Source organism: Ischnura elegans, chromosome 1 (genome assembly GCF_921293095.1).
Source record: "Ischnura elegans chromosome 1, ioIscEleg1.1, whole genome shotgun sequence".
NCBI lineage: Eukaryota > Metazoa > Arthropoda > Insecta > Odonata > Coenagrionidae > Ischnura > Ischnura elegans.
In genome coordinates this window covers 23,897,007-24,041,185 of record NC_060246.1, presented here as the reverse complement: position 1 = coordinate 24,041,185, position 144,179 = coordinate 23,897,007, and the positions used below count along the sequence as shown (strand labels likewise).

Genomic DNA, 144,179 nt, shown 5'->3' with positions numbered 1-144,179 from the left:
CACAAACTAAAGAGCTCCAAAATTTTTCTTTCGTGATCGTAAGGACTCTAGAGTAGAGTACTTGACTTAACTCATAACAAACTGAGTTTTACCAGATGTTCTTTTAAAGTATTCCATCCTCTAAAAACGACACAAATCGCACTTCTCGAAGCATAATGGAAAGTGTGTAACAGAACACTTCTAAGGACTAATTAACAACACAAAGCGTACCCCAGGCCTTCTCTGTCGGCAAAAACTTGAGCTTATGACATAGAAGTCCTTGAGCTACAAAATCCTTTCACGTCGACGATCGAGTCTTCTGTAAACATCATGAGTATCTAAATCAATGGATTATAGGAATCGCACCGTGAGAACTTCCTTGTCACAATTTTTTTAACTTCTACAGAAATATAAATCATATGGCTTCTCAACCATCTAAGTTACCAAAATATTTATAGAATTATTTGTCCGGTACGTTTTCATTGCGTTCAATTTTGCAGGTGGTTTAAAAGAGAGCATTTGTACGTCCATAAATTCCATTGCTAATGTTCCTTAGACTAGGAAATTATTAACCGAGTCGAACATAAAATTTCCTAAATTACTACCTTTCAGTGGTGTTTCTGTAATCGTGATAATTAGCTTCCACTATAACTTTCTGTCGCTGTTGATATGAGCTACGGACACGAGTCGGGAATAATTGATCAGTTAACCTGAGAGTCCCAAGGGATGAGGGACAGCGTCTGGTGGCCTGATAAAATCGATTCGTCTGGTGTGGAGTAACTGCCTTTCTACGAACGTAAAGTGCCTTGCATAGGATAAGTAGGTTAGTACTTCACGCGTCCACATTTCGTCCACCGATATTTCCAATTTTAGATGCAACTACAACTGATGATACACATGTATTCGCGTCCCGTGGCCAGAAAAATAACATCTTGTAACTTAAATGCCTATGCACTACCTTAGGATTTAGTGATGGAGATAAGTCTCGCATTAAAATAAGGTAGTTGTGAAAGGTGTTTTGGGACCACGAGACGAACCACTCAGTTGACCGATCTATATTTCATCGATGCCCAATAAGAATTTCCGAGGCCGTAAGTTGTGGGTACCCTCCTGATTCCTCTCGAGACTATACTTAAATACGGGTTACGCTCTTAAAAATATTTATTTACCGTGGATAAGTAAAGACTTAAAATCCTGACAATGGTTGCGGTGATGGATGGAGGACAGTTGCATCTCACAGCGTCTGAACAAATTGCACCATAATAGCAATATGTATTTCGCTGATATTTATCTTCTTTTTCTCCTCGTCGCGGAAATAATACCGGATAAAAATATGCAATAAAGATGAAGAAGTGAAACAAATGGAGGTTCAACGCGATGCTCCTGACGCCCCCGCTAGCTGGATTTTTAAAAGAGCCGCAAAATCAGCTGATGGCATCGCGCTTCTCCAACGCGCGAGGATATGCGAAAAAAATACGCGGCCGCCTTCTCATCCACGCATGGGGCATGATACCCTCGACCTCTATGACCTGAGCTGTTTTCTTCCTCCGTCTCATCCCTCTCCGATGCGATTTCTCTGAGCTGAAGGCAAGCCTCATGCCAATTATGAATTCAGAAAGATTACATTAGTCGGGTGGTTGAAGCATACGCGTAATACAAGGGAAGGCCAGGTGGTGAGGAAATGTATCCATTAATTAGACACCAACTTAAGTGCTGTGATGACAGGATTTTACTGAACGTGTACGGTCATTCCATCCGATGGGTCGCAAACCCCTTTCCGACTTTAGAAAGGGGCCAGCTAATGAGAGTCAGGGGCAGTTCTACGACCAACCGACTTTACGCACCTATTCAAATACCCATCCTCCACATCTACGTGGCCCATTCTCTTGTACAAACTTGGATACACTTGCGACATAACGGTTATCCTCCAAGAAAAGCAGGAGCTGAAGCAATTTCTCTGAGCTGAACTTTTCTTCCCACGGTGGGTTTCCCCCGCGTTTTTGGGTTGCTACGGAATGTATTGATCTTCACTTACAGAGTGCTCTCTGAAGCCAGCAAAGCGGTGACTGGCAGGAGGTGGCGCTCCACGAAACGCGCACAAATTGTAATTGAAACATGATATTAGGTGATTATTTCCGGAGGATAATAGCGCATACAAACTCGAATATTAAACTAATAATGCCTGCAGCTGAAGGACTTATTGTATAGGATTAATAATATGTCAGTGTCGGAGTAATATTTATAAATTTGTCAGATCAATTCGGTTTTAAATAGTCCGAATTCGTAGTCTTTACAGAAAACTTTTTTACCCGCAGAAGTTACGATTTTTGAACTCGCGTTGGCCAAAAATGGGACTCCATAAGAAAGCGTGCAAGGAGTAATTAAGTACAGTGCTGAGGAAATTTCTTGTAATTGTCATATTTTATAATAAATGAATTTGGTAAAAACACCTTTAATAGCCATGCCACAAGGTCGTGAATTAAAAAAATGATCTCGCACATCTTCGTAACTACGGGCACTCATTAATACACTTGATACTCGATACTGAGATAATATTCTTTCAAGCTGCGGTAACATCGTGGAGGAAAAGAGGATTGTATGACCTTACTGTAATACAGATGCTAACTGCTCACATCAGAATTTTATAAACACTTCTAATACACGATGAATTCGTATCGGCTACTTTTTCGAATAGCTTATCTTAATAATTTGTCGTCACAATGTAATGGGGCGAATTTTAAAAATACCAAACTGATAATTCAATCAAGGTTATCTCATAGAATAAGTTTAAATGCATTTTCTTGATAAACGTTTTATTTTTCCAAAAGAAGGATTATCTCTCGACTTATCATCGCTACCCGGGTACAAATCTGAAAACCTAGAGTTGCTCAATTCTTGCTTTTTATGCATTCGTGGACATTTTTCGGAATATAAAAGCGTCATTTAAAAAAATAAGTGACGATACAAAAGTATTTTTTTAAACAAGTCGAAAGTTGTATTTCCTGTGCTGCAAGAGTCTATGTTGGTCTCGAATGCCCTCAATGGAGTTGAATTCATTGCAGATTCCTTTGTTGTCAAGATTAGGGAAATCTAAATCGAAGTTCCAAAGCCCAGTAAAAATTACACCGTTCATAGCTTTCATAATGGCGAAAGGAGTCCGACATGAAGTGAGTGATTTGGCGTGAATGCGGAAGGGGAAAAGCAGCGTCGCTTTTTAATCTTATCTCTTGCGAGCGGCTGGGAACAACTCACCCCGTGGAGCAGAGATTTTTAGGTCACACTGACGGTGCCAGGAGGTGGAAAAAAGGACGGAAAAATGTGTTCTTTGTGCACTACAAATAGTTTTTTTTGCTAAATATAGAGTCAAAAATATTGTTTTTAGCTTCAAATACTGTATGAAGAGGCCACGACCCTTAATAACTTGACAGTGCATGGAAATTAAGGCTCCTCTTTGTGAAAAGTCTCCTCGAAAAACTATTTTTCATCTGATGAGACAAGCAGAGGGAGTTGTCGTTCATTACAGCGGTTAGAGTTCATCAAAGGCGTTAGTTTTACCAATGACTGCGATGTTGCTCAAATACGTTGCTAGGGTGGAAACAAAGTCAAAGCGAAGGCCGTCCTCCGTTTTGCGCTATCATAAATTAAAGGAAATGAGACCCATCCACTTCCAAACGCTTTTCACGGAAATTGACGTCAACAGAATTCAAACTGGAGGGAGAAAGATACTGGGGCGGGCATTTGTGAATCTCCTGACACTCGCTTATTTACCATTGTTTCCAGTCACGTGGTGCACTCGTGGTTTTTTTACACGCTGAAATTACGTCACCCTCGAGCAGCTCGTATTCAAGGCTGCTGTTCCTCGGCGCACATCAACCGATATCGCTCGCTTCCCGCGTCCCATTTCCCCGAGGACGACGAGAGGGGGGAAAAAATAGGTGGCGATTCCTCGGAACCGCACTCCTTCGCCGTCGCGTCGTCTTCAATCCTCTTCGGTCGCTAGGCTGTGAATGAGCTTTATTCACCTTTTTTTTTAATTGTTGACGACGAAATATTCGAGGCATTGCATAGAACGTACAATGTGATATGAAGCTTGCTTTTCCAAGAGTTCAACGTAATGTTGCTTCGATTGCTCCCATCCCCTCCCTCGTTTTCTACAACCTGTAACCTTGCGCGCGCGTTGCAACGGTCCCTACTGTACAGAGGGAGGCAATGTCGGAGAATATTCTTCTGGTCAATTTGTTCAAAAGAAAAAACGTACCCAATTGTCACATGTAAATTCTTTTTTCAACCTACACCGTGAGGAGCGACTTCAAAATAATTACCTTTGCTAGAATGCAGTTAATCTTTTTTTACCTTCTTGAATACTTTCCTGCGAGACATGTAATTTCTAAATATATACCTTAAATTCAAATGATTAGTATGGAAGGAAAAATATAGTCGACTACATATGCATTCTATGATTGCCTAAGTTACGGAATGCCTATTTTTGCAAAGTAAGCAAGAATTGAACGAGTCCCCATTTATCGAATAAAATAATATATACGGAAATTATCGGGGCGATGGCTTTGTTTTTTAATTGTGGTCATACTCGAAAAGTCTGGTTAGAGGTCAACTGCGAAATGACCTCTAAGGATCGCGCTGGGTCGCCTCGCTGTTTGGGTTGTATTTGAAGGATGCCCATGCTGGTGCTGTTGGGTAAAATTTTGTGATGTTTCGTCAGCTCCCAAATGGTAAACACTCCGATCGGTGATCAACTGGAATAAATACGCCACCTTCTGCCGCCCATCATTTGGACCAGACCAGAAGGATTGATTTAAACGTGAGACTTAAGAACTTCCTTGACAACGGGGTTTGGGAGGGGAGTGCGGTTGAAGGAGAGGGAGTGGTGGAGGGGGGGGGGTGAAGGCGAGGTGCCGTCCGATCGATCTAACGTACGCCCTGCCACCGACCACACCCCCCACCACCCTTGGCCACCCCCTCTATCGCTGGGAAAACATTTGAGCGTGCCGTGGCACCACTGTTTGGTAACCATAGGGCGAAGCCACGGAACTGATTGTTGTGTGAGATCGAACGGTGTGTGGATTTCCCCATGAATCTGAAGCAATCTGCGGATGAGGGATATAGGAGACCATTTATCATTTTCAAAAGGCGTCGGTAAAATTAAATTAAAATTTGGTTCCCGTGGTAAATTACTATAATATTAGAGTTAATTTAAATAAGTTACACAATTAATGTTTAAGCGTTTGCTTTGTTATCTTTTGAAATTGACTCGTTGAGTCTATTCGAGAAAAACAACTCGAATAAGTACATGATTAATTATAATTTATTAATGAAATTATTAATAAATAGCCGATCTGGCCTTTAAATTGAATATAAAACTTTAAATCTGCAGCGTTGACAGATGTAAAACATAAACATTATTAAAAAACACAGGATTAAAATATACATATATAACTGTACGTACTCTACCAGGAGATAAGACATAAAATATGAATTTACTTAATATCGTCATTTTACTTAAATACAACGGATAAGATGGATGCCTTATTTTGAACGTCTTACCTCCTCAGGGTAATTTGTTGGCCTACAGATAGTCCAAATCATATGAGAACGCAATTGAGCTGGACGATTTGCGAAGGTTCCGTAGGGCTAGATTCAAGGGCTAGATTGTCGTGGAAGTAAGCACAAACGCTCCCCTTTCTTATCAGTGCTAGGAATCTTAAGCCAGATAGTGAGATGTACACGACTTAAATAAGTAAGGAAAACGGATGGGAAGGAGGACATTATGGGTTACAATGGGAGAGGGAGAAGCTATCCATGCGGGTGACTCAAAAGTTGGATGACGGCAGACATTGATTAGAGAATCACTATCATTTGGTCTTCAGTTGACTTCAGGGGTTAAACCTTGAGCATTCGTGGTATTCAGATATTGACGATACGGCTCACGCGAAATGACAAAACCTAGAGCTCTCTCACGAAAGCTCTCTGAGGAGTAATTAAATTCTTGAGCTTTTATAAATTAACTATACAGCTTACGCAAAATGTCAAAACTAGAGCTCTTTAATGACAACTTTATGAGAAGACTGATTTTGATGACAGCTTCATCATTAAGTAAAGGTCGAAATTAACTTTTTTGCACTCACTTCATCGTTCCTTACGCGTGCGAATTAACAAAATTAAGTTCTTTTTCCTAGCGGATTCGTAGATTTTTCGGATGCTCTGTTCGGGCTGCGTCAGTAATAGCGTGTGCCTCCCCACCAAGCGCGTATATGCCTCCGTACGAGCGCGACAAGAGCTTCGCAGTTTCATAACATGTGTTTACAAAACCCAAGACAGTGATAAGCCTTGAACTTTGAAACTAGCATGAATGCCCGCAGAAAAGCTATCCCAACCAGCACTCATGTTCCAGTTTCGAAGGATAACATAGACTAATAGGGTCACTTATTCGCATCTTTTTCCCTCCCTACCCATGGGTGTCAAGAATCGTCATTTCAGATTCAAAATATTCAGCCGGTTGATGGCTGACTACGGAAAAGATTTAAAAAATGGAACGTACGTACTTTTGATAAACGGTAAAAATAATTATCAAAGGCTATATTTGGTGGAACTACGCTCTAAGGTTAATATAAACTTTTTTTGTATTGCTCCGAAAACTTCCTTTGCCGACTGTTGTGTCAACACTGCTTTGAATAAGACGAGTAGTGTAGATTACTTTCATCTCAGGAGAAAGAATTGTTGAAGTGACGAGGGACACGACTCAAGTTTGAAAGATACAGCGAGAGAGACCCCTAAGGAACTGGTAAACAAGACCAGGGGCGCAGCTAGGAATTAAGGCTAGGGGGGGATTTCAGGCGCAACTAATACTGGGGGGTTTGGGGTATTGCATACCCGCGAGGGTATGAGGGAGGTGCAGAGGCCTTCCGCCGGAAAAAAATTAAGAAAAATGGTTCAAAATGGTGATTTTTACGGCCTTCTGAGGGATATTTTTATTAATCCTCACACTATTCTACAAGCAATATTAATCCAATTAAGTAAAATATATTTAACTTAAAAATTTCTATGAGGTCTGGGGGAGGGGGGGGGTTTATCCCCCAAACCCCCCCTCGCTGCGCTACTGAACAAGAAAAAACATTTTTTAAAACGAAAAGTAAGTGCTCTGTTTGGGACGTCATTGGAAAGATAGACGAAGTTTCAGGCTCGAGTATATTCAGAAAAGTCTCGCTAATCTGACGCATCCGGCAGAAGGTAAACATTACCCAGTCGCAGTAAACACCGCTCCCGCCCGTTACTCACCATTTGGTCTGCGGTTGAGAGGTATATAATCCAAAGTCCTCCTGCGGTCTTCATTTGCAGGAAGTGGAGGGAAGCGTCAACTTGAGACGAGAAAACTAAACGAGTCACAAGAATAACCCTTCTCACGGGATTTATTCCGCCTCGATTACCAAGCCTTAAAAAACATATTTTGCCAACTATCCTGTCAGCTTCGTCAGAACCATTAAGTTTATCAACTTACTTGTTAATTATAATAAAACGAATTTCCTAACGCGATAAATACTGTTTTTCACTACAAAATATGGCACGATTATCCCCAAAAGAATGGATACTCGAGAGCGTATCAGCTGAGCCTTAAGAGTAAATGTTAACGAGTCTCTATTTGAATTGAAGTTCCTAGAAAATCATCGCTTGAGTCGCGATTGATTGTTGCAAAAACGAGAGTCGGAAATGCCGTAGAAAAGAATGCATTTTATGTCAATTGCATTATTTATCCTCTTTTTCCGAGGACGCCAGTGAGCCAAAACAGTCCATTATTACTTGGTGTTTTCAAATCTGTTCGAGTACATCACTTAACAATTTTACGTATACTTCCTTCGCATATCATTATACTTACAAGGCTCCAGAAAAAAAACCGCCCAAAAGGTGTACTACTGATAAAATCAGCTGGAAAACACTTCATTCTCAAATTCTCGGAAAAATGAAAAAATATGTGCTATATGTTTATTCTAGAGGTAGGAAAGACTAGGAATATTTGGCATCACAATTTCAAGCAAAGCAACATGAAGAAATTTCTCGAAACTTACGCAGTTGGGCCCGCGTCCAGGCAAAGCATTTCGACAGAGCGGAAGAGGTGCATCGAAAAATCACAGATTCGAAGACGAGAAATATTCTCAGGGATTCCACAAAGTACGCAACATTTCATTTCCAATTTACATAAAAAAACTACGAAGAGACATTTCTCTGTCAAACCGTTTTTCCAGAAATTAAATAAATATAATGTTAGATAAGACTTTATGTCTATCTCTCTCTCTGTCATCACTGGGAAGACGAAAAAGCTCTGCCACACATATATAATCCACATGGTCATAATTCCCTGCGGTAAATCTCAAAGGCCTTTGGAAAGGGGTGATCTTTCTCCGATATGCAATGCATTTGCGCTTAATTTCAATAAATAACAGCGTTCCCTAATACGTGAACTCAAACTTTTTCAACTGGGCCAAAGAATTGCGTGCACTTGGAACCAAGATAAGGTTTTGGTTTTACATAAGATAAAGATGTGGTTTGAATCAGGTAGGATGCATCCTTCGCCTACGGCTTTGAGTTCATCTCCCGTATCCAGTAGTTTGTCCTAGGTTTGCCTTTAGGCCGGCCCCGGCAACGGACTCGAGCCAGGAGCACGCGCAGTGGAAAATTCCGGGGCCGCCGCCCGGCTAGGTCCTCCCTCCCTGCGAGCCTCCTCTTCCGGGAACCACCGCTACGAGGGGCGGGGCTTGAAGGGGGGATTCTGGGATATGGAGAGAGGGGAGGCGCAGGGCACGTGTTCAGCGAGTGCTTCCCCCGTTGAAAAGGGTTCGTCCACCCTCCCCGCCGAGATCAGCTGTTCTCCCTCACAACACCGCACGCACAGTGTTCAGGGATGGGAAGAGGGCGAGGTCCGTGCGTGGAGCCAAAGGGATCCCTCGCAGGGGAATCCCATTAGAGGAGGCCTTTGGTTGCCATGGATGCGAGAACAAGCTGTTCTCCTCTCGTGTGCAAGCGGTAGGGTAGTGAGGGCTGGGAGCGATGGAGATGACATTGTAGACATCGCAATGCGCACCACCTTATCCTAATCCACGCACGTCGCGGCAGGGTATCGAACGGACAGATTTCTCTTTTCTAATCCAACTAGTTCATCAATGACCGCTGAGAGTCAGAAGTGAAATATTCGCACCCCCTGAATAATTCTCCGAATATAACAATAAATTAAATAAACGAACCACAAGTTGAGCATCGCAATGTACGTCCTTGAACGCCTACCCACGCATGTCGCGAGAGGGTATCGAACGACCAGATTTGAAATCTGGTCGAGAAATCTGGGATTTCTCGTCGGTAGACGAACTCGTCCACTGATGCCCGCTGAGAGATTAGAGACAGAGGAAAAATATTCGCATCTCCTGGATAATTATTTGAATATTGCAATGATTTTTTTAAATAATATAAAAACCCAATTTATTAATCGGATAAAAGGAAGAAAATAAAACACCTAATTTAGTGCACATTATTTAGAGCAATGTTTCGATTTAGAAAACGGTCTTCTTTCTCAGAGAAGGAACATTTTTAGCGGCAGGTATTTTTTTACAAAGTGTGACCGTACTTGGTGGAGAAACAGTCAAATGCCTATTTTTGGATAATGGTATGTTTGAGGGGGGGATTTAAAATGATGGGGACTGCGCTGTTCTGTTGGAGAGCTCTCAGGAATCGGAATACATTAGGATGCATTTTTATGGAGTCACCTCGTCCGGCCTATTTACAATACATGGCATGCAAGTCGAACCAGTTACAACCAGTCTGTTTGATCGCATAACGGTGTGGCAACGAACTGTTTTCCACCCTCCTCCTATAATTGTCTACGTAACTGTAAATATTGATCATGGGCGTCTTGGTAGACCAAGTGAGAGATTCGTTGGGAAGAGCAGCTCGATGGATGGGTCTGGGAGGATTAGAGCAATCCCAATGACATCTCTCGCTTAGTTTATTCACTCCAAGGTTGGTTGGGATAAGTTCAAAGTGAAGTCATGCCTATTACCATACTTACAATCAGCCGAACTTCGGTGACTTGGAGCGGGTTAATTTTCCTAAAAGGCCAAGCATTTCGAGGATTTGTTTGAGAAAGGAGATTTCACCCGCATTTCAACTTTGGACCCTTCGATAAGTATTCTACCCTTTACTGTCCAGGGAAAAAAGTGGAGACACTACAGTTATAAATGCTGCATTTCCGAAAACGTATTCTTCGACTACAATGGAAAGCACTGAACGTAAAAGGCAATACATTTATTCCTATTCTAAAAGTAATAAACAAGTCTTCAAAACAATGATTAATTTTTGTCATTGTATGGACAAAGATCAGTTTTTTACGCTAAGGAAACAAAAAGCTCCGCTATGAATACTAGTTGGTTTTTTAATCGCCCCTATACCTATCTACTGTCTGTAATCTGTATATGAGAGTTCGAAGGGGTCAAAATAGTGGCTTCTAACCCTTTCTGGATGTGCCCGAGTAGATTTTTTGTTCGAAAAGGTAGGCTGGCCGACGTTTCGGACGCGATGCAGCAATCCGCCTTTTCTTGGTGGTCTCAGCAGATAAGATCCCTCAGATGCAGGGGCGTACCCAGGATTAAAACTTAGGGCGAGGGGCAAGCCGTGGTCGTTCAAGTCGTAACATTTTAGCAAAGAAAAGGTTAAAGAAACCACCATTTAATGAACATTATGACTCCAACTTATTAGTTTTTAAAAGTTTTTTCTCGAAAATAATTATTTTTATTTTAGCTCCATGACTTAAATTAACTATTCTTCAAAGCAAGTATTTATTTTCATTACGTTTTGAACTAAATTTATTTACGCTCCTAGGGGGGGGGGGCAGCTGTCCCCTGGTGGGTACGCCAATGCCCAGGTATGTGAGCGATGTGAAAATTGACAACTCGACGCGGCTTCACCAAGAAGGCCGAAATCGCGTTTTATTACATTTTTTTGTGATTGAATTCATGCCTGAAAATTATCAAATGATAATACTGTGTGTTATCACCACGCTCCCAAATAATGAGTTTAGTCTCCTAAGAATCGAAACGCAGCAGACTCGAAGCTCACAAGACAAACGTCCATTCGCAATGTGGTGACGGGGAATGGAGAGGGAGATATTTTTGCCATGCACGGTTCTTCACTCCTCCGATCTCGTCACACGCACATCCCCCCGTGGAAAAACAGCGTACCCGTCGCATCCGGCCTTTCTTCCAACCCCGCCTCCGCCCCCTAAGACGCGTCGTGTCGCTCAAGTGGCTCCTCATCCCGGCGGCGTCCCATCCCTCCCCACCCCACTTCAGAGTGCATTGCCGTATATCGCGAAGGCGGTCGGCCACGCACAGAGTGGAAAAAAATGACGGGGAAGTGACGAGGGAGGGAAAGATAGACGCAATAGAATCGTAACAGCTGCGTGTGTTGTGGAAGGAGGCGACGGACATGACCGAAGGTCAAGTTTCCCGTAAAAAGGCATTTTGTACGAAGATGGGTAGATAAAAGACAGAGAGAGACACCGACTAGGCTGTGTCACTTCATTCGATACGGGTGAAGTGTTTGACGACATGAAAAAGTGGTGTCCCACAGCATTTTTTAACGCACGTGCGACTGATTTCACGATAAAAATTGAATTCTAAAGAGAAAAATTTAAACTTTGCTACTTAAGATGCGGCTCTTTTTAGCAGAGAATTTCATATCATCAAGCGTTAGTTAAAGTTGATACAGATTTGAAAAATGAATTATGAGAAGAAATGGGGAGAGATGTTCTAAATAGGTCCTGAAAAACAGTGGGAAAGAAGAAATGCTGAGAGAGCTAAAAAAAATCTCTCAAAATTCTTAGGTCATTCCGAGAGGGTTATATTCTAAATTTACATTGGACTGGCTTAAAAAAAAAGGTAATCTTCGTGACTTCTTAGAAGACCCTAATATTTGTTTGAGAGCTCTACTCTACTTTCCGTACCGATAAGTCTTTCTCTTTTTCATCCTTCCTTGTTAGGAAAAGGCTAAGAACCGAGTTACTGTCCATGTTTGATGGGGGCGGGAAGGGTGTCTACGATGTCATCCAGCGATTATAGTTCAGTGACTTTCCATGAGCCATTTCCTTTCTATTTTCACCTAGGCATTCAGTATTGTATCCATTTGCTCTTACTTAATTCGCCAATTTTAATTCTGGCACCCAAACGCTTCCTTAAATCTCCGCCACAGGGTTTGATGACCCCTTGCTTGAGGAATCCATTGGAGTGGCCGAACGTCGGAAGGTTATTTAAGGGGAGAATCGAGTTCTTGAGGTTGAAAGGTGGAAGAAAAGTATCTCAAGTATCAAAATAAATATATGCATGAATAAAGGATAATCTCTTTTGATATTCGAGCCGTTTTTTTTCTGAGAATAAGGCTATTTGGATAAACACTCGTACTCGATGGAATGCCTCTTGCGTGCTTTACTATTTTCCTTGAAGTGGCAGGCGTACTTCGCCGCCGAAACACTCTTCTTTAGATCCCTTGGTCCGTGTGAGATCCCGATGGTCGTTTGCTCATGTTTTGCTTTGCTTCTGCATCTCCGTTCGCTGCGAGGAAAATATTTATAGCCGTGAGCAAAGGCGATGGATCCCCCGCTCTCCTCTCGAGAGTCGACCCGAAAGACTGGATTGCACACTCCTGCCGAGATGGGAGGAGGCGTGCCTTGGGCGAGAAAGAGCGGCCGTTCGCGAAGCTGAGAGACAAAAAAGGGGTAAAATGCGAAGGGAATGGATATCGTGTGGTGGCTTATTACGGGAACTGAGATCGAGCGGCTTAATGTCAGGGAGCACGGAGAACTTTTTTTCGGTAGAATGACAGCGGCGAACGCCCAAACGAGGAGAGCGAAGAGAATTTCGAAAAGTCATTCTTAAAATGATTATTATGTGCGCGGGAATGGTCGCCGCATTTCCAACACACTCGGACTCAATTAAAAGGTTGGCAAACAGTGGAAACCTGGAATGATTTGAAAGGACTAACGGGAAAAGTGTTAATCGACCACATCAATCACTTCTAAATAAATACCATCATGGTTAGTCATTATGTAATGTCTGTTTTTTTCGGTGAACCATGGTAGTGAAGATTTCACACTGGGTAAGGTCCTCTCTATCTCCTTCCACGGAACGAGATGTGGGGGACTACATTTCATGAGGAGAAATGTAGGGGGTAAGGTCCTCCATATCTCCTTACTAGATGTGGAGCCCGAGAAATCTTCACTGCCATGAACCATATCTTATCCGCAGAACTTAACTTCTATGATTGAAGTACCAAACATTTAACTCCCCCATCCTTAATGCTTTCACGTCTAGCCTCGGACTTAATACTTGTACTATCTCTTTTTTACCTCTACCTTTTTATATTTTGTCATTAATTCAAAAAAACTTCACAGATGACACATGAGTCGGTCCATTGAACCACGAATCCCATTAAAAGTACTTTTTCCTTCTCATTCGGCTCTCTTAATTCCAGACCAAGGAACAACCACCTACCAATAACCGTTTTCAAAATGCCAAGGCAGTATCGGCTACTTGCTCGTGAAAGCGACATTAAGGTTGCGCGAAGGTGGATAGCAACTTAAATGGGGAGGTCGCTGAAGGTCAGGGAAAGGAAAATGCATTGGCCGGGTGACAAAGGAATGGACCGAACACAGAGAGGCAATGGTTCAGTGTGGAAAGGAAGAAAGTTACGTGGACGAAAGATAAAGCTCGGTAGTTACCATTTAAGCAGCGCTAAGATGATATACAGGGACTAAAATGTATCGAAAAATGGGACAGATTCGGTGAGTGATTGCAAAACGATTGAGCATGCGAGGGGGAAAGATTTCTGGCACGGCTTGCCTCGTTGAGAGTAACCTTGGATCAAATGAGATTCCTAAACAGCGCCAGCATATTGTGTTTTGACTTTTTGCCTTGCCAAGACGATGAGGAGAGTATACGTTTCATTTGTATCAAAATTCACCAAAGACCTCCCCAACCTTTTGACCAACAAAATTGACCAAAGACCTCCACAGTTTTCTTAAAAAAGTATGAGCTAAATTATTTTTTTGGAGAAATCCAGGATCTGTTCCTCGTTTACATGACACGTAATTTTATAAATGGGAGCCGTCGAGACCTTAATGGTACGCTAACAAAAAGATTCGGAATTCTAAGCGCTAATGTCCTACGATAAGGGTGTAGAATTTCCAGTAATTCTGCAATGATTTTTCTAGGATACCGACCTTTCATTCCAGCTGTCGTGTAAGGATCGGTGATTTAGATCGCGTACTATTGAAATCAGTCTTCCATGCGTACCCCCTCGAATTTTTAAAAATCCCAAAGGTGCAGAATGGACCATTGAAGTTTTCGAATCTAAACATTTTTAGAAATGTTTAAAGTGCAGAAGCGCTTCTCCAGGTTGATACTTTCCATTACTAATTTCTATTAATAATTACAAAGAAGAATCTACAGAGTTCTCTCGTCGCTAGCATAACTACCATATTGTTCTCAATACCGATTTACTTCTCCATAATTGTGAAAAATTTTGATTCCTTTAATATTGTAATCGATACATTTGATAGCAAGATTTTTCATTTTTCAGCCTACAAAAAGATCGAAGTATCTTTCATTCATGATACACTGGAATCGCAATGCAGGCATAGTACTCTATGAAAATTAAAAATTATCCATAGATTTAATAAAGCATATGATACCAAAGATTAGGCACCGTCCGGCACACGCAAATAGCCTCACCAATATGGGCATTCGTTAAAGCGACCGCAAAAACAAGGGCTCACAATTATACCGCCTAGATTTGTTTCAAGTTTCCATACAAGAAAAATATACAGTACAGTGAATTTGATACTGTTCTGTACTAAAATTAAATGAATTATAAGTTCGACAGATTCAGGCTTCTATTGGTGGAAGTTAGACATATTTAAATAAATAAAATATCGTAGCACTTTTCCACAAGATTTTGTACAGAATGTCTTGTGCCAGATGTCTTCTACAACATGTGTTGTACCAGATGATGGCTCAGTGAGCCGAAACGCGTTGTACGCATTAAAAAATCTTGTGGAAAAGTGCTACGATCTTTTGTTTATTTAAATAGATGACTTATACTCAAATAACCATTTTACTTACGTGGTTGTAGATGTTACTCTCGCGAGTGTATAATCTTCTCATGTACTGATAAAAAATTGGGATCCCGGGAAGTACGCTCCTGGCTGAGGTACAGTGAATCATTTACGAACAAAAACAACTACGCAAAGTGTTTACTGTGACCTTTTGCGGTGTCAATTGTTTTCCTTCTCGTTTCCCATCGTCCGGATCTTCTTTATCGCTTCCGTATCTCTCACAGGTTGACAGGCCTCCGCTCGACGAAGCGAAGCCAAACGAGCGATCAGTCGCCACTCCTCATATACTCTCTCCTTCATTCGGAGGAGCCTCGAGCCGCTTTTCCGCGTGTAAACCCCCCCTCCGCGTGTACTTCCCCTCCTCCGCCATTATACTTAACCTGTTGCATCGCGGCGAGTTGCGAAATGACTCAGAAAGAGGGGGGGGCACGGCACAGGTGAGCAGAAAGACTTCTCCTCCTCCCTCCTACCCCCCCCCCCCCCGGCATCAATAATAATGGACCACTAGTCTATGCTCCGCACTCGAGATTGATTGGTCGTAAAGACAACTCTCCTCTAAGTGTAAGCGCAATCTATCGTCTTCGAAGACGAGGAAAAAGCCTCACTCGTCGTCTGCCCCCACTGCCACCTTTTCACAAATGCGAGTGGCGCGGTGCGAGCACGCGAAAACTGGAAACGGGGATTAATTGATTTTCGATGAGTTACTGGAGGTGGAGAGGTAATTCTAAGTACTCGAGCCCAGAAAAAAGAATCGTTAAAAGTTCACTGGGATCGTCCTTGAGGGCGGTAATCTCCATGCATTCCTTTTTTAAACTAAGGCAAGGATTATGGTTCATAAATATCATTGCATAACGGGCAAAGGAGTCTAAAAAAAGTCTTTTCGAGTTAAACCTCGGTCAAGTTTTCGTAGAGAAGGATCACGCGATGATTAATTAAGGATTTTAATTAACTTATATTTACACCGCCTCTGGCCCATTGAAAAAAGATGCTTCTTACATAATATGATGGTTCCAGGCTATAACCGAAACCAAGCTCGTTCAAATCAAAATATTGCATTCAACTCCTTTAAATATTAATTCTTATCCGTTCCTTGCCTATCTTGCGGGTAAATTCCGCATTTGATCGCAAAGTCACCTTAAAAAATCTCCCTTTTATCTAATGAATATTGCTTTATTTTCGTCAATATCCGTGGGATTTATCCTAGGTATGAGTAAACATATAATGAGTGAATAGTCCACATACGGAGTTTCATTCTATATGACGAGAATGTGACCAATAGCACTCTAAAGAAAGTCGATGAACAACACACGTGATGAAAATATCCAGCATGTTGTTACCATCGTGCACGGCTGTGCTCGAATAAATTGTCCGAGTAGATTTCACTCACGGTTGAGGCTCCAGTTTTCCTGCTGCAGCAACAGGTTATCTCCATCCCTTCCTCTCTTTCTTTCCGCCCAGAGTCGGGTACTACTGCGATTCGCTTTCGCGAGGCGACTGGCGTTCGTTCCTGCAACCCAGGAGGAAATTCCTCGGTGATTTGGTCAAATTATCTCAGGTTCCCAGCCGGGTGAGAGGATCCATTTTATCCGATGTTTAGAGGAACGATTTTGAAATATCGGAAATTATGTTTGAGAGGTTGCCGATTTGATAAGTTCTACCTATGAAAACCAGCACCAGGAAAATTGGTGGAAAATTTTAACCGTAGGGCCGTTATGCAGGTTTGTCATTCCCTGGGGACGAAAAATTTAACCATTTAATTCGACGGGAAAGCGCTAGATCTTCCATAGGCTATTGTTACAGTGGAAAATTTTATATTTGAGAGAATAAGGAATTTAATGAGTTGCATAGTGTTACTTCATTGGGTCATAGGTAAAACATCACAGGTGTTCGGGGCCAGACGAGTGACGATGTGACTATTTTTGGGGTTAAGATAAAGCGGCGCTGACCGCAAATTAAAATTTTTAGAAAGTTTTTCGGTCATTGCAGCAATTTTGGATGGAATTATCACCTGAGCGACGTCATAGCTGAAGCTACCCATCTTTCTGGTAGAACTCATGGTATAGTCTTGTAAATCGCATTAATACTATCTATGAAAGTTCGCATTGTAAGTACTGATGAATTCCTTTCTTGTTCATTTATCGCAAATATGGTGTCAATGATTTTTACACAACTATTCATCTTGCAGTAATAGACATCCATATCATGTATTTTATACATTCTGCAATACCGATCGACGCTGATGCTTCGTCTTTCATTTCTGGGCAAGAAAAAGAAATATTCTATTGATGTCTTCAAATCTCCATTGTCATGAGTTGAATCGAAGTGGCATGATAAATGTCGCGGGAAATTTTATTTCATTTGCATAGTCCTTTCGCCTGATGTGCTTATGTACCGTGGATGTTTTGTAAGCATCATGGACCACCAACGTTCAAGAATGGAAAAGTGTTGCACCAGCGTCGGATGGAATTTAACCTTGGCGGTTTCCCACACTGAGAGAACAGGTTTGGATGCTACACCCTAAACCCTTTTGGGCGGGGAGGTTTGGGTGCGCCATCAAGAATCATGCGACGTCAGAACTAACTCTTTGGATGTGAGAACCAAAGGCAAAGAATGTCACACCAAACACGTCCAGTCAACGTCCTTTGGATGGGAGAACCAAAGTTATGGTTAGTGCACTCTACCGGTTTAGGTACGAAATCTAAATCTATTGTTACGCGCTCTGGTGGCATTCTCATGAAGCTCTCTAGCACCCGCAGTTCTGTGTTCAGCCGTGGAAGCCGTAGACACGAGTGGACTTATTGTGGGCAAAACGGGCGAACTCTGCTGCCGATTGTGCTTCGTTGCTCTTGCTGCTCGAGATTATGGACGAGGGGACGGCGAATTTCTTATCGAAGGCTGGACTTGGAGCCTATATCCATGTGTTCGCTGGTAAGTTGTGAGTTGTTGTTTATTCTCACGGCCATTTTGTGTTTATTCTTACCGCCATGTTGCATTAATTCTCATGCCCGCACTACCACCCTTTGCTTATGAGTTCTTCAGATTCCTATTGCTATCTCTATGTGCTTATTAAAACAAAGTTCAAACTCTCAGATCATATTTTGTCGGAAGTGCTGCTGTGCTTATTAACATTGACCTTTATTTATTGAGGTTAAATTGTCTCACGTTTCTTGTATTTCCCGATGATATTTATAATATGTTGTGATTGTATTTTAATAATATTTTATGTTATTGGCATAGAATTTGATAATGATATTAATTCACTGTGATTTGTGCACTTCTTATGATATTATAACGGTGGATTCATCGAGAGTCTCGCGGAGTAATCATCGAGAGCGTTGGCACGGAGGTTATTGACGAGGAAAGGAGAATGAACAAGAAGAGATTGAGAATAATTGTGTGTTTGGAGTGAATTTTATGTAACTGTGTGTTTATATATTGGAAATAAATGTTCTTTCTAGTGTTCTACAAATGGGGATATTTATTTTTCCACCCACGCACATTACAATATGTTGAATTATGTGATAATAGATAGGTATTATGACAACTACAGAGCTAGGATTTCTCATTTTTTAGTTGCACAGTTATAAATAGGTTGAAAAAGAACAATATTGAAGTGTAGTGGGGCTGAATAGGAGGGAGGAAGGGGTAGGCGCGCAATCCTTTGGGCAGGTGATCTAAACTTTTCATTCGGCCTCCAAACATTGTTCTGATGAGCTACCCAACGCTTTGGTTCTCACACCCAAAGTACTCGTCCATCTTCTTTGGATGTAGCAACCAAAGGAGTAGTTGGAACATCCAACTCCTCATCACCCATTCCCTTTGGGTGACACAACCAAATGTATGGACAAGTCCTTTCCTTCACCTCAGCTTTGGGTGTGACACCCAAACCTACGATTCTTATAACCAAAGTGTTTTTTCAGTGCATTGGTCCTTATCATAGTTTCCTGTTGTGGTCGCAGTGATAATAAAACACCAGGTGACTCGAAGGACACAAAGAGAAACTGGGTTACGGTGGCACATTTTTCACCGGAAAGCATAAGCAAAACTCTTCTTTTGGCAGCCGTAGTAACGAACTTCATGATAAAAGATATTGTTCGCAAGGAAATTTAATGGATGAAGGGTTTGGCATACTAGTCATGCCACATACTGTGTTCAGTATCTTAATCAGTTTGCATGGCAGTAGTTGGATGAGGTATTAGGCACTCTTTGTGTCCCCATGACTATTGTCCCGGAGACGTCGACCACAAGCATTGCTCGCCATTTAATCTCGATAAAAAAATAATAAAAATGGCCTAAAAAATTACTAGCACTAAACACAATTGATTGCTTGATATACGGTTAACCAAAGCTTTATTTGTTTAGCACCATAGGTAGTGGAAGGGTTTTCATCTTGGGAGTTTTCTGAGATAATGGGAGACAAAAGTTTTTTGCGAAGAAAATTTTTAAACGTTTAGCCGATGATTATTTTGTATACAATGAAAAATACAAACAATTGAATAAAAACCATTTGCAGCTTCAAATAAGGAGTTTTCACACCAATTTTTAACTTCCACCTCCTTTGATTCAAGCCAGATTTTGTCGATTTAATCCCAGCTTGACGTCGTTATTGCAATTAAGTAGACAGGATAATAAAATATTCTCCACTCGCTGTAACATCACAAAACTGCTACGATCAGATATTGTCCAAAGATACCATTGAAATCATTTTAGCCCTTTCTATCTCTGATCTCTGGTGGAATCCACCTGACCACTTTGAATTTTTTTATTGGGACGCACTTTTTTAATATTTGTTTCACATGTTTGACATTTCTATTTTATGAGCTACCAATTCTTTGGAAGCCCCCTCTGTGCATTCTAGGAACGGTGTTTTGGACGTTCGTCTTTCACTTTCACATTCGGAGCTCTTCCAACTATCGAGGTTAATGATACCAATTCTCTCTAGTGCAGCACCGAATGTTTTTAGTGATTTCTCCACACTCAGTCAGGCCTAATGATCCCCTCCGGACATCTGATTTTAAACATCTATTAAGACGCAAGCATCCACTTCAAAAAAGTTCAAGAGCACGCGCACGCACTTAAGTCCTCTTAACGTTTATTTTCTAATTTCCTTTATGATTGTCCTTCTGTTAAAGTTAGGCTAAATAGATACCTCTGAAGTTTACAGTCGTCAGCGGAGAGTCTATTATATCACTATTCTACGAAGCATCCAGTACCTAGTAACTTTTCGCACTGTTTCAGCCTTGTGTAAGAAAGACTTTGACGGTCAAATGCGAAGGAAAATCCCCTTCCTACACCTCCGCAATGGATTTTATCTCCCCGGTTCTCCTGCTCCTCCCTACGTGAAGTTGCTGAAGTAATCATGAGTGGGCGGCATTTTCCTGTTCGTTTGTCTACACGGCGGCTGACGAAAAGTTTTTACGAATTCCGAGGAAGTATGTTATTATAGTCTCATGATCCTAGCAATGACATCATCATGAGGAAATATGGAAAACCAACAGTTAACCAGGAAAATATCTCCTTTACGTTTAAGTGTTCACTCCGTAGTTCGTTAATGCAAGCATTGAAGAGTTCAGATTTAATTTATAGTTGCAAAAATTTATACTAAATACATTTAAGAGTGATAACCTTTAACATAGGACGAAAATACATACAATTATACATCTTTTGTATACGTGGCCTCGCGAATAAGTGGGATACCTCCATGGCAGTAGTTGCGACATTAAGAGAACATCGGCGGTCATGCTTTTCTAGGATTCTTAGATACCATTTCAGCACAACCATACGTTTTTAGATGTTCTCATTTCTCCTCGCCAAGTCTAATACAATTTAATTTCTCATCGCTGCGGCACGACTAATTTGGATTCAGAGTTATATTCATAATATGTCAATAAGCTCATTTAAGAGTCTTGGAATTCCAATTTCGGTTTTATGCAATCAAATAGTACCTACTCTCCGAGTCATTCTCATGGCTTGCTGGATTATTATTTGCAGAAAAATGTTGGCATAAAAGTTTTAACTGAAATGACATTTTGTAATTTTGAAACTCTATAAAGTGATAACCAACTATTTTGATTCTAATAAGATTTTTGTTTCCTTTTGCTTCAGGTGAGTTGCTGGGATTTCAACTATGAGTTTCTTTGGAGATTTTGGCCATTGAGTTTGAGTAAATGAGTAAGTGATTCCATTGAAAAAACTTCCTTCACAAAGATTAAAGGCTATTTCCACGATTATGTAAAGCATATATCCTAAATTCTTACTATAATTGCGCGATTAAAATGACTCGCTAAATCAACCTTGATATCTTCAGGAAAGTTTTTTTTTATTTAAAAAATTTGGGGTAAAAAATTTTAGAAGCTGTTAAAAAAAACTAAAATGATAACTTGCTCGCGAATTGAGTAGGATACCTCCATTGCTGCAATAGTGATATTTAGAGACCACTTGCGGTTATGCCTTTCTAGATTTTTTAGAGCGGGGTAAATTATCGATAGTAAATATGAGACTTTTACGCGTTATCAAGTAATTCTACGTTCAGATAAGACTCTAAAACTAATAAATTGAAAGCCTTAGTACGACTGTCTTAATCCTCCACCAAACCAGATGGTAGTAAAACGAAAGGCTTTTTCCTGTCACATGAGAGAAAAATTAGACTCACGTCATCATTCCCACTTAATCCTGTTTCTGTAAATTATTTATGCCTGGTGCTTTGAATGATTAATCAGCTACTTGCTTGGTGTAGGGTAAAAGGTGAATTATTCACCCGTTACCTCCTTAGCCCCATGTCAGGTGGCATTCAATTTCAACGATACATACTCGATGTCAAAAGTGCTCTGTATGACAGGTTTAATTCAGTTATTCGAAATCGATTTGTTTTTAAACTAGTCTTAACATACTACTATCAACAAAATAGGGTTCACCGCAGTTTTTTGTCTCGTTATGGAGAGTTGGAGATATGTTTAACTTTATCATTAGCCTCAATCATGAGCAGAAATAGATCAAGAGAATCGGGTTGCATTAAGTTTGTTCTAATGATTTAGAGAATCACTAATTGTTTGCATAATGATACATTAATTAATATATGCCACTACATTCGTTAATTTTTTCTGAATTGTTAGATTTCCGATTCGGTCCCGGGTTCATATCCTGGATGACGCCTTTGGGCACCACCAAACAAAAATTCTCGAATAGCGAGGTGGCTCAGGGTAAGGAAATGGTCTCCGTACCCTGAATGTGTAAATCGCACCCTTAGTATGGGTTGATCGCTATTGTCACCTATACAAATCAAACTTCCGAGTTGAATTTTACTGTGAGTGAGTGTCGAAAGCTCATCAGGAGTTAGATAGCAAACGAAATCTTCCATGGTGCCGAAATTGCTCGGTTGGAGACTCCCAACAGTGGTAAACACAATCCCTCGCCGAGGAACCATTGCCCCAAGGGGTAACCCATGCTGCAGGGGGCAGCGCTAGGTCATCTTTATTTATGCCATCTTCTTCGTCCTTCCCATGCGCGTCCTTTCTAATTTGGTTTTCTCAGGAAATCCCTCTGCGCTCCTTTCGTCTCCTCGACCATCCGCTCTCTGTTTTTCGCCACAAGGCGGCACTTTCTACGAACTCCCGCCTCTCCTTCCTTGCATATCCCACGGACATTTTTGCCAAGTTGCTAGCTATTCCGGGTTCCACAAATAATTGCCTCTATTTCGGCGGTGTGGCGTGGAAGGCTCTCGCTAATGGAACACTTGTTCTAGAAATGTCCACTTCGAGTTCAACCTCGGTCAAGTTTTCGTAGAAAAGGATCACGCGATTATTAAGGTTCATAATTAACTTTTTCTTATTTCTACATCGTCTCTGGCCCATTAAAAAATAAGTTCAGCTTACATAATATGGCTCCAGGCCCAAACCGAGACCAAGCTTGTTCAAACAAAATTAACGCATTCCACTCCTTTAAATATTAATTTTATTCCATCCCTAGCCTAACATATGCGTGAATTCCGCGTTCGAGCGCGACGTCACCTCAACATTTCTTGTATTTCCTAATGACTAATGCCTTATTTTCGTCAATATCCGTGGGATTTTCCGAGAAGGATGAAAAATGAACTGAAGTCACGAAAGTAAGAATAGTTTATCTGACGGAAATCGCGTGTTGGCGTCGTAAGTGTCCCAGCGACGATTTCTCTCGGCAAAAATGTTGCCCTTTCTCCCCCTCCCCCCTCGTTACATTTGTTTTGGGTCCGATTGAGATGTTTGTACGTCCACGGCTAATTACTGGCTTTCTTCCCACCCTTCCGCTTGCGATGGAGTGGACAGGAGGTGCGTGGTCTCCCGCGGATATCCAGTGTGAATGTCTACGGGACCATGGACACGCAAGAAAGGGATACTAAACTCTAGAAGACTCGCGAGGATATTTCGAGAAGGGACCGCGGAGGAGGTGGGGGGGCAGCACGTTCGAGCCCATTGGCTCGGAGCCCACGACCGGTCACGGCGATGAACAAACTTCCTATTCCGAGAATTAAAAAATGAAAACACTCCGCGGCTAATATGCGTTCCCTGAGACGAAATATAACTTCTTTTGTTGGCGGTTAATTCCCGAAATTATACATAAAAATAGAAGAAATCGGATTCAATTGAAAACAATTTCACGTTAAGCCTATTAGCTAGATAAAAGTATACGAAGGTGCTGAGAAGTCTTTCAGCGAGTGACTTTTGGAAATCATTTATATGATAATATAATGTGTGATGAACATAAAATAGTATTGCTTTGGGCGGATGGAGTTAAAAATCAAGTTGTGGTATGCGAGGCGTAAACATTTCTACGGTAAAAAAAGTCGCGCGACAAATCAGTGCGTGTATCGTAATTTAATGTGAAATCGCCTTTTTCTTTTGGAATGTACGTAAACATTTCAATAATACAAAATAATGAATAAAATCAAGTTTGGATATAGAACGTATGAGCAGTTGCCCGTTAAATATTCTTAATGGCGTAATGTTACCTGGACGGTAATTCAACTTCCAGGATCGTCCATTATCGTGTAATATTTCAATCCTGCCGCGTGAACGGCGGCGAAATTCAAAAGGATCTCCATGAGAAAAAAATCCCCTGGACCGGGAATAAAACCGTAGACCCATGGTGTCATTCAAGCACTGTTAAACATCTAATACTTTTTTGCATTACAGTGAGGAATATTTTGATACAGCAGGAAAGAGAGTACTCGTCGCGAAGCATGAGGAGAGGCGAGTCAGGATTATTACGTATCGCGTGATGGAGCATCGTCCAGGCACGCTACAGGTGACCCTGTGGAAATTTGCTAGCCGTGAATGTCACGACCTTTGATTCAACGGCTGAAAAGTCGGTCACCGTTAGACGTGACAGCATTCTGAGAATTGCACACCAAACCGCTGGGATGCATAGGAGCAGCTAAGATTCACGCACCAAGGGAAGATGCAGGGCTCATTAGATAATGTACGAATCGCGGTCAATATGAGGTTAAAAGTGGCAGAGAGGTAAGCGAAGGCAGATATAAGCGATTAAAGAAATAACATATTATGCATCACAAACGCTATAATCGTAATGAGTAAAGAAACAGCCGAAGTAATCCTTTTAGGGATGTATAATACTAAACAGATGATAAAAAATTAAAGGCACCACTCGCATTCACATTAATTAAATTAATCTTTCCTTAGGATTGAATTCATAGCTCTTTTTTACTGCTTAACAGCTCATAAGATTCATAAAATTTTGAATTATTAAAAAATCACGATTAAAATGCTTCGCAGAAAACAGATGCTTTCAGAACTTCACCACGCGTTAGGAGTCGAGGATACGCGTTTATATGCGAAGGGACAACGACCTGTTTTCCAAATAGAAAAATGGGTATTGCCTGCTTCCGGACAAAGCTCAGCCAGCAAGCACATTCACGTGAGTCATGTCAAAAATGCGTCTCTGATGTTTACTGCGCTAATCTTCTCTCGTTGAGTTCATACATTCGAACTGTTATCCACAGACTCGAGATTTAAAAAGAAATAACTGCAGGAAGCATTATCCGAGATAAAGCTACAGTCTATCTTTTCAGAGACAATCGCAGGCAAGAGAACATGACAATATTTGAGAATACTTACACATTAGGCTGGGTCACAAATTACCCTATGGACTGTGATCCGTTATTCGTCGATAAAGCCACATTTATTGCCATTTTATGAGAGCGTTCATGAGAATGAAAGCCTTGAGTTCTTCCGCTACGAGTGATCACCCATTTTATGGAGTTTTAAATTCATTTGATAGGCTCGTGGTAAACAAGCCCAAGGGTTGGGTAGGGTCGGCAGGCCGAACTATTAAGCCCTCCCCCGTGAGATGCTGTGGACCCATAATTAGGACGCGCAACTTAAAAGTCGCCCTGATGCCGGCGAAGTCAACGACCGTACTAATTGAGCTTGTGCAATCGAATGTGTGCCTAGTGATGGAGGCGCTCGCTGAGGTCATAGGGATTGCGGTGGTTTTCTTCCAGACCAACAAAGTGGTTAGCATTGAAAGTAACTAGTTGCATGAGTTTGTGGGCGAGAGTGGCACTTGATTCATGAGCAGGACGAGGAATATTCCACATAGTAATTTTTATGCAGATTAAATTGCCGAGAAATGGTGGAGGCCTCAGGAGAAATGAAAGGAAAGATTATGTATGGAAAATGGGATAATTATCGTATTTAAGAAAACCATGTGTGGTCAGAGCTATCACAATGGTCATCATTTAAGCAATCCCTCGCGAACGCCGATTGCTCTGCTTCCTTCTGCATCAGAAATAGTTTTTCCATGTTTATTAGGTCATTAAAAATCTTTTAAAGCCACGCTTTGAAATTAGTAATTCACGTAACCTCTTAGAACTCTACCAGCTACCGGTTGAAGCCCAATCGGTAAGGGTGTATGAAGAATTAAGTAAACCTTTTTATGGGAGCATTTTGCTTCTCGGCTGGTTCTGTTGGCCAATATTCCTCGGATATATCAATAGGTGTAACCGGTCATAATTTTTTTAACGGACCAAACTGACAGAACTTGGCATACAACCATGCGGGGAGGAAAGCCTTAAGTGCTGAAAAAACAACAAAGGCGGGACTCAGACCCGCGACCCCACAATTGGCAGCCAGGGGTTTTACTCAGCCGTGTACGGTGCCTGCGAGCATGTAGTAAAGATAGCTTCTAAGCATAACTAATGAAGGAATATATTTAAAATGTTTTAAAATCGTTTAAAAAAATCCTTTTCTTCCAAATAAACATTTTTTCGTAGTATAAAACTACGCACTTCGCGAAAAATAAATTTATGAACCATTTTACGCCTTATAAAGATTTTTATCGTACCATGGCGTTGGATTTGACAGAAACAGTTTATTTTACCTACCCTTGTGGAGTCGAATGTTTGAAACAAAATAGCTTGCTTATTGGAATTACTATGAAGAGGGATGGCACACGGGAAAAATATAGCGGGTATTAGTGGTTCATGTTCGGCTAATGAGAGATGAAAGTATTCAATATGAAGTGCATTGAATTTTTGGCTTCCTAGTCGACGTAGGTAACGAGATACTTGGCTTCGTCACACCTTGGCAGTCGAACTTATTTATCCGATGACTACATGCCGCAGGCGTCGTTCATGGGAGAACTTCCGCCGTTTCCTCATAGTTATGGATTAATCAACGCTCTTGGGAATGGATTCACGAGTTGTTTGTGGAGGTAGTTATCCTAAAGAAAAAAATACCAGAAAGAGAAAGACACGATCACGAAAAAAAGACTAAACCGCAGTCGTGCGCCATTGAATAGGTTTGCTGAATTAATGGTGCTGGGAATTTCGATCGACAAATGAGCAAGTTGCTGAGCGATGACTTTGCATGGCATGTGATGATAATTCTGCTTTTAATGTTTCATCTAATACAACAGATCAAAGAGGGTTAATATCTCGAGTTAATTAACACGTTGTGCACCGGAGAATTTCTATTTCGGGGGATCCGGGGTATTTAATTCCACTGTAATTTCAGGCCGACAAAAGCGATAAGTTAAGAGAGATACACTGGCGAGCGGATAGGCAAGGGAATTCGTTTTCCCCTAAACAATAAAGGGCTCTAATTAATGCATGGTGAACTTCGTTTAAGTATTTCCTTTTTATTTATCAACGGCTGATGTCCTAATTCGCCCCCGCCACAAGCCTATCGAGGCGGCTTTCGTGGTAGTATGAGGATGTAAATTTGAATGTAAAGGAATGACATACCTGGGTAGTGCGTTATGATTGAAAAATGTGTGCCAATTTGGAATAAGCACGGTAAAAAAAGCTAATGATTAAAATATAACTTTACCTAATCAGGCATTACTGTTCAACCATTTATTTATTTAATTATTCAAAAACAGCCGAAACGGCCTATACACTGAATCGCTCATGATAAGTAACGATCGGCAACTGAAAACTTACTGCCAAATACCTATGGTATACTTTTAAATGCTTCAAGTTGACGCGCCTAAATGACGGGAATCTTCGTACACCGTTCGGGAAGCTCGGGATAAAAACGACGAGAACCCTCGCCATCCATACGCAACGTGTTTAAGTACCTTGTTCGGTGATGACATTATTTCGAAGACAATCGCATTGATATTCGATGTCCCCACTTATCTACTGACGGCTTGAAATGAGTTATTGATGACCCATGACCATGAATGACCATTTAGAGTCGAGGCGCTGAGCGTACCTACTTAAGAATTCTAAGCTCCACTACTCAAGAATTCTAAGCCCTTGACGGACCCCGCACTGTTATTTAAGTCACAGAGTCGATCACGTTCCTGAAGGACAAGAGCTGGCACGTCGAGAGCTGCTCCCGCGGCACACCAGCTTCCTCCCCATTGCATCGGATGCAGTCGTTTCGCAAGGGGTGGCCAAGAAATGCTCACGGCAAGCGCTTGAAATAGAACACGCTGGGCGATCATGCTCAGAATGCATGCAGCATCCATGATGCGACTCTGAATGCAGTGAAAAAAGCGCAGATTTGTGAAGATATTCCCATTCTTCTACACAATAAATTAAATTTTCCTCTCACGGAGAAAAGTATTAAAAGGAGCGAAGTCATTCGCTGTATTCAGAGGCTGATTTATGCATACCTTTGGGGGAAGACCTTTGAAGAAAGAAGGCAATACGCCATAAAAAAAATAATTAAATGCTTAATAAGTTCTCCGGGAGAATTTTTTTTAAAGTTTCGTATTCATTCTCTAACGGAGGACCTCTACCTGGGAGTAAATATTTTGCGTTACCTATTGGTGACTACCAATTTAAAATGTTACATTTAACCCTTTCGCTCTCATGGCGAATTCCGTTTTCTATACCAGAAAGCCCGATTCAAGAACGAGTCAGATATTACATAAAAATTTCTATGTAAACAAATTTTAGTTTATATAAAACATTAAATACCGTAGAGGAAAGACCATTTTTATCAGGAGTGACAAATATTTATATAATTTCCTGTGTAAAAGCGAAACTAAATCAAAATATTATCAACAAAAAGTTAAACATGCGGGATTAAACACGGAGCTGATATGTCGGCACCTTGAGCGTTTTAAGGAAAAAAATCGAAAGGCGATATATCATCCAGCACCTTGAGTTTCTATTATTATGAAAAACTTCCACCAGGGTTTTCGTGGGGAAATTTCCTCCCCTTGAATTTGGCACTCGCGCCATGTAGTCTACATACTGCAAACTTTGTCAGTGATGGATGCCAATTAATCATTTAGACTTCACTGGGGCGTCACCAATATTGTCTTCGCGGCGATGGATTGCACAATGAATAAATGCAGAGCTTTCGGTATCCATTACATTTCAATTCATCGAATGGGAACGGATTGGCCAGACAATGAGTCGTTTGATGCGTCGATTAGTTGCGGTTAAATGAGCCGCAAGAGTGACAGTGACATCGGATCGTCGGAAACGTAACACCTTCCCGTTGCGCAATCCACTCCGCTTCGACGACAATCGGGTCCGCGGGTCCTCTCTCCCACGGCACCCCCGCCCCCGCAGCCTACGGTGGTTTACCCCGAAGTGTCTGTGGCGCACACGCGGTCAATGCCGTCCGAAGGTGCTTGTGCCGCGCTCTTCAAACCCGTGTCCTCGGCCCCTTATCACCCTCCTCTCGTTTCTTAGCCGCTCCCCTCTTCCCTTGGCCCTGAAGACCCCGAAAAGTCGTAAAACCACAAAAGAGGCTTTCGAAGACCATGATTTTTGTTCGGTGATAAGCCCGTAAGTGGGTTACCAACTTGAAAACAACTGTTATTTCTCTTTTTGAAGACTTGTCGGCACTTCGGACACTTTTAATGGTATCCAGTAACTCCGAGTGTTGAATGAAACCAATAGCTTCCGTCGACTAACTGCCGAAGAGAGGCCACTATTTTGTGAAGTCCGGTATCTAGAGCCCTCAATTATTCACCTCGTCTGAGATACTCGTTGAAAGGCATTTAAAATTTGGCCCCGAATACGAAGCACTAACTAACATAAGATACTTCTGGAGCTTAACGAGCTCTATTTTTTAGTGATTGTGACGGTGGGTTTAATGGAGAATAGTATAGACATTTCCAGTTGGTTATAAGTACGCTGTAATGGACAAATGGGAGAGACTACTAAAGGTAATAGGAAAAAGTCGCCAGATGGGAAGCGAACCCGCAAACGGCTGAAATAAAATCATTGCTTTCACATTTATCGAAACAAACGCCCCACCGTTGTGTAATAGGATGGTAAGAACTTTCGAATAGGTTGTACCCCGTCAGAAGACAGTCAAACTACGGAAGGCTCTGATTTTTCACACATGGAATGTTCTCCTCGGGCAATTTGAAACAACGTGGCAGAATGGATACTTTTCAATTTATTTCATTTTATTTTAGTTTTTTTTTACCAATGTGGCACGAAATATTTTGCGAGGAGCGTATGGCTTCATTTAGTGAGAAATAGTAATGGCAATGTTTTTAGTACAATTTTACTCTGTTTACTTGTAAGTAATACTCACTATTTACTTGAAAGTAGCCTGACAGTCGAAACGCATTGTGCATCATGGAATAAATTTGTGTAAAAATTTGGCATCTCTCTTTTTCATTAAATCAGGATGTCATTCCACTTTGCCTCAGTTACTTAGAGCGAATAGCTTTCGACGTTTTTAGGCTCTTAAAACTTCTCACTAATGGCAAGTAGCATTTCATAAAAATCGTGACGTGTACACCATGAGTTACTTCCTTCTTTTGAATGCATTAGAGAGCTTCACACTCTGACCAATTAGAATACGCCTTAAACTTCATAAATATGATACAGTGAAAATTGAATAAATCCGAAGGTGTGGAAAGGCGAATATGGTATGTAGCAAAATTTTTCCGGAATATTTTCCAATACGCTCTACCTCTCTATACATTTCATGTAATTCATAGGCGAACGACTCTGTTGAGATTCTACTATACGTGCCCTGCGAGCGACAATCATTATAAAAATCAAAGAAATGTCATGGATAGTATAGTCATTCTTGTGATCTTACTCATTATATTCTTCTGCCATGAACTTAGTGCCTGGAGGAAAAGCCTGTCATCATTGCGTTCACAGATTAATGCCACGTTTTAGTGTTTCGAACAAATGCAAAGGAGTGAACGCGAGCGAATTTCTTCCTTGTCCATATTTTTCAATGATTCAAGGACGCGTCTTCCGCGCGAGGTAAACTCGATTCCACTCTGCACGAATCGAGGGAGTCGGTCGCAGCAGCATCCGTTCTTTAAACTCAACCTGTTTGCCCTCTCTCCCACTTCCCCCCTTACGTCTTTCTATAAATAACTATGTTCTCGAAATTTCAGGCAGCAATTTTGAGCCTCCAGATTTCTTTTCTCTGTGGTTGCCACGCGGTAAAATGAAAACGACGGGAATCCCGAATCAATGACAACCAACTTGTCGTGAGAGATCAAAATATTATTTTCACCCTCACGAATTACGACCTTTCTATTACGTCGCACGGGACTATCCGCGGATCGAAAAAGCTGACTCACCTTTCCGTAGTTCTCGACTCCTGGCGTAATTTCTTGGAAGAGGAGGAAATAAACTCGAAGTTTACGAGGTGTGCATTATCACGGTCAGTTTGGGACGGACTCGAACCATCGAACAAAATTTTCCTCCATTTCTTGATATCTCTACCACAATATTTCCAGAATTACGATTTATCCACCGTAGCTGAAGTGAAATGATGAGAAGTTACAAAATAAGCCACCAGAACTAGGAAGTTCTTCAATTTGGAGTGCGATTTGAATTTTGAAACACAAATATGTAGTAGGATACGAAATCAACTTCAGGGATATTCAAATAATGATTTCCAAATGAATATTATACAGTCGAGTAGTGTATCTTTAACTGGGTGAACTAAGCTATGATATGGTAGCTCGTGGAGAACGATGCCCATCTTATTTAAATATTTGAAAATATATAATACTCATTGGAAAACCCATGGCTCTATCGGCGAGGAAGACTGCTTCGATAGGAAACAGGATAAAGGCCCGCTTCTTTTGCCTTAAATAATGTGCACGGGTCAGATTAGATAAGATGGGCAGGCGGTTAGAGAGTAGGTTTACCACGGGGTGAAGAAAAGATGCCGTTTTAAATACCGGAGACTGAGAGATATTTCATCTGAAATCCAACACTATTATCTATGAAACGAGAGGCGGTCATCCGCTAAGAAGCCGTCAGGAAGGACGGAACGCTGTTAAAAAATATCGAAGGCATATGGATAAAAGTTGTAACTCCCTAATTTCGGAGAAACGGAAGCCACAAAATAATTACTTTCATACATTTTTGTTTCTTATAAACATGGTTGGGCCCAACAAGTAGCGGACAACTTTGATACCAGAATAGTTTTATTTAAACAGGTTAATTCGATACTTATATTTGATAAAGTTTATTGATTGTTCTTGGGAACCTCTGGCACAATTTGTCTTCTCAAGAAGATTATTTGTCCATCCATAATTAAATTATGAGCCAAGTCATATCATATTATTTAAGACTATGCGATATAATTGCATTGGATACCTATATAAATCAACCAGTAAAGAGAAGTTATTTTTTAATTCAAGCATATCACTGAAGAAAATGTGAAATGTCGCTATATTCTGTTCGTCGAAAAAAAAAACGCCCCAGCCATCTTACGAGGACAAAATCCGTCGTGGGCTTTCCACTCTAAAATCTCCAAATCTAACCCTCGCTTCCGAGAGACTAAATGGACTACTTTCATGATCATGCATTTGCCATTCGCAGATATGTCATTTTTTCAAGCAAGAAACACTAAAATTATCGAAGAAATTTTCTCCGCCTAAAGCTCATCGAGCAGTGAACAATCCCATTACTTACAACAGGTGGACGCCATCAAAGTTGTAATGGTCGTGGTCAACTTAAAAACCTCCCTGCATAAATTAGATTGCGATGGCCTTCTCTAAATTTCCAGCATCTTCTCGTCATCAACGGGCATATTTTTCAAGCTTTCTCTAACTCATCAATGGTTCCACGTAATTCTTCCTCGTCTGAGGATCACCCCCTGTGAAGTTCTCAGGAGCAACAAAGCAAAAACGCAAAACATGTGCGGCTTCTATCACAGCAATGAACGCATAGAGAGGCTGAAGAGCAGCAATCAAGCAAGTAATTTCTTCTCCAACCGATGCACCCAGGAATTTTATTTTTTCACTAGCAGGCGTAACCGTCGTAACTCGGGAAGGAAGGGAGAGGTGGGAAACTTGGAACTTGGATCTTGATCACATGGAATTTTTGTTTTCTCTTTGATCGTGTCAAGAGGTGTGCCTACCCTGCAGGTTCTCCAACCCCAGAAGTTGTATGAGGTGACGTATCAAACTGTAATAAGAAAACGACGCCAAGCCGTCGGACGCAACCGAGAGTAGCACTACGGGGTTCGGCAGCATAAGATGAACCTATGCTCTGACTTAAGTCGTAAACCGTGCAGCCGTATGGAAACGCATAGCTGACAGACAAACAGACATCCTCTTCTATACATTTAGATGAGTTAGGGCGATCGCATAATAATCTGCAGATTTCATTCTTCGGTTGGCAGAAAATACTCTTTAAAAAGTTCTCTTCGAGCCTATCAACTGAAAAAACGAAAGCGAAACCATTGATGAGAAAATAACACATGCGAATGTTATCGATGCCGTGCGTTTCCACCACGGTCTCCAATCGGGTGACTCTCGTCTTGAATTGTAACATTTGCTGTCGTTCTAGCAGCACTGATCTATAATTACCGGTGCGATGCCATTCTTGGCGGAGGAGGAGGAGGTGCTGAAAATACGTCCGGCATCGGGGCGGACTGTTGGCGGAAACTGAGGGTCGCGAGAAATCGCCACCTGCCGCGAGGATGGTCGGAGAAGGAGGCGATGCGTCCCCTCCCCATCGCTCGCTCGAAAAAGATTCCGGGGGAATTGTTACATGGTCTCTTCTCGCATTAATTCGAGCGTTAAAATGGGCTGGAGGTCATGGAGCCGGTCTTTGGGCGTCCTTGGGTCCAACGACTCAACCCTCACTTGTTTTCCTCCCCATCCCAATCGCTCTTCGGATCGTTCCATTAAAGCAATCGACGCCCTCCATATCATATATCGCTCATTCCATGCACACTCTCCGCCATTCCACAAACGCCTTTTGAATAAATATCAGTGCCACCCCTTCTCGCATCCCGCAGGCCGCGTGCGCACTTGCCGAGCGAAGAAGTGCCTACTCCTTGGAGGCCCATTGTACGATTGATTGCGTGTATCCCTTAAGCAGGGGTGGACCGGATGATAAATTTTTCCGCGTACGATACCCCCAGGAAAATTTAAAAAACAATAATCTCTTCATAAAATGCAATGAGGCTATCGTACAGTCAATACTTTTGGCAATGTTTTACATAAAGGATTATATAAACGAAAAAAATGTATTTAAGTATCTACAAAACGGATATTTTTCACCGCAGCGTTCGAGCCTGAAATCTGATCAAGCGTCGACGTTCCAAATGAGTGCAAACGAATGGAGATAAACGTTGCCGAGGATCGATATCCCTTGATTGTCTTAAAGAGGGAGAGTTCCTCGCGGAAAATGATATACGCCCACGGCGCGCGCAACAAAGTTAGCTTCGCTCTCTTACAGTTCAAATCATTGACGATCTGCCAACTTCAAAACAAATTGAAAGGTGCTTGATCTCTCAAATATCTATCACCAACTATCTTACTTTGACCAATTAGTGTTTTTTAATTATGTCAGCAATGGCCATTGAGACCCTTCAAGCGTTGCAATTATAAAATGAAATTGATAAAAATAGACACTCCATGTCACGAAATGTAATAAACACAGGCCTAAAAAAATTAACTCAATTTGATTAACCTAATAACAGAATAAAAATTCAAGCATAATCGATTTACAAGTGATATAAAAGCTACTTCAAAAAATGCACAAAAAATCGATTAACATTGATCCTTAATAACTGTAGCAAGCTTGGTTACTGATTGATAATATGATATTTTGACCGAATTATGTCCATGAGAGACATCCAAATGTAAAGTAATGTTCGCCAAAGCCGCAGTACAGTAAACAGAAATAAAAATCTCAAATGGGCCAAAAAAATCTATATAAAACTGATTTGTCGATGCCAGAAATCACTTTCATCGGTCTAGCGGTATATGAGGTCTCGGGACCAAGACCTTGGACTACGCTATAATTTTTTATGCTTTTCACGAGTCGGGTATTTTCAACGGCTCTCCATGGCTTCAAATAACGAGATAAAATGCCACTTCTCGATGACTATTCATAAAATTTATTGATACACACTCACGCTTCAAAGAAATTTTTCAATCATAGCATGATGACATCAAATATTATGCGTTAGCACAGTTTTATAATAAACTGTAACAATCCGTCATCGTACCTCTATTCTCCCTGTTCTTGAAATTGAACACCCCTCCAATGGAAAATTCACTGCTTATAACTCTATAAGTTGAAACTTTCAAAAGGACGCGCAAAGGGGCGAATTATACGCAGAATAATTATCCAGACAATGTTGCATGATTTTGGGGAAAAAGGACGCGATCAGGGTTTACGGGTGGGGCGATGGTATGACAGTCTGCAGTGCAAAACGAATGTGAGGATAGAGAGCCTGAGTAATGAATGCTTATTTTCTTCCTACTTGCGAACCCTACCTCATTCGGGTAATTTATTCTAATACGTTAAAATATAGCTCAAATTAATAATGAAAAATGAGAACAATAAAGCCTTTCTAAATTCACTACGCATTTATTTGATTTTTTTTCATTTTTTACCACGTTTTATTTTTTTCTCTCTCCAAATTTTTAGCACCTTTAAGTTCATCCTTTCATCCGTCAATTTTTCGTAATGTTTGTTTATTAACCACTAAGCACCAGTTGATGCAGCTCGGTATTTCGGTCAATAAATTTGTTTACTGCCCCCACGTCGGTCAACGCCCTGACCCACCGTGTGAACGCTATCCTGGGATCCATCCGTCTATTTCAAGGTCCGAGAGAAATGGGGGCGAACTCGGAAAAATCGGGTCAAGTTTTTCGCTCTTCGAGCGTGGAGGGGTGGCGGTGAATTCGCGGAGAAGATATGACGCACTTCTTTGCGGGTGAGAAGGGTGGGCGGGGGCGTGACACCAACACCACCGAGGCAAGGATCCATGCCAAGGTCACGGTGCGAGGGGGGACTGCCAACCCCTATAAGCAACCCCTTCGATCAGACAAAGACAGGGACTCGCGATCGCCGCGAGGGTGGACGGGAACCGACTCCTGTCCAGAGTGTCCATCCACCCACCCGCCGCAATGAAAAGGGGAAGCATTCGGAATGAGGAGTCAACGAAGGAAAGGTGAGGATCAAATGGATCGATCGAATGAGTAACGATCAAGTGCTAAGGCGAATGCGATGAAAACACCTCGGCGATTCGGAAATTCATGGAAGAAAACGTGCTAGGAAGACACTCGAAGTATTTACACATGTACATTTTTCAAGTTATTTTTAGTATTTTGATTGAGATCCAAGTTATGCAATAACTTCGTATGCCAAAAATTCTAAATTCGTGGCAAAAACTTCTGGCGAAAGCGATAGTTTTAATTTTATATTGAAGAAATAAAAGTTTATGCTTCCAATCCCGCTTTTACGTTCACTGACGATATTTGTGAATGATACGACAACCACGTAGTACAGACCTAGGGCTACATATACTGCTCGTTTTTCTGAGAAATTACGATGGCAAGTAGTGATAAGCTGTAGAGCGCTTGACAGATCTCGACGCCTACCTTCTGTTGTCTGAATGAAACGCATACGGTAGCGAATACGAATAATGGCCATTAGCATTTATGAGCCGATGTGTCAATGATGGACATATCGGCACATGGATAGTGTTTTCTATTGTAGATTGTGGAAATAGTGAACAAGATCTTGATGCACATGTTTGATTGGAATCAAATGCACATGTTTAATTAGAAGCAAAGGTTATTCCTACAATATAAATGAAGGTGTGTGGCTATCACACTTATTCGCTTAACTCCTTCCAAGTTCTGTTCCCCAGCTGTTTGTTGCTTGGCATCGCCTTTTCCTCCTTCCTCGGCGGGAAGTGACATCATCGGACTCATAAATTGCCGAGTCGTGGTAATTATGTGGAGCGAGCTCGTTTAATGGCTTGACAGGAAGGAAGAACAGGTTCTACGTCAATGTGGTGGAGCGACACTATGCCAGTGTTCTCATATTTGTGCTCAAGAGACGATTTTCCCCCGAGCATATAGTCTAAGATGAGAATTACAATGAAAACCGGAGGAAACTTAACGACATGAAATTTCAACACAATAATCCTCAACGAGATTAATTGCTTCGGTATTCTACTGGAAAAGGACACGAGAGAACTCTTCCAATCATTCTTGCACTTGTTACCTTTCACTCACGGCACAAACAGAATAATCGTGCAGAAGAACTGTGTCGACCGCACAGAAGACTTGTGAGGTAATTTTTTTGGAAAGAAGAGGATAATTAACCAGGAGATAATTAATTAATTAACATGAGCATGAACCAATTACCTTTGCGAACCAGGCGAAAACATATGGCAATACTTGCTCCCCAATTATTATGCAGTTCCGTCGTATGGAAACAGTGCGGTAGAGGCAGGGACTAAGGCCAATTTCTCCAGATCTAACATTAATAAAAATTGATACTCAATCAGTGCTCTTTTATATGACTACCAGAAATAAATCAAAGAAATGAAAAGCCCTTTTCCCTGGTGTTCAACTTGTTGCTAGAGTCCTTAATTTCCGAATCTATACACGTAACGTACCACTAATCTATCCGATGCGAGTTAAAAGAGAGTGACCTTTTTCTTTGATCAGATACTGCTTTCATTTCTCGTAAACTTACTTGCTATTTGCAAATAACATCGTTTCGTCCCGCTATGATTCTTAAGGTTTCAAATATCGCTGACTTCCCTTACTCTGCCCATTTCCTTTCAACTGAGATAAATCAAGATGCAAAACCTCATAAACTTAATCGCGAAAATATGCAATGAAAGATAGATCACGAAAATTAATGCGAAAAGAGGAATGCTTTTGTTCGATTAAATTCCCCTAATTATCCCTGTATTATTCCATAAAACCGCACAAATGACAGAATAAAATGAACTTGTCTTCAATTTGAGTCGTCGCCAAACGAATCGTATATCTCTATAGTATCCGAATACATGAGATTAATCATAGGGCAAGAATGAAAATAGCTTTAAAAAATACTGTCATAATACGAGTTTTTTTAAATATTGGATACGAATTATTTTGGGTTGAAGGGTTATCAGATATGTGATGGGGTAATAGCTTGTATATGATCATAAAAAATCCTATGGTGCCAGTGGACTTGCTCAGGTCTCTTCCGAATGCAACCACAATTTTCATTGTCAATGGCAATACTCCTAAGCCATCAATACACATACACAGATCGCCACGGAAGTTCAGAGATGTAGCAGAGGGAGGAATGTTAAGGGTAGCGTCAGCGCCTTCTCCAAGTGAAGCAGGCAGTCACCACCAAAGGGTGGTGTCGCAATGGCGGAGAGCGTCCTTGGGATCAAGCGTGCCTCTGGACCACCACCGATTCCGCAGCGAGGAGACTGTTGCCATGCCAACTGCCCCCCAACCTCACGCAATCGAACGCCCTTTAGAGCGGACTTGAGACACGCAACGCAAAGTAACAATGTACAACGCGCATTCCAGCTTCATTGTCATGTGTTTTATAGGAGCGGAGTGTCCCGTCTTGAAATCCGATATCACGCACTGAGGGACAGTTAGGAAGAAAGAGAATACATCCTCCGGCACCTGGAAGGTACACAAAAATCTAGGAAAATCCACGTTTTACACCACTTATTCACTTGATGCAGCACTTAAATCCACGTGGGTGAAGTCCAAACGCACCCCGCCACCAGGTCCTGTGGGAGATTGGAGGGATGAATCGGAGACGTTGATAACATTCCGAGAAACCCTGGATGGATTACTTGCTCCGCGGTGCTGACTCCGAGAATTCGGGGCGGATACAGTGGGCTTGAAGAGATGGATAGCCAGGATCAAGCACTTTTTTTCCTGAGTGGTACCTCCATGCTGCCCAAATATTCCATTTTGTATCTTGCATACATTCAACTCAAGGTGGAAGAAAACACAGGGGTGAATGGAACCGGAGGCCGCCGATAAATAGGCGACGACTTTCCACTCCCGCGATTGAAAATAGGGGCAAGCCTAGTCATTAATTTCGGGGGGAGAGACTGCCATTAAAATTCCACCATATTCCTGAAAATATGAAATTAAGCACTTCATCTAAATTTTTATGGGTGGATCCCCACGGGCTCGCTTCGGGCTGAATATTTCGATATCCCGAAGAATTCCGTTCTCTGTCATATCTTCGGGTTTTTTTACATTCGAGACCAATAATATCCCCTACGAAAAAATTGTATAAACCTATATAAAATGTGTATACATTCTTATACATTGACATGCCAATTGTATAAGAATGGATACAAATTTTGTAAAGGTTTATACAATTTTTTCATAGGGGATGTAATGTCAATGCCTTCGGAGAAGTTATAGCATTAATACTACAGTTATCATTCAAAATCCGACTGCACTCTTAATTCCTACCTTCCCTCTGTCACAACGGAATGCGGTCACTTCCAATCCCCAAAATGTCATTTAAACATTCAAGTTTCTCTTTCAAAAGTAACGGACACAAGATTTTTTTTATCCAAGTAAAAATCTCACTGGGTCTTCCATGTGTTTTACTATGGAACAGGACCGTCACAGTTAAATATTTAAGAATTACTTCGAGGTAGTTTTAATCGCATTTCATGCTTTACAGTTTTTCTTGCGAAAGGAGCCCTGAAAAATACAATGTAGGGAGAATGAAAAGTGCATTGTGTGCAAGTGCATATGAATGAGAATTTTATACATCACAGTGGGCCGCTTCGTGGTAAAAACTTGACTAAAGGCTTGTATTTAAAGCCGAAAACCTTCTGATTATATAACGCTGCGAAGGCAGAGCCGAAGAAGGGACAACTCAATGAGAGAAAAGCATTTATACGTAGGAAATGGCACAGTTTTAACAGCGCTGTGAACGGAAGACGTTGCAAGAGTTTTGCTATCTCTAGTTGCAAGAGTTTTGCTATCTCTATCTTGATACAATGCTATGGCAGTGATTTGGTCACATTCTGATTAACATGTCGGGAATCGAAATACATGAAATGCTAAATGCTTTCCCTTTCGATCACCGATGGCTTTCCAAAATTAGGGTAGTTAGCGAATTTCATTTCTCATTTACTTGAATGAACATATTTATCAGTTGACGGGGAAACCACTCAACCGATTGTTGAATTTAAAGTTTCGTGAGGACGGAAAGCAAGCTCAAGTGAGCGAGTAGAAGGCTGAAAGATGGAAGTTGCAACATTTCTCAAGATGGGCGTCCTGATATTTTTGTAAAAAAATGACACCTTTATAACACTAATGCACGGCAGTTGGAATGATTGGAAATGAAGAATCACCAAAGAAAAGTTAATGTCCATTGATTAATTTTAGGAAAGAGACATCCGGAAATCATGTGACACAGGCAAGAAGTACTGACACTCAGCCACTGAAAATTCAAACGCTTACAAAAATGTGGTTAAATTATTGTTTAATTATAGTCATCAACTTCGATCACGTAAAACTTGGAGCTAAAATGCTAATTAAATTATGGTAGACCGGAAGAAGAAACTTGAACAACCTTCACAATTTTGGTACGAGATCATAGTGTAATAGAGTGAAATATTACTTTGAAATCTTGATCGGTTAAAATAAGAGACGAATTAACTGAAAAGAAGGTTCTTTTCTAGTGACGCTCTTCCTCATGATAGCCTGATGCTTCAGATCCCATTGATTAACCAACTAACGAATTTTGGAGATGGAGAATGCAATTATCGACACTTCATGTAAGGAGGTACTCCTTTTGAATTATTTGCACAGTTATTCCACGTCGACCACATCAATATATTTGCAATAGCTACTTTTGTAGAGGCAGCTAATAATGCTGAGACGGCAAAAAAATTCCAAGTACCCACGCTGTGATATCGTGTTATCCTACTCTTCAATATGCCTTCCTCAATGTGAGCTAAAAACTGTCATTCGATAAAAATATCAAGTGTTATCTCTCTGATACGACGACACATTATCTTGCTGACATACTTATCGTTAACAAATCCCAATTGTCTTATAGTTATCCGATTTGTAAGTGTATCACGAGATTTTGTCTATCATATTTACTAAAGCTCAACTTATTGATACAATTTAGAACGGGGAATAATTTTTATGATAAAAGGGGAAGCATCTCGTAACACAATTGGGTGTTGTTTTCCCATTTATTATCTCCCGAATAATCAGTTGATGGTAAATGAGAGATAACGGATTCTTTAGCTCGTCCTATCTTCTCAGTAAAAGCTTATTGTACTCTTTCAATGGAAAACAAACTGATAAGGATGAATACATTTTAAATAACTTCTTTCACTATCTCATTCACGAATTTAGGTATTTCGAATGCCATCGAGTAAATTCATGTGAACCTTGGCTCCATCGCCTGAAATTATTTGCAAAAAGCGTTTGATTCCTTCGATTTTAGTAGTTATACATTTTAATCTCATGAAACGATACCATAACATTTTTTCTCTGCTGAATTTTTTTCAGGGACAATGTTTGGAGAAACCTTTTTTAGGATTCCATAGCGGTGAGAAAATGATCATTAAATATATGATAATTGGTCGTAATCATATCTGCTGTTATGCTTTATAAAATTACATAAACCTAGTTGTAGGCTGCCACTGCTCTCTTTACGCAATTGCTTCAAATATAAGTATGCATAATTCGGGTGCAATCCATATTATATTAAATATATGAATGATGCGTCTTCTGTGAAAATTTAAAGTAATACTAAAAAATTATCGGGTACCTTTGGAATAATATTTTCTATATATATTTTATTTTTATTTTTTTTTAATCACGAGATGTGGGTCAAATGTAAATATTGTTTATTTTGTCAAACTTTGCCTACGTTTCGGACATTATATTTGTCCATCCTCAGGGCTTTAAGTCTGATGGTGTTTTTATTTATTTATTTATTGTAAATAAATAAATAAAAACACCATCAGACTTAAAGCCCTGAGGATGGACAAATATAATGTCCGAAACGTAGGCGAAGTTTGACAAAATAAACAATATTTACATTTGACCCACATCTCGTGATTAAAAAAAAATATATATATATAATAAGGGGTCGTGAAGTATAAAATTTGAATCATATTTTCAATATTTCTATTTTTCTACGTTGCTTTGCCTCGAGAGCCGATGCAATTAATAAAGCGGGTGGCGCATTTGGCGGTCATATTTGATTTTTGGGGCCCGCATTATTTCACAATCATTGGAAGCGCTCCTGTTCGAACAGCAAGGGGTAGGCGTGGAAGATTGAATCCTAGCGGGCTGGCTACTTGCCTGACCCCAATCGACAACCCTAGCCTCCACCCTCAGTCACTAGTGAAGTGCACGAGAATCTCTCTAGTGTCATTGGATCTATTTACCAGGGAATCTGCATGTTTCCAAACGCTAGGGCGAACCACGAAAAGTAGTTAGGGATTGAGTTATTTGCTGCACAGCTATGGAGGTAGATATCGCACATGGATCTCAATCCTATTAACCAGCGCACTAACCAGGGTGTCATGAGTCAAAGTATCTGTGTGAGGGTAAAATTACCTAATGTAACCTTTGCGTTTTTCAAAGACACAAGAAGAAAGAAATTCGAGCCCAGAGTTAATATATCAGGTGTGATGTACCGAGCAAACAGCAAACATGAGTGTCTTGACGGTGAGTAAGCAAAAGCAATAATATTGTAAAAGCGTTCGGCGTGCCTCGGCAACTCATTCCTAAACGCTATCTTTAATGATCTTCCCCTAAACGAATAAAAACCCGAGAACAGGACTTCCATGAGGAATGTTCGGCGGGCATGGAATTTGTATGAGGAAGAAACAATGGTAGGAGTTGAATGTATTAAAACTTCGCTGTTTCCTCATGATGTGGAAAAAGCAAAGTTTTAATTCCTTCAAATCTTACGATATAGGATTTCCACGAAGTCACGCCCGCTACTATTATTACTTATAGAAACATAATTACCTGCGGATGAAAGGTATAAAAATAAAGTAAGCTGGAAGCATCAACATACACCAGCGAAAAGGCTGAAAATTACTGAAAAATCAGTTTAAAGGCTGAGAGGAAACAGCGAGACAGCATTTTCGCATATTAAAGATAATAATTGCTGCAGTGGAGATGCTATTTTCATAAAATCGAAAAAGGAGGAGGTCACTAGTTCGCACAATGATCCATCGGTATCTGCAAAAGCGATAGAAAGTTTACAGCGAAGAAAATCATTGGGGAAAACAGAGTTTCTTCCCGTAGCCATCGGAGTAAATCATTAGAAATGAAAATGAAAGGGATTTTCGATGCTCTTTTATGTCGAGGAAAAGTAAGAAATAGTATATTAAAAGTTGCTTATTTATTAAAAGATGCTATACAATAGACAACCCCGCTCCAGTAACCGGTCCATTCCCGTAAACAACCACTATTATTGAACTTGGTGAACGTATTGCATGTTAGTAGGATTAAATAAAAACGCTGCTTCGGCGCCGCATGAACAATGGTGTGATGATTTAACATACTTCATTTTTCACTTTTCATTTTTCCAGGCAAGAACTAAGCGCCAAGATGGCTCTCTCTGTGACACCTAACTTCCAGACCAACAAGCAGGTGCTGGATCGGTACCTCAACCTTCCGCAGCCGGATAATAAAGTTCAAGCTATGTACGTCTGGATCGACGGCACGGGAGAGAACGTCCGCGCCAAGACGAGGACGCTCGACTTTATCCCGAAGAGTGTCGAAGGTAAGCTAGGGAACAGACTCAAATGCCCGAAAAACTACTCATTGTAAGTGACACCAACAGCAGTCGGTCACGTAGCGTAGGGACATTATCTAAACGTGCTGTGGCCCGGGCCAAAATCTCAGCAATTGAACGAATTTTAGTGTTAGCTAAATCAGGGAATATGTTCTCCTTAAATTTAATACTTAAAATTTAAGGAGCACATATTTGTACACTGTCCTTTCACTTCGAAATTCGACCCCGATATCAATTCCTGCCCGCCCGTTTATACATATATATCTCGGAAATGCATCTCTCTATCGCGTCGCCGGCGTCATTGCATTCTTTACCGAGAAAAAGGGGTGAAGGGGTTAAAATCTCCAATACATTTTTAAGAGATGCAGTCTAAAGCCTTCCCCTTTCAATTGAGGGCCCCCACACCTGAAAAATTTTCCAGCTACGACGACTCAATCACAGAAAATTTTAACGGTAAAAATTTATTCCTATGCCTACGGCCTTTAAACCACCACATGAAAAGCATGGTTACGGAAAATAGTAGTTTCATAATGATGAATTTTTGGCAGGCCTTAAAAATTCACTTGCAGTTTCATCTTCATAATTCGGTCGCTTTCGAAGAGTTCAAACTAAGCAAATAATCTCTGCTAAAAATTTATGAAGACGATACTTCGGTAACTCGACGAAGGTACGGATGAAAATCACATGGCACTACATTCTAACCGGTATCTTTCCTCGACATTTTATGGGCAGTGTGAAGAGGAAGTCGCAAACACTAGCTTCACAATCGAACTGATTGTGAGCGCTCGGGATTCGGGTGAATAATCGCAGCAATATCACTCGTTTCCCTCCCTTCGCTCCCGCCAGGATCGCAGCGGTGCGCTTTTGGGTCACGGCCCTATTTTTCCCTCGGCTGGCAGAGGACCAGGGCGTGCGTGTCACCCTGTGCGCACAGGGTTATGGGGAGGAGTCGCTTCTCCGCCCCTGACCCAATTCGAGCGCGTTCAAGGAAGGGAGGCCTCGGGTGCCGCAGGAGAGAAGGGGGAGGGACCGACGGCCGAATTCCCACGCACAATAGGTATCCTCAGCGGAGATAATAACATAATCATGGAATGTACTCCGAATTTATCATTCGACATTTGAAAATATTTGATCCGGAAAAAAGGGAGTACGGGATGGCTTTGAATAATTCGGGATAGGCTTCACCAACACTATCACCAGACTGAAGTTGTCCGATTTTCGTAAATGCTGGATTTCAATGTAAGAACTATCTCCATGCGGACACCTTTCTTTGGGTGCCATGGAGAAATGATGAAGGTAACACAAGGAAATGAAGAACCACAGAAAAAAGATAAAATGTCGATTTTAGACATTCCTCTAAAGTTTCTAAAATTATGCGTGGATTAGATTTATGGATGTATATAAAATTAGATTGTCTAAAAATTAAATGCAATTAATGTAGATATGATAGATTAAACAATAGTTTTTAATCGGGCTCTTGTATCAACTCACTCAACTTCTCACCCAAGCGGAGAAAATACATATATCACCTTGAGTACTAAAAATCCAAAAGTAAGTGACTTTTACCATCGTGAGGCCACTCTTGAGCTTCCAACCAGGCTAGAGTCAGCTCAATGCTGAAGTTTCAACAGCTGACTCTGCTGTATTTCTAAGGGACTGAGTCCTCATTATCCTTCCATAGTTTAGAATTATGAGCTCATATTTTATTCTCAAATAATGTCAAAGCTTTACCCATTGCAATTAAAGTTTCAATCATTTAATTTGAGGTGGATATTGAGGTGGTAAGGTAAATATTTTTTTCAAGGGCATCATATTAGAAAGAGGAAAACTGGAACTAATAATGCTTGATTGAGCATGAAATTTTTCTTTATAAAATGCCATTACTGATAATAAAACTGCTCCTTCTTCATTACAAGAGTATAAATATCCTATTCCCAGGCACTGAGGAACTAACATTTTAAAAAAATGACAGAAAATGGCAAAAAAATCAGGGTTTTCAGTTCACATTTGTCTTTATCTAAGATAGTAGCAGTATAACATCTAAATTATGTATATAAGAAAATTTGCAACAAAACACTTGTCATGGTTCTAACCCATGAAACTTTCTGTTATATTAATTATTTCTCAAGGCTGAATTTCCTTTTTTTTCAGAATTGCCAATTTGGAACTACGATGGCAGCTCAACATATCAGGCAGAGGGAAGCAACTCTGACATATATCTTCATCCTGTGGCAATGTATGCGGACCCATTTCAGCTAGGAAACAACAAACTAGTGCTATGTGAAACCTACAAGTATAACAAAAAACCAACAGGTATGTTAAGAATTTCATTTGTGTCACTAATTAAATGATAGTGAGTCATTGACTTTGGGGGGGGGTATGCATTACTTTTCAGGGAGCCCACAATAATTTGTTAAGTGGCACTCTGTAGGATCTCCTCTTAAACATTAGTAGACACTAAACATTGAATAATATTAAATTTACCATGTACATAAAATAAAAACATTAATGGAAAAACATCACTAATTTTATAAGGAGTTGGAGGAAGATGGGAAGAATTAAATTTCTGTATCCTTTGCATTGATAATAATGGTAATAAGTGAGGAATAAAATTATAAGGACCCATGCTAACATGATTGGGGTAATTATAAGTGAAATGGGCAGTGCGGAGGTGAGAAAATTTTCATAAAACTTATTTTTATTACTCCTTCCCAATAGACACCAATCACAGAAAAACATGCTTTGAAGTGATGCAAAGAGCAGCTGACCAGCATCCATGGTTTGGTTTGGAGCAAGAATATACCTTGTTGGATCAAGACCTTCATCCATTTGGATGGCCTAAAAATGGGTTCCCAGGACCTCAGGTGAGTTGATTGAAAACATAAATGAAGGTTCTTGTGCAGTTAATTTCACATATTTTATTTTTATGTTCATTCTTAACAAATATTTTTTCTAATTACATATATGCCCTTGAATCTTGATGTCAGAGCACTTTCACAAAAACAACATTATTTTATCTTTTATGACAACTTAAATACCTAGTTAACAAACTATACATTCATCAGAATTATACATCACTTGTGCCCCCTTCAAAAGCGTCATACAAATATATCCATCCATTGAAAATAGACACTGCTACTCTTTCTATTCCAAAATATTTAAGGACCATTCAATGCTTTCTTTATCTCAAACAAAATTGTTTTCTGGTCAACAAATTAGTTTTGATACAAAGGATGATTTCAAAGATAATAATGGAATATTGCATTGGTAATATAAATATAATTGAGAAGAATTCAGAGAAAATTCTACTATAATGTCAATCAAAACATATTATATTTATAAATATAAACATATTATTTATAAATATGATGAACCAACCAACAGTAAAAAAAAAACTTTGAAAAATATTTTGATTAGGGTTGAGGGGCTAGAAGACTGCTCTGACATAAATACACTAGAACATATCCACGGCCCCATTGACACTCACAGTAATGAAATTCTGCAGTGAACTTCTGATTGTAGCATATAATGTAACAGTAAAAAATTTCTTTGTGATAATTTGGAGGTTAAGGAAAGGAAAATGTCCTCCCTTTTGAATAGTTTTGTTTAAATGTTGGAATCTTATTTTTATAGGGCCCATACTACTGTGGTGTTGGAGCTAACAAGGTGTACGGCCGAGACATTGTTGAAGCTCACTACCGTGCTTGCTTATATGCTGGAATTGAAATTTGTGGAAGCAACGCGGAAGTCATGCCAGCTCAGGTAAGAACATAATTTTACCTCAGCCTATATCTCAAAACCTAATGACCCTCATTCAGTAAAAGTTGAATATATATTAGAATTGCTGGAAATAAATATTTCAATTAAATTAATTAATTGGAATAGCAGTTTCAACAATTATTGACCAAATGTTTCAATAAAGAATCTTTTTCTAATCATATTATATTATTTCCTTTGTAGTGGGAGTTCCAAGTTGGACCGAGTGAGGGAATAAAAATGGGTGATGACTTGTGGATGGCAAGGTTTCTTCTACACAGAGTTGCTGAGGACTTTGGAGTCGTTGTTACCTTTGACCCCAAGCCAATGAAGGGAGATTGGAATGGAGCAGGAGCACACACTAATTTCTCCACCAAAGCAATGAGGGAAGAGAATGGCATCTTGTAAGTTCTATTTGCATCTGAGACGAGAACTTCTATCTTCTCCCACATTTTATAAAATGATGTAAAGCTCACTCCAAGATAAATTTTACAACTTTGATCTTTGGTTCCAGGGAAATTGAGAAGGCAATTGACAAGCTCTCTAAACATCATATCCGTCATATCAAGGCCTATGATCCCCATGAAGGAAAGGACAATGAGAGGAGGCTAACAGGACGACATGAAACTTCATCCATACATGACTTCTCTGCAGGTAAAGTTAAACTCGGTGAATTGAAAATGTATCTAATTTTGACGGGATAAGATATCTCATAGTTATTTTTTAACCTTGGAATGGAGTTCAAAATTTTCATGCAAATGTCTTCACATTTAAAATTTAAATCAATTTATCAATACTGTAAACAAAAAAAGTGTGATCTTCATGCCTTTGAGAAACATACTTGTAATAATGATCAACATGTTGAAAATCTACCACTTTTGATCACTTTTAACTTGAAGCCAATGTGAAAGGACTCGCATAAGCTGAGGAGAAAAAAATATTATTCATACCTCAAGCTTAAACACTCATTTCAAATATGCATTTCTCCATGAATTCTGCAAAAATTTCAACTAATTAAAAGGTCGTCTGAGACTGTTCAATTGAGGATGTTTTCAGGGGTTTTATAATTAGCTCACTTCTAAAGCAAATTTCTTTGTACTCAGTCACAGGCATGGTGGCAAAGATTGCAAACTGGAGTAATTGCCAGAAAAAAAGTTCCAATTGGAAAGGATTTGAGCCCTGATATTTTTACCCTTCCTTTTTAACTGTTTTTTTTTAGATGATCATGCCGATTAAAAAAATGAAATTAAATGGGATTAGCTATAGAGAAATCCTGCAATCTCTCTGAAGTTGATATGAAATTATGAGCCATCAAATCAGTAGCACTTTTTACATTGATTGCCATCTTATTATGCCCTTACTCCCTATTCTAAGCAGACAGTTACTGATTCCAACATTTTATTCATTGAACTTTCTAGGAGTGGCAAACAGAGGCTGCAGTATCCGTATCCCACGCACCGTGGCAGAAGAGAAGAAGGGCTACCTAGAAGACAGGAGACCATCTTCCAACTGTGATCCTTACCAAGTTTCTGAAGTACTGGTGAGGACCATCTGCCTTGATGAATGAAGTGGTGTAAAGAATTGCCGCAAGGAGTATACGAAACAGGAAGGAGCAAATTCTGTGGCTAAAAGTGGCCACACACACACAAAAAAGACATTCCCTACTGATGTTTGAAGTGCAAATTTTTGTATGATGAACAAGATTTAAATATTCCCACCATCCTTGCCCAATATTAGTTTTTAGAATGTGATGTCAGTATTTGTTTAAGTTTGCAGGAATCCTGTTTATAATTCATTTTTGATTCTTGTAAATACAATTTTTCTATTTTTACTTGCCTTGATGAGTATAATTCTCATTTAATGGAAGTTACAACTGACAAGAAGAGATGATGCAAATTTATGACCAGAAATCAACAATTTTCATCAGGTGCCATTGGTGCTGCCATTGGACATAAATTTACAATCATGTTTGTTTTATCTTGTAAATAACTTATGAAATAAAATCACATATTTTACCAAATAAGATTCAGAAGTCTAAATTAGTTTGTTGAAATTTTTTTGGAGTTTTTATTTTCTTGCCCTGACTTGGTGACTCAATTTAATTATGCCCTCATGATCTGAAAGGGCCAGCTCCTACGTAGGTGAAACTGTGATCCTAAATTACGAATAAACAATATGAAATCAGAGCCACTGACACTTAATTCCAGTATTCCTTCAGTATGAGTTTAATTACTGCAGTTGTAATCCAATTCCTTTTCGGTTTTTATTTAAAATTAGACACGATTCATTGGTTGATGCTAGAAATCAGCATCTCCCATAGACCAATTATTGCATTATTCAAGAGATACCCAACTACGGGTGAGGTCAACTGTCAAGGAAATGTGATTGTCAAGATTGAATTTTACAGTAGTCCCTTTACTCAATCAAATCAGCAATGGAAAAAATAACATTTTTCCGATGGGAGGTGTTCCAATTATAGAGCTTTGTCCAAATCCACTGCTACTACATTACGTTAGTGAACTTTTACTCTTAATAGTCAGATTTTTTTGCAGTAATTGTAAATTTATCAATGGAATGGAATTCCAACAAAAGAAAATGCTGAGGTGGTTAAAGTAGTAGTAAAGCAGAATTAGATTCTTCCCCAAACTTACTTCCATATACATATGTACATATATCTCGGCTACCTGGAACTTGACATCCTATCATCAGATCATAATTTATCCAATTTTTATATCCACTATCCAAGTTGGCAGACCTCAGAAATATTTCCCTGAAAGTAGCCGGAAAACCAAGTGTAGATAAGTACAGTTGGTTCTTAAATCTCTAAGGAAGAAATTAGTTTTGCGAGGCAGCTTTCATTAATACTCTCTAAATGGCTCTACGATAAAAGATGCTGTGACACTCAAGAAAAGAAGTCTCACTAGAAAGAAATATGATGTACAAGAAGGCTATTTTGTCCTGACTGTTGACTTCAATACCAAATCAATCAGAGAAATCATTGTCTGTTTTCATATAAAATAACCTTAAAAAGCAACAATACATAAAAATCAGAAAGGAGGCCATACAGAGATGGTGTAATATTTATCCTTCTTACAAAGTCCTAAGGATTTAAAAGTCTGCTATCCCCAATCACAGCTGATCATTACATAGACATAGGCTGAAATCATACTATACTATGTAATCATTAGCGAATCGTTAATCAGACTGCATCGCCAAATGTGGCTCAAGAAATTTTTGCTGCTTTCCTATCTGGTCTCGTGATGAATTTCAACTTGAAATAAAATTTAAGGGGGTTGTGATGGCAGCGGGATAAGCAACATTAGCAAAGATTCATTTTTCGAGAAGAATCAAGACCAGGGGATAATTCAAACATGTTCTCCATTACTACGATGCCCCTCCATATAAAATGTAGCACTGAGACAACAACACCTTTTGCCAGAATACAATGCCATATTTCACCTGGTACTTATGGTAAACCAATAAAATTGTAACTCAAGAAGGAAAATGGGAATATTCCAGAACAAGAATTTTTTAAAAAATTAGAAATAGGTCTTTCAGCAGATTCCCATGGTCATCAAAATATGAAATACAAAGAAAGAAATTGCCCATACTTACAGAAATGTTATTCACATGATAAATTGTTACATCAAACAGTGGATAGTTATGCAATGCTCCGACTCATAATTCATCTAAAAAAATGTTTAATTGGTGGTGCTACTCCTAAATATAGTTTAACCCTTAGAGAGTGGGAATGTTTTTATATGCTTTGCTTGCTGACTGTGGCATTAACTCAAAATTTTTATTGCTACCTGCATATCTTGCACTTGGGCACTTTCCCCTCACCATAAGGACCACTAAGGGGCTTAATTCCACCAGACCAGCCTTCGAGGCAGGGGGCCTCTTCTGCACTGGCTGGCAGCTAAAATCGTGAACTCCCGCAGCCCAAGGGTTAAAAAATCCTAATATGGATGTGGATTCTACTGTCTATGTATTTGGTCTCTCTACTTCACATGCCTTAGATTAGTATTTTTGAATGCATTCCCCTTACATCATACAGGCTAGAAGTGAATAAAAGGCAAGTAAGTCAAGGAGTTAATGAAAAAAGAAAAGATTTGCAAAAAGGTTCATAAAGGAAATGGTTCTCATTTTGGAGGAGCCAACCCCAGAATGATTTATAGCCCCAAAGATGGCAACACTGTTCACCATTTCTACCAGTCCTGACATTTAGTCAGCCACCATTGTAATTATTAAAGAATAAATTGCAAGATTTGAATAATTCTAAGAGTACTGTACAATGGTTTCTCTATAATGCCACCCAAGGAATTTGGACAATATATACACTGAATGTATTCATACACTCACAAATACTCAATGCTCAAAACTAGAGATGGGTCGAATAGCAGATTTCTCGAATTCGAATATCGAATTCGAATATTAAATCATTGCTCGAATATTCGAATACCTCGAATTTCGAATACCTCGAATACTAAATGACGAATGCTGAAATGTTTGACTCGGTTGCCTATGCAGCAGGCAACACAAGATTTTGGGGAGTAATTTTGATTTCAAAAAAGGCTATTCGGGCTTCCAGCCGGGTGGTCTCCCTCCATTCTGCCGACGTTTCGGAACACGAGTCGGGTTCCATCCTCAGGGCTAATGGTGAGTGGATGAAGTTTGCCAGCTTGTTTACTTTTCAGTTGGTTGTGAGGTCTAATTTTGATTTCCTTTAAATGATTCGAACAGGAATTTAGCTGATTAATGAATATTTTAATTTTATGGAAACATTTGGGCATATAATTAATTCAACTAACATCGCTTTGCCCCCACTCCTGCTGCCAAGTGCTAGCTGACAATCTGAGGCATTTTGCAAAATACAAGCTCTTTTCCACCGGATTTTCTTCAATTATTTTCAGTCCATCTTTCGGAGTTCTCACGAGATAAGAAGATGAATTGGAATTGCTATCAGGGAGAAACCAAATATTCTGAGAAAATATCCCATTGTCTGGGACTGTAACAATAAAGATTTACAGCACCACTCATTAATTGTAACTTGATATATGCTTTCGGAAAAAAATACCGCATCAACTTCCGAGAAGCTCTGCTGCTCATATCGAGTTTCGCCAGAATGCCAAGTCTCCGTCGTATTTTGACATTTATTTCTTTGCGTAAAATGCTTAAATAAACTCAAAAATACGTCGTGTTTGGTCTTATTCCTTTTGAAATTACGCGCACATTACTAATATTTCAATTCAATAAAGGTGTAACATCAATTGACGAAAGTCATTCTTAGACACCTTTTGTGCTAATAGATGACTCATGCAGCGGTTGACCTCCGCAGAAACGGGGAACTTCGAAGCTGGTAGGAAAAAAAAGGTCAGGGGGGGAGAAAAGGGAGGGCCGGAAACACGTTTCTATTGTTCTCGTGTAACTTGGTATTTTTTCGAAGCTAAGGTCTTCGTAATATGATCCCTGCGCGAGCTGTGACCTTTTTTTTATTTCGAAGAAGAGGAAAGCCTCAGAGGGGGGGCTAGTGCTGAATGGAGAGGGATACCAGATCTTGGGAAATGCGCTAATGTAAGTATCCCACGGTACTCACACAGCAGTCGACCTCCAGAAATGGGGAACTTCGAAGCAGGTAGCCAGAAAAAGGTCAGTGGGTGAGAAAAGGGGGGAGGGCGTGAAACACGTTTTTATTGTTCTCGTAACTCGATATTTTTTTCGAAGCAGGGGTCTTCGTAATGCGATCCCTGCGCGAGCTGGGACTTTTTGTTTGATTTCGGAGAAGAGGAAAGCGTCAGAGTGGGTGAGGCGAGTGCTGAATGGAGGGGGATAGCGGATCGTGGGAAATGCCCTAAGGTTGCTATCCTACGGCACTGAGGTTCTCCTGGTGGGGGGAATCGGGGATTTTCGGATTTTTTCACCCGACCATTTTCGGTTCCCCTCGTCGAACTCTTTTCACCGCTAAAATCCACGAATTTGATGTAATTCGTCAACTTGCGTAAAACGGCGCTGTGAGCACTAAATGACTACAGTTCTCTACATTTTTCCGAGTCAACTACCAACGACGTGCGTGCGACAGTGTATGACGCGAAATTCAAAGTATTCGAGGTATTCGAGGCGGTACTTTTCGCATAAGTATTCGAAACCTCGAATATCGAATACTTTCTAATATTCGAGGTATTCGAGTATTCGCGGATACTATTCGCACATCTCTACTCAAAACAGATTTTGAAGCGGGCTGACAGCACTTTTCATGGCAGCGCCCGTCTAGCAGCAGCAAATCATTCCTGCTATTGCCAAGGGCAGTGGCCACTGGGTTGGAATGTGCTCATTGAGTTGTGTCAATTTTTCTGTCATGGTACCACCATGTTCCCAAATTATAGGTCGCACATGCTCCGAAAAGCACTCATCCTTCACCTTCTACGCTTAGTTGAAAATTCTAAAACAGGTGGAAAAGAACACCACCATTTCGCACAAGCATCTCAACATTCTGGTCGCCACTCCAAATAGGATCATCAAAGGCTAACGTAAAAAGGAAGAGGCAGCACGTAAAGAAAGTTAGAAGATGACGAAATTCAGTCACATAGGTATCAGTGGAACTCAAACAGAGAAATGGACCAGTGGCGCAGTGAGGGGGGTTTTGGGGGTTAAAACCCCCCCAGAGCTCCGAGAAATTTTTAATTTTAATCCATTTTACTTAATTGGATTAATATAACTAATAAAATAGTCTAAGGATTAATAAAATATCCCTCAGAAAGCCGTAAAACTCACCATTTTGAACTGTTTATCTTAAAATTCCGCAATTTATTAATCTCGCACCTACCGCTTATCCTGGTGGGTAGTCCATACCCCCACACAGTCCATACCCCCGTATTAGTTGCACCCAAACCCCCCCAAGCCTTAATTTCTAGCTGCGCCCCTGAAATGGACAGAACATGCTTGCTGACTATCAACCAAAATACCAATCTTGGGCAAAAACATGACGGTCGAAGCCACGAAGATTGATAAAAAACAAGGAGTATCCTACTTCACTGCTTCAACTGGGTGGCTAAGCCACTTCAAGAAAAGATGGCAAATAATTCTAAAAAATCCAGAGGGGTCAGCTGAAAATGAAACCATGGATACCGGGAAAAACTCCAATTCAAATGTGGCAGGGTCTGGTGGCATGTGACTTGGTGCAAAAGTATGTACGGTATTGTACATGCTCATGAAGAGAGAGGTAATTTATGCCCTGTCACAATCTTCGGTCAAATTCTTGATTCCACAGGTAGATGTTCTCATTGTAATTTATTATTGGTGCGACATTTGATGTTCAATGTCTTCCCCTTGCAAGGCTTTTTTAACTCAGGAAATTATTATGGGATGCTTTATTTTAGATTTCTCATTATTTTGCTATTATTTCCTGCTGGTGAATAGCATTTGCAGGTATTTGATGAAAGCACTTGTATTTGTCGGTCTCACATAATATTGAAAAATTCTGCAAACTTTGAAATTCTCTTTAATGAACTTGTGATGGGAACTTTCTTGTTTGCACAAAGTAAGTGATAATTTTGTTTCTTTTCAAATTTCAGGAATTTGGATGAAATGTCTCACATAGCTGGTAGTGATCCCAATTATATCGATGCCAAATCTTCTTCTGCCAGACACAAATCTATTTCTTTGCACACAATACAATATGTTACACCCCTGAATTTTGCCCCATAACTAACAAGGGGAGACCACATATGTACCTTGGTACGCATTTTGCAATGCCACATTTTTAATGATATTGAGAATGTGGAACAAAATTTGGAACTGGTACTGGTTTCATTGAATGGGCCTTACTTTGGCTGTAATTAATTATTTTTCATGCGGTACTTTTAATGTGCCTCATAATTTTCCAAAATAACTACATACCATGCCATGAAGTGGATCAGTTGGTGTAGTGGTTAATGTTGTTGACTCCCACCGTGGGGATCACATTCGCGTCCTCATGATGGTGGTATATTTTGTTGACTTCACTTTGATCATTTTGCACAAAGTTACTAATTAATGTAAATTGTGGCAAGCATACCTAGGAGATGAATTTTTAATCATCATAATGTTTTTTGTATCAAATGCTGAGATAGGAAGACTACACTAAAAACGGTTGGTGTGCGCTGAAACGTCAATGCTTTGTATAATTATAGCTTATACTGATCCCAATCAAAAATGAAAATGACTTTTGCAAGAGGACATAACATTAAGGCTCAGGGTGAGCAAAAACATGCACCCAAATGTAATAAAGAAGAAAACAAAACGATTATTAATTACCATATCTCTAAAACACTTGTAATGCAAATGACTGAAAAGGGAGTTTACTTACAAAGTAACTATATAATAAAAGAAGCATTCCGATAGATTATCTCAATTAAAAAAATATTATGAAATAAGAGTTGATTATTTGAAATTAACTATTTATGCTAAATGTGTCTTTGCCCTTCCTAAAATCTTCCATAGCCCTTCATTCATTAACACATGAGGGCCACCTATATACTTAATTTCTTAGAAAAAAAAGCCACCGTTATCGCTCCCCTTTAACCTTTTGGTGTTTTTTTGAGGAGGGTAGCTTAGGAGACATTTTTCAGGGTGCATTAATAATATGCCTGCATTTCGGCATTCCTTCCTTCAACAGGGCTTTGCATCAAGCAAACTCATATTGGCTTTGCACAATCCTTTTAAGTTCTAGTGTGGTCACAACATGTTTTTTGAGTAATTCACTCTTTTTAGAGAGAAGTGGAATTCTACAGTAAGCTGAAATTTCCCTTTCTAGTGTAGTCTACCAGGGGCTGTCAGGCCAGGTCAGCTGGTCAGCGATCGTCGAGGGCCCCTTATCACCCCAGACCGCCCCTGTAGTCTACCTATATCCGCATTCAAAATAATATTGCTTAAAAACCAAAAAACTATAACGATGATAAAAAATTCGTCTCCAGCCTATGCTTGTTTCTATTAAAATTAAATCCCAACTTGGTGGCGAATGATCAAAATGAAGTCAACAAAACATACTACCATCATGAAGCACAAACCCTGGTCCTCACAGTTAGTCATTGATGTTAACCACAACACCAACTGATCCACTTAATGAAACTGTAGCTATTTCGGAATAGTATAAGGCATGTTAAAAGCACAGCATGAAAAATAATTATCTACAGCCAAACTAAGGCCCATTCTATGAAACCACAACTAGTCCCAATTTATGTAAAATATGGCATTAAAAAAGGAATAGCAAGGTCAGTGGTCTCCCAGCGTAAGTATAATATAACACTTATACTTCTCACTCGAGTAATTTTGAGTCTTTGGTATACATCCACCTTCCTCAGAGTTAGGTAGGAGACTCAAAATATATATGTATATATATGTGTGTGTGTTCTATAAATCTTCCAGGATACCATATCGCTGATGTTTTTGCCGTACATCTTGAAAGAATTGAGGAGTTATAATATTTACTCACGAATCTCTTAATTATATTCCACTAAAGCGTTCGCATTGGCCAAGAGCAGATGACAGGCTTTTTGAATATTGTGTCACGGAAATAATCTAAGGTGATGTACATATCATTGTTGTGTCGGTATATTGATCACCTCAAACTGATTTTCAGGTGATCTCAGATAAATTCTACAGATTAATTGAAGAAGAAGAGAAGAATATTCAATGCTAGGTTTTCCAAAATAATTATTACTGGCGATTTCAATTGTAATCTACTTGAAGAGAGACAAATGACAAAATTGACTTCCTCAACACTATCACAGCTTTTAACATTGATGTAACTAATTTTATGCCTACCAGAGTAACTCATTCCCCTCAAACTTTGATTGACAATATTCTTACTAATATAGACCGTAATGATGTTAGCACGAGGGTTCTGGATGAGCAAATATCTCATCACTTGCCTATCATATCTACATTGTTTTTTGTGCCACCTAGTCAGTCTTTTTTTAAGCTTGAAAAATTGGATATCAGAGGCATTGCTCTTCAGTGGATCTTAACCACAGAACTCAGGTGGTAACATTAACTGTTGATGGTGTTAGGCATGTATCTTTACCTCGTTATTCTAATGTCGGTGTACCTCAGGGATCTACTTAAAGACTAGCAAAAATGGATTCTATAGAAAAATTTTATTCACAACATACCTTTTCCACATCAGTACATCTGTAGACAGCAGTTCGCGGGGGTAAACGTCAGAAAATTAGTCGTAACAGAAATTTGGCCAGGCATTGGTGAGCTTCTACCATAAACTTAGGGGAGAGGCATGTGCAAAATAGTGAACTGATATCCATAAATAAGCACTTCGATTAAGTCTTAACGAATCACATTAGTATTATTGTAAATAAGCATTAAAAATCAAACTCGACGATTTCAACCATTCAAATCGACATGATGAAGGTGCATTCAAAATATTAACACTTCAACACAGAACCGACATTCTTCTTTGTAAATTGTTTATCACGCCTTCATAGCAGCTTTCACTTGCATGTGTTGGAATTGCTGCTGGAGCTTATTCAGTGACTCTCGATGTAAGTCTTGCTTCCTGTCTAGATCTTGTAATAGATCCTCTTGTCTTTTCCTGAGAACATAAAAATTACATCTCACGCCAATGTCCAATGTAATACCAAGAGAAACAATCATTAACATCAATTACAACAAACACTTACAGCTCTCCTTTTATGTAGTCCATTCGCTTAGAGACAGTTTGTTTCGCTTCCTCTAAACTTTGCTTGACTAAGACGGGTCCAATTAGCTTGAATACTTCTGCACCGGGCTTCAGCATATCTAATTCCTGTTGATTAATGAGTATCACCAAGTCAGGACATATAGTTATCAGAAAGTTAAATCCAAAGACCTAATTACGAAAATTTACGTAATAAAGAATTCAGCTGGATTTCTTACATCTTTAACTACTGAGTTTTCACTGAGTTGTCCATCCAGCTGCTGCCGAATAGAAACAGCGCGCTGGTAATCTGAAATTTGAGCACATGTGATAGCTACGACTCCAGAGTAATCATAAAATGCAATAGAAATATCGCAAACAATGAAAACAGGAACATACCTTTTTGAAGTTGCTTGAATTTATCCAATTCTAACTGCATTTTCCTCTGTACCTCCTCGGCCATAGTTACTTTGCTTAATACTTCACAGACACAAGCAAAACCTCAATCACCTCAATGCACAACACCCACACAGTACCAAAAAAACAGAACATCTGAAGGTGACCCGAGCGAAACACAATGCACAATAGATGCGAAATGCGTTCATGTCTTTCCCGGCTGAAGTTGATTCAAGTTATTAACTCAGCGTTTTCTACGTTCATTACCGAGGCCTTTGGCAGATATACCTAGTTACTTTCTTTGGAAAAACATAGAATCACCAAGATATGGCCAACTTAAGCTGCCGTACCGCGCTAATTATATTCAAAGAATCACGCCTATATTCGAAAACACCGAAGTGTTATCGCGGCAATGTAAGGGCAATGTCTGTTAATGTTTTGAAATCTGGCAATGTAAATAAATTTCATCTTGTCATTCCTAATTCAGGGCAATACTTTACAAAAAGAAATCCAGTGCATCTCAAAGGTATATCTTCAAATCCGGACTTGCTCTATGTCTGCGCGAGTCAGTGAAGCAGGCAACAGGAATAAAAATATAGGTCCTATGGGATGGTTTTTATTGGTAACACTTTGATATGTTTGCTTGTTTAATGATGTAAGAGTAAAACCTAGCTGCTTACATCAACGGATGTTTCTAAATCACTTTTTTCGACATCTTAGGCCATTCCAGTTTCAACTTTCCTTCTTGGAACCTGGCAAGTAAAGCGGCGCAAGTGGAAGTTAAAGCTAATTGATGAATTACGGTCTAAGACGACCGCCGAACCCATTGCGCTACCTGAGGCGTAAGTTTGGCTCCTAATGTTATGACCTATCGGTGCGCATTTACCTTGATAACTAACGCTTTTATTTGTCTATAGGATTGAAGAGCTGAAAGATATGGAGTATCGCCCGGTCAAGGTCCGGGGAACTTTTCTTCATGACAGGGAGCTTCTTATGGGACCAAGGTCTTTCATAGCTGATCAGGGCCAAACCAGGGAATCATCCGTATTTTCTGCCTCCCAGGGACAAGTGGGATGGCTGGTGATTACACCTTTTCAACTGAGTGACAGGAAGTAAATTGGGTTCATTTCGTTCACCATTTATGTTAAGATCCAAAATTGGAAGTTATTCCTCTTTATCTAATTAATTTTAAGTATGCATTTTGACCAACTACAAATAATAATGGTCTTTAATTTCCAGACCTCTAGAAAAAAAACTTTTTATGCTTGTTGGCACGGATGAGAAAGCACAAATGAATGTTGTATGTCCTTGGCATTTAAAATGTGTACCTGCACATCCTAACCATTGGATGATGAGCCCAGGCTTCTTAATTTCGAAGCCTGGGGCACTATCATTACTCTCTCATCCCTCCCACTCCTGTAAAGGCCTCTTTTCAGAGTACATTAACCCCATACTAGTTAATGTCTAAAGGTTTGGTTACACGATACATTAACACGTACGGGTTCCCTATTGGAAATATTCAATTTGTCACTTTTCAATTGAACAGAATTGAATATTTCCAATAGGGTTAATGTCTAAATGTATGAACGCCAAAATACACCGTGTAACCACCCAACTTGTGAGAATGCATGAACGGAAAATAGAACGTGTACTAATTTGGTTCATGCATTCTTACATATTCCGTTCCGGTCCACAGAAGTCATTCACGCAAACAGACATTAACTGGTATGTGTTAATGTACCATGTAACCAGGCCTTAAATGTATGCATGAGCATGAAAATGCACTTTTTAAGCACCCAACTTGTGAAAATGCATGTACATAAAATAGAACCTGTTCTAATTTCGTTCATGCATTTGCACAGGTTCTGTGTTAGTCCTCAAAAGTCATTCATGCTAACAGACATTAATAATCGCTTGCCTCAGTGGTGGTGGGGTAAAGTCCCCGCCTGCCAAACCGAAGGTCGCGGGTTCGAGTCCCGCCCGGGTAGGTGACCCCTACCCAGGGCATGGTTGTGTGTGATAGTCATTGTTATACTCCCTGATGTAAAAGGCCTTAAATGAGCTGTTTATGGGGCGATGAAAATAAATAAATTCGTATGTATTAATGTATCATGTGAACAGACCGTAATGATACGTGAGAAATTATTTCCATTGTGTATTCTGTTTTCAGTTCAGCTCAAACATTCCACTTCAATTTTCATCTGCTGTCACTTTATCTAGAACTTGAAAGCACACATACAAATTTAAGCCACCCTCCAGGCAATTGGCATTGAAGGGGATCTATATATGTAAATTTCAAATTTCTTACATAAGGTGGGTGGCCTTTTAGATTCTACTGGTAAGGAGACATTGCGAGAATTATATTCGGGATCTGAATGTTGATGTATATTTCTGAAACTATACAGAAATGTACAAAGAGTGTCACGGCTTTCCTCTCCATACGCCTGAGTTCAAGGGATAAATGCAAGTAGAGATTAGTCATGGCATCGCTCCCCTCGAGTAAGCATGTTGTTCCTACAACAACAGGCGTAGCCAACTGTGTTGAGGAGCCTGGCCCTTAACTTTTGCCACAGGCACCCTCGGTTTGATTCCTGCAAAAGTCAATTATTTTTTCTTTCTTAAGGCCGTTTTACACGGGGCACGGAATTGCGCAGGTTAGTGCTGCATTAATTTCTAAAATGGCGTGGAATTGTGTGAATGCATGAGCGAAATTAGAACAGGGGCTATTTTGCCGTTTCGCATCCACGCATGTGTTCTAGCAATTCACCGCTTTACACGATGCAATTTTGATTGCGCCTTCGCACGTACGTCAGATTGCACAATTCCGTGTACTATGTAAAATGGCCTTAATAATCAAGGAATCTCTATTACAACCCAACCTCATCTATTTAAATCAGTTGAATTAGTATTTTTTCTAGTTACATCTTATTTTATGGATTTCCAATGTACCTCCCAATGGGGACTTGAGATGGAAATTAGGGGATTTTATTTTCCTCTTACAGGCTCACATACCACCCTATGGTTAGGTTTGGATTTCAAAGACCCGTGAATACTTCTATGAATACCAAGGGGTTCAATTGTTCACCGGAATACCTCAAGACTTAAAAGAATGAACTGACTTTTTACTGCACTGCAACGGTTGCCCTAAAAAATTCCTACGAACTACCCAGGAATTTTCACTTTTATCACTTATTTTTTCCTTAAATAGTGAGCATTATATCAGCAGAAAATAGAAGGATATGTGATAAAATTTTAAGCATGTTACATACTTCATTGTGAGTGGTTAGTATGGCATCATAAATCAAGGAAGAATTAATAAAGTTCCAAAATATGTATTATGTGCATACGTAGTTAAGTTTTGGAAATTTAATCAAAAGGGCTCGATGAGTCACTCTCTTTCTTCATTATTTTGAGCTTTTTATTAATGAGAAGGCAATTTATTGAAAGAAAATACACTGATTTCTTTTATTCCAATAATGTTGCAAATTTTTGACTTGCAAATTTGTTAAGTCATTATTTTGCATGCATATCATTATGCATAAAAAAATGGGGTCATTATCAAATTGAACACTGAAAATCAAACACTGGTCAATAACCAAAAACCATAAACCCTGCCACTTCAAGCTAGTATAATAATTGATTATGAAATACATAAGTGGGTTTTACCAGAAACGGACAAAAAAACACAATTTCTCAACTGGCATGGGAGCCCAAAAGGTTTGTCAAAGCTAAGAAACTAGGGATGGATTATGTAAGAAATTCTATGTGCAAAAAGTTGAATTATGTGTGTACAAATTTAAGTTAAAACAAGAAAAGAAAAATTTTCTTTTGTGTTTTCAATGTTGCTTCATGATTTTTTTTTGTAAATCTCAGATTTGCATTCAGAACCCAAAGAGAGAACCAGGGAGGAATAAATGAAAACTATCTGAAAACTCATGTGGCAAAGCTACATTTTGACTGATTAATGATTTCACAAATATATCTATAAATTTTATTTCTGGCTTGGAGTAAGATGAGGGATGTGTTCTACTCTATACCCATTGGTCATGTACATGTGATGAAACAAGAGGTCTTTCCTTTTATTTTTGGTAGTATTGATTTGTTACATTTCTCGATGGTTTTTTTATGTAATTTGACTTTTACAGTTTAACTATATTAGTGAACCGAGGATGGGTACCATCCAAGTTTAAGCATGCTGAGACTCGCATGGAAGGTCAAATAGATGGAGAAGTGGAACTGATAGGGATTGTACGTGCTCATGAGCAGAGAGGACCATTTATGCCCCGTAACAATCTTCGGTCAAATTCTTGGTTCTACCGGTAGGTGTTTATGTTGTAACTTATTTTTGGTGTAACATTTAGTGTTGGATGTCTACCTTTTGCACAGCTTTTTTCACTCTATAAATTATAATGGGATTCTTTATTTTAGATTTCTCATCATTTTGCTATTATTTCACGTCAGTGAGTAAAGTCTGGAAGTAGGTACTTGATGAAAGCATTTGTATTTCTCAGACTATTTCAATATTGAAAAATTTTGCAAAACTTTGAAATTCTCTTTAATGAATTTGTGATGGGACCTCCTTGTTTGCTCGTGTCATGTGATTATTTTCTCTCTTTTCAAATTTCAGGAATTTGGATGAAATGTCTCATGTAACTGGTAGTGATCCCATTTATATTGATGCCAAATCTTCAAGTACAGTGAAAGGAGGGCCAATTGGTGGGCAGACTTATGTATCCCTGAGGAATGAGCACCTTTCATATATTTTCACATGGTAAGATTTCAAAATACCTTGCTAGATTAGCAGTTAGCACATTGACTGGGATGTCACTCATGAGTGACTAAACCAACCAAGCAGCAGTTGTGGCTCATAAGGGAAGGCTTTTAGAAAATTATAATATATAACACAAGGGAACAATTTTCTACTCATTTTCTGTTTCAATTTTTGGGCTGTTATAGGGTATAATGGACATGCTGATTTTAAAACTTAAGTTAGTTTTCTTCTAGCACGTCAAGTTTTTTCACTACACCTTTTATGATTGTGACCACATTCTGCTAGATTGAGCGTCGATTGCAGGAAGCATCATTGCTCTCCAATTGGCTGATATTAACCTTATTGGACTGGCGCCGAGTAACTAGTGCCATAGGAGACCAGCAGCAGGTGCATAAATGCTTAGTTATGCAGGGGATAGGGACAGGCATGTAGCCCAGCTGCTTTGTGGGGGAACTTTTGTGTCGAGCGGGTTGCATACATTGAGATTTTATTACACCCGCATCGATAAACCATGCCTTTTCATATATCACCTATAAATTTCATTTTAATAATGCCCACGTATATATGGCAAGATTTCCTTTAAAATTCCTTCATTTGCAAATTATGTTTGAGATAAAGAGAGGGTATCCTGTAGCTTTGAAAGTTGATGTGATGGATGAAAACTGAGTTTATTTTCTTATTCGGAGGCTAAAAGTTAGTTAGAAACAAGTCATAGATCTAACACAATGAAATGACTGTTCCTCAGTGTAATATTTCAAAAAGTATGTTGGTATACAGCTTAAAACTCATTGAAAGTGTGATGAGAAAACCCAGAAAATTCTCCCAAAATTTGCTACACACGACATAAACTATCTTTGGAATAGCTTTTTGTTTCCAAGGCAATGATGGGTATGTGATGAAGCTAAACACTGTCTAACAGATAACTATAGAGGAAAAGCCTTGGCCCAAGGAATGCAAGGAGGATTCTCTAAGTCCATTCTTGCACAAATCTGTTACAGTACCCTCTCGTAATTACGAACAACCTTATTACGAAGTTCTCGATATTACCAAGTAAATAGTTGGTCCTGACGAAAAGACACATCCCATCTATATTGTAAAAGAAAAGTTATTATGAAATTACAAACCTCATTCCTGGTCTCGGCGGTTATAAAATGAACTTTATTACTAAGTTCCACGAATAAGCAACGGCATTTAGGTGGATATACACTACGCTACGTTATAATAATTGCACTGTTTAAGTTCTCCTCTTGTAATGTTCCCAAGTACATCAATTATGGTTCTTTCCTCAGTAGGAGATACTTCAATATGCACAAAACGTCATATAATAAGCTTCATTCCTGTGGAATCATGGTGACCCACTCATTAGCACTCATAAAGGTGATGTACAGTTTGTCGTCTTCCTATGCACATTCAATTCACAAACTTTTAGAGGCATGAACTTTTCAATTTGGCACCTTCCGAGTTGACTGATACAATGCGGCAGGGGCAGATACAGGATTTCTCACCAGGGAGGGGGGGGGCACAAGCAAGGCCGTATCCAGGATTTTTTTCTGGGGGGGCTCAAGGATACCTCGTAATAAAAAATGAATGCAATGATAATAGGGCCATATTAAAAGTCTTGCATATGTTTTAAAGGTCTGGAGGGGCCACGTGCCCCCCCCCCCCCCCCCAGATCCACCTATGCGATGCGGTATGGCGAAGAGGAACTTGCACTTTGGGCTTATTCTGAACAAAATATACCGTATAAGCACGTGTAAGAGGCGCACCTTTTTTCCAGAAATTGCAGCCGAAAATGAGGGTGCGCCTCTTACACAAACTTCCTATCTTCCCCCCCCCCCTCCCCTTTACCGGTCGCAAGTCCAAGGGGAACTGAGTGGCCTCGGTTTTCAGCGTGAGTCAGTCATCTGAAACCCAAGGTCAAAAACAAGCGGCAGGCAGGGGAGTTTCTCCCTTAGTGACGTATTTTTAAAATGCTCCTGTTTCATTTTTTGTAAGCATAACGCCGTCACGTCAGTACCCCAGAGGTGAACATGGAAAAGATCGCGCGGGGTTTTTCGCTCCGGAGGGCACGCTAAATTTACTGCCACGAGTGGGCATCCCGCGGCATTTATACTGCATATAGTAATTGCTTATCAAACGTAAAGAAACACGTATTTTTTAAGGACATACCTGGTTAATAGTCAATATCTGCCTTGCCGAATAATTTCCATTACGCTGAGGACCTGATTTTTCAAAAGTCATCTTCGGAGGCTAATATGAGGATTATTGCAACTGAAAATTATATTGGTGTCAAAACCTGCGCTTTAAAAAATTCGAACGAGGGTGTTCATTGTTGGACTAAATTGTGGATATAAGAAATCAGAAATGCTTATAAGTGAAGAGCGCGGAAGGAGAGGTCGAGGGGAAGGAGCGCGATCCCACCGTCTTCGAAGCAACAAGGTTACGAGCGAAGGAGCAAGGGACGAATACGTCCGATATTGCATGTGACGTCGTTGCCTTCAAAGCGAAGGGGCGACGGCGCAGCAATGTGACATACGCAGTTTTCGTTTGCCTTAAGTTTCCAGTCCGTCTCGTCTTGTTTGAATGCGCTTATGCTACGCTTGTTTCTTCCGAAAGTGTGCTGTTTGGACTATTTTGAATATTAGTAGCCTTGTTGTAACTATAAATCTTTGTGTCAAACAATTAGAGCTTAAAAAACTTAAATGATGTCAGATATATGTCGCGTTAGGTCTCTTTCTTTTTAGAACCTCGTGCGTGTCATACAATTATTGAAAGCTGTCGAGATATCTTCGGGCTCAGTAGATGACTCACCTAGCATTTGGCCTCCAGAAACTGGGAGATCGATCAAGGTCAGTTGCTTAGACGGGGTAGGGATGAAACACGTTTCCATTGTTCCCCTGTAACTTGATATTTTCCTATTCTCCTGTGGGGTCTTGGAAAGGAAAAAAACGGCAGAGGCATTGGCTGGTGGAGGGCCGAGTGTGGTTCCGTTAAATCTACGATGTGGTTATTATCCTACGGCACTGAAATTGCCCCGATTGTTGTCCAAGCTCTTGGGAAGGTTCATGCTATGTGCCTGTTGTGTTTTGCCTTTTTTCCACGGCTGCAATTCTATTGCAATACTCCTGCGAGAACATTTAAACAAAATTGTTCGTGAATAGGACAAGCATCGTAGAGCAACGACGTATGCGAAGAGAGGATCGGAACTCTTTCTACTCCCTCTAATGCCGCTATTACCGCCGCAGTTATTAAAATTTCCTCTTTCAATTAGTATTAAAAGAGGAAATTTCGAGAGCTGTCGAAATTCCAGGCATACGTCTGCAACACCGCGCGATAGTATAAAAAAAATGCCGCAAAATTTTTTTCTTCATAGCTTTGATGCTCAAAATAGGGGTGCGCCTCTTACACACGCTTATACGGTAATTTAATCTGATGTGAAGTCAGGAACTGTTCAGCATTTCGCCCACCCTTCCCTCCTGGGAACTGCAATTTTTTTCGGCTCCGGCTGCGTCATATGCCCAGCTGGATCAGTTCGTCACAATCGTGAGTTTACGCTCAATTGTAACGCATTCTGCAGGATAATCACAATGCATAGTCTCGGAACGCATCTTGTTCATATATCGAGTAACATTGAATCCGGTGTGAAGTCAGGAACTGTTCAGCGTTTTACCCGTTCATCCTTCCTGCAGACAGCGATATTTTTCGGCTTCGTCTGTGTCTCACGCCCAGCTAGATCAGTTCATCACAATACGGAGTTAACGCACAACTGTGGTGCAGTGTTGCATTCTGTAGGATAATCGCACTCCTCGATGACCTGCATAGGTTTATCATCTTATGAGCAAGGTCTCAAGGAATGTTTCTTGTTCGTATATCGAGGACTTATAGTATTCGGGAAGATATCAAACCTCGAGTGCGTCATGCCGCATTCTTTTTTTGATAAAATGAAAGGAATATGCTTGTTTTTATATATTCCAAGGTAATTCAGTCGGGTGTATTATAACCTTGATTCAGAAGCAATTTTGCAATGCGACTTAAAGTGCGGGAGATTGAAGAGACAAGAAATTTTGACAGAATATGTTTTTTCTTCAAAGATTCCTAAAAGAAAACGTACATACGAACTTTGTTATTAACCCTTAACCAGTGGCGTGCGGTCTGAGAGACCGCTGCATTTCTAAAAATATGAATATTTTCAAAATTAATATTTAAAAATTCCTATATTTCTCGTTAGCTTCATATTTTTGCATAACAAGGACATCCGATTAGCGGTCTGTGAGACCGCACGTCACTAAATTAGAAAAATCAATAAAGGTAATGCTGATGGAAATGATTCAAAAAGTTGTTAAAAACAATTCATAGTCATTTATTAAGCATAAAAATAATTAATATTTTGTTAGGAAGCATCTTTAACAAAGTGGATACTTAAGCACTTAATTTTTCTAAAATTCATTGCGTTAGAATGAATGACCGCTCAATCAGTTTCTGAAGGCGAACACAAAACAAATGAAATCCAGTTTTTATTGGAAATACCATCCATTTTGTTCTTTGAATGCTAAGATTTTTATAGATGTTATCAATAACTAGCATAAAATGGTGGTGAATTTCTCCTACCCCTAGCAGGCAGTATACATATAGTGTACTTTGTAAATTGGAACCAATTGAACCCCTAAATTTCGTGCGCCCACGGATGGAGCGCAAAATGTATTTACGTGTATCTTTCAGCAGTCAGTGTCCTCCTATTTGGGGACAGAATATCTTAGCATCGAGTTTTACCACAAGAAGAAATAAAAGAAGCCTAGGAAACATGGAGAGTGAAACGTTGAAATGTAAGTGACGCTACGTCTGCATTTGTCTGAAGCGTTTTTTCGGCCCAATTTTTTCAAGCAACCAGAAAACCCTCGAGTGTGTAGTTTTTGAAGTAGTGCAAAAATATGGAAAAATGCCGACAAATACAACTGATAGTGAAGGAGGGAGAACAGATGATGAGAGAAGTGATGTAGTAAAGTATCTCCCCGGGCAAGAACAATTTTTTTACAGGAGAAACCGCAATAAGTGGTCATCAAATGAGCTAAAGAGGAAAATTATAACCCTTATAAGTATAAGAAAAGTATACCCTTCCATGACACCGTTACTCATTTTACAATTGAATACGTTGGTAAGATCAAAAAAAAGAAAAGAGCCTAATGATTTGGCGTCATCCAAGGACTCATAATGGGCTCTTCATTTTACGGATTCTTGGCAAACAAGACTGTAATATCCAATCTCCCCAAAATATATAAGGCTCTTAGCTTAGTTTCAATTATGCACTACAGAGTAGGTGATGATATAGAGTCAGAGAAACCAGTGGTAATTGCATTTTACAGCACAACTAAAGGTGGCGTAGGTACTTTAGACAAAATGTACTGTAGATGCACATCCGGGAGGTTGCCAATGGCAGTATTTTTCAGAATATTAAATATATCCTTTGTCAACTCTTTTTTGCTTCAGCAGTCTGAGAAAGATATGATATGATTTAATCGCATTAAATCAATGGTGGAGATCTCGTTAGACTCCTTATGGGAAGGAGAATGTCAATTGTAAGACCCCCGAGACAGTTAGCATACATTTTTAGCGCTAATTCTCCTTCTACCAAAGGAAGAGGGTGAAGACGTTGAAAGGTTTGAAATGCGGACAATATGTAGACTTCTCCCGCCGTAAAAATTCACGGAAAACCTCTTCCTTATTTTTCCAATGCAAAAAGCCTGTGTGTGCTTTTTTGAAAAATTGTAATTTTTATCACCAGCAGCATGCAACAAGAAAATGAATAAGCGGAATAAATTTCATGGCTACTTACTACTTAGCCTCCCAACTTTAACATTTATGGCCTTATTTTTAAATCTGGCGAAATATTGATACACAAATATGATAATTATAAATTTCTACTGACAAATTGGTTTGTATTAGGAATTTAAAAATTTTAATGGAAGTTTTAGAATATTTAAGCATTTAAAGAAAAATTAAACAAAAAAATTAAAATGGCGTAGCAACAGTTTATGAATTTTTGATTTACATATTGCGGTCTCCCAGACCGCACATCACTGGTAGTGCAACAATAATTGCACGTCACTGGTTAAGGCTTAAGAACCTCCGGTTTTTTAGTCCCATAAACTTCCTAATAACGATGGTCTACTGTAGTAAACTCTTTATGCTTTTTCAGCACTTATTCAATTTGGTGATTTAAAGGACCCAGCGGCTGAGGTGATGAAATTCACATGCACAAGGGGTAAATTAAAGATGTTATGGTTTACATCAAGATGAGTGTAGATTTCATTGACGATTATTTTACTTTTTCAATGCATTAGTGAGCATTCCAAAATTGTCAATTAAACATATCGTAAGGACGTTTTACACGGGGCATAGAATTGTGCAGGTTAGAGCTGCATTAATTTCTAAAATGGCGTGGAATTGCGCGAATGCATGAACGAAATTAAAACGGGCTATTTTGCCGTCTCACATCCACGCATGTGTTCTAGCAATTCACCGCTTTACGCGGCGCAATTTTGATTGAATTGCGCCTTCGCATGTACGTCAGATTGTGCAATTCCGTGTACTGTGTAAAACACCACCAACTTCCATCATAACATTTCTAGGGATCTTGACACTGGCTAATGTCACCCAATAACGTTACAATCATTTTTGAGTACAAAGATTAATTGATGATAATGTCATGAGTATGGGCAGTATCAAGCAATGATCCCTACAAGTTATTAAAATGAACTTCATAGTGCAGTGTCCTGAAAATTACTGGAATGTTAGTGTTAGCCTTGTCATTATTCAGAGGGAAAATCTCTCGCTCTCCGAATCAAAATAAGGCAGGCATTTGGAATGCATTGATGTTAAACACGATTTCAGTGATACGAGACGGTCATGCTTGCTGAAACTAATTGAGTTTTGTCACATTTTTAACTATGACTTGATGCGAAGACATAAATAATTCAGGGGTGGAAGTTAACCACCAAAATTATGTGATCAAGTGTGTAGCACTGAATATTCAAGTATTAACAGAGAGTGTTAGCAAATATTTCACGGTAGGAAATCACTCTTATTTTTAAAAAAAGTAGCAATTTAAAGCTTTGGGAGTGGGCCCTGACCCTAACCCTTCACAACCTTAGCTCATAACCAGTGGCGAATGGTCTGGTCATCTCTGGATTTCCCCAAGACTGTTTAACCTTTTCGCGCCGAGCTCCTTCACGGGAAGTTGCTTATGGCTCTACAAAGGGTTTGAGAAATTCTTTTTCGCCCCGTACAGAGTTTTTTCTTGGCTTGGGACTGTGCAGGTAGTCGCTTCCTCCCCTTAATGACCATTCCTAGCGGGGTCCCGGACCCTTTCCTCCGCAACTGGGCAAATATAATCCTCGACCCTTTTCCCCGAAGGCAGCCCATCCCGGCGTACTTTTGCGGTCAGTTTATTGTTTCCAGTGCAATTTTAATTTTTTTAATTGTTACTGTTGCATTAAATGTCAGTTCATCAATGTATTCCTTTCATTTTGCAATGCCTGTACAACTTTTAAACAAAGTTCTACGGTTATTTTTAGGGTTTTCAGCGAAACGGCACTATATCATAGCCAAATGAGCTTTTCCGAGAAGAGTGAGGTTATCATCTTCCATGTACATATTTCAGTAGGAGAATACTTACACCAATATACTCTTAGGTGTGCTAGTTGGAGGATAATAAGTTTTTCCAAGAAAATATTAATGCGCTAATGTGTTCCGAAATAAGCCCGTGAGGTGCACAAGGCAGACCACCTTAATGGATCCTGACCAGAGAACCAGGATATGAGAGTAATTACCTGGGTAGAGCAGTTCTTATTCCTGCAATGGTATGGAATGCTTCTAACAACATGTGTCTACGTAAAACATTCCCTATTGGTACATTAAATTTACGAATTTTTAGGATATGCATTAATCAGTATTTTTAGCAAAATTCGTTTATAATACCTTTGTATTCAAAGGTTGGTGAGAGGTTATTAAAAATAGCCGCTGTAATTTTGGCTCACTACAAAGACTGAGAGAATCATATTTTATTGCATTACGAGGGCTTTTTTTCATAGAAGTTAAATCGGATATTCTATCGAATTTCATCGCAAATGTACACTTAGAATGTAGCTAACAGAGTAACGTATATTTTTAAATGTAAATCATTACAATATCGCTCCTATTAACTTGCTAGTAAGTTATAAAAATAACAATTAAACATCTAACCTTAGTGTCTCCAAAAATTGTTCTAGGTGATGATCAACTCCGTTAATATGAACGCTAGAATTCCGTTTAAAATTTGGAACCAATCCGCAGAACATACAGAATGTAATTCCTTGCATTGATTTTCAATAAATGCAACATGAACGTTTTTAGTTATTTTAACTTATAAACAAATAAGTGACCATGAGCACCTTCCTTGAGTGGGACACTGAGAGCCGGAATGGGCCAAGGTAATCCCCACACGGACAATAGGAAAGGATCAGACCTCTCGCGCCGAGGGACTCTAATGGCGGTTGGGACCCACTTGGCATGCTTGACCGCGAAACCGTGAAAACACGGCCTTTGTCCTTTTGCTTCGAAAAATTCAAGCCGTGAAAAGCCGGCCTTCCTTCTTTAGCATCAGAAAATTCAGACCGTGAAATCACGCCCTGCGTAGGGAAGAGGTTAAAATGAAAAATTTTAAGAAGACTTAAGAATAGGTCAGAAAATGATTCAAAGAAGGGTACAGCAGCAGTTCCATTTTTGCTGAAGAAACAATGTAAAAAGAGAGGAAACAAGCCAAAGCCATGAGTTTTCTTGCTTCGGATAATGTCTGTTGGCAGTAATTCAGTTCCCCTGTGTCTGCCCTCTTGACTACCCTCCACTGAAGACCTCTATGGCATTTAAGTAGTAAAGTCATGGCTGAGGCCAGCAAGTCTGTCATTTGCTTTCTCTTGGTAGCTCTCATTAGGATATGGGAGCAAAGCTTGAACACACTGTACCTCATAGAAAGTTCCGTACTTGTCACTCATTGTCAGTTCTGTGGCAATACCAGACTGTCACACTTCTGCAGGAAAAAAATCCATCATTTCGCTATACCTAAATGACATTCAAAAGGCATCTTTTGGCAATCCAACATTATTTTTACATTCCAGTAAATCATTGAGACCAGGGTTGGGACTGAAGTACTTAGCATTAATCTTTCACAACAAAATTATTTTTTTAACAGTTTAAGGGGTAGTCCAAAACCCTGCTTTATCTGTAGCACAATTTAATCTTTTATGTTGGTTTTCTGATGCCTTAGTGGATATTTATGTACAAAAAGTTCTTTGCTTTCATCTAAATCAAATGTTAAATTTGAAAGTACCCCAAAGACTTTATCTGCCTTGTGGTCAAAGGGCCCCAAGAGGCGAAAACAAGAATGAAGTGGCCCAGAATACAGTGTTAAAGAGTTGAAATATGAAAACTAAACCGAGAAAGGAGCGAGATGGGGGTCAATTTATCTTGATAATTATAATGTTGAGAGCATTGATAAGTGCAAGAAGAAAGATAAGTGGTCTGTAACCACTGCTGGGGTCTCGTGTGCTCTTTCATTTTGTATACTTGCAGGGTACGTGGAAAATGGGAGGTGCTGGAAGAGCCCCATGCCTCTTGAGGCTGGCCTGGAGCTCTGAGGCCTCCTGCATTGACCTCACAATAATTAAGAGTTGTTTTATACATGCAGGTTAAATTTCATGAGCAAAGGGGACCCTAGAAACTGGCCACCCACCAAGCATGCGATAACTAAGCTTGAACTTAGTCATCGCATGCACACTTAGCCACTGCTTATCGCCCAATTGCACCACAGTCTCAATGGTCCAACTGCATTTACAAGTATATTCTTAAATCTTAAAAAAAAACATGAAATGACATGTGAAACTGATATCAATTTGGGGCCACATATATTGACCTCCTATTGCAAATAATGTGTTTTTCATTCTTTTTGATGCAGGTACACTTTGAGTGCAGTAACTGGATACTTATGGCATCGACTCTACATTTTAAGGAAGCCACTCCTCTAAGTTGCCTTCTCAGAAACTTCTGTTAATTTTTTCCATGTATTACAAGAAACTTATGTCAGTCAAAATTAAGTTATGGGTGAAGGAAGGTATTACTGTAGGTTATTTAGAAATGTATGAAGAAAATACAATGGTGTGCACAGTATCTTACATTATATTCATTACTTGCCTATTTCCCTATTTGTACAATATTAAAAAGTCTATGTTCATATTTTTCAATTCTGAACTATGTTGCACCTATTAATAAAACGATGTTCTAATTTATTATGTAATTTATGGTGGAGTTATGAGCAATGGCTCTCTTGAGTGAATAAAATGAACTTATTAATACAGTGTTTGGAAAATTACAGGAACGTCGTGCATGGCTCTTGTTTTTTTTTTAATGCAAGTAATTATATTTTCTGTAATTCAGTCATCATTGTGGAATGAGATCTTAAATAAAAACTCTAGGAATCCTAAGCTTCATCCACAAGTAAGGCTAATTTTTCTTTCCTGATAAATTAACTTTCTCTCCTGTATATAAATGTCATTGGTCATTTTATTTGACCACTAAGCTGGAAAGCAAATGTTTATGTATTTATGAAAAAAATCTGTCTAACTTAACAATCGAGCAATTAGAGCGTATTTCATGTCGGTGCGCTAATCCACAACAAATAATGGCACATTAGGGCTTCGCTTTTGAATTTACACCCAGAAACGGGAGTTGAACACGAACTGTTTACTTCGGTCACATAATACCAAGGCTTTAACCCTTATCGAGTCTCAGATTGAATTTTCACGCACAAATACAAGGAGTTAAGTGCTTTCTAGCATTATAACGCCAGGAAACATTCGCCAAATTGATTCTTGTATGCTTGATATCACGCAGGAGATGAAGCGATCGCTGGCGACGTTCAATGATTCAATAAACATCTTTCTTTCCGGGGAAATTGAACTCGACATTCAAATTCTTAAATGTATAGCCTTGAGAATCAGTGACCTTGAACTACCATTCCGCGATTTATCTCCACAACTCTTTTAATGAGACGGAGGGCACATTCTCAATCGTCACACTTATACCACGGATCAATGGCAATGATTGCGTCTTACACATCCTTGAGACAACTACGTGGTATTTTTGCTCACACCAAGAATTATTAGGGGGGGATAGACTCATCGAATGAGTGAGCGTCTTATTCACTGCACTGGCCCTGAAACCAAGCGTAGGCGAACGCCCAGTATAACCATCAATCGCTGGAGCGTGTACACGGTTAGAGGAGAAGTCACGGGTGAGCAGCAGAAATGTCAGACACGTTGGTAGAGAAGGTAAGGAAACTTCAACTTTTGCATGAGTATTTTAAATAATATTAAAAATGATATTTTCTGGATTTGTTTCACGAGTGGGGGGTAATATAATACATTGAAAACCATGAATGATGTTCGTCAGCAGAGCTTTGCCGACAGTTTTGTCGTAGGTAACTTCCGAAGCTTCTAAATACACAAGTTATGAGATATATCACCTTGATAATAATCCTTAGTCACTCTCATACGTAGGGTAAACTATTTCTGTCTTGCATTATTCACCTCCCAGAATTGCATCGCAATTGTGACGTCCGCCGGAAGGAAAACTATTCTGCAGGTATACCTTGATCTGTAGCAAAAGCCCGTGATAACTTCTGCATTATTCACTCCAGTATGTTCCCGAAAATTAGTTATCTAATGATGAAAAATAATATCCCTAAATGGCAATATATTTTGGCGCGGAAGTCTGATACGCCGATGCAAAAATATTTTAGTTAAGTTAGTTACTGAGATTAGCGACAGATAGCAGCGACAAACGAAGAGGCATATTTAAACGCATGGAGAATACGTTATATGTGTAATGTATTAATCATGTTTAAAAGTATTCGTATGTAAGATCTTCTTCCATGATAGAATCCCGAAGAAATCGATCATTGGTTATTATCAAGATGTTAGGTCGCTTTTTTAAACGCTTTTGCGTAAATTTGTTTTCAGTCCATCAAATAGACGTGGGGAGGTCATGATTATTGGGCCAATGGTAAGGGGAAGTGTGCATTATTTTAATAAGTTCGCACTTGATTTTTCCCGTGTATTATTCACTTTATTTACCTGTATTATTTTGTCAGTAATTTCATCAAAGCAAATTTTTATTGAAGCATGATTAAAATTTAATAATTTCTGGTTTTAGTCATATCAGTCAATTATTGGAAAAAACATTTTCAATGGAAAAATTCATCTAAGAATTAATTTTTATGAAGGAAAGGGAAAGTTGGTCTGTTTTCATTCAAATAAATGGTGATAAAAAGATGGTAAGAGATATCGCCACTGCCTTCACTGCAAATAAATGCAGTGCTTATGCAATAAATGCAATGTTTAAGAACAAAGTTAACTGAAGTATGAAGAGATAAGTTATTGAAACTTTTCCTAGTGCTCATAATATCTACCTCATTTCCAGTCAAGATTAAACACCTCTAATTTTTTTCTTTCTTTTACCCTACCTTCATTTAAGTTGGAATCAAAACTGACCATATGCATGAGCTTTCTGTCATTATCAAGATTACCTCATTACCAATAATGGGGAAACTTAATCAATTATAAAGTAGAAATACACTTGCTTCTTTGCTGTACACATAGTTCACAGCACATCTGACATTGGACAACCCTAGAAGCCCTGCTATGAGGCCTTAGGACTTATCTGGGAAACAGCTGTACATCTGTGTGGGGTGGGAGGCAAGGGGCCCTTTGCTAGTGCTAAACAAAACTGAGCGACTACTCTGTGAACTCTCGGTCCAATATTACAAAAATTATCTTTAACTGGCACATCTCAGTCATAAGGCACATCAAATGCTTCTATCAGTCAGATAGATATTGAATCTCCCTTTAATAGATACCAGGGTGCACTATATACTTAATGAGATTAGTTTAATATATTGCCCTAGTGAAATTCCTTTGGAGCATCCTGGTTAAGTAGAATGTATTATGCCCTTGCCTTTTTGGACATCATATTGCAGATTCCTAGGGTTCTTTAGGGAAACCATAACAAGAGCGATACCTTTCTGAGGCAGCCCAGAAAAGCCTCAAATAATAAGGAAAAGAACATAGAAAATCTATGTATTTGGGATGGATGGAACTACTGAGGCTCATTCACTGGCTTAAGCATATCCACCTTTCCACTGACACAGAGCTATACCCAGGGGGGCGCAATAAGTTCCGTTATTTTGGGGGTTCATTACTTTTATATGGCACGTTGGTGGAATGTAATACTTCTCAGGGATAATTAGTGAGAGGTCTGATATGCATCGATAAGTGGGTTTCAGGTATTCAACAATTATTTTTCAACACTGTTAAGCTATGGAAATAAAAACTTTCATTGGTGAGCCACCTTTAACATTACCATCTTTTCAAGGTGAACATCCCCACTTAATCCGCCACTTGCTTTACCCTTGTTAACTGCTAGTAATTGGTTTCCAAACCCTATCATGTATTCCAGCTTCAAACACTTTCTTCTCTATGTAAATGAAAGCCAAAACCCAGCATTATTACTTGTAAGTAGTAAAGGCATCAGGAAGAGAATTGCATTGGCAAATAAGGTGTTCATGAGGAGGAAGGAGCTTATGAGGTGTTCGCTATGTATGAATTTAAAGAATAGGTTGGTGAAGAAACACTTAGGAAGGCGGATGAGAGAAGACTGGAGGCATTTTAGATGCGGATGTGGTGAAGAATGGAGAAGGTGGAGTGGATGGAGAGGAGGAGGAACAATGAAGTGCTGGACATGGTGGGTGAGGAGAGGCAGCTTTTAGATAAGATACAGAGGAAACTGAAGTTATAGATGGAGAGAGGTCATAGCAGGGAAGGGATCTTGAAAACAGTGTTAGAGGGAAGAATGTTAGGGAAACGAGGGAGAGGAAGTGTGAGAATAGGAATTTTTCGATGGAATGAAAGGGAGTAGGCCTTACAGTGAATTGAAGAAGGCAGTGCTGGAAGGATAGGGAGGCTCCCAGATCACTTCTTTAGTACTCCATGGAAACCTACCTTAATTGCCTGAATACTTTAATAATATTTAAAATTCTTCATAAAATACTTGATAATTACTTGAACAGTGCTTGAAACCCCAACTAATGGATATGCAGTTGTTAGAGAGTGGTTTATGTGATCAGATAGCATTGATTCCTTTTGATGCTTGACATATTGTCTCCCCCCATAGCTGCTTTATGTCTAACAGGACACTTTTTGTCAGTACAAGCTATGAGCCCCATGGAAGGGAGGCAGAGGAAGATATTTGCGTGAAAAGGAAAAAAGAATTGATACCATTTAAACACTGTCCAAGGCGCCATATTTCAAACCACCACTGATCTCCTTGCCCAACTTACAAGCTGAAATAACCTATTTTCTTGCTTGATATGAAGCAAGTATTCATGTTATGTAATTGAATTTTTGCCTAGTGTAATCATCATTGATTTTGAACTAAACTGACCTTTATTATTGAATTGATATTTTTAGAATTTCTTTTCCTTAAAATTGGTGAAATATTAATAACAACTTCCACGACATCGTGCCACATATCATACAAGATATCCTTATAATTGTTTTCTTTTGAATTCAACAGTTCCTTCAAGATGGTTTTGTGATCCTTGAAGACTTTTTGAATGAAGAAGAAGTTGAAGAGCTGAGAAAAGCCGGAGAGGCTCTAGCTGAGAACATTCCAGACAATGACATTCATACTTTTAAGTCAGGAGAGGAAAAGGTAAGGCTACCATTTTTAAATTTCAGGAACTACATGTACATTATATACATAAAATGCAAAATACAGCAGACTCCCGATTATCCGGCTGCGGTTTATCGGTGCATGATTTTCACTATCGCTCAATATTTACCGCGATCTTTATAGAAAAATAAATTCGGACGCACACTCATCGGAATCACTGCATTAATGCTAGGATACACCGGGCTTATTATTTACCTTAAAATACCCTTCGTAAAACGGAAGCAATCGCACGCTAGCTGCATTCACTGGAGCACCGTGTTCCTGTTTTCCAAGCCTCGCAGTGCGCGAACACGCTCCGTGATCACTGATACACGTCCCACAGCAGTTGCAACCCGGGCAACTGGTGCAAGATGTGACTACGTGATATGGTGCCTGACAGTATAGTTTCCGACGTCGAGCAGATGTTTTGAAGCATTCGGAAAAACCACTTTTCTGTTTCCGTGATCACAGAGACACGGATGTGTGGTTTCTGAAACCAGGCCTTACATGGAGCATTAATAATATGAGTACAACCATGTTATTGCCGCTAAAAAGGTCACGAACTGGCAAAGAAAGCTCTCAATGAGTACGGGAAGCACTCTAAAATAACAGAATAACTGTATAAATTGTTTGTTTTACGTAAATTATGAACATTACAAGACATTGAAGTGAAAGTTTGGGTTATCCGTGTTTTCCGATTATTCGTGCCGTTTCTCCCCATCATTAGGTCGGATAATCGGGAGTGTACTGTACTTTAGGTATCAATGAGCCTATTGCTATTACCCTATCAATCTAATCGTGCTGAAAAACTGTTAACGGAACATCTTCTGTTAAACATATTTATCACGTGTGAAAACTCTTCTCGGGATACCGCACGGGTAAGATTATATGAGGGTGCTCTCATACAATCTTCCCCGTGCGGTGTATCCCGAGAAGAGTTTTTACATGTTGTTCGCTGGGAAAGTGTAAAGTCTTATATATTTATCATGGCTAACATTTTCTTAGCATTGTGAATGCGTAGGTTTCCGCGGTGTCAAGGTTCCAAAATCTCCATTTATTTGGTGCTACCGTGTCGGTTTTTTCTTGATGACAACAGTTTCGCTGGCACTGCTGCCAACATCTTCAGGTTGAAGATGCTGGTCCACGATTTTTGCCCTCCATATATAGTGGCTCAGTCCCGCCAGCTGTGGCTGCTGCTCTCTCAGAAACTGTTGTCATCAAGAAACAACCGATGCGGGAGCACCAAAAAAATGGAGATTTAGTTTTCTTAGCATTTCTACAAAACCATTTGGGGAAATTAATTTCATAATGAAAACCTTAAAAAAGTGCATATTACCGCAGAGTAAGTACATACACATATATGCTTACTCTACGGTAATATGCAATTATGGTATTATGCACTTGCGGTAAATGGTAATATTATTATAGAGTGAGTATAAATACTTACTCTATGATATTACTCGTTAGTTATTGGTATTGCACCTCATTACCATCATAATGTTTGTTAACTTTTCAACTTAACACACATTATTGTGTTAATGAATTGACTTCAATCTCATTAATCAAAGACATTATGTATTGAACATTTTGAGAAGTGTATGAAGAATTATAAAATATAAATTTAAATTGATAATCATTAAGGGTTCCATCATGATATGCACAATCATGCATTAAGGCCTGTTTACACGATACATTAACCTGTACGAGTTAATGTACGTTTGCGTTAATGACTTCTGTGGACTGGAATGGAACATGTACAAATGCATGAACCAAATTAGAACAGGTTCTATTTTCTTTGCATGCATTCGCACAAGTTGGGTGGTTACACGGTGCATTTTGGCGTTCATACATTTAGACATTAACCCGTACGTGTTAATGTACCGTGTAAACAGGCCTTTAAAGCATTTTTGGATGGATGTGATTATGATACACGCTTGAAGAATGTCAAATTTGCTATAAAACTTCCTGTATGTTTGCAATGGTTTTGAATGTGGTTAGGCTAAAAGGAGCAGGAGGCTTGGACAGAAGGGAAGAGATGAGGAAGGGTTAAGTGAGGAGCAGGCAGACAAATATCAGGGAAGCCATTCAGTGGGATGGAAATGAGCCAGCCCAAGCAGAGCATATCTTTGTTAGCAAAGAAATGTGACCTTCCACATCCTTCAATGTATGTCGTACACACTTTAGATCCTGGTAAAAACCTGCTTACAAGAATGAGATTTCGTGAGCACTTTCATTCCTTCCATGCGTCAAAACCACTACCACCATACAGGAAGTTTTTTTTTTAGAGAGTTTGACATCCTTCAAGCAAGCAATGTCAAATTGCTGGGTCAAAATGGACCAAATCTAATGCATTCCAATAGCTGTAACTTTCATTTTAATTAATCAATTTGAACTTATTGTTTGATGTAAAGCTCGTACATGTATTGGTATATTGAGGGATATGCTATTTAATCTTCTTTTGATGGAATAAAACTCATGATCATTCACTCATAACATAGCAAAATTAATAATAATTATGCCATAAAATAATTATGAAAAAATTATTTTATTGCTGCAACAATCCTCCATACTTATGCCAAATCTTATCCAGATCCCAAAATGGCAAAGTGTTGCAATGGCTGAAATGGGTGTCATTTCATTCTTTTGATCTGAAACATGGTTCAATTGACATTTAGTGTTTAAAATTTAACACCACAAGTTTTTAAAGTGGATAAGAATTTTTAAAATAAAATTGCTGTCATGTTAAATAACTTGCAAATCCAAAATATTCACAATGATAAGTAAATATTGCATGCCATGCAAGCAAGTACAGCTCAACATTCCAATTACAAATGCACTGCTTTGCCAAGGCAGGATCAAGCAGTGGATTGAGGAGTGTTCCTAGTAATATCAGGAAAAATTGGCAATTCTTAAGGTGGCTGTCCAAAATTAAATGATAAACTAAACTTAGTAAACCATGTTTAAAAATAATTTTATTTTTAAAAAGTGACTTTAGTATATGCATAAAAAAGTGACTTTTAGATATTATGAATATCTAAAAGTCTTTTTTTAAGCATGTCAGACCTCAGATGCATAATCAATGCAATGTATTGTATACCACCAAGGTGCCGCAGAAGGTGAAGATCCCATCCCCTCAAAATAACAATACTTATCTGCCCCTGTTTGGATCAAAGTAATAGCTGACGTAGCAATAGAATAATTTTTTTTTCATTATTTTCTGAATTGGTGGTAGGTCATAAGTTAGTGTAAAATACTTTAACTATGAAGCTTTATTCCATCAAAAGAAGATTAATTAATGTACTATTTATTAGGTCTATGAATTAACTTAACTCAATAATTCAAATAGTTACAGTATTAATTGATATTCATCAAAACAAAAGTTACAGGTAATATAGTATGCATTTCAGAGTTGCTAATTATTAGTAAAAGAAAAAGGAATTTTGTAACCAAAAGATTTGACAATTATCCTTGTTGATATCAGAGAGTTAATATTCACACTTACACTGTTCAATATGTTTCATAAACCAAGTTTCTTGAAAATCAGAGAACATTAGAGAGCACAAGATTTATCCACGGTCGATACGACATAGAATTTGCTAATTATTTATTGGCAAGACAAATGCAAAATAAAGTGAATCAAATGATGAAACTGCTTTTTCATTTGTCAACATTCCTGGATTCATCTTTTCTAAAGTGTAATCAATGTACACAGTTGAACTGAAAAGCACGACAGTTATCGAAATTTAATTGAGTTTCAGAGTGGAAGAAGCTTTTGTTTTTACGAATATTGCTCTTAAGTAATGATCTCAAATTGTTACTTGCTGGCTAACTAACCATCTCAAAGGCAAATGTGTATTTACCCATTGATAGGGGTTAATCAACTGAACGATAGTATAAAGAAATACTCTTTGTTTTTCAGAGAAAAGACCAGTACTTCTTGGACAGTGCGGATAAAGTAAGCTATTTTTATGAAACTTCAGTCACAGAAAATGGAAACCTTGACTCCAACATGAATGGAGATGCAGAAACTGGCAAAACAAGTGCACCACGTAATTTGCTGAACAAGGTTGGCCATGCCCTTCACAAGCACCATCCAGTATTCGGAAGGGTCGCCTCATCCACTCCTGTGAGAGAGATTTGTTACCGTCTTGGACTGGAAGACCCAGCCATTGCACAGAGCATGTACATATACAAGAATCCTAAGATTGGAGGTGAAGGTTAGTGCTTATTCTGCATTTAAGATTTTATTGAAATTACTCTTAAAATATTAGTAAGACCTTGACCCATGAGAGCTATCCTGAACATTTTCTTACCACGTGTTTGGTCAGATGAAGTAAGAACTGTGAACTAGTAACATTGAACTAATAAGACATACCTCCACCACTCTCGTCTCCAATACGTGCCTCATTTGTCTGTTCCTGCAATGTTACAGCAATTCTCAGCTGTCTGCCTCAGCACCTTTCTGAAACACTAAAAATAGGATAGGCTATGACTCGGCAATAATAGTATTCTTGATTCAGAAGATATTTCATTGGAACTGCAAGCCTCTGCAAATACTATAGCTCAATAGAAAAAGTGTATATTTAATTGATTTGTAATGCATATAACCTAATAACTTACATTATTTCAAATTGTCAGTGCTCCCACATCAAGATGCTAGCTATTTGTATGCAGAGCCACCATCAGCCCTCGTTGGCTTCTGGATAGCGCTGGATGATGCTACGACAAAGAATGGGTGTCTCTGGTTTGCTTCTGGCTCACACAAGTCAGGAGTGCACAGGCGTTTTATGCGCACCATAGATAATACAACTGGCTCAAATGAAGTGCACCTTGCCTACGATTCTCCTGCTCCATCATATCCTTCGTCAATATTTCGTCCAGTACCAGTCAAGAAGGGTATGTTACACACAGAATTTTACAATTTAGCTTCTATGTTCATTTTAACCCCTTTAATGGAAATGGGTGACTGATGAATTCTTGGGAGACTGTTCTCTCTGTACCTAATGCTTTTATGTATTTGGATTTTCATAGTGTATTATTGATGAAAGTTTTCTCTCTACTGCAACTAAATTAACTGTAAACTACCCTAATTTCATCCTGTGCACTAATTAAAATAACGGCATTAACTGCTTTAAATCTTTTAACCTGCTAAACATTTTTGCGTAAATGACATGGTGTACTATATTTATTGGCATTGTCATTTCATAAGAAAGATTGCACTGCCTGAAATCAAAGCTGGAGAGTGCAACAGCAATTTGGCTCACATTTCAGTACACAGTTAAATGTAAGAAGTTATCTACACTGACCACAGAATAAAGTTATGCAGAAGGCAGTTCATGCTAAAACCAGGACATATTACATCATAGTCCAGGAAAATAAATTTTCTTCAGTGGAAGCATTCAATGTTCAATTATCATTTTGATCATCCTCTGAACATTCTTACTCCAAGCTATTACAGCAGACTCCCGATTATCCGGAGTTTATGCGTTCATGATTTTTACTCTCGCTCAATTTTTTCCTCGATCTTTATAAAAAAATAAACTTGAACGCAAAATCATCGGAATTACTGCATTACTGCTAGGATAATGCGGGCTTATTATTTCCGTTGGAATCCCCTTCGTAAAATGGAAGCGATCGTGTGCTAGCTGCATTCACGGGAGCACCGTGTTCCTGTTTTCCAAGCCTTGCAGTGCGCTCCTCTAAAAAGATAGCGAACTGGAGAAAAAAAGCTCTCACTGAGTCCGGGAAGCACTCTTAAATAACAGAATAACTGCATAAATAATAATATATTGTATGTTTTGGTAAATTATGAGCATTGCAAGACATTTAAGTTAAAGATTGGATTTCCCTGCAAGTTCTTGATTTTCCATGCATGATAACATATCACCAGTCGCCGAGGATTAGAACCAGATGATGTTGCGCTAATTTTTATAGGAAAGAGAAATTATCACTTAAGAAAGGGATTACTATTTCACTCATAAAAATCCTCAAAATACTGCACAATACTTTTTAGATTAGATATAGGGCTGAAGCCTCTGCTTCAATCCTGGTTTTTGGTAGTAACTTGGCTGATGGTACCTTGTCCTAAAAATTAAGTCGTGCATGATTGATGTCTCAAAAATTTTAATGCCAGTCAACTATTCACTGGAATGAATTGTTAAGAAAAATTAATTTTCACAAAAAATCTTATCTTAAACCCTGAAAATTGATAAAATTGTCCATATAGAATTAATAAGCCAACTGTTAAGTATATGCTGTGTTAAATTTCAAATAGACTATGCAAAGGATAACTTATTTCTGATCCCATTAACCTTACTATTCCTCTGTCTTGTTCTTCACTTGCTGCATTCATTTGATGAAGAACTATTGTGCATAGCGTATGGATTATTTGGTTTAGTTTTATTATTTGAGGCAATCTCATAATATGCTTTCTTTTTTCATTAGGTACTTGCATAGTGATTCATGGTTTGGTCTTGCATAAAAGTGATGCAAACACATCAAATGATCCTAGGCATGCATTCACCTTCCATGTACTTGACCAGAAGGGGAGCAAGTACTCACCAAGCAATTGGCTTCAACTGCCCGAAGGACAGTCCTTTGTGTCGTTGTATAGCAACAAACACAATTTACCAGCTTCTAATTAACTTTTCTTTTTCAAATTTTATCAAATAACCAACCAAAGAGTTCTTCAATTGATGATTTACACCAATTTACCTTACTTCACTAAATAATTTTAGAGGTAATTATTTTAACATGCAAGGTTTTTACTCCTGTTTAACACAACCTTGCAAACATTTTTAATGTTTTTTTTCAAGATTATTTCATTCAATTAAAGCTGATGTCGCTGAGGCAAATTGTTGATGAAAGGGATTAAATCTAATGCTTGTTGTATCTTTTCAAAGCAATTCAATGCTACAAATGGAGTATTTTTCATCGTATATGGTTTCTGACAAAGTATGAAAATTCAGATGTATGCGAAATAATAAATTTTTTAAACGTCAAAAAATAGATATTTTTATTAACAAAACTTCCATTGCACTGCCTTATGTAAGTATTTGTTAATAGTACGTACAAAAAATAAATAAAAATGACTTATGAATGAGTGAATGCAGAATGCACTGACAAGGAATTTTTTATCACAGGTTGATGAATTTCAAATTACACATGTAGTTAACCTAGGCCATTCATTACCTTCATTAGCATCATCTGAACTTCTCTAAACTGAGAAATTCCATTGGAAAGCATCAATCTGAAAAGCAAAAATGAAATATTAGCCGTACTGCAAAAACAGAAATGAAAGTCGAGTTGATATGCCCTCCCCAGCCAGCACAATGTGTAAGAAATTTTGAGTACCACAAGGGTCTGCCAGGGACAGCAAGGATATATGTAATATCCCAACCGGCACATCATAAGTTATTGAGGTAAGGTGGAAGGAAAGTTATTATAAGTAAGCAGCTTGGCATTTTCTTATGAATTTCTCACGGCCACGCAGACAAACATCCTCAGTAATGACAATATGGAGGCCTAACTTACAACACCTCCACAGATGTTATTGTTCCATCATTAGTATTCACGAAGATATTTTTTTATAAGAATTTTCCCATTCTTGGTGCTTACACATTACCAAAATAAACATTTTAAGACCATAATTTGAAAATCATTCACAGTTATAGAATGATTGCAAAACCACGGTCGTAACAAAGAAACATTTTTTCATACAAATTGTGATGCATGCTACATAAATGCCAGAAAGAAAACTCAACTATAATTTATTCATCAAGTTGCTTTGATAAAAAAATAAAATCTCGTATTGTGCAGACCTTGAACAAAGTAAGTTTGTTTCATGAATGTAGAATTTAAGTTTTGGCAATATAATTACAATTCAAATATGTATACATATTTAAATTGTAATTACATTGCCTATAGGTATATCTACACCTTCAACTATTATCTGAAGCGAGAGTGTAATGGATACAGCAATAGGCTGCTGTACTGAAGGTCACAAGTTTAATTCCTCTTAAATCTTAATTTTTTTTTTTCATCGGAAGAAAAAGGTTTACACATCATCTAAAGAGAGAGAGAGTTACTTAGAGAGAGAGAGAGAGTTTACTTAGTAAACTAGCCATTGGTGAACACAAAATGAATTATCATACTCCTTTGATTGAAATTTCAATACCATTCCGTAAAAATGCGTAATTGCATTCAGTTCACATCCTTTAAAAATGTTTTTCTTAAAACATCATAAAAAAATACCAAATAAAAAAATAAAATTACTATTAGGCACTAAGAACCAATCCCTGGCCGTCCACGATCCCACCTCCTATGCCGCTACGCTGCCAATTGGGATAACTGATTACGTAGTTAGTGCATGAGTGCTCATGACAGGCATTTGAACTTAGAACACACATGAACCTTGAATGAGCTTGTAAATTTAAAGTAAGATTTAATATGTGTACTTAATTTTTCATTAAATGTACATGAGCAAAGCCTATAAAGTGCACTGGTGTTTTACCATCACATTTACTTTTCAATGAACTATGGAGCATTTGAATGTGTCTATAATGGAGCAAGGAAATTATGCACCTGTTTTATGGTAACTGAATTAAACTAACCATCATTTTGTGTTCACCAATGGCTAATTCCCTAAGTAAACTCTATGAAGTACTTTCACAACCTAGGGGCGAAAGACTAATCGAACCATCTAGTAGCTGGTTCCCTCCGAAGTTTCCCTCAGGATAGCTTGCGCTCGGAGTCGAGTCTCATCCGGTAAAGCGAATGATTAGAGGCCTTGGGGCCGAAACGGCTTCAACCTATTCTCAAACTTTAAATGGGTGAGAGCTCCGGCTTGCTCGATTAACGAAGCCGGAGGCTGGATCGGAGTGCCTAGTGGGCCACTTTTGGTAAGCAGAACTGGTGCTGTGGGATGAACCAAACGACGGGTTAAGGCGCCCGAATCGACGCTCATGGGAAACCATGAAAGGTGTTGGTTGCTTAAGACAGCAGGACGGTGGCCATGGAAGTCGGAATCCGCTAAGGAGTGTGTAATAACTCACCTGCCGAAGCAACTAGCCCTGAAAATGGATGGCGCTGAAGCATCGTGCCTATATCCAGCCGTCGCCGCGGGGCAGATTCGTTCCGTTCGATGCTGCGACGAGTAGTTCTTTCTATTTTACTGGATCCTTTTTTATAATTGCCCTTAGAAGCTTTCCTTTCTGATCAGACACCATGTCCCTGAAACTTCACCTAACCCTTCAACCTGTCATAGGACAACTGCAGTCAACTCCACTAAACGTATGTTGTGTACTCATGTATGAATCAATATGGCATATAGTGGAATATTTGCTATTGTGAGTTGGCTACAGCACATTTAATTGCCCGTGGGGCTTGTGAGACCCTCAATTAACTACAATTCTCAAAATTAGTTAAGTTAACTCAATAAAAAATGTACATATGACCAATGACAGATGAAGTGAAGAATAACTCTGAACCTATCATGGGGAACATACATAAAAAACATTCGAGGCAGAGCCCTGAAGAAGCTGGGATTTGTCAAGCATCTTGCGGGAAGATTTTCGGGCGAAAAAGTAAGAGAAGAAATTTTGCACTTGTCTGCCCACAACTTGAATATGCAGCGAGCATATGGGATCCAGGGCTAAAAGACTCAATCTGCAAACCTAACAAAATACAAGGGAAAGCTGCGTGATCAATCAAAAATAGCTACGGGCGTACAGAAAGCATAACACATATGTTAAACAAATTACGCTACAGATTCTGAGGCATCGAGCTAGATTTACAATGCTTGAGCTGTTAAGAATACATAGGTATCTTTTAGTGAGACACAAAAAATGTCATATTTGAGCTTCCCTATGTTTCCAGGTCTGATAGAAACGATAAATTATGAGACATATTTTGCTTTACGGATAAGTATTGGAATTTGTTTTTTCTCAGAATAATAAAGGGCTTCAATAAATATGAGGTGGATCATTGTACACTCATTTCCCTTCCATTAGTTAACTGCTGGTGTCCTAACACACACACCTATTGAGGTGGCTTGCGAGGTAATATATAGATGTAGATTAATTTAGAATACAGGCATCCCCCGAGTTACGTATGTCTCGACTTACGTAAATCCGTACTTACGTAAGCGATAACCGTATTTCAAATGATTACGTTAATTTTCGAATGCGAAGGCGAAGAAGTAGATATTCGCTCGTACAACCAATGGTAGAAAAAATATCGAATAGTTATCGAGTTTTTTACGTGCTAAAAATAACAAAGTGACCCATTTTTGTCATTTCTCGAAGGAATTTTCATTAATTTCTGTAGAAAAATCGCTTATAAATCCCAAGTCAGCAATCAACAGGAAAATTTGCAGTTCTAGCGATGGATGTGGTTGCGCTCATTCCTGTACAATACAACTTGTTATACAGCATGCACACCCGAACTCTGACTTTCAAATATTTAAAAATAGTATCCTTAAGTTTGGACATTTCCATCTGTGGAATTAAAAGAAATTGAAGTTCAAGCAGAAATCTTTATTGCGGAAGAGAATTGTTTTGTGCCCATGAAACGGCCTTGAAATTTTGAGTGTTGGCAATGAACGCCGCGAAAAAGTTAAGAAAAAGTTGACACACGATATTAATTGCGTAGTTGTTTACATGTCTCTGGCGGAAAATTTTATTAAGCTGCATTTTCTCGTTCTCTCACATTGTGTGCAACTGTAAATGAATATTGCGTCATTGAAAGATTTTCCCCGCTAACTTTGTTGCACGTTTATGACGGAGTTGGCTGAATAAAAGCTCACTTTTAATTAGCTTCATGCTAATACTCTTCGATGTTTCGAGCGAAGTAAATATTCAAATGATGATATTTTCACGTTATTTTATTGAGATATGAGAGAATGAAAGTATGTTTCCGTGCGAGAAAGATTGAGTGTATGTGCGTGTGAATGTATCTAAGAATATGGTAATTTACCGGTATTTTTTGTGTGTTATTTGCTCGTAATCCTAGACACTCTTCCTACGTGTACTAACTGTGATAGTGAAACCACCAGATTCATCGATCAACGTAATATATAAAAGGCAGAAGATATAATGATTATAGGTAGGTAGACGATGCATTCTTTGGGCCCTTAGATCGCAGTATAACATAATGAATCAATTTAAGTATTCAGTTTAGTAATGTAGCGTTGAGATACCGTACTTTCCCGAATCCACGCGATCGGTCAACTCTGGGAATAATATTACGCATTTTGATTGGCAATGCTCGAGATGCAACTCACTATATTAATGTTTATCGATTTTGTATCTAATAACGTAAGAATTCGCGGTAGAGTTCATGAATATCGCAGTGAATTGAATGAAGCTTCACCGAGAATTTACCGCGCATTTCTCCGCTGAGAATTTCACTGCGTCGATCGCAATCTCTGAAGCACCAACGCAAAGGTTCGACTTACGTAAATTTCGACTTACGCAGAGTCTGCCGGAACGCATCTCTTACGTAACTCGGGGGATGCCTGTAACAATTTTTTGCAAGGTAGTGATACAGGAATGTTACACTGCTAAGATAATCAGGTATCATTCAAACAAAGTTGCACTGTTCCCTCCAAAGTAAATGAATTATTTGAAAGGTAAAATGATACTCATTTCTGAACAATCACCACTAAAAATATATTTACTAAGTTGTTTTGAATTTTACATAAAAGTTAATAACAGTAGGAGTCAACAACTTGGTAGTATTATTTAATGGGAAAGTAGCAGTGAAAGCATTATTCCTTTCGGCATAAATTCCAGTTTTATGTAATTAATGTTCACTCACAAATCTTATACATATATCAGTATCTTGGGAACAGGTCTAAAATTTGTTATGATAATGGAATGATATGTTACTTTCACAGAGCCAACCACGATTCAGTAGCCACTGTGAAGTGTTCAGGGGTTTCTCAATAGATATCAACCCTCAGAAATACAGTAGACTCTCGTTATTACGAAGTTCATGATACTGAAAAACCCGAGGTTTATAATAACGAAGTCCGTATGAATGTTTCTTTTAGGAATCATCAACAATAAAAAAAACTATATAATAAATGTGATTAAATAACGTGCAAATACATAAAAACAAAATTCATTTCAGTTTCTCAAAAGAAGAATGCGGCATAATGCATTCCAGGGTTCATATCTTCCCAAATACAGTAAGTCCTAAGTCCTCGATATACGAACTAGATGCATTCCAAGACCTAATTCGTAAGTTGATAAACCTACAGTCTGGCTGCCAAGAGTCATCCGATGACAGGCAAAATGGCGTAGTTCAGAGTAGGGTGCAAGGTTGCCAGGTAAGAAAGTGAAATGCCCATGTCACGTGTAAACAAAAGGTTTCTGTGAAGAAAGGAGCCGGAAGGGACGACAAGCATGATGGACCCAAAGGAAGAATCTCTTGTTTTCGTGATACGAAGAAAGGGCTATTTTCAGTGGTTCAGGTTATTTTGGTGCTCCATATGCATGTGAAAATGTTATATGACTAGGCGAGGGTGTGAGGTGCATTTGGGGAACAGCGATTGGCTGCCTTTGTTCTGTCATCGGACAACTCTCGCCAGCAGGATTATATGCAAGGCATCGAGGAGTATGGTTATCCTGCAGAATGCAACACTACATCACAACTGTGCGCCAACTCACTATTGTGATGAACTGATCTAGCTGGGTGTGTGACACAGCTGGAGCCGAAAAAAATCACTCTCCATGGTAAGGAAGAGCTAGCAAAACGCTGAACAGTTGCTAACTTCACACCAGATTCAATGATACTTTGTTCAAATTATGCCCAAAGTGCGAGTTCCTCTACACCACACCGCGTCGCGTCGGCCAAATTGAAAGGAGCCAAATTCGAAATCTGAAATATTTGAATGCTCGTCTATTTGAAAGTTCATAAATCAAATGTACGTAGCAATTGGAACAAATAGGAGGTGATTCCACAGGAATGAAGCTAATTATATGTTTATCTGTGTATACTGCAGAAAGAACCATAATTGACCATCTTGGGCACAGTACATGAGGAGAACTTAAACGTGGCGCAATTATTAAACTTTATCATAGTATATATCCACCTACATGCTGTTGCTTATTCGTGGTACTTCGTAATGAAGTTCATTTTGTAACCGCCGGGACCAGGACTGAGGTTCGTAATAACATTTCTTTTACTATAGATTGGATAGGCCTTTTCGTCGAGACCAACGACTTGCTTCGTAATAACAAGAAATCCATAATAACATTGTTCGTATTAATGAGAGTCTACTGTATGTGTCTGGCCAACTAACCCCAACATAGTTGAAAAGAATAACACACAGATGTCAGTGATGGCAAGAAAATTTCTGAAAAAATGTAGGATATGCAGCAAAGAGTAAAGAAAATATTATTGTAGAACAATTAGAGCCCCTTGGATTTTTCCCAAGGACCCAAAAATCATAGCATGAGTAGATAACATCTGTAATCCCCAAGTAAAATAAACACTCTGACTACGACAATAATTACGTTTGCATAAAATACAATTACATTTGCTTTTGGCGGCAAAAGTCATGCGGTGTTACCACCAAATGTGTTTCATATTACTATAATGTCTAACAAAAATATTAAAATAATACTGTTGTACTGAAGAGTTTGACCACTACAATAGTATAGAGACTTTCAACCGGAATCAAACCATGGAGTTATTTGGAAGTGGCATTAATTTTAATCAAATTTTTTAGTTACTTGAAGAAAGATTAAAACTCATCATGAAATAGAGGCTAAATACAGTAGTGGCATTAGTGTTTCAAATATGTTCCATTAAAGGAAATTTATTAAAGGAAGTGCCATTGTGATAAACAGGAAAACATTTAATTCCTCTTTCAAACTCTGTTGAGGAAAAAATATATTATGTAAATGATAAAAGTTATTTCAACATTGATAACTATTTATTGACAGTTGTGTTGGTATACCAATCCATACCTGGTGCTATTGTCACAGCAAAACATGTAAAGTTTTTCGCTGTTAATGGCTTTGTCTGCTAGGAACTCAGGACGCACTCCTGACAGGATTAACGAAAGTAGAGCAGATAGAAATGGATGCTCCACAGAAAGATGAGTTCTAGGGATTTCCAAAATGCTGCAACAAAAATTAAGAGAGTTTAATGTAGTAGGAACATTAAATCCTCAAATGTCAATACTAAAATTAAGAAATCAAAGGCAACTATTCACAAATCTATACACACAAAAACTCTCTCCATTTGATACAGAGTGAGATTTGAGACAACACATTCAATACTGAAAAAGCTCCATTTCCTCACAAGGTCTACAAACCATAAACATTACCAGGAGGATATCACAGAACAGCAGTCTGCTTCTATATGATTCAGCCTGAGTCAAAGACAATTATGTATGAAAAAAATTTTTAACACTCACAAAAAAGCTAACTTAAAGAACCAAATAAATAAATATTGATGATGAAAACAGGCAAATGTTTAAAAATACATAAAGAGCTTTTACAATATTAGTGATCAGTTGTAAATTAAATACAAGTAATTGAATACTATAACAAGAGAATATACATCTATATATATAAAAGAAAGTCGAAAATCGTGTTAGTTAGAACACTTATAACTCGAGAACGGCTGCACCGAATTCAATGAGATTTGGTTCTTTGGATTCGTCACAGGCGGGGTTAACATATAGGCCATTAAAAAAAGGATAATTTCACAAAAAAAATTCATCTCTTTCCTATGGACATGCATTTAGGAGTTATAGTAACACAACAATTGATAAGTCGGTCAAAACTACAAATTAAATAATTAGTTTTGTTTTTACCACTTTAATAACTGAATTTAGTAACAATATAACATTTTAATTACTAAATATATTCAAAATATTAATTAAATTGAAATTACATTTTTAAAATTTAATTCGAGCTGATTGTAAGCCCAGCCGTGGCCCAGCTCGAGTTGACACTTCACTACCGTGTTTGTAAACAAATCTCCAAGCAATTGTTGACAAACGGTAATGTCCGTGTTCCTGTCGAGGAATCGAGTAGTTTGCTCATCAACAAAGAGTTCCAGAATATGATTGATCACCAAAAGAATCAAAGATGGTTGATTTAGCGAGCAAGAACGAAGATGTGGATGACTAAAACGAGGTAAATTCAAATAGTTCGTACTCTGCATGGATTCGAATCTTTTAAATGTGTAACAAACGAAGACGAAATCACCAACTATCTATCTGAATATTTTAAGTCCTTGGACGTACCTGGCTTACCAAGGCACGATTTACAGAAAAATGTAGTTTCTGTGCTCATGATCTTTCGAAGCCTAAACCAACCATAACTATCCAACGGAACGTGTTTGATCATTAAAAAAATTGGTGATGAATGTGATTCACGCAACTTTACTCAAAGGAAAATTCAAAGGTTAGGAAGTCCTCATTCCGTAGATTCCATGATCTCAACTCATATGCCCTTTTGAGCTAAAACGTATTCAATTTACAATTCGTGTTGCATTCGTGATAGCGATTAAAAAATCGCATGGTCATTCTTTCAGTTTTTGTGTTGTTTGTGCTCATGTGCTAATGAAAACCCATGATTTTCTCATGGTCAATTTAGCGTGCTATGTTTTGAGTCGATAAACCATCCTCTGTATTTCATCCTTCGCTTCAAGTGCGTAGCTAGGATAGGGGGTTTTGGGCGCAGCTAATACCACGGGTCTGTAGGGTATAGAAAACTCGCTAAGGTAAGCGGGAAGTGTGGGGGCACTTCCCTCAGACATTTTTTGAGATAAATGGTTCAAAATAGTGGGTTTTGCGGCTGTGTGAATAGTTAAATATGTTTTGTTTGTTAGTCATCCGTCCCCCTAATATTAATAACAAAATCTTTCATAAAAAATTCTCTAAGCTCTTGGAGGGGGGGGGGGGGGTTATCCCCCAAAACCTCCCCTCGCTGCGTCACTGCTTTGCTTCGCTATATTTATTTAGCTTCATCCGCTTCATCTTGCGCCTGATAACAAAACAAAAACTGTTGTTTCTCAGAAGGTGCTTGACGCAAGACATTAAACCCGAATGTGTAGGGCTCACCGTGGTGCGTTTACGCATGCAGTACGTTTACGCAGTGCATTTTTTCCAAACAGAGATACTAAAACTGGCGCGCCTTAAGTCATTTAATGCGAATGCTGCTTCATAAGGGCTTTTCTTGCACGATTTTGAGCATCAGTCAAGCGTCGGTCTGGGGTCGTGTCAACCTGCCCCCTGAATGGGCCAAGTGTATGCAACAGAATTGGACCTAAAAACATTTTTTTACAGCTAATAACGCAAATAGCCAACAACTGAATGCGTATAATTTTTATTTCATGAACTGCTTTATTAAACCACAATGCCCAAAATTTCTTAAGCTAAAACGTAAGAAAATTTGTTGTAATAATCCGCGTAAACGTGCTCCGATTCACCCTATGTAGATTCAATAAAGAAAATGTCTTTCTGACAAGCAATTTTGGTACTCATTTACGTAGTTTTATTGAATTTGTACCCTTATTTTATTATAATAAATTAAACATGATTAAAAACGATACAGCCGCTCCTGATTTATAAATGGTGTAAGTAAACTGTAAGTTCATTGATTGTTAGGCGGTACGAAGTTCGCCGGGTCAGCTAGTTTACTATAAACAGAGGAGCAGGTAAGAAAACAATGTTAAAAATGAATCCACCAACCTATGAAGTCAAAAAGTGAATACTGAAGAGGAGGTGAATAATATAGAATTTTGGAATGGGTTTAGGTAGAGATTGCATGTGATAGGGTCAAAATGAAAGTTATTAATGGCTGCCATTTGTGTATTTCTGGAAATGAGAATGGTTTGGAAAAGATGAGGCTTTTTGAGTCAGTTCTCAGGAAATGCAACCTTCCTAGCAAATCTCTTATAATGTGAATCCGCAATTTTTAGTGCATGGGTTTCCACACAATGGAAAATTTTGATGATTGAATCTTGCACTGATTGAACAAATTAAGTGAGGGCAATTGATAACTCACTGTTATGGAAATTTTTGCGACATTTTATTCCACTGTGAAATCATTTTAATGGTCTTATTTGATAACCAAAGTGAATTTTCATATGGTACACTGAAAATTGATTGTTTCTGCCCATACTTCCACAACACAAATAGGTTTTTGTTCCACCACATCATTACAAATATGTACATATGCGTATATGTATTATTAGCAGCAAACTCACTGGTCTCATGCTACTTGAACCACAGAATAGAAGTTGGTATGGTATGGTATGGTATTTGGAGGAGGCGACCAACAGCTGAGTTCATTTGTGCCATGAGGGAAGGGTGTGGAAGGAAGGGTGGAGAGAACCTGGCATCAGCATTAGCCTGCTCTTAACGAAAGGCACCAAGGGAACCACGGGTTAATGCCCCATCCCACGGACAGAGTGTTGCGCTTGAAATGTCTGCCACACAACATTCAAGCAGGGACCGGGCAGTCTCTGAAAATTCTCTTCCACCTCTGGGATTTGAAACCAAGCCCACCAGGTGGGATGCCAAAACACTAGCCACCACAGCAGCCCCATCCCCTGAATAGAAGGTATTTTCTCCATTAAGAGATAACCGTGGTTAGTCCTGGTATACTTAAATTTTGATAAAAAGTATAACAAAATAGTTTGTGGATATTCAATTCAGAATTAAAATTGAGGACTTGTCCACAAAAATTAGAATGCGCAGCTACCTTAGCCTCATTTGACGTAATTAACTGAACCAGAGTATCCAAATTCAATCTGAATGATAGCGAAAAGAATTTCTTCAAAAAAGACGTGAATCATTTTGGCTTGTTCTCTCAATTTTTCAACTCATTCCCACTCCATCTCGTTGCGTTCAATGTTTGGTGTCTTTTCATGAAAAGTCATTTGTTGCACTCAATCCAAAGTTTTAACCTCCTACTATCCCATTACAAATGAAGAATGGGGTGATGCTAAGCAGCTGTAAGAGAAACACAGTATTGCTTGGCATGAATTATTGCTATGCCTTGTTGGAGGACAACTTGATGATGATGGTGATGCTCCCTCATAGCTCTTGCTTTTTATTTAATAATGGTAATACTTGTAAATACTCATTCAACTCATTCCCACTCCTTGAGTCAACTCATCTATCACACAAGTTTTGTCGTGCATTTGTGACTTAAAATGTAATAATAATAATAATTTTTGAAATAGGAGTTTCAGGATGTCCAGAGCGACAATCGAGGCTAGTTTTCTGATTAAGAAGATTCCAAGGGTAATTTTTTTCATGGCGTTCTGTACGTGGTCAGACCAGTCCAGTTTTTCATTGATTACCAGACCAAGAAACTTGGCAGAATGAGATCTGATGAGGATGTTATCCTTTAAACAAAGTAAGAAGCTGGACGTGGGTGGGTCCTTTTGTGATGAAACTGCAGGTGAAGAGATTTATGAGAGTTAATGGTGAGGTCATTTATTTGGCACCAATTGGTCATATCTGAGATTGAGGTTCTGGAAATATTCCCAAGTTCAGCTGAATTTTTTTTACAGTAAAAGACAGTAGGTATCATGAGACATAGAGAAGTAGCTTACCAAATGAAATTGAACGTGGAAGCTCATTTACAAAAATAATCAAGAGCAGGGGTCCAAGTGAGCCTTGGGGGACACCTTGGCATACTTGAAGTAGTTAAGATAGAGTTATGTTAGAGCCAATGTCTGATTGGTAGCAACATTTTACTTGCTGCTGCCTGTTGGAGAGGAAGGATTTTATCCTAAGCAGGGCATTGCCCTTAACCCATTAATGCCCAGAAGATTTTTTTCAAAAATTTTTACTTTTTTTGCTTAAGTTATGATTAGGCATCATACCTGATGCGGGAAAAAATATTTTAAAAAATCTCTAACATTTGCACAGTACTTAATCCTACACGTATCTTAAGATACATCTGGGCACTTAAGGGGTCAAAAATGCACATTATCATTTAATTGTGTTTATGCACGTTTTTGCTAATTAATTCATTACCCATGCCTTCATCAGTAGTTTTTAATACTTGAATTTGAATTATTATGCATCAAATAATATAATTTTGAGTATTATTATAGTATTAAAACGTGAACAATTTACATTTGCATTTTGAAATTTTACAGCAGTGTGATACTGTATCCGAGTTTTTTATACCGTAATCATCCATGTACAACTGATACATCCAAGTCTCATCTGAAATATTTGAACCACCATTTTTATTCCTGATTGTTGTCCAGTAATTTGCCAGGAATTGATCACACATGTCCACTCCACCCATGTGAGAATTGTAGTCCACGATCGCCACTGGCATTTCGGAAACAGAATAACAAACAGGAGTTTTAATTTTTTTATTTTTGATAATATTAATCAATTCTGATATGAATAAGTTGTCAGCAAATATTTTTGTACCTGGTGGTAATTTTCACTCATCCACTAGTCCTAAAAGTACATATCCTTGACCAAGATCTGTTCTCTGAGGGTTGGCTACAGCATGATAAAGGTTGACTTGATTCGAAAATACACCATAATCTTAACCATAATCTTACTTGTTTCCCTCTAATACATTGCTTTCAGCCATTTCTACCATAGTAGAGGTTGATTGATTCATCCACCAAACAGTACTCTCCAGCGCTTACAATTTTGAAAGTCTAGTTCAAAACCTCAAACTAAGGTTGAACTGTATATAGCCTATCCTTGCCATCATTCTTCCCATTATAATAATTATCTGCCAGATGCAGAAACCTTAACATTTCTTCAAACCTGTTCCTTCGCATTGACTGAGAAAGTATTTCGATGGTGCAGTCTGGAGATGACCACCGATAAAGCCATCAACTAAGTAGACGGTGACCTGAGAGAAGCAATATTCCAAACACTTCATAAATCACTTCGATTTGTACGTACGAAGAATGTACTAACATTTTTAACAATTGTTCATAAAATTTGTGTTGAATTTTTTCTGCTGACAGCGCTGATGTTAGAGCTATTTCATATTTGTTTCACGTCTGCTCCATCACTAAGGTACGTCTTCTCTTCTCAGTGGTAAATGGGAGTCCCTATGCTGTTTTCTTGACTTATATAGCAAGGGGTGTGCAACAAAAGTAACAAAAGAGTATTTACAGAAGAGACGGTTGAAAAGTCTTTAAAGCGAGATTCCTCCTTATGTCAGGTATATCTTTCGGAGACTCGAACTAGAATACAAAGTACAGAGTTTTTGGTGATGGAGCGTAGTACAAAGTATCTTTATCAATGTTCACCAAAGTTGCTTATTTCGTACACTGATTTCCAGCTTGCAAATTGGATATTATTGCCAGGGGAAAGTTGAACGAGAAACAAAGTAATCAATCCATTCCACCGTCGGCGATACAGAGTACAAGTAATGCCATGACAGTGGCAGATACATATGGGGGGCGAAGGAGGAGCGCGTTCCCCTCTTACGTGGCCGCCCGCATTGCCTAACAGGGCAGAACTACAATTGTAACTCTTTCATATCATAAGATGGCATTGCCTTGTATATATAATAATTGTATAATATATATAATAATAATAATGCCTTGTTTATAATCATTTTAAATAAAACTTTCCTAAACTTCGCAAGTGACTTGATTATTTTTCATTACGATACAAGTAGAGATAGCTCAAGATATCTTTTGTGCCCCCCTTGAATTCTTTTCTGCATCCGCTACTGTGCCAGGATAGGCAACTTGATATTGCGAGTATTTGCATTTCCAGAAATCCAATACTGACTCATTTTCTGCTTCCAATGAAGGTACTTTATCACAATTCAAATGAGGATGTACAACAATTCTGATAAAATTCCTGTTTTGCTGTATTTACCTAATTGTTCAATATTATACTTCATGAAATGGCAGGAATATAAAACTGTCTTCGATCCATCACATAATTAGGTTTATAAAATTATTACTTGTTCATCTAATCAATAAATAGAATGAAACATGCCTATGAGTCAAAATTTGAATTTTTAGTGCCACAAGTGCCCAGACATATCTTTAGATACGTCAAAACTTTACTGATTAGTTTTGCGATGAGCTTGAAAGAAAAATGGATCTCTTTAAAGAGATAATATTCCTTATACATTTAAAAGAAAACAAATAAAAACTGGATTCAGAAAACTCATTGCTTTATATGAAAATTAAATTTTCACATGACCATAACATAGCGATTTCTAAGTAGTTCATGACCAGCCATATGTAAGTAAGCATAACAATTGCAAATATTGGCTTAAATAATCTAAATCACTTGTATACAATTTGAAGACTTTATTCTGTCATATTAGGTAAAGAAATCGCATTAACAACAAACCACAGAGTATTTAGGAATTTTTAAAGTGTGACGTATCTAAAGATACGTCTGGGCATTAATGGGTTAATCCCTAGCCTTGAGAGTTTGGAGAATAGCATCTTGTGACTGATACTATTGAGGCTGTAACATAATGTAAACAAGCCACCATATTGTTTGTTTAAATAATTTAAAATTAACAATGGTAGTGAGGAGGCAAGAATGGTAGTGAGGGACGCAGAAAAGAAATACACAAGGGGAGTCGTGGGTTGAGAGAGTTACGTATAAGACATGTTTTATAAGATCGGCAGGATAAGAAAAAAAAGAGAGGACGCAAAGAAAAAGGAGGCGCCCACAAGAGTGAGAACTAATAGAAGGAAGGACGCGTGAAAGAAAAAAGGTGGAGAAAGATCGAGAGAGAGAGATCGTGGAGGAAGATATCAGGCAGAGAGTGGAGTTGTGGAGTACTGTACCATCCGGCAGTGTTTGAGTGGAGACACAAGCAGTGAACCCGATAAGTAGACTTGAATGATTATTATAAATACACAAGGGGAAGAGTTAAAAGCCAATTGGAATATAAATGGAAGTTATGCAATCTGTTTGTTATAATGATCAATTGTAAATTGGGCCCAATTAGTCTTATTTCATGATATTCTGAATATAAAAGTGTAAAAGTGATATATTGTTCATGTTATTTTATAATTAAGTGTGTTTCTATACCCTAAGATAACACGAAACAAAACAAATAGTAGGTGAGTAGTGATACATTAAATAGTAGTGTTACAAGGCCTTAATAAGATAATAGTGGAACAGTTTAGGCCAACAGTGGAACTATTCAACTCTGAAATAACTTATGTAAATAATATTTCTTTCCTTGGAATCACACTAGACAAATCCTTGAAGTGGTCTAGACATGTCGAAATCTTAACCACCAAACTGTCACATATTATGTATCAACTGCGCTATTTACGATCAAGTGTTTCTTTGAGTGTTTTAAAATATGTGTACTATGCTAATTTTCAATCCTTAATCTCTTATGGCATTATTTTCTGGGGTGACAGTTGCAATAGCACTGAGGTATTCACTATGCAAAAGAAAGCTGTAAGAATTATGCTAAACCTAAAATATAGAGAATCCTGTCGACCTCACTTTGAGGCACACAAAATTTTAACTCTAACATCCATTTATATTCTGAACTTAATGCTATTCATAAAAAAACGCATAAATTCTCTCCCAAAAAATGCTGACTTCCATTCACATATGACCAGAACCAAAGACTGTTTACATGTGCTACCCAGGAAAACAAAAAGGAGTAGTAATGGTCCTCTACATAAGGGTACAAAACTATATAACCTTTTACCAGAAGAATTGAGAAGTTTGTCTTCTGTAAATAATTTTAAAGTAAATCTGAAAAGATACCTGACTGGAAAGGCATTGTATAGTGTTGATGAATTTATTAACTATTGTAAAGAAAGTATGTAGTTTGATGTGTTAACCTATTAAATGAGAATTGTATACCTGTGCTTAAGGTTTTGTGCTGTGAAGTAAGTGTTGAAGTATACATGGCTGTTGTTCAGCTTTCACTATTGTGTGCTTGAAATTTGTAATGTAACTTTTTTATTTTAGGAAGATGTCTTTGTTTTTTTTTGAGTGAACATTATCTAAAATACCAATTATGTATTATACTTGACGAAGCCTATACCATTTACTTACTTGTATTGGTTCTTTTGGCTAATAAAACTATTATTATTATTATTATTAATAGAGGCGCATGATTTATTGTTTTTTAACTTTGAAACAGTCAGAACAAAAGCAAAATAACTGCAGCCCAGCATTAGAGATAAATGCAATCATGGTTAATTTAAACAATTGAGGAAATACAAGGGGCATATGAAAAGTAAGGTCAAAATTTTTTTTCATAGTTATTGACATTTTTTCCCAAGGTTAGAAATCAGCTACTTTTCAGCGACTTTTAGAACATTCAGCAACTTTTCGATGTAACCGCCCTTGTGCTTGATAACTTTCTGCATCAGTGAGACGAACTTTTATACTCCCTCCTTGAATCTGCTTCCTGTAGGAAGGTAAGAACCGCTTCTTGAACGTCGTTTTTGTTCGCCAATTTGCGCCCTCCCCCCCAAATATTTTTTTAGGGCTGGAAAGAAATGATATTCACAGGGAGTAATATCTTGCCTGTAAGTGTGAGTGACTGTAAGGTGGGTAGACCGTGAGTGACTGCAAGGTGACCTTCCATTCAAATTGCTCGATGACTCACGTTGTTTTCACTACATCCTCGATGACTCACTACATCCTTGTAGGCATAACGCCTTGTTCTGGTGAAATCGAATCCATGTTGTCAATCTGCCACATTGTTTGTTCTGGATAGCCCTTAGAAGTTTGTTTAGGGTCTCATAATGCCTCTCGGAGTTGATTTTTGTATCATTGGGGATGATATCGATCAGCAGGACACATCTTCTGTCCCACAAGATTGTAGCCATAACCTTACCTGCTGATTTTGAGAATTCAACTCCTCATCATGAACGTTGACGAGGCAAGCAGTAAACTTTCTGCACAACTTCTGGACATTTTTCAAGTCTATGCACTTCGGACTACACACTTATTCCAAATGGCGATGAATTTCAATCAGAGAAATCTTCTCTGCATGCATAAACTTAATGACAAACTGCAGTTAGCAATTAGCAGGAGCAGCAATCGGGATGCCCATTGCAAATGGGTGCTACACCGATAATTATCTTGCTGATGAGGAACTGCTTATACGACGGCAAGGGGGAAGGACCAACAAACACAAAAGGGTAGCTAGAATTCATTTAGTGCTGAATGTGGCGACACCTAGGCATTGGTGACCTTACTTTCCACATGCCCCTCGTAAATAAAATGCAATTCACATGGTGTAAATTTGCACCCATGCACATGAATGCATTCAAAGTCACACTTTACCAGCAGCGGTTTGGAAAAGTAAAATTGCTTTCAAAAAGACAGTATAAAAATACAATAGAGTATTTGTATAGTTTTATAAATCATTGGAAAGTCAGATATGAAGCTTATGTGAATTACCATTAATATTTTTTAACATATACAAAACTGCAGGCATTGCCATTATGCTAAAAATGGGGTTCCTCCATTTTCTGGGACTCTAACGTCATCTACTATCACCATAACACCCATTTACTCTACATTCATGCAAAAATCATGTTGGGGGTTAGCATACTTGGATTGAATACATCTTGAAGAGAAATTCTTACAGTGGAAATGGTTGAATGCACAAAGGAAAAGGCACTTAATTGTTCCTCTGTGCAGGAACACAAGAGCAAGCACGCCAGATAAGATATTTTTCGAAGTTCCCAACAACCTTGGGCTCTGATGAAGGTAACTTGTTGGTGCTTGGAGGGATCATAAGCATTTTATCACTTCACTTTTTTTCTGGACATTTCAATTGAAGTGCAGTATTTATGTGAGTAGGTACTGATGAATATTAAAGTAATTTTATGCGCCTGCAGGCGTGCTAATATATGCATCTGACCTGCGTGATAGAAATTTGGAGGCAAAAATTTCAAGTGAAATTAGGAGGAAAAAGCTGGGAATATAATGAGAAGCGCGTACTTTTTCAGGCTATATTTGCTGTAAATACAATGAGTGAAACTATATGATGACATGCAAATGTGGCACACAGCTTTGGACATCATTGATAGTACGTATGTAGTTTAAAAAACTCTCCAACTGAAAATAAGAAAAAACTAAGAAATGTGAACAAAATTGACAGCATGCAGTATTGAGCTTGTAACCTTCACATTACAAACCCAATACTTAACCAACATTCTAACTCAAGCAGTGTTAACTAAGCTGGTTTGATCTAAACTTAATATGTACTGGTATTTTAAATGCCACCACGGAAAACTGTGATTAATTAAAAGCACAGCATCAATATCTGCTGCTCTGCGAATTCTCATCACTACAATAAGCATGTTTCACAGAAAATTTTTCACTAGGATGTTCAACGTTAAGATATTTACCTTCTGCTCTCAACCTCCAATTAATTTTGAACTAGGAAACACTACAAGAATTCTGAAACTTGCATTTCGAAGATAAGCTGTTTGTCATTGACCAGGAATCACAGGCCTTAAGATTCGTTTATTATAAATATCTATGAATGGCTCACGAAATATCCTTCATGCCATTTGCAAATGTTTTACCCGCAAACTTTAATTAAAAAATAGATGAAGTTAATGAACTCAAGGAATGACATCTATTTGTGTAACAGAGAAATTTTATTTCTAAATTCCTAGCGTCTAAATGGGTTGTTACTAGGGATAAACGGATCCAGGATTTTTTTCGGACCCAGATCCCGATCGGATTCTCGGATATTTTTGGATCCAAATGCATTTTCAAATTCCTGCTATAAAACGAAGTAATTACTCTAATTTCTTCTGGGTACATGCAATCCAGGAATGCTTTTTAGATTTACACGCACATTTTAATATTTTTGCTGATTGAAAATCATTTTTATAAGCTTCAAAATTATTTCTAAAACGATAAAATCTTCAAACCCTCAGGATCTTAAGTGCTACTCTTACGTTTGGAAATGAAAATAGCATTTCAATCTTTGGTTAAACCGTTGACTGAATTTTAATATTCCTCACTTAAGTTTACCTCGAATTTTGCACTTTCTCATCGCATACTGACTTGTGTTTCACCCGCAAATGCTTCAGTTGCGGTGAGGTGGATTTTGCACTTCCTCATGATAGTTTCACGTCATAGTGCATGCACATGGTTTTCTTTAAGTCAATAAAAAATTTTCCACCCAATCAAAGAAATTTTTATTGGTATATCAATAAATTAAATTGCAACTGTGCAATCTGCAACATAATTAACAATGTTTAGAACAAAATTAGCATCACGTTCGATGAGTTGCAGGAACATAACCATTAGGCCGGCCCTTATTTTTCAGATTTTCGAAAAGTTATGTTTTCCTGGTCTCAAAATGATCCAAATGAGGTCTATATTCACGTGTTAAAATTTGGTTACTTTAAAATAACGGCAACCCGTGCCCCAAGGGCCCTAGGTACTAAGGACCCTCAATTGAGTTTTTTGGGGTCGAAAAAGTGCTATTTCTATGTAAAACGTGAAAGTAAAGCCCTTTAGGGACAATTTTCCGTTTGTTTTGACCTATCTCTAAGCGTTTAGGAGATATCGTCCGCCGTAATGTAATCCCCCCCAGGGCGCCACCCCGTACCGCGGCACTGCTGAGGTACGGCCCGCACCACTTACTACAGACTTCCCCTCAACCCCCTCCCCTCCCTCGGCAAAGACTTTGCTCACACTGGCAAAATCTAGCCTCTGAAGAAATGTGCTTACCTCAGAAAGAATTTAATTGCCATAACAATACTTCCAATCCAAGAGATCAATTTATTTTCACTCTGTCCATGAATTTTGGTACATGAACCAAAATAAAATACATTTTAATTTTATTTCTAATTCTTCTGACAATGTTAGGAGCGGAGAACCACACCTTCTTGAATATATTGAAATCTATTCCACCAATAACTGCATTTCGTTCTCCTCTTTATTTGCGTAAGAACTTATTTCCTCAGCCCAAGCAAATTTATCCGAGAGATTAACTGCACTTTCCCCGTCGTGCGTAAAAAATTCAATGGTACCGCTCCTTGCAATTTCAAACAAATCATTAAGTTTTCTTACGAAAGATTCTCTTCATTTCTACTGTAGTTCGTGGTCTCTTTATGTCGTTGCACGTTCATCCATTCTTAGCCATTGCCATGTCATTTTTCTAACTTTTCAATCGCCTTATTTACCGTAATAACAGGAATTCTAGTTTTGTACCATGGATGAGACGCATTTCTCACGGTTTTTCTCACACTACGTCTTACAAATTTCGAACCCATTAGGTGATAGAGAAAACACACAGTACTTCTCTCACTGTAGGTAAATTTGAGCCGATTATTTCTTCACTTTATTTTCTAACCAGTTCAATGCCTGGATTTAGTCTTGATTGCACGGCTTTCCTTGTTGGTCTATTCTTAAAATGAACATCACGTTCATGATAGAGTATTTATTTCACCACTTTCCTCCTTACATCCTAAAATCCTTAGCACCTTCTATCCCTTGCACACTATACAGGCATCCCCCGAGTTACGTAAGAGATGCGTTCCGGCAGACTATGCGTAAGTCGAAATTTACGTAAGTCGAACCTTTGCGTTGGCGCTTCAGAGATTGCTGTATAACAAGTTGTATCGTACAGGAATGAGCGCAACCACATACGCCACCACATCCATCGCTAGAACTGCAAATTTTCACGTTGATTGCTGACTTGGGATTTATGAGCGATTTTTCTACAGAAATTAATGAAATTTCCTTCGAGGAATGACAAAAATGGGTCACTTTGTTATTTTTAGCACGTAAAAAACTCTATAACTATTCGATATTTTTTCTACCATTGGTTGTACGAGCGAATATCTACTTCTTCGCGCTCGCATTCGAAAATTAACGTAATCATTTGAAATACAGTTATCGCTTACGTAAGTACGGATTTACGTAAGTCGAGACATACGTAACTCGGGGGATGCCTGTACACAAGAACTATCTCTCTACAGTGATCTACATCCGTGAACTGACTACCTCGTTTTGCCTTCCTTGAATATTTCTATCTACTGTTGGAGACATGGAAGCCCTGCTCATTCCCTTCATTCCTTTATAATTCATAGACACAATTGTATCATATGCTTATAATATTTTGTGCATAAAGAGCACTTTGGAACATGCCTAGAATGGTTCGCGGCCGTATGGCGACAAAAAATCAAGGTTTAAGGGGTCGGTACCCAGTACATAGGACGGCGTTGAAGGGTTAAAATTGACATAATAGGCTTTAACAACATCATCACACAAGAGGAACAACCTATTCAATACTGCACCACTAGCATGTAAATCTTGTCATCAGGAGCAAAGTCTTTGCCGAGGGAGGGGAGGGGGTTGAGGGGAAGTCTGTAGTAAGTGGTGCGGGCCGTACCTCAGCAGTGCCGCGGTACGGGGTGGCGCCCTGGGGGGGATTACATTACGGCGGACGATATCTCCTAAACGCTTAGAGATAGGTCAAAACAAACGGAAAATTGTCCCTAAAGGTCATTACTTTCACGTTTTACATAGAAATAGCACTTTTTCGACCCCAAAAAACTCAATTGAGGGTCCTTAGTACCTAGGGCCCTTGGGGCACGGGTTGCCGTTATTTTAAAGTAACCAAATTTTAACACGTGAATATAGACCTCATTTGGATCATTTTGAGACCAGGAAAACATAACTTTTCGCAATTCTGAAAAATAAGGGCCGGCCTAATAACCATTCGACCTGTCTGCAAGGGGAAGGGATGGGCAGCAGAAATGTGTAAAGGACAGGTGGAGGGGAAGGAGCATGCTCCCCCATCTTTCAAGCAATGAGGCTACCAATGAAGGAGTCAAGGACGAACATGTCAGATCTTACTATTTTGTGACGTTGTTGCCTTCAAAGCAAAGCCGGGCGACCTATGTAATATATACAGTTGGTGTTTCCACGCCGTATCTTCTTGTTTGACGATACTGATGCCACGCCTGTTTCTTTGAAAACTGTTTGGACAATATTGAATATTGGTACAGTCTTGTTGTAACTAAAAAAAACCTTGTGTGGTCTCGGATAGGAAAAAAAATATCAGAGGCATGGGGAAATGGAGGGGCGAGGGTGTTTTTTTTTAATCTACGAGGTAGTCACTTTTGACACAGTTGTTATCCTATCGCGTTGAGATTTTCCCGATGGTTGTTCAATCTCTTTGTAAGAGTCACACTATGCACCTGTCGTATTTTGCCGAAAAAATTTCTGCAGCTGAAATTCTGTTGCATGAGAGCATTTAAATAAAATGGTTCATGAGAAGGACAAGCATCGCAGTGCAATGGCGCATGCAAAGGTAGGATTGTAACTCTTTCCACTCGCTATGGGATGCAGCATTCACTGAAGCAAAAATTTAAAATTTTGGATCCAGATCCAATGCCTTCAGCAAATTTGGAGACGAAGAATTCCGATAAAGAGATATATCCGCAGATATTTGGATTCGAGGTATCCGATCCAACCATCCCTACCTATTATACCTACACTGGTTTACACATTTTATCTTATTTTTATGCCTGGTTATGAATTCTTACAACTATGACAATTTCCAATAAAAAAGGCAAATAAATAGCTGGTGCTCAAAACTTACCTTGAAAGACAGGTAATTATGTTGTTGATATAATTTAAAGCCTCAGGAATTCTTTCTTTCACTTCCTCTTTGGATGGAACCTTTAGTGGCTTGTCATATGGGATGCTATACTCAAGTCCGAAAGTATCACAAACAACTCCACTACAAGAAAAAGATGTAAACACAGACAGTGTAACTCGGTAAATATTATCAATCAACCAAACGTCTCTTGACTACTTTTGAAAATCTTCATGATTAGGTCAGCAATAAATAAATATCATTGAACTAGAGCCAGTAGTATAATTAAATTGGATTTCTGAACCACTTACAATGGAGACAGTCACTATTATTACTTCATTATAGACTAACCAGAAATTATTGACCTCGGTCCATAAACACTGAAATATTTCAAAAACTTGGAATTCATCTGAGCGAATTTCAGGAACTTGAGCAGTTTTCTCAGACTGTGAAGTTGAGGCTGATGAAGTCCCATCGGTGGTTGCAGTTTTGTTCTCTTTCATAATTTCCCGAAGATCCTGAAAGAAAAGTTTTAATCCAATCGTATTTAAATGTTACCAAATATTCCTTATGACAAAAAAGGAGCCATTGATAATAGCGAAGAAAAATTGTTTTTCTTACCACCAGTGCCACATTAACACACTTAGGGGGACTTTTGGCATACAAGCTATGGGTTCCCACATGTGCACAGATAGTCGCAAGGGAAGCAAGAGGAAAAAACAACTGAGGACCCCAGAATACTTGGGGCTTAATAGCCAATTGCGTGATTGTTCATCTAGTGTTTAATACCATGCATACACATTTTCTTGTATTTTAAATTTATAAGATTTACTACTCCGTCCAAATCCACAAAAGGTTGTGCTGTCAATCTTAGGTCATTGATTTAATGTTTTTTTTCCCTAATAATGGACGGTACATATAACTAAATTACAAGGTATTCAGTGATTTTAATACAATGTTATAAAAAATACTTTACAACTCAAGCAGCACATGCTTTAAGTTTCTAAATAAAAATGAAACACTTAAGTTATTGTAAATGGACATGTAAAAATACACATGAAAGCTAAATGGAAATTTGGGAGATGAAAAATTTAGCTCAGATTCTTTGGTATCTAATAAATACAGCAGACTACCGATTATCTGGTCGTGGTTTATCCATGTGGCAGATTATATGTGGATGAATTCACGCTCCTTTGACGTTTTCCGTGATTTATATAAAGAATAAAATGGACACAAAAGCACCACATTAATGCAAAGCACTGAGCTTATTATTTGCATTGGAATCTCCATTGTTAAATAGGATTATTTTATTTACTTGCTGACAAGGAATGCATTCAGTTTACTTGGACGTCTGCTCCGGCATTGCAGACTACGATCAGCAGCGGGAAAAAACTCTTAATTTTAGACAATTTTTCAATAGCTAATCACTTTTAAATTAAGAGAAATGTATCTATTCTCTTTAATTGCATATTTCACATCACAAATGCGCAATATTACCATGGTATCGCATGTGGTTGAATGCGGCCCTAGGGGATTGGAGATTTTGTCCAACTCAGGCATGTTTACGCCATGACTTGTCAAGGTCGAACTGGAGAGGAAGGGGATATTAGAAGTAAAGGCAGCGTGGGAAGTGGAAATAGAGGTAGCGTAAGTCATAGCCAAGCACTCGCCTACATAGACAAGTTGCCATAAGTTAAGATTTCCTATAACAGCTGCTGCAGGATGGCATGATTGCAGGCCTGTTGCCATATGGGAGTTCTGTCAAAGCATCATGGTGTGTTCACGGATCACGAAGTGTAGCAGCTGTATCCCTGGCAACTTGCACATGTTGCGACTACGCAGTGTCGTGCCTGACAGTGTCGTTTCCGGTGTCCCGCAGTGGTTTGGAAGCGTTCATACAAACCACTTTTCTGAATCTGTGATATTGCAGCCACAGGTGCTTGGTTCACGGAAACCATGTACAACACCAAGCAGTAGGAATACGACTAAAATCACGTAGTTGTCGCTAAAAAGATCACGATCGGGAAAGCAAGCTCTTAATCATTCCGGAAAGGAATCTAAAATAACAGAAAATGTGCTTAAATAATAATAGATTGCGTGATATCCGTAAATTAAGAAAATTACAAGAAATTTAAGTGTAAGTTTGGATTATTCGTGTTTCCCGATTATCTGTTCCACCTCTACCCATCACTAGTCCGGATAATCGGGAGTTTGCTGTATGCGAAGCAAATGAATAAAACTACATATCAATGGCTAACTTCTAACAACATGTATCTCAAAAATGGCAACTTTTCAGGTGAGCAAAGAAACGATTAATTTTTTGTACTTGTACACTAAAATTAAAAACCAGAAGTTCATAAAACTGAAAAAGAAGCATTCATTTACATACAAAGAGTTGCTTTTTGCTTGTATTTTATTTTTTTTAATGTTATTACACTTTGTTTAAGATACCTGTCTCAAACCGGCCGAATTTGAGATGTGTTGTTAGAACTTAGCCAACGATATGTACAAGTCATACACCAAAGCTAAGTGGGGATAGAATCTCTTATCGATGGATTTTACAAAATCTTCAAATCTATGGCCCATCTCAACAACTTAGCTTATATTTGTGCACCACCAAATCCTAATGCAACTAGCAATCTCCTCCTGAAAACAAATACATATACACAATCACAATGGTCATTTCATAACAGAGCACTGCCAAAATGAATCCTTTCCACACAGAAATGGCATCTCAAAGACAGGGGTTCCTATCCCCCATGAGCAAAAACCAGATAGGCAGATTGAGATCCGCATTCATATCAAGATTCAGTATTCTAAGGCCCTTTCCACCTTGGAAAGAAAATCTTGAATAGCCAAAAACTGTGAATAACAATTACATACATAAAAACAACAATTGATGGGGGAAATGATGTGGTCACTTTCTTCCACCCTTCCATCAAACTTGAGGTTCCAAAATCCCTGAACGTTGTCTGATTTCAAATGCATTACCTTTGAAATTCTTGCCTCACATCTTTTTGTTCACCTTCTCTTGGAGTCTGAGGCATTATGATGTGAATAATGCCACTGAAAATGAAGCTAAATATAGACACTTTTACAATTTTAGCTTGTTATACAAATTATTATATACTGTCCTCCCACAGCAATTATTCGCCACCCATTGACTTGTGTTCCCAACTAATTCTAGCAAAAACGATAGTAGATTATCACTAATCAATTTCTTTTGAGTAATCAAATAATGCATCATTCAGTTTTTTTTAATTCAACCACATTCCTCCAACATGGATGAGGGCCAAATGGTTAAATAATAAGCTAGCAATTTGAAAAAGAAAGTAAAAATAGCTTAATGGAAAAGATACTTAGGCATTGCGATAAATGACACTTTTTCATGGGCAAACAAACCTACACCCTACAGTGCTGACATTATTAACACTCAAAATAGATATTAGACTTACCCAATGGTGCTATTGATGATCAATTAAAATGGCTTGTACTTTCCTCCTAAATTTCTGAAAAATAAGGAGGGACTACTGGGAGCTACAGCAACAATTTTCTGATGGTTGAAGATAAATTGTTCAAAATTCAAACAAAGAAAACCCTCACTTATTTTAAATGTGATGCAAGGAAAGGTAAGAATAAATAGCATATACATACATGCCTCTCCCCCGAGATTTTTTTCAAATGCATAATCAATATCTATTCATCTTCCGATAGCAATATATTTACAGAAACTTTGGCAAAGAAATAAGTTGATTGCCATTAAATCAGAAGATTCCAGTGATACGGAGGGGAATTTGTACACACTGAAATAATTATTCACTTTGACCACAACTCACTGGGGAGATATCTGTATGTACATTACATTAAAGGGGGTGAAGAGTTATATTACCATTGTTAAGACTAAAAAAAGACACATGAGGACCAATGTCCGATTTCCAATTTCTATTTACATTAGCAGCAAAATAAGCAAAACAATTGTCAGTTCTATCAGTCAAATTCAATGACAAAAATTTTTAATAATTTTACTCCCAAAAAAAATCGGAACTACATTCTTGGAACTGACATAATTCTGAGATCCGTGCAATTACAAAATCAAGGGATGATTGAGAATGGATTCAGCAAAGAATGGTAATTGCGCATGCAAAAAGAACACCATTCCCAGGAACTTATTTAACACTGCTTACACACAGGGAGAACTCAAGAGGCCATGAAGACTTCTTTATGAGGTCAGAAACGTCACCATATGGCCAATGGTTTTACTTTGGTCTGGACTAGAATCTGTTTAAATTGTTCGGCAGTTGAAAGACATGCTTGAATCCATTTTCAACTGATTAATAATTACTTCAAAATATATTTACAGCATCCTCACGATTATCCGGGCTAATGATAGGGAAAGGCAGGATGAATAATAGGAAAACACAAATAATCCAAAATTTGACTTTAATTTCATGTATTTTTCATAATTCATGTAAACCAAATAATTTATTATTATTTACGTACATTGTCTGTTATTTTAGGTTGCTTTCCGGAATCATTCACAGCTATCTTTTCCCGACCACGACCTTTTTAACGGCGAAAACTTGATTCTACTCGTATTCCTACTGCTCCATGTAATACCTAGTTCCCGAATTCCGCCCTTGCCTGCAAGATCAAGGATTCAGAAAATTGCTTTGCAGGAATGCTTCAAAACCACTGCATGATGTCAGAAACTATACTTTCAGGCACCATGCTGCGTAGTCACGTCTCGCACAAGTTGCCAGGGATGAAACTGCGTGGTTACGCGATCGTACACCGCGATGTTTAGGTAACATGAACAAGGAGCTTGCATGGAGGTAATGGGTAATTTTTCTACGCAGGCAAGTGCCTGGCTATGACTCATACTTTCTTTACTTCCACTTCCCCCACTGCCTTCACTTCTCCTCTCCAGTTTGACCTTGAATAGTTTCGGCATAAGTATGTCCGAGCACAATGAAATCTCCTGTTCCTTAGGGCCGTATTCGACTGAATGCAAGGTCACAGCAATAATTGGGCACTTGCGTTATGAAATATACAATTATAGATTGTAGAAAGCATTTCCCTTAATTTGCAATTAATTAATCATTGAAGAATCTCCTAAAATTAATCATGAGTTTTTTTTTCCTGCTGCTGATCGTTGTCTGCATGCTAGATCAGACGTCCAAGTAATCTTGAAATATGCCTTGTCAAAAAGTAAAAAAAAAAATAATTCCCTTTTACGAAGAGGATTCTAATGGAAATAATACGTCTGATGTAGCATTGCATTAAAATGCAAATATCCTGGTGTTTTTACGTCCGATTAATTTTTTTATAAAGATCGTGGAAATCATCTGACAATAAGGAGTGTAAAACTCATGCACGGATAAGCCGCAACCTGCATAAACCACAGCCAGATGATTGGGAGTCTGCTGTACTTTATCAGTAATGCAGATTTAAATTGGTTTTTAAGTGGTCTAAAAATTAAAAAAAAAAAAAAAAAAAAAAAAAAACTCTTCAAAATACAAAAAATTGGCGAAGCCACATTAACTACTAATACTTTATTGAATTAATTGAAGGTACACAACACTTCTCCAACCATAAATTCTTGTTTGTATACTTTTCTACTGATAATTAAATCTATTTAATTAAAAATGGCTTCTTTCATCTTAAGTTTTCTGTCAATTAAATGTGCATGAACGTTGTGATAAGCATCAGAATATAAATAAGGGCAATCAAACTTTTAAGCTGGAATTGTTATTACTAATTGCCACTACTAATTTTTCTTATGCTAAGTTTTCCCCAATCCAGCATTTCAGTTAGCAAGGACTTGGGAGTACAAGAAAAACCTTCATGTACTCGAAAAAGAATTTAATGGTATTGTCAAATGGAATAATTGGCTCAGTGTGACGGAAGAAACTTGTCTTCGACTACAATGAACGAATAATTATCAATCAGCACTAAAAAGCTTGGGTAGTTACAACACGCAGGCAAAAAGGAAGATGTATAGAACTAAGATAAACCAAGGGGTACAAACAGCATGCTGTAAGTGAAAATGTTTCTTGCAATTAGCACAGGGGGATGTTTTGTAGTAGTGCCCACATTTCCAAATATGACATGTTTTTCATCATCAGGATGTCTCCCTCCTCTGTCTAGATTCACATAGGATTATCCGGAAAATAATTACATAATTGATTTGAGGCCAGAGAAAATATATTTATATTTAACTCACTGGGAAAATCTAAAATCATTTACTAGAATGTAACATATCACAGAATTCTTAACAAGATGAAGGAAGCTTAGGACTTATGAAGGAAGCAATGGAAATAATCAAACAAACATGGAACTAAGGTGAATGGGAAAGAACATTGCCATCGCATAAGAAAATGAGAAAGACCTGAAGAACTTGATGAAAATTGTTCAAAATATTTCTCAGAATACAGGATGAAAATTGATAAGAAAACCAAGATAGGCATGCTGTTTTTCAAATGTTAAGAGATCACAAAGGAATCAAGTTATGCCAAAACCAAAGATTTGGAAGAATCCACATTTTCATATTGCAAAAAACAGGGGATCCCAGACTTTTGTACGCTCCCTTTTTTTTACAACACAATGTGCTCAAATTGCACTTGCACACAAATTTGGGCTGGCAAGCATAGCTTATAACAAAGAAAATTGAATTATGTTGAGTTGAAATGCTGAGAAAAGTTCAGTCCTCACAGCAATAAACCATAAAATGGATTACACTAGTACAGTTAATTAGGTTAACTGTGAACATGGGGACTAAAGCTAAACTTGGCCATTTTTGTTTCTTAGGTATGTACGTATCAACACGATTAGCATGAGACTAATTTGGTCAACTTTCATTCATATTCACTTTTGTACAGATTTTCAGGAACACATTGTATACAAAAGTTTAGGACCAGCTGCACCATTAATCCCATGGCCCAGCACTCAAATGAATGAGCTACTGGAAATTTTCATTGCCTACTGAAATGAAGACCCAAAGATTATAAATATACTATTTATCCAACTGAGATTAATTTGCTGAATACAGTATGCAGTGATTACAGTCATGAACAAAAGCCGTAAAGAGAGTCTCCAATAGTCAGGCTGTGTGCTTTATAAATGTAATGATGTAGAAAATCAAATGAATGCTAAAGAGAAAAAGAAAGGATTGGATAATATAGGATAGGATAGGAAAGAGATTGGGCAACAGCACATACAAAGTGGACGCGACTGTGGTGATGCTGAATATGGAGCCCAAATAGGCCATCAGGAAAGCAGAGGTAAAGCTGAGAAGAGAAGAATAAGAAGCTGAATATAAACCCCTCGTGTAAAATTTATTTTCCCACTTAACTATTCTCAAATATCATGTTTTTATCCAATGAAAAAATGATAAATATGTAATGTAAATGTACTGTAAAAGCTTGTGCAATGTAATGTGCTTCAGTCCATTAATCACATGAGATGATTTTGGCAATTTTTACCTACCCCCCACTACCCCATAGTGAGATATTGTGAGATTTGGCTTGACCCCCTCCCACTAATCTTATATGAGATTGTTAAAAATGAGTATTTTTTGCTTGAATACATCAATCTATGCTTCATTGCATTCATGGCTGCAATTAGTCGAGTACTAGTCATTTTTCACTCCATATTTTTGAAGGAGAAATGGATGAAGAGAAAACACTCTGGCAGAGTAACCTGCGGCCGAGTAAAGTTATACTCCCAGACAAATTGCACCAACTTTTTGCAGCCCCTCACCACGCTCCTACTAGGCACAGATTTGAGCAAAAAAATTTGTCAGTGAATGCCTAGGCAGCTGCCAAGTCACCTTAATTTAATCATAATGAGCTGTTCATCATGTACTCCAGGCAAGTGAGCTGTCAAGCATAGCCACACTTGGTTAACTGGAGGCTCGAGTATATACATTTGATACCACTGCCAGCCAAGTGAAGGTCAGCGAGTATGAGAGGAAATTTGCAAGGCTCTAGTGGTGACATGCTAAGCATGAGTTAGTGATATGTATCATCAAACAATCTGTGGTAAGGGTTTAAGGCCATTTTTTGCAGCAAATAGCTGGAGAAGTAAGCATCAGCTTGGTAAACTGAAAAATACAGGTCCATTTATTTTTCAAACTCAATCACCATCAATAACATAAGAGAACTGGCGAACAACCCTGTTGCGGTGATGCATCATGAACTGAGCCAGAACTGGAAATAGTTCTCAATCCCTAACAAATCCACCATGACAACAGACAACAACACAAACACCAATTGAGCTAGAGGGAGAGTACAATCCAAAAGGATAAGCATGATAACGCATGCTTTCATGTCAATCCCTCTCCCATTTCTCCTCAAAATTAGACAGAACTAAGGAAGGGGGAAGTCTTAACACAAATATTTGACAGAGAATATTTCAACTTACATATTCCTAGAAAAGCATCTTATATGGCCAGAAAAGCACATGTGTTAATTATAAATATGCTTTAACTAAATCTAAAAGCTCCCAATGACAATGCAATCCACTGAGGAAACCTAAGATCCAAAAAAATCACACTCAACACTAAGGGTAACAAAAAAATTCTCACCATAAATGACTTTTCATACTCCGCAGCCATGGCTTGGTAATAATCTGACTTCATTGTCCTACAGAGACTAACAGCTAGTCGTACAACCTTCTCTGCTTCTGAAAGAGAGAAAGCAGATGACATCAGATCACAAAAATTTTTAATTGAAAATACAATTCCGATTACATATTTTCAACAAGCTTTTTGATTAAACAATTCTATGAAATATTACCAATAACATCAGGCTTAACGTTATGATACCTGTCCATAATTGAAAAAAAAATGAAATAGGAAAGGTTCACTATGTTTATGCTCCATGGACATGACCGGGGCCTGTAAATGTTTATTTATGTTATGGCCTATTCATGACTTAAAAATTATCCTCCAAAAGTTCTATGATTTTTCTTGGAATAAGTTGTCTTCTTTGGCAACTCTAGTTTAGTAGCAACTGCATGTATTAAAAGTGTAGAAAGAGGGTCACTATTTGTTAGTATCCTGATGATGTATCCATTACGTTTGAGAATAATCAGTCGGCAAAACCCAAAACATCAGTATTACTTTAAGGGAACGATACATTTACTCCCAAAGAAATAAATAAGGAACTAAGTGCAAAGTTTTCTGGTAAAAAACATGAAGCAAAAAACTAGTAGGATTAGTGGAAAGTGAAGTTATTACAACTATGGTGATTATTAAAATAAAATGGAAGATTTATGAGACATTTTTATAGAACATACACTTTTCAATAACTTCAATTATTGAAAGCATTTCAAAGCATGTACCCTCACCAGAAAAAAATACCCTTACCGAGGTGTTGATTTTGCTTTTGTAAGTTAAATAGGAGAAGCTACTCAATTTCATTTATGACCATGAATTAAACTCCCCTGCCCTTTGTTCCCTCTTACGCTCTGTACATTTAGGCGATTGACTTCCCCAAATGCAAGCAAATAATTCCTTCCCCAGACCTAAGCTAAATACCTGGGTCAACCATTTTGTAGGCAGAAGAGGATTTCATAGAAGAGGCATACCCTCATTTTCTGTAGCAATTTCAGTGGAAAAGGGCAAGGAATTTCACAAATTTATACAGAGAATAAAGGATGCTAAGGATACCAATCTCGCATTAACACATATGAAATATTGCATAATATCCGTTATCAACTACAGGGGAGTGTGATGACATACCTGATGGTTCTCCTTTAGTGAGTACAGCTAATAAATCCTCAACCACTCTGAAGCCAGACTTGTCCATTATAAAGCTGAAGACAGCAATCCAATGCTTGGACAGGTTTTGCAAGGAGTCGAGCAAACTCCAAGGGGGTTTCATGAAAATCACTTTGGTCCACCAATTTTTGAAGACCCTCTTCATTTCAGTTTCAATAAACTATGAAGAAAAATTATATGTACTGAGGTTAAAATGTTATGCAATAAATAGATAATGAAAATGGCATTCTAATTACGATTCACATATGCAACTACAGCGGAAGCTTGTGTCAGTGAGAACAGCACATAGCAAGAATCACATCATAACCAGTGATTGATAACAAGTATACTGCCAAGAGGGCTATGATTAACATGTCAAAAAAATACAGATTAAGCAAGGCCGAGATGTCCATGCTATGGTATGCCCTAAGTATTACAAGACAAATCTAATTAATAAGGCAGAAATCAGTTATTTGCCTATACATCCTTTTGCCTTGCTCAATGTCCACATTCTTCCACTACCTTCTATCCATATCCACAACAGGGAAGGTGTGCAAGTTTTTCGCACTATTCCTACACATCTGTTTTACCATGATATAGTCTATCTGATATCTCTCTTCATCCCCTGGGCTCTTTCATGTGTACCTCTGCCCTTTATAATGATTGAACCACATGTTTACTATGCCTAACTTGTTTCTCCTGCAAAATTCTGCTTCTTTCCCTCCCCCTTGTTCCAGATTCCTAATCCAAATTCTCCCATTTCGGTTCCACCCACCCTTCCCCAACTGAGGCATTCCAGTCCCCCATTACTACTACATTTTTCTTGCTAGGGGATTTCCTAATGCCTCGAGCAGTTCAAACACCTCATATACTTCTTCCTCCTGATGATTGCTGCTGCATATTTAAACTTGAACCTTTTTTGGCCTACCTGCTTCAATAGGGTGGTTTCCTATTATTTTTTATTGCCTACATCAAAAGATTATTACTCCTGGAGTACATATTTCATGCTTTTAGATTTTTAAATAACGATATCTATTTTTAGCGATTAAATGAAAAAAGAATATTTTCAAGCGCACGAAAATGTGACGGCTAAGTAGGAATGATGGGAAAAGTCCGTGTGACGTATTTCTGGTTCCCGCTGCCACCCTGTGAGGTGACCTTGAGGCGAGGCTTGAGCATTGATATGACACAGGCTGCTAGCAGGTAGCAGAGTACCCTGCTAGCAGGTAGTGCTTGGCTTAATATGGATTATTAATACCCTATCAAACGAAGGAAACTTTCCAACCTTGGGCAGTTTTAATAGGTGATTATTAAGACATATTTCCCTGAGCTCTGTGTCTCATGCATGCATTGGTAATCTCAGACGATGTAAAACTCCTATCTACTCGTATAGAAACTAGGTCCCTGTGACGTCACGTGGAGTGGAATCGCATGGGCGCCAATCTGGCCTTTTTCAAATGCGGTTAAAATTTACCATTGCCATTCGTCTGAACTGGGATTTCTAAAACCAAATAATTTGTATATAATGAATACACTAATGGTGGGTAACGAATCGCAATCAATGCCTTTCATTTTCTATGATGAAGGAAACTACCCTATTCTCCATTTCTGGAGGCTAAATGCTAGGTGAGTCACCTACTGGGCCCAAAGGTATCTTGATAGCTTTCTGCAATTGTATGACATGCACAATATTGTATAAGAAGGAGACCAAACATACACATTTCTGACAATACATATTTAAATTTTTTTAAGCTCTAATTGATTGGCAAAAAGCTTTCTAGTTACAACAAGACTAGACCAATCTTCAACATGTTCAAACAGCACAATTTTCAAATAAACAAGCATAGTGTGAGCACACTCAAACAAGACGAGACGAGTGCGTAATGGAGAGGGGAGGGAGCTCGCTCTTTCCCCTCCACCTCTCCATTACGCACTTCTGCTGCCCACCCTTCCCTCTCACTGATATAGTGCTCCCACCTTGCTAACTAAAAATTGTTTATGGGGAACATGCATGACATTTGTTCATCATGCTAGTAAGTCAAATTGAATAGACAATTTTCTCACGAGTCCGAATATATCAGCCAAAACTCTCCCAGTACGCCACAAACGTCATTAAGTGCTAATTGAAAGTGCCCGAATATCGTTTAAGTCACGTGACCTGAAATGACTTCTGACGTCATCACACGGTAAACCATTCACTTTACTAAAAGAGTAGAGCGGTAGCGCCTTCATTACAAGATATTGGAGTAAAAATCATCGTCGAGGTTTGCTGTAATTCCTCAAAGGACAAATTGACTTAAGAAAGATTTAGGAAGGCACAATTTGACAGTTTACTTTTGATGAATTCTCTCATGGCGGCTGATTTTCTGGAAAACAGTGATTGCTTCGTCACTAGCTCAATGTGTGGAGTAAAAGCAAGCTGGTAAATAATAATGTGATTAATAAAAATTACATTACGAACGTTTTTAAATATTTATTTATTGTCCATTAAGTTTTAATAGATCCATTGCTACCTGAAATTCTATCTTATGTACTTACTTAGTAACTACCATGTGGAACATAGATAGTTTTCCCCAATCGGCCAGAGTTGAGATCCAGATGATCGTTAAAAGGTAATAAAAAAGTCTTTGGTAGACACAAAAATTAGTTTCAATAGTTACTATTTACAATGTTTTTTAACTGAAACATACTGCAGAAAGGTGTTGAAATTTTAGTTACAAACAGATTTATAATCAGCAGCTACATTAAAATGTGTTTGACAGTCAAAACGGCATTCTTTTGATTGCATGACAAAGAAAATACCCAAAGAAACTTGAATAATTACTTTGCTTTATAGCCGTCAAGTAAAAATGCATTTGCATCCAAAAACATACCAAGGTCCCACACCTGAAATCAACTATACAATACGGTCCTGGGTCCAAAAAAAATCCTGCATCCGTCCATACCTAAGAATTATTTTTCTCACAAAATATTGAGCCCTGATGGCTCTGTTCACTTCCTTGCATGGCAACCGCTAAATGATAATAAGTCATATGGCAAAATAACCCAATTGCCTTCCACTTTCAAATAGTGACCAACTCAGATTTGAAAAAAGATGCCTCCCTGACTTGTGATGATATGATAGTAGGCTACATGGCAGAACTTTCAGTATATAGAGCAATGGAAGTTGTTCACATACTCACCTTAGATAAAAATTCTTCAAGAAGCGCTTCACACTTAGTATACATCTGGTGAAGTTTAATATCAGTCTCAGATTGAGGAGAATGCTCTCCTATGTAAAAGAAAGTGGTTTATTAATCAATATTTTACAATGAAACAAGTTTTTAGAAATATAATTGCTTGATTGTAGCTAAATTACTTTCTTATCTTGGCTCAAGAATTTCTCAGGCCAAATTATTCCAAGACTGTAATAATAATAGTCACAAAAAAATCCTAGAACCTTCAGGTTAAGCTTCTGAACCATGCACTACGTATGAAAATTCACTAAGGAAAACATGCTTAAAATTCACTCTGGCTGACTAACTGACCACATAAATTAAGTTTTTCCATTTTTTACAATGGCAAAGAGTGAGCAGAAGTTAACAAGAAGGTTAAGTGTTCGGAGTTGTGGAATATCACTTGCATCACCTCATTGTATCACATATGTCGTACGTCTGCCATTTTAGAGAATTGCAGCGTTCTCTGCATGAAAGGGGTGTGTGTCTACTGGGGTATGGCTTATTTAATTTTTCTTGAATTCTTGATTTCAGCCTATTAGAATGTGATATTTGGAGTAGAATCATCGTGCTAAAAAATTCAGGACAATTGCTAAGCATTTAGGTGTGTTGCAAAAGAGCACTAAGTGCAATAACAATTAATTTTCTCAAACAGATGAAGTAACCTCATATTTAGGGGTTTAAATAAATTAATAACACAATTAGAATAAATTATTTTTTTCATCCAACACAGTCACGTGCTTTCTTCTCAACCCAGCACCGGATATTCATGAGTCGCACTCACCGTCAGCCCATTGGTCCTGGGCCATCCATTGATTCAAGTCTGACCTCATAACCTCCCTTGCAAGGGCATAACCTCCCTAGAAGCAATTTCCATCATACAATAATAGTAGAATGTTAATTATTCGCAAAACATTTGCAACCCCAACCGCTCTAATTAACTCATTATTTAAGTCAAGTGCATTTACTAATTTGCCATCAAGACAAGTGCTAAACATTATGTACCTTTGACTGGAAAATTACAAAGAAGCATACTGCACTTTGAAACTTGAAGCACTTTGCAATTTCCCAGGTAAAAGTACATAATTTTGAGTGCTTATCTTGATGAAAAATTTATAAAAGCCCATGACATTAACATGGACAAGATAAAATTAAAAGAAAAAAAACAAATAGAAGCTTTTGGGGTATCAAATGACTGGCGAATAACTGAAATTGTCCTGTTATTGTATATGACAAATTGTGAGTGTGGCTCGTTACACATATTGCAGTGTTCAGGAGACAGAATGTGGCTGTGTTGAATGCCAAAATATTTTATCCCTTGAAAACAGTTCCTTGTACATAAAAAAGTGAAATTCGAGTCTAATGGTTGGAAACATTCTTGGCCCTAAGTATGATGTTAATTCGTCTATTTTAGAAAATAAATTGTTATTGCAATTACAGGCGGTCCTCGACTTTCGTACACTCGACTTTAGTACAATTCGCACTTTCGTACATTCAAAATTGACACCTTTTACTCGACTTTCGTACGCTAAATTCGGACTTTCGGACGCTGGTCTGTAATTTTTTTAAAATTCCCGCTATGTTTATTGCGCATCCCAACATTCAATTGTTTCAAATTGCAGTATTGGCAGTACATGCAAACAATATGAACGTATATAATGAAGGGAATTGTTGGTAATTGACTCTGATCTAGGTGATTTATTTGGGAGAGAGACTGCCTGCTATAGGCTCCTTTATCAAGAGAGGAGGAAAACCTTCATTGAAGATATTTTTCAAAAGAAGTTGACTAGACATCATCGAATAGCTTTCAATAACACTAGTAAGACCTTCTTTCTAATTGTGTTTTTTCGTTTGAGTGCTGTTTAATTCATGTAAACCTTCAGCAACGATATTGCACGACATATCACCCGAATTCCGTTTGTCTTTTGTCTTTTTTGAATAACATGCGGAATATACGCGATCACGAATGTCACCTGCCAAACATCGAATTTTGGTGTAAAAATTAAAAGGTATCCAGAGTGCGGGTTCAACCATGGCCAACTCTAATACATGTTCAATGGCGGGTTTAAAGTTGGCCATGGTTCAACGAATACATTTTTTTATGCTACTTGATATGTCCTTTTATTTATAGTGGACGTAATAAGTGGAATGTCAACTTAAACGCCAAGAGGAAGTTTCACTCGATAGCCAACGGAGTTCTTGTTTTTTAAACTTATATTTGCATTTTCTGCGTATTTTCGAATTAAATTATATGATTTGAGGAGTTTTATTAATATATTATTAAAATTAAGTCAATTGAAATGAATTCCGTGAAAAAAAGGTTTTAGTACGTAAATTCCGCTCTTTTGGAACGTAACCCCTAATTAGTATGGAAGTCAATGGTTCGACTTTCGTACAATTCGACTTTCGTACAAGTTTTCGGGAACGCATTGTGTACGAAAGTCGGGGACCGCCTGTAGTGCTCTTGAGCAAACCACTAAATGCTAAACCATAGACATGATTTTTTTAGCACATTGATTCTACTCCCCACAGCACATTCTAATAGGCTGAAATCAACAATCCAAAAGAAATTAAAAATTAAGCCCCACTCTTGAGAACACACCCCTTTTAATGGAGGGAGTGCAATGACTGTTATGTTTTCATTTGTGATGCTTGTGGGTTCAAGAGCCTTGCGAAAACCTTTGATGACTATTTATATTCAGCACAAAATATCTGATTCACATATTGAGTTGCGTTTCTCATGTAAAACCTGGAGGTGCCATGGTAGATTATGGCTTCCATGTGTGGGTACAGTTACGCATTTCAACTCGAAGAAGGTAGAAAATTTATAGAAAGGTAGGTATAAAGAAGGTAGATACAGTAATTTATATTTTCAATCATCATAACCACAGCAATGCCAAAGGTTTGCCTTCATGTATGTTTAATTTGTTGAATTTTGGGACGTCTTTATTAAATATCACTGTGGCTATTTCCATAATCAATTGATTGATTTATCATTGTTTACTTCAGTTATGATTTTGCATGATTATCAGACATACCCACCCCAGATGAGCTCCAAAGCAAAAATTCTTCATTGGTAACACAACTATGTGGCTTTATATTATGGGAGTTTTTTTCTGATTGTATGGCTCAGTGGCAGATTATTTTGCCAAGTAGTTTGAAAGAAGACCTTTTCTGACTTCTATTGAAACTGATTGCATACAAAATTATTGCAACAAAAATAAAAGATATTCAGGAATAATTCCACCATTTAAATATTCTATCGACCGCAGGTTCAAAACGATCGTGGCTTGTAAAGTTGGTGAAAGTTGATATTATTCCTACACGCTTTATCTACCTTCGTACACCTTCATAATGGACAGTGCCATTCTTGGTCTGTACTTCGCTAAAAGTCCAGCAGTGAATCATATCCATTGGCAAAAGTGGAAAAAGCAGTGTACTCTCATTGGATACTAATTGAAACAAATACGATACTAAGGGACCAGTGCCATCAAGGTGGTGTACACCTATGCTCACTGCCAATGAAAGACAAAAAACAAGTGTTCACGCAATCAATTCAATTATAATACCAATATCAACAAAGAAACTATAATTTAAATGCAACTTGGTACGCATAGCATAGACATAGATTAAATGTAATAAATGTTTGGACTGACCACCACCACACACAATACTTCCAAGTGCTAGAGCTTTATTCAGTTGGTCCTTCCCGAAGGATGAAATTCCTGTCGCCATGGCCTTGTTGCAAAAATTGACATCATTTGAGAGAAGAATCTGAAACAGGAGATTGAAATAAAAATGCTCATAAATGGCAATGATAGTTCAACGAAATTTTTAACAACGATGTAATCATAACATTTTAATATACATACAGATTATGCCCCTATACCAAGAAGAACCCCTATCATATAGAGCATCATAGAAGAGGGATTTTACATCAAACATCAATTAATTATAAGGAGAATGAGAAGTGGTATTCTAAAAACAGAGGAAAAAGTTTGCATAGGTGTCGATATAATATACTAGTATGTACACTGTACTCGAATTTCCTTTTCATGCACAAGTCCATGAAATTCAACAGGGGTAAAGGACTGACTAAAAGCCTGCATCAAAAAATACATAGATTACAGTAAAACTTCGATTTTACGCACTTTGATTTTACATCAAGTCTCGTTTTTACGCAGCGACACTCAAGTCCGGCCGGAAAGCATAGGGAATTCCAATGGTGAAACTTCGATTTTACATCTTTTCTTGATTTTACGCAGTTTTTTTGATTTTGCGCAGCATAACCCCAGCCCCAAAGAGGCCGCTAATCTTGATTTTACGCAGTTGTCTTTCGACACGTTTTGAAAATCCCGACTGGAGCAATATGAAGTTAGGTTATTTATTCGTCTAAATGAGTTACAAAAATGAATACAAGAACGGTTGAAATGACGTCGCGCTGTTGATTGTGAAACTAAAAACATCGCGAATCTAATTATTGCTTCCCCCTACGACCTCTCATTAATATTTCAGGCTCCTTTACGAACGCGAATATCGCTCTTAGTTAAAATTTGCCGTAGAAGGATATCGAAACCTAAAATATACGGCAATCGCCGTGTATGCGTGATCAAGACAAATGATCGCCGGAGATATTAACATTATCACCTTTCGTTTATTATTTGACTTATTGATCGACGCTTTTTATAACATATATATTGTAATTACAGTAGATGGTCATTAATCCGGAATTATGAACTATGGAATATCTATCCCTAACGGAAGGTTTTCTAGAATTTTACAAACGCTATGTTTTCCTTCGCCCCAGCGAAATATGACGGCGAAATTAGCCGTTAAAAATCCTCCCGTGCCAACATTTTGGCTTCCAAGGTGATCCAAAAAAGATAGTCGTACTTCTAGTATGGACGTAAGTCGATGGTGATTCAACACGATGGTAAAAGCATATGTTGTCTCATTCCGCGGGCTAACCCCACATCTGCGGGACGAATGGAGGCGAGGGAAAGTTGATTGCGCGGCGCGCTTATTAGAGCTGATTCAACTTGTATCTCATTTTCAGTGGGTTTAAATGAAACATGGTTGGAACTTCAATAGCTAATAGCTTAACTCCGCTAGGTGGCAAGCATTTATTTTTAACGGAACGGGAGTTAATGCCCTCGGGGAATAACTCGTGTCGTCAATCGTCATGCAATCATTGAAGTCAAATCAAGACGTGAGTGATAAGGCAGTCCCTTTAAACTCAGGAATGGCTTAGTACCATTAAATCGAAATACAAAAAGTGTCCGGTGTCGTTATCAGACAAGGGGAAGCAAAATATTACGTTAAGATGAGTCACACGGCTTGTGAGCCAAACGTCCCGGCGCTGAATTCGCGGAAGAATGCCGACAGAGAAGCTATACCCGGTAGATTCTATCTACTTATGCTAAATTTTCATGGGAAAATGGTTTTTTAATACGTAAAAATTATAAAGAAGGAAGATTGTTCCGGACTATTAATAATTTTTGACGGTAGTTGCGCGGTTATTTAAATAGCTCACTTTAAAAAAGTGATCTAAACACCGGAAAAATCTGATTTTCCGAATATCCCGGGTCCTATGTGCTCCGTATTATTCTTGGTATGCTATTTGGAAGGAGGATACTGATAGCTGGGGTCATTAGTGCCATGAAGTAAGGGCTGGGGGGATAGGAACCCTATATTGGCATTAGCCAGGCTGTAATGATAGGCCTTAAAGGGCTTAACGTCCCATCTGCTGGACAGAGTGGTGCACTGGAAGTGTCCTCCACATTACTCTCAAGTAGGGATAGGGCCATCTCTGATAACAATTTCTCCATGTTTCTGGTGCAACCGCGTAGGTTTGTTGGTGATGACAACAGTTTCGCTGGCACTGCTGCCAGCGTCCTCAGGTCGAAGATGAAGATGCCATCTCTGATAAGTTTCTGCTACTGCCAGGACTTGAACCCAGGCCCACAGGGAGTAAAGCCTTTGTGATGTATTAGCAAAATTTTGCTCCCTGTTAATGGGATTAATTTGGATGACTATCCTCAGATATCTCATTTCTTCAATCCCCAATCTTTGTTTGTTCGCAGGTGGTTAAACGGATTTCCTGAAAACTGCTTTTAATGAGAATATTTTCGAAAATTAGCTTCTCTGCGAGCATTTAGTATCACCATTGCAACATTTCTCCTGGGTAACAGAAGTAATCTTAGCGCCAGAAATGCTAGCAACTCTACCATGTTATTCAACCATGGGAAACATTGTTCAGAAATGCAACGTTGTTTTTCTCAAGGTAACACGTCATCTGTGGTGTTGCTTGTGAGTAAATAAGATTATTAGGCTTCATTTTCTTGCCCCCAAATGAGTAATTGAATCCAGGAAACATATATCTGATACGACTGAAAAGGATTTCATGCTCTTTTACCGTAAAGGCACACATATGAGACTTTTTCTGGATCCGGTTCTGGTTCAAATCAGAACTATACAAGTGTATGACTAAGGGTTCTAAAAATAATGAGCAAGAGTTATCCTGAAAACTATACTCCTCCTCATTACCAACTCTTGATTTTACACACTTTGATTTTACACAGTGCCCATATTTCGGTCCCTCCAACTGCGTAAAATCAAAGTTTTACTGTATAGATTAAGTTTCTGTTTCTCTCTTTCCTTTTCTTAAAAAGGGCACGTATAATGCTTGAATAAAATATGTAGCTGTAATTTTTATAATGCAGTGATATTGTCAGAACAAAATGAATAGAAAAATGATTTGTGAATGAAAAACTTTGCTGTTTCTACAATTTGGAACTTTATTTTCCTGACTAGTTTCGATACACTGTATCATATTCATAGGACTAAATATGATACAGTGTATCGAAACTACAGTAAAACCCCTCTTTTACACTTTTAAGGGGGACAAGGAAAAAAAGTGTAAATCGCGGGATAGTGTAAAATCGAGGTTAGGCACAATTTAATGAAAAATAACCCCTTTAAATATAGTTAAATGTTCTATTTTTCATATGGATAGTGTTCTAAATGAATAGTGAGTAGAAAACCTTTAATTATGGTAACAAAAAATTCTTTACTAGTACTGAACTCTCAGTGAGGTAGATCATACAAAATATCAGTCTTCTGAAAGAGATCCTTTAACACAGATAATTGCTGATAAATAAGTAAAACGGATAAACATATTCCATTAACTCCATAATATTAAAAAAATCTTATAAAGTAAAAATATTTTAATCTTTGGACAAAAACAATATGCATCAACCTTGACTCTCAAGAAGTCTTCATAAAATTGAAAGCAAATAATTTTATATCGTCGAATTTGAATTAAATATTCTGGGATGAATTCAATGATGAAAAAAGAAGCACCGTTGCAATATGTTCTTTTAATTAGCCTTCTTCTGGAAATATTACATTATCTTTGTTTGATTGGTCATTTTATTTGTGCAAATTATTGATACTCTTTTTTTCTATGATGTCCAACAGCTCTAATTCTCTCTCATTTCCTGCAACAGTTGGTAAATGTAGCCTTAGTGCACTGACAGCAGATATAGCATTGATTGCGCTTTCTTTTGGTATTTCTGTATCATCATCATCCTCCTCACTTGTCTTGATATTTTTAAAACATCTGGGATTTTTGGATTTTCCAATGACAAATGGCCTTAACTTTTCACTACCATTAGCATTAGCACCATACAATACTGTTAAACGCACTTTGCTATGCTTCCCACCATGGCAAGATTCACCTCTAAACTCTTTAAAGTCTTATGGGGAAGTGTATTGAAAAAAAGGCCCGTCTCATCTAAATTGAAAATTTCTTTTGGAGCATACCCTTCTATATATGCTCGCTTAAACAATGTTCCTTCCACTGTTCCACTGTTTGGGGAATAACACTATTGGACTCACCACAAATTGTTTTGTATACAACATTATGCCTAGTCTTAAACCTGCTTATAACCATCCTTTGAAGCCCGAAGTCTTCAATTCCCAGCCTCATTGCCACATGTTGCGCTTTTTCCTTCAAAATAACTCCGCTTATGGGTATGTTCGAGGACCTGGTGCATTGAAACCATTCTTTTAAAATTTCTTCTATAGTCTCTCATATTTTGAGTACTTAACATATTTTCGCCTCTTTGCAATAGGTCGGCAATCCACTGCACTGGTTTCTATATTTTTGCGAGTTTTAATAACAGTGTTTAATGTGGACACTGGAATCCAAAGTTCTTTGGCAAGGGAAACGCGTGAACCTATACATGCGAGTCAACTCTTCCCAACATTTTTATTTTATCTTCTATTGAAAAATTTTTCCTCTCTCATTTCTAGGCCATTCAGTATTTGATTCGCGTTTATTGACACTGTCACGAAAAAAGAAGGGAAAAGGAGATTAAGATTAAAACGAATTTAAAAATAAACGAAGAACTTGGTAGTAATGTACGCGAAGGAGAACGCCCAGTGCGTGGATCATCACGATAACGACTATGAGTATAAACATAGTGTCTATATTTGTAACTACGATGCTTACAAGTGAAGTGGAAAACCTACAATACTTGAAAAGAAATTTAAACTTCGCAAACAATCTGTCTCAGGAAATCCTGCAATCCCCGCGATAGTGGTCAGAAACAGATGAAGAATGAATTATTGTAGTGGTTCAAAGATGATAGTGGCGCTGGTGACCGGTAAAATTAATGATAGTGGTGCTGGTGACCGGTATGTCAAAAAGGCAAGGAGGTTGTAAATACAACTTCGTTTCCTATACTTGCAACCTTCTTGCAAAAAGGTTATCCCAGGCTTCGATCTCTAAAACTCTTTCTTCTTGATTACGGTGCGCTATCCGCCATGTTCCCTTTGGCGGCGTGGCGTAAATAGCGGGTCATTTGAAATTTCGTCAGCGTAAATGCGGGGAAGACTTAACATTGTAGAGATACTTAAATCATCGGGACTCAACGAAAATGTCGCAAATTGCGGGGAAATGTAAATTGCGGGGGCGTAAAAGTGAGGTTCTACTGTAGTCAGGAAAATAAAGTTCCAAATTGTAGAAACAGCAAAGTTTTTCATTCACAAATCAGTAAGATGGATTTCTACAACGTGAAGGCCTCTACTATTCAGTGTGAATAGAAAAATGTTTTTAAAAATAAGGATTCCAATTAAAGGATCCATATCAGTTAATTAAATCACAATGTTTCACAGGAAACATAGTGTGACTTCATGTACAGTCGGATCCCTAAATATTGCAACGAATGAAGCGGCGCCACTTTCGCCTCAGTTTGGAAAATTGAGTTTTGGTATTTTCTATTTTACCTGTAGGAAGAAAATTTGGACCACATTCCCACTCCCGATATATTTTTATTACAACATTAAAAGGAAATAAATGTACACAGGATATGTGCAATGCTTAATACCACATAAATTGTGCAGCTCATGCTATACAATGAATCCACCTTCAGAAATTCAATTTACTTTCTCTCGTAAATTATCCGAACCATCAAAGTATATTTTCCAACAATAATAGCTGAGTTTTTCAATGAGAAATAGCAAACATAAGGTGCATATAAAATATCCGCCGCAATATCACAGCAAATAATGCCACTGCGTGTTAAAATTAAGTTTGATTTAATGACACTAGAAGACTGATTAGTTCCTTTGTATTACTTGGGAAAGCTCATATTGAAATACCATTGGAGTCATTTAGTGAATTGGTCTAGTGGTAAAGCAGAGGAGTTACCATGGTAGAAATATGACTCCGCTGGTTGGAATCTCTCTGGAATAATTTTTTTCAGACACACAGCATGGCAGCAACATATTTTTCTTATCCACTTTAACGCACATTAACACATTGCATACGGATGGCAAGAATTCTCATCATTTTTTTCCTAACGTTCCGGATGGATGACGAAGATTCTCGTCATTCAGGCGCTTCAACCTATACAATTTTAAAGCGTACAATACGTATTCGTTAATACGTTTTCAGTTGTTGATCGTTATTCATAATGAATTGATGCATCATAGCGTTTGATTGGGTAAAGTTATATTCTAAACATTAGCTTTTTAACCATGTTTAAACCAAAGGCATATTTCCAATCTCAACACCTCCACCCAGAATCAGCGTTCCTAGGAATTTAAATACCCCGGTACGCAACGTGTTAACCACTGCTGTCATTATAAAATTTTGAATGGCTAAAAGGTAACCATACTTTTTTTTCTTCTTTTAAAAGACGAACTGTTAAAAAAAAAAGTGGGAATGTTGTCCAAAATGTCCTTCCCACAGGTACAATAGAAAATACCGAAACTCAGTTTCCAAACTGCGGCAAGAGTGGCACCGCTTCATTTGTAGCAATTTCTATGAATACGACTGTACCTCCTCTGCCTGAAGGGTATTTGAAATTGTTTCAACTACTGTACACATTCCTTCATTTAATCATTGAATTCCTTAATTCAGTTTATATTAGAAAAGGAAGGTATTAAGTTTAAATGTAAAATGCATTTAAACATTCAAAAGAATTACTCCAGTCATATTTTGAAGAGCCATTCTTCCGTCATAGAACAGCTCTGCAAAAATTATTCACATAAAATTCTAACAGTTTCTCATAGTTAACTTACATATAAATCAATAAATTCAAAGATAAAAGAGGCAGCAGGAATAATGATAAAGCTTATGAGCAGCATAGCTAAATTATAACTTGGAAATATAGTATAATAACTACAGTGGAACCTCGTTAAAGCGAGTACGGGCTATAGCGACACTCCCGCTATAACGAGAGATAGCCGATGCACCGTCAATTGACCCTATAATAAGCGTGTTAAAAAAATCGTTTTAACGACACCCTTTTGGTGCTGCCTCTCGCCATAGCGAGGGTTTCACCGCCGGAAGACTTTCATCAAGACTCCTTAACCTCTATAATTTCTAGCGATCTGTTAGATATGAAGTTAATGGAGTGCTCAGTCTCAAATTTATGTGGTTAACTGTCGTTCGATAAATAAGTAGTTAATTTTGGTGAAAATATTGTGGCATTAGCATTCGCGAATGCTTCATCTTCTTTTGTTCCTCGGACGGCAGAAAGCAGTCGGCAGCATACCCGCACGTCCGTGAGTTGCGTGAATAGAAAGCATTTGATGGCAGTCACCATGGCCAAAAAAACACCAAACACGTCTAAGTGAGAAAATTAGAGATGTGCGAATAGTATCCGCGAATACTCGAATACCTCGAATATTAGAAAGTATTCGATATTCGAGGTTTCGAATAGTTATGCGAAAAGTACCTCCTCGAATACCTCGAATACTTTGAATTTCGCGTCATACACTGTCGCACGCACGTCGTTGGTAGTTGACTCGGAAAAATGTAGAGAACTGTAATCATTTAGTGCTCGCAGCGCCGTTTTACGCAAGTTGACGAATTACATCAAATTCGTGGATTTTAGCGGTGAAAAGAGTTCGACGAGGGGAACCGAAAATGGTCGGGTGAAAAAATCCGAAAATCCCCGATTCCCCCCACCAGGAGAACCTCAGTGCAGTGGGATAGCAACCTTAGGGCATTTCCCACGATCCGCTATCCCCCTCCATTCAGCACTCGCCTCACCCACTCTGACGCTTTCCTCTTCTCCGAAATCAAACAAAAGGTCCCAGCTCGCGCAGGGATCGCATTACGAAGACCCCTGCTTCGAAAAAATATCGAGTTACGAGAACAATAAAAACGTGTTCCACGCCCTCCCCCTTTTTCTCACCCACTGACCTTTTTCTGGCTACCTGCTTCGAAGTTCCCCATTTCTGGAGGTCAACTGCTGTGTGAGTACCGTGGGATACTTACATTAGCGCATTTCCCAAGATCGGGTATCCCTCTCCATTCAGCACTAGCCCACCCCTCTGAGGATTTCCTCTTCTTCAAAATAAAAAAAAGGTTACAGCTCGCGCAGGGATCATATTACGAAGACCTTAGCTTCGAAAAAATACCGGGTTACAAGAGAACAATAGAAACGTGTTTCCGGCCCTCCCTTTTCTCCCCCACTGACCTTTTTTTTCCTACCAGCTTCGAAGTTCTCCATTTCTGTGGAGGTCAACCGCTGCATGAGTCATCTATAAGCACAAAAGGTGTCTAAGAATGACTTTCGTCAATTGATGTTACACCTTTATTGAATTGAAATATTAGTAATGTGCGCGTAATTTCAAAAAGAATAAGACCAAACACGACGTATTTCTGAGTTTATTTAAGCATTTTACGCAAAGAAATAAATGTCAAAATACGACGGAGACTTAGCATTCTGGCGAAACTCGATATGAGCAGCAGAGCTTCTCCGAAGTTGATGCGGTATTTTTTTCCGAAAGCATATATCAAGTTACAATTAATGAGTGGTGCTATAAATCTTTATTGTTACAGTCCCAGATGAAGGGATATTTTCACAGAATATTTGGTTTCTCCCTGATAGCAATTCCAATTCATCTTCTTATCTCGTGAGAACTCCCAAAGATGGACTGAAAATAATTGAAGAAAATCCGGTGGTAAAGAGCTTGTATTTTACAAAATACCTCAGATTGTCGGCTAGCACTTGGCAGCAGAAGTGGGGGTAAAACGATGTTAGTTGAATTAATTATATGCCCAATTGTTTCCATAAAATTAAAATATTCATTAATCAGCTAAATTCCTGTTCGAATCATTTAAAGTAAATCAAAATTACTCCCCAAAATCTTGTGTTTCCTGCTGCATAGGCAACCGAGTCAAACATTCCAGCATTCATCATTTAGTATTCGAGGTATTCGAAATTCGAGGTATTCGAATATTCGAGCAATGATTTAATATTCGAATTCGATATTCGAATTCGAGAAATCTGCTATTCGACCCATCTCTAGAGAAAATAAAAATAAAGGAGTAATATGAGAGTGTCGAAATTAATTTATCTTCCTATTCCCTCTGCAAAATTATAAAAACACAGAAGCGCCCAAGGAATGCAGATGATGAATAGTTATAAGTAGCTTTGTTCGGGTGGTTTTGCCCATTCCAATCTGCGGGAACTTCTGAGAAAGGGGCTACGCCCAAGCCTAAAGCGGAACATTTCAGGGATAGATTGCGAATCGAGAATTTTAAGAGTGCAGAAGGTTGATTATACTAATGCGAAGCACCAAAGCGTTATCTCCCCTCATAATTGCTGGTCATGCCTGCGGTGTAAACCCGAAGTCGTGGAAGAAAGGACTCCAATCGTAAGTATCTTTAGAAGTATTCCCCGCGTCATATAACATAGACGAAACGGAACTTTTTTACGTACAACTCCCCGACAAAACCCTTGCAGTATGAGGTATTTCTTGCAATGATGCCTCTAAAGGTAGGTAGTGCGCCTTAGCGATGATGTAGGATCTACGAAGCAATGATACTCAGCGTGAATTGCCCGGATGGACGTATTTATTCTCCGTTGCGGATTTACAAGGGTGAACTATTCGCGTCAGTGGTCGGAGTCGTACTGGCGCTCTCTCTTGTCACGTGGGTAGCCGAGCATCCCCTGGTGGCCGCTGGAAGAACTCGCAGAACAACTAACTCGTTTGCAGTGCCGTGGTAAACTCGGTGTATTACTTCAAATACGTCGCGAGCATAACACTCAAAAAGAAACTTTTTTTCAACAACGGCAATTTTAATCACATCATTTTTCAAGCTTAGCAAATTTTTTACCGTAGATTGTGTAGGTATTACATTATTTGATAGAAAAAGTCTTCCAAGGCGGGAACGTTATACAACCTTCCACCGTTTTCGCCTGTAGAAACAAATGTAACGCGTTATTTCACTTCACTGCCGCATAACGTACAGAAACAATAAACATACACCAATGGAAACATTTGAGGCATTAAATAACCGCGATACTGTTTTATCAATTAATTTTTGAATTTTCAGTGGAAAATACCAAAATAATAGAATGATCACGTAAATGAACTAATTAAGTGCATAGAAAAATGGCTTCGTCGGTTGTGCATTGGCATAATGATTGACGAAACAATGCTTTCCATGATTTTTATTCAGTGCGGCGCTTATAAATTGTTTGAATAGTTAGTCATTGTTTGAGTTAGGAAATTTAGTGATGCAAAAAAAACATCGCCTTTCGTCTGGATTTATGCTTACGTTTATCGGATAGATGTTTATCTGTCGCCACACCACTCCTGTTCCTGTATATCTGTTCGCAAAAGGTATATTGGCTATTATTTGCTCCACCTCCGGTAAAGCGACAATTCGCTATAGCGAGTGTTTATTAGTACACCGTGGGGTGTCGTTATATCGAGGTTGCACTGTAGCTAGAATATTGAGCTATATTGGAAACATAAATCCATACAACAATCGTCATAGGCCAAACAATAACCTCATAATTTGCCAAACATAAACCTCAATGAGCCTGTCCTGCAATCGACAGGGATTTCAGCCTCTAATTCTAATAACATTTTCCCAGCATATTGAAATCAAAGAGTCTAAAAAGAACTCTACCCCTTAGACAGGTTCCTCAGCATAAAATTTAATCACATAAGACTTATAATGTAAATTAACATTCTCCTTAGAATGAAGATAATAAGCAAAACCTACCACTTTCTTCCCTTTCCTCTGCAAATGCAAACAACAGTTGAGAATGCTGTCATCTGGAACATCTATTTCAATACAGTGCTCTCTGTCTTCTAAAGCTGACTGGCCTTCAATACAAAAAGCAGAAAACAATTTGTCTAGCCATGCCCTTAAAACAAAAAAAGGTCACTCAGCCCATTAACATTAATAAAACCTTAATACATATGAAAGAAATTCGTATGTTTACATTATCGATACTTCCACTCCACAAATGCTCAACAATCGCTTACCTAAATCAAATCCACTTGTCTAGCACTAATAGGGCTATTAGATGAGCAGATTTGATTCAGTGGGCGATTGTTGAGCATATGTGCAGTTATCTGGCCAGGGATCATTTAACAACTAGCATGGTTTGTGCCAAGTTTTGAACCCCCTTTTCCATAAGTAAGAAAATATGAGATTTTCTCCATGTCTAATCTGAATTATGAAAGACACCAGGAAAAAGTATTTCTAAATAAGACTTAAGAATCATTCCTAATACTTTGGGAATCTCAATCTAAACATTAATTTTTACCAAAACAAACTATAAATTAGCTCACTGTAAGCCTTTGTTCATCGAACTTAAAATATTGACAGCTGTTAATTTATATATTTACTCTGTTTTATTACATACAAAGCATAATTTACCTCATGTACTTCAGAGACAAAATATTCACTGTCATAACACCAGAAATAGCAACAAACTAAACTTGCCATACTACAGGTTACCCACATCATTTACCAGCTACAAGAGGATAGGGATGAGAATCTACAACAAATTCCCAAGAAATATGATGGATATCCCTGCAGATTAGAGATGTGCGAATAGTATCCGCGAATACTCGAATACCTCGAATAATAGAAAGTATTCGATATTCGAGATCTCGAATAGTTATGCCAAAGGTACCGTCTCGAATACCTCGAATACTTTGAATTTCGCGTCATACACTGTCGCTCGCACGTCGTTGGTAGTTGACTCGGAAAAATGAGAACTCGTCTAGTGCATGCAGCGCCGTTTTAGGCAAGCTGACGAAATACATCAAATTCACGGGTTTGAGCGGTGAAAAGAGTTCGACGTGGGGAACCGAAATTGATCGGATGAAAAAAATCCGAAAATCCCAGGTGTCCCCTATCAGGAGAACCTCAGTTCCGTGGGATAGCAACATTGGCGCATTTCCCACGATCCGCTATCCCCATCCATTCAGCGTTCGCCCCCCCCCTCTCAGACGATTTCCTCTTCCCCGAAAACAAAAAAAAGGTCCCGGCTCGTGCAGGGATCATATTACGAAGACCTCAGCTTTGAAAAAAATATCAAGTTACCGGAAAATAATAGAATCGTGTTTCACCCTTCCCTCTTTCTCCCCACTGACCATTTTCCCGCATCCATCTTATGATAAAATGAGAGGAGGTGTGTGGCTAATAATGACAGGCACTTATTTTGAATCTTCCCCAGGAGATGAAACTACCATAGGGAGGAACTCAGTGCCGTGGGATAGTGACATTGGCGCATTTCCCACGATCTGCTATCCCCCTCCATTCAGCATTCGCCTCACCCACTCTTGACGATTTCCTCTTCTCCGAAATCAAACAAAAGATCCCAGCTCGCGCAGGGATTGTATTACAAAAACCTTAGCTTCAAAAAATATCAAGTTACGCGAGAAAAATAGAAACGTGTCTCGCACCCACCCCCTTTTCTCACCCACTGACCTTTTTCTACCTACCTGCTTCGAATTTCCCCCTTTCTCGAGGTCAACTGCTGCATGAGTCATCTACTAGCCCGAAAGGTGTCTAACAATGACTTTCGGCAATTGTTATTACACCTTTATTGGATTGAAATATTAGTAATGTGCGCGTAATTTAAAAAAGAATAAGACCAAACACGACATATTTCTGACTTTATTTAAGCATTTTGCGCAAGAAAATAAATACCGGGAAGAAGAAGAAATACGACGGAGGCGTAATGCTCAAATAGGGCGGTTTCCTATTATTTTTTATTGCCTAAATCGAAATATTAATACTCCTGAAGTACGTATTTAACGCTTTTAGAGTTTTATAAGACGATATCTATTTTTCGCGATTAAATTAAAAGTGAAAATTTTCAAGCGCGCGAATACGCGACGGGTAAGTATGAATGCCGGGAAAAACTCCGCGTGACGTCGTTCTGGTTCCCGCTGCCGCAAGTGAGGTGACCTTGGGGCGAGGCTCTGAGCGCTATTACGACGCAGGATGCTAGCAGGTAGCCGAGTACCATGCTAGTTGGTAGCGCTTGGCTTGGATTATTAATACCTTATCAAACAGACTGTGTGATTATTAAGACATGTTTCCCTGAGCTCTGTGCCTCATGCATGCATTGGTAACCTCAGACGATGTAAAACTCCGATCCTCTCGTGTAGAAACTAGGTCCCTGTGATGTCACGTGGAGTGGCATCGCATAGGCGCCAATCTGGCCTTTTTCAAATGAGGTAAAATTGAACATTGCCATTAGTCTAAACCGGTATTTCTAGAACGAAATAATTTGTATAATATGAATACACTAATGGTGGGTAACGAATCACAATCAATACCTTTCGTTTTCTTTAATGTAGGAAACTACCCTATTGTTTACATAAAATTAAAATATTCCATTAATCAGCTAAATTCCTGTTTGAATCCTTTAAAGGCAATCACAATCACTCGCCAAAATCTTGGGTTTCCTGCTGCATAGGCGACCTAGTCAAACATTTTCACATTCATCGTTTAGTATTCGAGGTATTCGAAATTCGAGGTATTCGAATATTCGAGCAATGATTTAATATTCGAATTCGATATTCGAATTCGAGAAATCTACTATTCGACCCATCCCTACTGCAGATAATTTCAAAAATAAAATATTCAATTTACTTGTTGCAAGATCCTTTTACTCCTTGCAGGAATTTTATGAAACAAAAATCTAGGGATGGGATTGCTGGTCTTTTATAATTGCTGTCAATGTGTAAAGGAAATTGTATATGTATTTGTGTAATGTTCTTGGTCTAAAATTGCATAAAGCTACAATGCATACTGTTATAATATCTGTAGATGAAAGCTTGACGTTGTCTATTGCTGTAAGGGCTGAATGACAATAAAATCATTATTATTATTATGAAAACCCAATAAATATAAAAACCCAACCTCAAGAGGTGCCATTGGGTTTTTATATTTATTTATTGCCAAATCCAATAATCTTTTTATGGATAGTTAATTACAATATGCTTGCATTCCTCCGTTAAATAAAATTCATTTAATTTTATTATTAGATATACGATACTAGAATAAAAATTTTTGGTTAAAATATAAGAGCAGCCATCTTTAGAATGCTACGAGAACTGACCCCAGTGCATGGCATCCGATATACCGGATGGTCATTTTTCAGTGTTGATAAAAGATAAAAAAATTCACAGAAAAAACTTGAGAAATTATAAAATAAAAAGATCAACCTTTAGAACGAAAATGAGATAAAATTTACCATCATATTGTGCAAAATACTTCAATAAAAAATAATTAGCGTACCCCATGTGGGTGACTGAAAATTTTTTCAATACCATGTCCCACATAAATGTTTCTCAAGTTGATAAATTTAAGGAGGCAACTAAAATATTAGCGTAGTGGTGTAGACTGACATCCATTTGAACTTAATTAAGTATCACAATGTAGCGCTCGTCAACTGGAGCCCAGGAAAAAAATTCAATACGCGCGTCCGATATATCAGACGCTATGCACTAATGGGTTAAAGAAGATGTAGATGGCTGGTTTTACATACATAATAATAACACTCAATAAGGCGATTGATAAATTAAAAAGCAAGGATTAGCCATTCCGTTCTCTCCCAGCCGCAAGAATTCTTACACCTATGAATTCTCTTTCAAATTTAATATTCTAAACAATTCCAGGTTTTACAATTGATTATTGTCATTCTTTTATACTCTAAACACAAACACTACATTTTTTTCCATTTCAACAGAAAAATTAGTCAATGTGTACATTAATTCCTCAAAGAAGTAGAGAATGGTGCACTTGCCTTTAACTCGAGGATGATGGGAACTGAAACAGCTATTGATGAAGTGGGAAGCTGATCTGGCTTTTGACTCCAATGCAGGATTGCGGGATTTGGTTCCTCTGAGCCCACCTTTAAGAGTATCAAGTTCCCTCAGCACCATCCAAGGAATCACAAGAATAGGACGTCCTAGAGCTGATAAATAATATCAATGAGAATTGAAGGGCTAATAGAAAGAAATAGTCAGATAATGAATGGTAACATAATAAATGAAAAAGATAAATTTTAATTTTTCTATTTATTACACCAACTGAAAGAGCAAAAGACATTCACAGCTATTCTGACAGACAAAATAGGAATTAGGAAATGTGACAGAAGAATTGAAGCTTTACATACCTGCCAGACTTTAATTCAAGATTATTCGCACATTATATTTTCAAAATTTAAAAATATCAATTTCCTATGAAAATAAAATTAATTTTTGTCACAGCAAAACAATTAGGGCAGTGGTTTAAAATGTAGGGTTAAAATAAAAAGGAATATATAGCATAGTATAACTGTTCTCCAGCATTTACATAATAAATTTACCCCCAGAACCATATCCCACTCCTAATTCACTGACATTAGGCAAAATGCTAGTTCTTCTCTCTCTTGCCGACTTTTGGTAGTTTGTTAGTTCGAACAAAGATGTGAAAATATGTACCAGTCTGCAAGCCAAACGATGGCATATTTAATTGCAATAGACACTATCAGCATTACTCACAACTACTTCCTCATACATTTTACCATTGTTAACTTTTATCATAGAATCACAGTGCTAATGTTACGACAGGAGGCCTCAAAAGATCAGCTGATTTACAAATTAAGTTAATTCTGCTACTGTATTACATATTAAGAAAGAGTAGCAAAATTAATGTTAACTTAAGCATTATTGTACCTTGTAACTAATCCTTAAAATGATACAGTAATTATATTACTATGGGGAATGTGAATGTTGCTCACATATATGAATGTATATTTTGAAAACACATGAGTCAACCACCACATAATTTGGAATATTCATGAATTTACATTTGGTCTTTCAGTGCATAATGTTCAAGTAACAATGGACAAACTGGTGGCCTAAAGTTGACAATTGGTAACTTTCAGTTGCTTGGGTATGTGAAAGCCCCAGCTCAGCTGCAACTGAGGCAGAAAAGGAAAAGTAGGGGAAATGAGCATGCTAGACTGAGAAATTCTGTTGTTCGCCATGGCCACTGTCTCCTAGATCATGCTTTTGTTAGCACTTCTTTAGCGAATTTAACTTCAGCGCAATTTCACGATACGGCACCCCATTAGCACCACTTGTACTCTGGCAGCCCATCTGGGTCCTTCTGTCTCCTGCACATACATTAGTCCACATTTTCAGCCACAACAACCATCACCCCATGTCGTCATTTCTCAGTTAATTGGAAACTCCATAATCACGAAGGATAAGAAGGACCTTATAATAAGTGTTCCTACTCCTCAATTTGACTTAGATGTCCAACAACACTACCGAAACATATGTATTCAGATCTCAGTGCAATAATTGAATGCATTGTTTTTGGAGTTTCAACACGGTGAATTGGTTCATGAATACTTTCTTTCCTAGGCCCAAACAATTCTGTATAATGAGGGTGAGTTACATACATCCATTCAGTCACTAATTTAAGGATGATCACAAAGGAAATGGTAGGAAGTATGTAATCTCCATTTGTTAACATTTCCAGCACTGTGCCATTTAGTTTTGATTATGCCATCAAAACATAGGATATCCTGAGAAGAGACTAAAATCGCCTAAAATTATCAGAGCATGGCTATATTCAATTAGCCTGTAGAGTGAGGGAGGGGTGATGGAAGGGGTGGCTAACCCTGTGCAACAGGGTGGCTATAATAACAAGGGGCTAACCCTGTGCAACAAATATAGTCTGGCACTTCACCCCCTTCAATGGCCACAATCAACCACAGGGAAAATCTTTTGATTAGATCAAATGAAGTAAAACATTTTGAAACGGCAAAATGTGGCAATACGTTTGAAACCAGAAAAAAATCTGCAAGAGGAACAAATACAGCAAAGAAATGAGAGTTGAGAAAAGCTGAAAGGGAGAACAGGACAGACAGTATAAGACATTTTTGAAGGGATGATAGAACAATAATCAAAACAATTCTCACACAAATTCAAATTATCACTTCTCTAAAGGATTATAAAATAAGGTTGGACAAATAATATGGCAATTTTTAAGTTTAAAGGTCATTTTCTGATTTTTCCCTCCCTCGCCTCCCCCTCCCCTCAATAGCAATATACTTTTACCACTATCATTAAAATAATTAATACATGCCTAGCAAGAAAGGACTATCATTTCAGCCAATTAAATCAAAAAAAGATAACATATCGCTACAACAATTTCACAACAGAGACATGTGAAGATGTTCAACAGACTCAAAGCTCATGCTTCAGCAATGAGGGACAACATTTTCCAAAAACTACAGGAATCTAATCACCATTGCAATACTAACTTGTTCAAATTCCGTGTGATAAAGTGAGAATTAAAGTCATTGCTTATATTTGTTATGGAGCCTCCCCTCACAACTCCATGGGTAGGCATTTTGAAACCTCTTAGTCACCCTAATGTTAGTACCTTCGTACTCCCGTTGGCTCAATTCCTTCACATATTTCAAGTGGGATATTAGTATATTGGTGTCCAACACAATGACGCAGTCAGTTCCACTGTCTTGGGAGATATCGAAGCAATTTGTGTCCATATCTTCAATAAGTTGATCCTCATTATTCTGGCAGCACTCCCTCAGGACTTTAATCTGGCAATATCATAAAATAAACATTTAAAGATAAGCATCAAATAAAACTAATAGATAAAGTAAATGAACACACTAACCACCTGACGAGGAAAATATTCCTTTCTAATAAAAAGTATTCATTTATAAAATATTTAGGAAAAAATAAGCCCATTTACTCACATTCTGCAAAACTTTCTCATCTTCAATATCCTCCCATTCCATCCTAGAATCATCTAGGCAATCATCATCTTTGAGATCTAATTTTACACTAAGCATCCCAGTCTTTGAGTTCGTATCCCACCCTGAGGTAGGGTAGGAAGATTCTGAGTACAGATCCGGAGGGAGGGGCATTCTTGTAGCAGATCGAGATCCTGCCGCCAACACACTGCAAGGATTGTGGTTTCCATGTCCTGTTGCACTAATATTTATTTTAATTCGACGGTCGTTCACGGCACATGACTGCAAAGATTTAACTCTCCTTAACCCATCATAGGATTGACTTCGTACCCTCTCATTGTCAACTCTATGATCTAATTCCAAGGTATTATAAGAGGGTGCTCCCTCCACATCACGCACTTTACTAGGATGAGCTCTGTTGTAACGGTTAATAAGCTCAGGTTGAGATAAATCTTTTTTGATACCGACATTAGGTACGTTAGCAGGTACCGCCTTCTTTGGATGGCCATTCAGTCTTCTCTTCCTCAAGGACTCGTATACCCTTAAACAGGCTAACACGCTATCATCGGGCGTATTCGGTGCCGACCTTTGCTTTACTGAGTTTGATGTAGTTATTGTCTTCGATGATCCTGATGCACTGGCACCTTTATTTGGACCAAAGGGGTTGTGTTTTGTTGGTACCGATCGAGTCGTGATTTTTAGTCCCGAAAACACATCATGGCGCGCGTTGCTACATGGAGACTTGATAGCTTGAACTTTGCCAATGGGTGTAGGGAAATCCGTTGATTCCGAAAGGCGCGGTGATGGTTTGTCATCCGCTTGTACTGTATTAGACTGATTGCTTTTGGTGCGCTTCTTTTTCCGTCTTGAACTTACTGCTTCATGCGATGGCGATGGATCAGAACCAACAGCTTTCTTTAAAATTGATGGTGCTGCATTCACAACAATGGTCTTTTTAGAGTTGTGGGATGCCTCAGCCGAATCCAGCTTAATAATTTGGCTTTCTCGATTGAGAGTACCAAAAGTACTACGGTTTCGTGGGCTATTAGCCATACGGTTTGCTTCGGTGCATTCCTACATTCAATTAGAAACATCTGATTAAAGCGTATGAATAAGCGAAATAGCAGTCCAACTAGTTCATTTGGATATAGTCGAACTAATTGAAATTAAATAAAAATTAAAACAAGATAAAATAACCGTTAAATATACTCAATCACCTCTGTTCTTCTGCTACAACCAGACACTGCGCTGGGAACTTGTTTACTTTGACTTGATCGTTCATGATTGTGTCCAGAGATAGATGCTTGTCTACCTTGAGAAACGGAAAGACGAGAAGTCAAACTCTGTAGAGCTGCGTTCCTTCTTATCGGATTGTCCAGCTTTTTCTTAGAAGAAGACATGACTACGTCGTTTAAAATGGCACATAACAAAATAATACGTCAAGCTAAGATTCCCACTTCACATGTGGAACCAAATAAACATTTGACTATCGATATCAATAACTCCCGCGGGGACCACAAAACAACCTCTAGCGCTCTTGCTCGGTCTCCTAGCGCCAAATTTTTAACATGGAAGCGCATGAGTTCATCTTACAATTTCGGATTAATATTATAGACATAGGCGTGCCCAGGATCAAAACTAGGGGACAAGCCATGGTTGTTCAAGTTGTAGGTAAGATTGAAGCATGGAAAAGGTGGATGAAATTAAAATTTTAAGGAAACTGTAACAGCTCTTTATTAGTTTTTAAAATTATTAGCTTGAAAAAATATTATTTTCCGTAAGGACATTTGCGATTATTGCTTCTAGGGGAGGAGGGCAGCAGGGATTGGCAAGGGAAGTGATACGTAGTCGAATAAAACATTTAACGGCTAATCAAATAACATAGTCAAATGCCCTTCTGAATTGTCTTCGATAAAAGCCACTCCTTGCGGGTCCTTGCATGGTATGCCATTGCAATTTCAAGATTTTCAGTCATCATCATGGTCATCTATCCTAGTAATTGTTTCATTTGTTTCTCTACTCACCTAACTGCCATTATTTTCGTATTACCGATCTTTTCACTGTTACATT

The 144,179-nt window shown here is 38.4% G+C and overlaps 5 protein-coding genes across 9 annotated transcripts in view; 3 read left to right on the top strand and 2 right to left on the bottom strand.

The window, feature by feature from the left end:
- Positions 1-49,407, top strand: part of LOC124157239 (glutamine synthetase) — a 50,485-nt gene extending 1,078 nt beyond the window's left edge. The window contains exons 1-9 of one of the 3 annotated variants that reach the window (XM_046531808.1): positions 40,336-40,437; positions 40,534-40,629; positions 43,423-43,616; positions 45,780-45,941; positions 46,347-46,492; positions 47,262-47,390; positions 47,589-47,788; positions 47,899-48,038; positions 48,803-49,407. In XM_046531808.1, coding sequence (XP_046387764.1) covers positions 40,394-40,437; positions 40,534-40,629; positions 43,423-43,616; positions 45,780-45,941; positions 46,347-46,492; positions 47,262-47,390; positions 47,589-47,788; positions 47,899-48,038; positions 48,803-48,951 — 1,260 coding nt within the window. In that variant the 5' untranslated portion in view covers positions 40,336-40,393 and the 3' untranslated portion in view covers positions 48,952-49,407. Of the gene's footprint in view, positions 1-40,335; positions 40,438-40,533; positions 40,638-43,422; positions 43,617-45,779; positions 45,942-46,346; positions 46,493-47,261; positions 47,391-47,588; positions 47,789-47,898; positions 48,039-48,802 lie in introns of those variants that run through there. The other 2 variants (XM_046531816.1, XM_046531824.1) reach the window with 2 other exon arrangements.
- Positions 49,408-57,502: 8,095 nt separating this feature from the next.
- LOC124157272 (prefoldin subunit 6) lies at positions 57,503-58,606 on the bottom strand. Its single transcript, XM_046531863.1, has 4 exons — positions 58,450-58,606; positions 58,290-58,360; positions 58,055-58,179; positions 57,503-57,966 (listed from the first exon to the last, which is right to left on the bottom strand). Exons 1-4 carry the CDS (start codon positions 58,511-58,513, stop codon positions 57,846-57,848), a joined length of 381 nt encoding a protein of 126 aa, XP_046387819.1. The 5' UTR covers positions 58,514-58,606; the 3' UTR covers positions 57,503-57,845.
- A 53-nt stretch (positions 58,607-58,659) lies between these two features.
- Positions 58,660-73,741, top strand: LOC124157261 (surfeit locus protein 1). Its single transcript, XM_046531834.1, has 7 exons — positions 58,660-58,860; positions 58,934-59,068; positions 59,167-59,288; positions 59,364-59,558; positions 62,592-62,765; positions 63,074-63,217; positions 73,203-73,741. The coding sequence occupies exons 1-7, from the start codon at positions 58,774-58,776 to the stop codon at positions 73,270-73,272; spliced, it is 927 nt and encodes a 308-aa protein (XP_046387790.1). The 5' UTR covers positions 58,660-58,773; the 3' UTR covers positions 73,273-73,741.
- A 554-nt stretch (positions 73,742-74,295) lies between these two features.
- On the top strand, positions 74,296-85,019 carry LOC124157269 (phytanoyl-CoA dioxygenase domain-containing protein 1-like). Its single transcript, XM_046531847.1, has 5 exons — positions 74,296-74,574; positions 77,876-78,013; positions 81,933-82,230; positions 82,652-82,909; positions 84,458-85,019. Exons 1-5 carry the CDS (start codon positions 74,551-74,553, stop codon positions 84,655-84,657), a joined length of 918 nt encoding a protein of 305 aa, XP_046387803.1. The 5' UTR covers positions 74,296-74,550; the 3' UTR covers positions 84,658-85,019.
- Positions 84,833-143,584, bottom strand: LOC124157223. 3 transcript variants are annotated; one of them, XM_046531779.1, is made up of 13 exons: positions 143,327-143,584; positions 142,113-143,183; positions 141,776-141,953; positions 139,140-139,310; positions 135,089-135,192; positions 124,206-124,323; positions 120,517-120,605; positions 117,317-117,515; positions 116,159-116,256; positions 107,926-108,092; positions 107,578-107,718; positions 91,990-92,145; positions 84,833-85,262 (listed from the first exon to the last, which is right to left on the bottom strand). In XM_046531779.1, the coding sequence occupies exons 1-13, from the start codon at positions 143,507-143,509 to the stop codon at positions 85,184-85,186; spliced, it is 2,754 nt and encodes a 917-aa protein (XP_046387735.1). In that variant the 5' UTR covers positions 143,510-143,584; the 3' UTR covers positions 84,833-85,183. The 3 variants fall into 3 exon arrangements, with proteins under 3 accessions (XP_046387735.1, XP_046387743.1, XP_046387752.1); XM_046531787.1 differs by lacking the exons at positions 84,833-85,262; positions 91,990-92,145; positions 107,578-107,718 and adding an exon at positions 111,030-111,083 and having other exon boundaries at positions 108,003-108,092; XM_046531796.1 differs by lacking the exons at positions 84,833-85,262; positions 91,990-92,145; positions 107,578-107,718; positions 107,926-108,092 and adding an exon at positions 112,072-112,215.
- Positions 143,585-144,179: the final 595 nt, after the last annotated feature.

Coding starts and splice junctions, on each gene's coding strand:
- LOC124157261 (XM_046531834.1), top strand. CDS start 58,774: ATGGCCAACTTAAGCTGCCGTACCGCGCTAATTATATTCAAAGAATCA. Junction 58,861..58,933: donor CGAAGTGTTATCGCGGCAAT/GTAAGGGCAATG, acceptor TTCCTAATTCAG/GGCAATACTTTACAAAAAGA. Junction 59,289..59,363: donor CCCATTGCGCTACCTGAGGC/GTAAGTTTGGCT, acceptor ATTTGTCTATAG/GATTGAAGAGCTGAAAGATA.
- LOC124157269 (XM_046531847.1), top strand. CDS start 74,551: ATGTCAGACACGTTGGTAGAGAAG. Junction 78,014..81,932: donor TTAAGTCAGGAGAGGAAAAG/GTAAGGCTACCA, acceptor TTTGTTTTTCAG/AGAAAAGACCAGTACTTCTT. Junction 82,910..84,457: donor TCCAGTACCAGTCAAGAAGG/GTATGTTACACA, acceptor TTTTTTCATTAG/GTACTTGCATAGTGATTCAT.
- LOC124157223 (XM_046531779.1), bottom strand. CDS start 143,509: ATGTCTTCTTCTAAGAAAAAGCTGGACAATCCGATAAGAAGGAACGCA. Junction 120,606..124,205: donor AAGTATTGTGTGTGGTGGTG/GTCAGTCCAAAC, acceptor TCTTTTACATAG/GAGAGCATTCTCCTCAATCT. Junction 85,263..91,989: donor TGCTGTGACAATAGCACCAG/GTATGGATTGGT, acceptor TTTGCTTTTCAG/ATTGATGCTTTCCAATGGAA.
- LOC124157272 (XM_046531863.1), bottom strand. CDS start 58,513: ATGGCCGAGGAGGTACAGAGGAAAATGCAGTTAGAATTGGATAAATTC. Junction 58,180..58,289: donor AAAACTCAGTAGTTAAAGAT/GTAAGAAATCCA, acceptor ATTAATCAACAG/GAATTAGATATGCTGAAGCC. Junction 57,967..58,054: donor GACTACATAAAAGGAGAGCT/GTAAGTGTTTGT, acceptor TTATGTTCTCAG/GAAAAGACAAGAGGATCTAT.